Raw genomic sequence first — 144,179 nt, forward strand, 5'->3', positions numbered from 1 at the left:
TGGAGGGTCCCTTCTGTTTTCTTGAGATCTCGGCCCTTGAGGGGCCTTTTTTGGCCTCCTTGGCCTTGTTGTGCAACATTCCCTGCTGATGGCGAGTGCCTGCCTGCACCTTACTGTAGGGGGCTTCTTCCCAGGCCTCTGAGGTTCTTCTTGACCCTGGGGTATTGGCCAGTTGTTCTGTAGGAAGGGGGTGCTTTTCTCTCCCTCCTGTGCGCAGCGGGGGTCTAGCTCCCCTTTAGAGCCTATGTTGGTTGCCCCCCTGGGGGCCGTGGGGCTAATACGCTCAAAGGTGAAAGTGGTTATGGTCGCAGTGTCACACTGGCCTGGAGTCCAGGAGCTTCTTGAATTTCTTCCCGGGGGGCCCCCGTGCTCCCACCACTCCTGAGCCTCTAAGTATGCTCTTGAACCCATGGAGGTTCCTTCTCGGTTAATCTTGCATGGCAGGGTTAGTTTTCATAAAGGTGGGTGGTGGAGCGAAGCAGCGCTCTCCTGCAGAGTCAAATGCTGAGGGTTGGGGGCACGTGCCGTCCCCACCCCTCGCCCCCGGGTTCCTTCCCTGGCCGTTAGCGGGGGGGATGCTGCAGGAGACTTAGTGCTGTCACCCTTCTATTACTGCAGTTTGCCTCTGATGTTGCTGAATGGTATGGGCATGGGCCTTTGCCGGGGTCCGGGTATGCTGCGGGTCTCCTGCCATAGGGGGGGTCCCCTTCCAAGTGTAGGTTATGGTGCGCTGGGGCAGATGCTTTCATAAACCTCCATGTCCGTTGTTTGGGAGGGGAGCGTCTTGCGTGCGCCTGCTTCATGGCTGCCAACTCCCTTAATTATGCCTACTTAGCCTGCGCCAGCTGGGGCGCATCACAGCTCATGGGGGGCCCTGCGCCGCGTGGTTCGTGGAGCCGGGCTTGCTGTATGGGGCAGAGGCAGGCGCAGGATTTCAGGGGAATACTACCCGCTCCCTCTCATTTGTAGCTGGGTGTCCGGGCTGCGCCGGCTCTGCTGTACTGCCAGTGGATCCGCGGTGGTCCGCACACACTCCCCAGTCTCACCTATGTTGCCTTGGCTGAATGGGCACCCTGCGTCTTCTGCACCACCCGCTTGGGTTCGCTGATCTCCTCTGGCTCGACTGCCAGTCCCCACACAGGCATCGCTGCTGGCGGTCTCAGGTCCACTAACTTTGCCCCCAAACGCTGCAGTTGGAGTTTTCTTGGGGACCGCTCGCTTCACGGGTCGTCCCCTTTGCTTTTGCTGCCCTGGGGTCTTGTAACGCCGCTTATTGCTCCTTTTTCGGATGGCCGGGGAGGAGCGCGCTCCTCACGGTGGGGTAGTCACGGGGGCCCTTTTGGAATCTTCTTATGAAGCTTTTTGAACCTTCATCTGCCCTTTCTTGAGTAATTTTTCTTCCACACTTCCCAATCCATTTTTCGTCCAGGATGTGGCACAGAGGGGGTGCTGGTCTCCAACGTTGATGATGCGGCTTGGCTGCACAACTCTGGCAGCGTCGGTGCTTATTACTTGACTTATCTGCTGCCTTTGATACCGTTGACCATGCCGCCTTGCTCGTCTGGCCCGGCCTTTCTGGTGCCGTACTTTCCTGGTTTTCTTTGCTTCTCTCTCACCGAACAGTCAATTTCCATCCCCCCCTTTTCACTCTGTACCGTCTGCCTTGAGATGTGGATTCCCTCAGGTTTCCTCCATCTTCCAGGTTTTGTTTAACATGTACATGTAACCTCTTACCAAGCTTATCTGCTATCACGGCTTCCACTGTTATTCTTAACATATCACACAGACCCTGGTCCGTTTAGATCTCTCTTGTCAAGGCAGCGACCAGATTTAGGTCCTGTCTCGAAGCTGTGGGTGCATGGATGTGTAAGAGCTGGTTCAAGGGAAACAAATGTGGTGTTGGTGGTGGGCCCTCTTTCCTCTACTGCCTTTTGGACCCCCTCTTTTTGGCCATCTTTACGGGTAAATATTTCATCTGAGATTCCGCAGACAGAAAAGCTAAGTCCAGTATGTCAAAGGGACCATCTTCAACTGAAAACCCCATAGTAAGGTTCTTTGTTTACTCCTTTCTCAGTTACATGCCCCTTTGGTGTCCTTACTTGTTATGTCCTCCATGGAACACTGCAACGCCCCATTCTGGCACAAACTGGCTACTTCTTATGGCACCTTCAGGTCCTGCAGAAATCTGCAGCCAGAGTAGCCACTTACACACCTAGTTGTGCTCACATTACTCCATGGGTGCACCATCTTCATTGGCTACCCATGGCCAAGCCCATTCAGGTCAAGGGCTAATGTCTAGTACATCATGCCTTTTATGGAACTGGGGCAGAATATCTACAGGCCAAATTCTGTTTGTACATTTGTGCTCGGCCACTCCGCTTGGAATGCCTGATATTAAATACTGACAAAACTGCCTTGTACATATAAATCCATTATACATCCATATAAAGGTGCTGTGTGCAAATGCGTCATAAAGTCAAAGCTGAACCATATTACTTCAAGGCAAATCGTAACTATTGGAAATGCCTGATTAAAGTGCAAAGAGTGTAACAGATTCAAAAAGTGCCAGGTGCGCTTGAGAAAAGTGTCAAGTGTTTCTTAGTTCCTTCCACTCTAATCACATTTTTAATTTTAGGCAGTGTGAGTTGCTTTTCATGTTATTTTAGCTCACTGTCCTATAAATCCATATTTCGAGTGACATTTTTAACTTGGAAATGTTCTGAGACATTTAGTTGTCTATAGTTTACCTGTACTTGTTCACATTACAGCACCATTATGAAAAGCAAATAATTTATAGATTGATAATTGCGTTACAAACCTCTGGCACTGTGTATCATCATGCCCCTGCTGAAGGTGTTAAGTCGTGATATCTGTTGAGCCCTTGCAGGAAATATTGTGACAAAAGATTGTGAACATTTGCAATAATAAAGTTTACTTTTTCTTTTCTCCAATTCTTGCAACGACTCTTGTGCAGTTATGAGAACTGTTTTTCCATAAATGTTTCTCTATTCGGTTTCTTTTTCCTTCCAATCCCCCAGGTAAAACAGGTTCACTTCATATGGCTCCACCAATTTGATCTTTGGTTTACACATGTATATGTATTATTTGTTGCTTTACAGTGTAAGCACTTGTCATAATAAAAACACTTAATTATCCAATTGTCTATTTCTTTAAGCTAATGTGTTATTTGTTTTTAACCCCTTAACTGCCAATGCCTCCCACCCCCCCCCGCGCGCCAAGCCCTTTTTTGGTGGTTTCGGTATGTCGCCATTCAATCCCTTGTAATGCTTTATTTACATGTGATATCTCGCTCAAATTTGGCCCCCTTTCTTCCCACATGTAGGTGATCATAACACCACCTAGGAATCCTAGTTTGCTGTATGGGGGTGAGAGAAAATAACCGAAAACGGAGCACATTTTGTGTTTTTTCAGACAATGCCAATAAAATTATGTACAAAGAAACCTGTGGGTGTTTCCTTGTAAGAGCTAGGAACAAATGATTTGCTGTGCTGAATTTGCCATTTTCCAGGCTTTCAAGAACAGGTTGAGTGAAAACCAAAAAAATAAGGTTACCATCAATTTTGTGAGAGCTATGCGAGTTTACCCCTTTCCCCCACCCCCAATAGTCCATGCGTGGACGGAATGGAAGAGGAGGGTAGGAAAGCTGAAAGGGAAGACCAAGGCATACATTTCTGAAAAGTAGACAAAATTCCAAGTTTAGGAAAAGTTATTTGCGCAGGTGAGGCAACATCTATGTAGGGAAAATGCCCATAGTTTGGGGAAAGATTTGAAAAATGACAGTTAAAAAAGGTATGTGCTGGACATGGTTGGACCTGTAAGGTAATGGCTTCTATGAATATTGAGAAAAGCAGTGCCCCGCTACATTCCCCTGACTTTTCCAGTTAGGAAATCGCATGTACCATAAGCCAAAAACGGAGCCATAGTACACAGGAATTTTATGCTGACGGCCTAAACAGACATACTTAGCATGTGTAAATAAGGAAAATAAATGTGAGGAATGGCAAGCATACCATTTTTGAAAGAGCACAGGCAGCCCTTTTGAAGGGTAGGTGACATGAGCAGGTTACAAAAGCATACAGTACTTAAATCGGCAACTACATGTAGTTCACATTTGGGAAATTAAAGGGTTGTGTAACGAAGTGCAATAGCAAATGTATGAAAATGTTAAACCAAGAGAAAACAACAAATGTCCTACCATCCTACATACACACACATGTCCTGACGAAAACTGTACCTCATGTCTCGGTGCATCTACCTGGGTGCACATGGAAAAGGCTAAACCACTGGTAACCCAAGTGTTTCAGGAGAGCAGACTCCCGGAGGAACCCACAGAGGTCTGACTTGTGCCAATTGCCCTAGAACTTATTACCCAAAAGCCCGGCAAAGTCTGAACTTTAGGGAAAATAAACACATTTTCAGACATTTCCAACCTGGAAACTACTGAAACATACCGCCAACACATGGCCTACCTTCCCAAAGGTGCCTGGATGAAAACAGTACCTCGTGTGGGTGTACCTACCTGGGTGAAAAAGTGTTGACCATCCCCCAAGTCCAACGGCAGTCCCAAGGAGCACCAGCAGGGTCTCCATCAGGTCCCTGAGGGGAAATTCTGTAATGCTGCCTAGCCAGAGCTCCAGGATGGTCTGGGGTGATGTCCCCGACCTTGGATGACTACCATGTGGGTCCACCATCCCCAAGTGTAGCAGGACTCCCAGGGAGCCCCGGCAGGTTCCCCGACCTTTCCCAGAGGGAGAAGCTGTAAGTCAGGCCAGCCAGAACTCCAGGATAGTTTGTTCCTGGCCTTGGGCAGCTGTCTCCTATATGGAGTGACCATGTGCAAGTGCAGCGGCTGTCCCAGGGAGCCCTGACAGGGTCACCCACCCTGAGGGAGTGGCACCCTTCTGGGGCTTCCTGGAACCGCTGCTGGGCTGCGGGATGGTCAACCCACATGGGAGACAGCCGCCCAAGGCCGGGCACTTTACCTGCAACCATCTTGGAGCTCTGGCTGGCCTATGTTACAGCTTTCCCCCACCAGGGAGCCCCGGCAGTGTGCCTAAACCTCCACGAAGGGAAAAGCTGTAATGTAGCCCAGCCAAAACTCAAGGACGGCTGGAGGTGATGTCCCCGGCCTTCCGCATCTGTCTCCCATGTGAGTCCACCATCCCCAAGTGCAGTGGCAGCGACCTACCCCAAAATCTGACATTTAAAAAAATTGGTACAAAACATTTGGAAAAAATGCAACTACTTCAGGTTCAATTTCAACACATAGATCCATAATTATGCCAACGGCTAAGATATTTCACACTTTGGTCCAATTAAATGGTTATAATAAATCTTGAATATGATAAATATGTAAGAACCATGAACTGATAACTCAAGTAATAAAATAAATGAAAATAAGGCCTACTTTAACAATATAAATACTTTCATGGAATATAAATGACTTAAAATATGAAACTGTCAATGAAAAGAATTACATATTGAGTACAACAAGGAACTGAGTGACAGCATAAAAAAGGAGAGAACTGTGACCATGTTTCTAGGTGGACATATGGGAATGGAGCTATGAGACCCTGGAGGGGCCTGTACTTTCAGAAAGATAATAGCCAGTATATAAGGTATTCCCACGGCGTCTACCCTATCCACTTTATCCTTTGCCAGGTACCAGTCTGTAATTCAAGACCTGGTAGAGTTTTGAAGAATGAACAACTCTGCATTAGAAGGTCAAAAGATTTGTGAGTAGTGTCTTTGATCCCACTAAAAGTACATTTGAATACACAGTCTGCAGGATGGACTGTGGAAAAGACCTACTTGAGCTTGGGTATGCAATGAAGTTGGCATATGAGGAGGTTCAAGGTTGGCAGAGTTATTGTGCAGCTGCCTGCAGGAGGCACCATGGCTGGGTCAGGCAGCTACCATGACAGCGCTGCTTGACTTCAAGTTGGCAGCTGACAATTTATAACTGATACGAATCCTTAGATCTGAAGATGGCGAGTTACTCAGAAGAGCCAATCACTTTGTCACGTACACACAAGGAGTTGGGCACATTAATTAACACCTTTCCTTTTCCAGTATAAAAAGGGGCAGGACTATACAGGGAGGCTTTGGTAGAAGGCCTGGTAAGGGAGTTTGGAAACAAGCGTTGCAGTAAAGAGCGGAGTAAAAGAGGAAGAAGGAAGGCGAAGGGAGTTGAAGGAGAGTAAGACTTGAGGTGGATGGGAGAGGAAGGTGAAGATGCGTCAAAGGAAGGGAAAGGGGAGAACAGCGTGAAAAGGGGAAAACTAGCAAGGGGGAAAAGCAGAGATGGAAGGTGAGACACAAGAGAAAGGAAGAAATTCCTTGGAGAACAGTTTAAAAGGTACAGACAAAATCGGTGTAGGAAGAGGGCCACCGATGGAGGAACATTTTTGGAAAGGTACTGAGGAAGAAAAGGAAGGTGGAGGAAGGAAGAAGTGCAGAAGGTGGACCCTGAAAATAAGGTAAATGGTGTGGACGAAAGCCTGTGTCCATTAAGTATTATGCTAGCTGGTGCCTTGTTGTACATCTTAACCTAATACCTAGCCCATCAAAAGTAGAGAGGGGTATTGGAAAGATGAGGAGGGGTGCAGTACCGTAGGGTAAACACACTTGACCGTGGTTTAACTCTCAACACCAAGCTGAGTGGGCCTCTCTTCGGTTTCTGGCCCTGCCGATGCATCACATCATCAGTTTCTGGCCCCTGGAAGGGCCTATCTTTGTCTTCAAGCCCAGGAGTGCCAGCGCATCTTCAAGCCCGGGACAGACAAATGGTCTTTCTGGCCAGGAGATCAAACAAATCTTCATGCCCAATAGGGCCAATGCGTCATCAATCCGAGGAGGATCAACCTATGCTCATATAGAGCACTAGAGGGGGACTAACTGAACCATTCCCACTTGGCAATACAACTCTAGTTGAGTAATATTAGAATACGGAAAGTGGCCATGGGATTAAAGTCCTCTAGAAGAAAGGGGGACTCCTTACAGTGTTAGGAAATGTCAGCAGAGGGAATGTTATGGGTGTGGAATGTGAACAGAGAACACTAGAAGAGAATGCAAGGCAAGTTGTATGGTGGTTGGTGTAAGGGTGAGAACAGAGAGAGTTGTTACAGCATAAAGATGAACTTAAAAGAAATGAAGTCACACATACTGGCTGTGTTCTGGTTCACTTCCTTAACTGGTGATGAGTTGCGGCAATGACAAAGAGCCTGCACTTGCCATTGAGTGTGGTTGCCCTGGCTGAACAGATACAGGGTTAGTTGCACAGTCAAAAAGGTGGCTCAGTGGGACTCTCCAGGCATGTATTGGGGATTATCTGGGCTGTGCGTGAGCCTATGAGGACACAGGAAGCACCCTAGCAGCATAGCCGTGCATGCAGACGACAGAACATGTGATCCAAGGACGCATCGTCCGATGTTGCAAGTTGTTACCTGGCAATTTTAGACATGATAAGGAGTTGACATGTCTGTTGCTTAGCTATGTAACAAGCTGAAGGCCTTCACTGCGGGCACTGCGCTCCGTGCTGTGCCTGTCCCACGACCGAAAGAAACACTTGCACACATAAAGAAGGGAGCATGCCGTAGCACAATTGGCTGTTACTCTGAGAGGTGTTTTTTTATTGCACCTTAAAAGGGAGATTACAGACATTTGTCCCTGTGAACAATGTGACAAATACCAAGAGCACAAAAAAAGGGAAGCATCAGAAACGAATTCAAAGATTATGGGAAATATACCAGGCACTGGGTTATTCCTAGGTTATTAAATCGAAAGAAAGATTCCAGAAGTATATGTTAGCAGTATATGGTCCTAATTATTTGAGTAAAAAGAAAGAGGCACTTTCTTTGTCGAGGTCGGACTGGACAACAATTTCTTAAAACAAGCTGAATGCATCAAGATGGGCAACCAGCTTGATGTATGCATAGCCAAGATGGACAAGCATTACGAGGGAAGGGGAATAACATTTTGGCTTGTTATCAATTTTCCATCAGACAACAGAAATGTTGTGAGAACATTGAGGAGTTTGTTACAGCACTGTGAGGGTTGGCTATAAAGTGTTGTTTTGAACATTATCAGAAAGAGGACATTCGGGACAAGTTGATGATCAACAGGAGATCAATTGGTCCCCTTGTCTAATGGGAACTAGCCCACTCACACTGAAGCAGCTATTTCCCATTAGAGAAACGGCCCTCTGGCCTGGAGAGGCAGAAAAGTTGGAGGCCCGTTTCTCTAATGGGAAATAGCTGCTTCAGTGTGAGTGGGCTAGTTCTGCCTTTCCAGGTCAGAGGGCCGTTTCTGTAATGGGAAATAGCTGCTTCAGTGTGAGTGGGCTAGTTCCCATTAGCCGAGAGGACCTTTCTGCCTTTCCAGGTCGGAGGGCCGTTTCTCTAATGGTAAATAGCTGCTTCAGTGTGAGGGGGCTAGTTCCCATTAGCCGAGAGGACCTTTCTGCCTTTCCAGGTCGGAGGGTCCTTTCTCTAATGGGAAATAGCTGCTTCAGTGTGAGTGGGCTAGTTCCCATTAGCCGAGAGGACCTTTCTGACTTTCCAGGTCAGAGGGCCGTTTCTCTAATGGGTAATAGCTGCTTCAGTGTGAGTGGGCTAGTTCCCATTAGCCGAGAGGACCTTTCTGCCTTTCCATTTCTCTAATGGGAACTAGCTCACTCACACTGAAGCAACTATTTCCCATCTGAGAAATGGCCCTAACAACCGATGGTCCGTTTCTCGAATGGGAACTAGTATCAACCCACACTGAAGCAGCTATTTCCCATTAGAGAAACGGCCCTCCGACCTGGAAAGGCAGAAAGGTCCTCTCGGCTAATGGGAACTAGCCCACTCACACTGAAGCAGCTATTTCCCATTAGAGAAAGGGCCCTCCGACCTGGAAAGGCGGAAAGGCAGAAAGGTCCTCTCGGCTAATGGGAACTAGCCCACTCACACTGAAGCAGCTATTTACCATTAGAGAAACGGCCCTCCGACCTGGAAAGGCAGAAAGGTCCGTTTCTCGAATGGGAACTAGTATCAACCCAGTGTGAGTGGGCTAGTTCCCATTAGCCGAGAGGACCTTTCTGCCTTTCCAGGTCGGAGGGCTGTTTATCTAATGGGAAATAGCTGCTTCAGTGTGAGTGGGCTAGTTCCCATTAGCCGAGAGGACCTTTCTGCCTTTCCAGGTCGGAGGGCCCTTTCTCTAATGGGAAATAGCTGCTTCAGTGTGAGTGGGCTAGTTCCCATTAGCCGAGAGGGCCTTTCTGCCTTTCCAGGTCGGAGGGCCGTTTCTCTAATGGGAAATAGCTGCTTCAGTGTGATTGGGCTAGTTCCCATTAGACGAGAAGACCTTTCTGCCTTTCCAGATCGGAGGGCCCTTTCTCTAATGGGAAATAGCTGCTTCAGTGTGAGTGGGCTAGTTCCCATTAGCCGAGAGGACCTTTCTGCCTTTCCGCCTTTCCAGGTCGGAGGGCCCTTTCTCTAATGGGAAATAGCTGCTTCAGTGTGAGTGGGCTAGTTCCCATTAGCCGAGAGGACCTTTCTGCCTTTCCAGGTCGGAGGGCCGTTTCTCTAATGGTAAATAGCTGCTTCAGTGTGAGGGGGCTAGTTCCCATTAGCCGAGAGGACCTTTCTGCCTTTCCTTTCTGCCTTTCCAGGTCGGAGGGTCCTTTCTCTAATGGGAAATAGCTGCTTCAGTGTGAGTGGGCTAGTTCCCATTAGCCGAGAGGACCTTTCTGACTTTCCAGGTCAGAGGGCCGTTTCTCTAATGGGAAATAGCTGCTTCAGTGTGAGTGGGCTAGTTCCCATTAGCCGAGAGGACCTTTCTGCCTTTCCATTTCTCTAATGGGAACTAGCTCACTCACACTGAAGCAACTATTTCGCATCTGAGAAATGGCCCTAACAACCGATGGTCCGTTTCTGGAATGGGAACTAGTATCAACCCACACTGAAGCAGCTATTTCCCATTAGAGAAACGGCCCTCCGACCTGGAAAGGCAGAAAGGTCCTCTCGGCTAATGGGAACTAGCCCACTCACACTGAAGCAGCTATTTCCCATTAGAGAAAGGGCCCTCCGACCTGGAAAGGCGGAAAGGCAGAAAGGTCCTCTCGGCTAATGGGAACTAGCCCACTCACACTGAAGCAGCTATTTACCATTAGAGAAACGGCCCTCCGACCTGGAAAGGCAGAAAGGTCCGTTTCTCGAATGGGAACTAGTATCAACCCAGTGTGAGTGGGCTAGTTCCCATTAGCTGAGAGGACCTTTCTGCCTTTCCAGGTCGGAGGGCCCTTTCTCTAATGGGAAATAGCTGCTTCAGTGTGAGTGGGCTAGTTCCCATTAGCCGAGAGGACCTTTCTGCCTTTCCAGGTCAGAGGGCCGTTTCTCTAATGGGAAATAGCTGCTTCAGTGTGAGTGGGCTAGTTCCCATTAGACGAGAGGACCTTTCTGCCTTTCCAGGTCGGAGGGCCCTTTCTCTAATGGGAAATAGCTGCTTCAGTGTGAGTGGGCTCGTTCCCATTAGCCGAGAGGACCTTTCTGCCTTTCCGCCTTTCCAGGTCGGAGGGCCCTTTCTCTAATGGGAAATAGCTGCTTCAGTGTGAGTGGGCTAGTTCCCATTAGCCGAGAGGACCTTTCTGCCTTTCCAGGTCGGAGGGCCGTTTCTCTAATGGGAAATAGCTGCTTCAGTGTGAGTGAGCTAGTTCCCATTAGATAAATGGCCCTTTTGCCCCTAGTGGCCAAGTCCTGCATAATAATGGGAACTAGCCTACTCAAACTGAGAAGGCTAGTTCCCATTAGAGAAATGGCCCTTTTTGCTCCCCTAGTGGCCAAGTCCTGCATAATAATGCGAACTAGCCTACTCACACTGAGAAGGCTAGTTCCCATTAGAGAAATGGCCCTTTTTGCCCCTAGTGGCCAAGTCCTGCATAATAATGGGAACTAGCCCACTCACACAGAGAAAGCTAGTTCCCATTAGACAAATGGCCCTTTTTGCTCCCATAGTGGCCAAGTCCTGCATAATAATGGGAACTAGTCCACTCACACAGAGAAGGCTAGTTCCCATTAGAGAAATGGCCCTTTTTGCCCCTAGTGGCACTTTCTCTAATGGGAAATAGCTGCTTCAGTGTGAGTGGGCTAGTTCCCACTATTATGCAGGATTTGGCCACTAGGGGCAAAAAGGGCCATTTTTCTAATGGGAACTAGCCTTCTCAGTGTGAGTAGGCTAGTTCCCATTATTATGCAGGACTTGGCCACTAGGGGAGCAAAAAGGGCCATTTCTCTAATGGGAAGTAGCCTTCTTTGTGTGAGTGGGCTAGTTCCCATTATTATGCAGGACTTGGCCACTAGGGCCAAAAAGGGCCACTTCTCTAATGAGAAATAGCAGGAGTTGGCCACTAGGGGCAAAAAGGGCCATTTCTCTAATGGGAACTAGCCTTCTCTGTGTCAGTGGGCTAGTTCCCATTATTATGCAGGACTTGGCCACTATGGGAGCAAAAAGGGCCATTTGTCTAATGGGAACTAGCTTTCTCTGTGTGAGTGGGCTAGTTCCCATTATTATGCAGGACTTGGCCACTAGGGGCAAAAAGGGCCATTTCTCTAATGGGAACTAGCCTTCTCAGTGTGAGTAGGCTAGTTCGCATTATTATGCAGGACTTGGCAACTAGGGGAGCAAAAAGGGCCTTTCTCTAATGGGAACTAGCCTTCTCAGTTTGAGTAGGCTAGTTCCCATTATTATGCAGGACTTGGCCACTAGGGGCAAAAGGGCCATTTATCTAATGGGAACTAGCCTTCTCTGTGTGAGTGGGCTAGTTCTCATTATTATGCAGGACTTGGCCACCAGGGGAGCAAAAAGGGCCATTTCTCTAATGGGAACTAGCCTTCTCTGTGTGAGTGGGCTATTTCCCATTATTATGCAGGACTTAGCCACTAGGAGGCAAAAAAGGGCCATTTCTCTAATGGGAACTAGCTCACTCACACTGAAGCAACTATTTCGCATCTGAGAAATGGCCCTAACAACCGATGGTCCGTTTCTCGAATGGGAACTAGTATCAACCCACACTGAAGCAGCTATTTCCCATTAGAGAAACGGCCCTCCGACCTGGAAAGGCAGAAAGGTCCTCTCGGCTAATGGGAACTAGCCCACTCACACTGAAGCAGCTATTTCCCATTAGAGAAAGGGCCCTCCGACCTGGAAAGGCGGAAAGGCAGAAAGGTCCTCTCGGCTAATGGGAACTAGCCCACTCACACTGAAGCAGCTATTTACCATTAGAGAAACGGCCCTCCGACCTGGAAAGGCAGAAAGGTCCGTTTCTCGAATGGGAACTAGTATCAACCCAGTGTGAGTGGGCTAGTTCCCATTAGCCGAGAGGACCTTTCTGCCTTTCCAGGTCGGAGGGCCCTTTCTCTAATGGGAAATAGCTGCTTCAGTGTGAGTGGGCTAGTTCCCATTAGCCGAGAGGACCTTTCTGCCTTTCCAGGTCGGAGGGCCGTTTCTCTAATGGGAAATAGCTGCTTCAGTGTGAGTGGGCTAGTTCCCATTAGACGAGAGGACCTTTCTGCCTTTCCAGGTCGGAGGGCCCTTTCTCTAATGGGAAATAGCTGCTTCAGTGTGAGTGGGCTAGTTCCCATTAGCCGAGAGGACCTTTCTGCCTTTCCGCCTTTCCAGGTCGGAGGGCCCTTTCTCTAATGGGAAATAGCTGCTTCAGTGTGAGTGGGCTAGTTCCCATTAGCCGAGAGGACCTTTCTGCCTTTCCAGGTCGGAGGGCCGTTTCTCTAATGGGAAATAGCTGCTTCAGTGTGAGTGAGCTAGTTCCCATTAGATAAATGGCCCTTTTGCCCCTAGTGGCCAAGTCCTGCATAATAATGGGAACTAGCCTACTCAAACTGAGAAGGCTAGTTCCCATTAGAGAAATGGCCCTTTTTGCTCCCCTAGTGGCCAAGTCCTGCATAATAATGCGAACTAGCCTACTCACACTGAGAAGGCTAGTTCCCATTAGAGAAATGGCCCTTTTTGCCCCTAGTGGCCAAGTCCTGCATAATAATGGGAACTAGCCCACTCACACAGAGAAAGCTAGTTCCCATTAGACAAATGGCCCTTTTTGCTCCCATAGTGGCCAAGTCCTGCATAATAATGGGAACTAGTCCACTCACACAGAGAAGGCTAGTTCCCATTAGAGAAATGGCCCTTTTTGCCCCTAGTGGCACTTTCTCTAATGGGAAATAGCTGCTTCAGTGTGAGTGGGCTAGTTCCCACTATTATGCAGGATTTGGCCACTAGGGGCAAAAAGGGCCATTTTTCTAATGGGAACTAGCCTTCTCAGTGTGAGTAGGCTAGTTCCCATTATTATGCAGGACTTGGCCACTAGGGGAGCAAAAAGGGCCATTTCTCTAATGGGAAGTAGCCTTCTTTGTGTGAGTGGGCTAGTTCCCATTATTATGCAGGACTTGGCCACTAGGGCCAAAAAGGGCCACTTCTCTAATGAGAAATAGCAGGAGTTGGCCACTAGGGGCAAAAAGGGACATTTCTCTAATGGGAACTAGCCTTCTCTGTGTCAGTGGGCTAGTTCCCATTATTATGCAGGACTTGGCCACTATGGGAGCAAAAAGGGCCATTTGTCTAATGGGAACTAGCTTTCTCTGTGTGAGTGGGCTAGTTCCCATTATTATGCAGGACTTGGCCACTAGGGGCAAAAAGGGCCATTTCTCTAATGGGAACTAGCCTTCTCAGTGTGAGTAGGCTAGTTCGCATTATTATGCAGGACTTGGCAACTAGGGGAGCAAAAAGGGCCTTTCTCTAATGGGAACTAGCCTTCTCAGTTTGAGTAGGCTAGTTCCCATTATTATGCAAGACTTGGCCACTAGGGGCAAAAGGGCCATTTATCTAATGGGAACTAGCCTTCTCTGTGTGAGTGGGCTAGTTCTCATTATTATGCAGGACTTGGCCACCAGGGGAGCAAAAAGGGCCATTTCTCTAATGGGAACTAGCCTTCTCTGTGTGAGTGGGCTATTTCCCATTATTATGCAGGACTTAGCCACTAGGAGGCAAAAAAGGGCCATTTCTCTAATGGGAACTAGCTCACTCACACTGAAGCAACTATTTCCCATCTGAGAAATGGCCCTAACAACCGATGGTCCGTTTCTCGAATGGGAACTAGTATCAACCTAAATTTCACGCCACAATTCACACACCTGCCGCTAACGCCTGTACACTAGTCACATGATAGACGAGCGAGCGTCGTTGCTAAGGGTGTTCTTGTCATCAGTACTTGTCGCTAAACTGCCATTGGCCGCGCCTCGCTAGGCAGTGGCGTCATGCCGTACCACGCTCAAAGCCGGCTCCATTTTATCAGGGACCGGGCCGAGTAGCCATTTTGTTTTCAGCGAGTATGAGAAGGGGGTTACGGGTGTCAGGCTGGGCGTTGAGTCGCAGACTTTAACGGAGAGCGTCTTGTTATAACCTTGTATCCAGAGTTCGGCGCCACTCTCAAAGGCGGACTGCTGTATTTGTAAGAGAGAGTTAGGGCCCGCAAGTACAGTGGGCCGGAGCGCTGCTTCAGCGGCGTGTTATTGGTAAGTGTGTCGATGTTGGGTGTTCTGCATGTAGTTAATTAGTTTAATCTATAGACTTATTTTTGCCCGTTATAGAGGCCTGCCGAAAGCCCGTTTCCAATTGTCGTGGTTGGTGGTTAATGCGTCATCTTAAATCGCCCTTTAAAACTCCCACCTCACGCTTTTCGTGGTGCAATCGTTCCTCTTATAACATTTTCATTTCTCACTAGTGGTACGAGTGTTAGTTTAACACAGATACATGCTGGTTTGATGTATGTCGCCCACGCCATCTAAAATCTGTCATGGTCCTCTTCCAATTGTCACCACGCTTCCGTTAAAAAAAAAACCTACAAAAATATCGTATTGCGGTTATTTCAGTGAGGGGGCGCGGGTCCTCCAAAAATGACAGTGCGGGCGTTTGAGTCACCACGCCGTGAAGTATGCAGGGGGGCTTTTATATTCCCAAGCCCCTCCTGCTCCCACACATTTCATGGCATGTGTATTTATCCTGGAATAAGGCTAATCATGCCTTCACACACCCCTAGTCATAGAAGTTAATGACCCACAGCCTAACGCATGTGGGTCTATTTACATTTACTCAGCTTTTCCACTAGTAACGTTATCCCAATAGGGGATTGGGTATTGTATGCTTATAGAGATGGACACATCTTTCTAGTATTGTGTAAGAATATACAAAGATTGGTGTAAAATATATTTACCTTGTTTGTTCATATTAATTTGCATGGCCTTATCATCAGCTTGTTCCATCCAAATCATTTTCTATAGTAGAGCAAAATAAATGCTCAGGTTGGATGGGTGAATCCCAATATTTAAGGTTCAGCTCGTTTGAGGCACTTCCATAGTCCTGCTCTCTAACCCTGCACCCAGAAAACAATCTGTTCTCTGCTGTCTGGCACATTGGGTTCAGCGTTTGTCATCGGGCTTCCTCGATACAAGCCCCTTCATGTGTCACTCAATTTTTTTAATAAAAAAAACATGTATGGCCATAAACGTATACAAGCCAAAAACCTGGCGGCTCTGCCCCACCTTTGCAATGTTGGCAGTTACACACCACTGCTGCTCGGCCTCCTACGGCTCACCATGAGCAGCCTGGTCGCATGGCCAAAGGAGGGCTTTTCTATTTAATTCAGGTGCCCGTCCCCCTGGGAATCAATTTCTGGCGGTGCTAGGCCCAATAATTGGTCGCAGGAGGATTAATCAGTCATGCTTCCCTTACTGGGTCGTCTTAATCTGCATGTTGCCCTAATTTGCTTAGGTCCTATAAATGGCTTCTTTCTGTGACTATAGAACCGTTTTCTCAGTTTGTGAGCTGATCTAGGGGAACATGGTGCTTTTTGCTCAACATCAGTACCGCCAATTGCCAGACATGTATGCTATTTGTGACACTGCCACGTTATAGTAAGTAAGCCAACGAAAATGCCACACATAGGGGAGGGGTACAATGATGCCTTGATCTCATGCTCAAGACATGTACTGTTCATTTGCTTTTCCTTCTCCATGATGGCCTTGTGGTTGTAGTCCCTCTCAACCACGTTCATTCTCTTTAGAGGGGCTGTCTTTTACATTTTGTAAAACCTGGGGTTTCACCTCAAGTCACTAAAGGTAATCCAGACGTGGCTCCCGTGCTCACTGTATATTAGAGAGGCTCGGCTTCAATTCACTGAGGCCCAAGAAGGCCGAAACGTGTGTGGGGTTCATGATGGTACTCCATTGAGAGGATAATTGCCTAGCTTTTTGTGTCCAACTGCCTCCCAGGGTGCAACTAGACAGATATGCAAAAGGTTATTTCTCCTCTGAAAGAGTTGAACTAAAATGTGGCTGTGTACCCCCTGAGTGGAATATATTTCTTAGAACCGGTTATGTGAACCATGTTCATTCTCAGAGCGCCCCCTACATTCTTGTACATTTTCGTAATCCTTATCTGCAACTATCCCTACTCAGCTGTCATCTCGAACATTCTGTTTGACTTATGGCATCAGGAATGCGCACGCCCCTATAAGTGTCCTCCAAATGTCACACATATTGAATTGCCACACATGCACAAAGTACCTCGGTAGCTCAGCAGACTTTTGAGTTTTTAACTCGCCCGTTGGTTTAATTGTTAACCACTCCTGGCGTCTCCCTCGCGGTATAAATCGCTTGAGTCCCCATATTGGATTTTAAGCAATAAATATATATACCGTATCGATGTCGCTGTTCGTCATATGGACGAAAGTGGCACCATTTTGGGATTCTCTGTCCTGCAGATGTTTGTTTTTTTGGACTGACTTAACGTAGAATTGCTTGGCATAAGAATCATTAATGTAAAAAAATTACAATTTTATTACATTTTAATCTTATGTCTTGATTAAAATAAGTTATCCGGAAACTATATTTTACACGTACCGCAATTTAGGTATATGTTGGGTATGTTAAGTTACTTAGCATTTATATAGCACCTTATGTATCATTGGTATGATCTCAAGGCGCTGGTAGGTTGAATGCCCTCGGGAACCGTAGTTTCATAAGGTGCGTGGGTGCACCGGATATGTGTACAGCTGGTGTGGCACTGCATGATAGCCGCTTCTTAGCGGTAGGTGTGGTGGTTGGGAGGTCAGGAATATGTGTTAATTTTGGTGGGTTGGTATCCAGACTGATTTTTGGCTGTGTTAGGCCTGAGGAGACTCATAGGCTATATGAGTATGTGGCGGGTGTTAGTATGAGAACAGCTATAACGAATGTGTCATATTATCGCTGTGTTCTAGTTGAGTGGTGGTGTATGGCATAAAATAAGCGGTGTCACGGAGCAATTTGCTATGCGATTCTGTGGGTTTGCTAATTAAATTGGCACTTGTGTAGCAAAATTAGCTATTGAGTTACCCTGTTCAATGAAAGCACATCCTTGCCTTCAGAACTCTCTCTACCCTCTTTTCTCTGTTCGCTGCAAGTTCAAAGGAGCCAATGGGGAGAGTGCCGCAGTAATCATCCCCTTCACTCATGTGCCAAAAAGGCCTGTACACTTATTTTTTATTTTTCAAATAATTGCAAACCAGAAATAATCTGGATAATACTGTTACTAAGCTAACTGCATCCTGTCTGCCAAAGACCAGTATGTGTTATTTATTTTAAAAAAGACTTTCAATTCTGATTCTAAAAATGTAATAGGTTACATAATGCATAATTACAGTATTGCTACTGTAAAACACTGCATTGTCTCCATGCTTTACAATGAAGTGTATCTAAATCTCAGTGTCAACTAGATTTCATTTTTTTGGGGAAGATGCATCATATGAGTGAACACTGTGGAAAATGTACATGACCACGCGGCTAAATGCTTTGATGGCAAACAGTCCTGTGGCCTGCTTGTTACATACAGCTTGCAACTGGTGCTCAACCCATGAGCTGATCCCGTACTCCTTGACATTCTATCTTACCATGTTGGTTTATATTCGCTACCCTGAAAGTGAGATGGCCACAAACTACAATATTCTGCCCAGTTCTCTGCCTGCTATGCCATTCACTCTGCTTAGTCTTTACATAATCAATACACAAAGCTAACTTCTTATTTAATTAAAGTAGCAATCAATAGTTTCATACAGTCTGTACATCTACAGACCTACTGCAAAACTGTACAGTGTAGTTGGCCACTAGAGCTCACTTTGCTCTATGATTATATTATATATTTGCACCTGCAGGAGAGAGCTGGCCAAACAGTTTTGTGAGCCTTTTTATTATATCTATTTATTTTTGTCCATTCATGCAGCTAACCTTTTTACAGACGCTCGTCCAGGGCTTGCAAAGTATTTTCACCCACTCGCATAGTAGAGTAGATTTTAAGAAGGGCCAGTACCATTTGCAGGCGATGTTGGAAACTTTTATTTAAACTTGTCAAATTAGTTTGACACACTGCTGCCAGCCATGCACAGTGAAACTTAAGTGTGTTTGGCGACATGCACCATTTTACAGAAAGAATTTGCAAGGCCTAACTTATCTCAGTAATGTCTTCAGCGGTATACAAAACTGCTGTATTGCTACTTTTATATCTTGGGTACAAGGATCTTCTGGTAGAATTAAAAACATTAGTACAAAATTGTTAATGAAATGGGTTTGTTTGCTAATCAAGATAAATGTAATTAGCAAACTCTGCTAATCGATTTTTGAGCACTAATTTATGCCTTGATAGGAGAGAGTAAGCGTGGTGATGTGGTTTTCGGTCAGGTTCTTGAGACTGAGCGCACATCTGAACCATTTATTTTAGTCTGTTCAATCAGCTTTGTCTGTTCATGCATTTCGTCTGGTTCATCATTTAGTTTACTGGTCTTTCCATTCATTCCATCGTTCATCTACATAAACTGTTCACTCCAATCTGTTCAGTTTCATCTTTCGCCTTTCGCATCTGTTTAGTGTGTTCAGTCTGTTCTATCCTTTTTTTATTCATTTGATCCGTTCCATGTGTTTTACACACAGCATCATTTGCTATGTCTATTCTATTGACTCCATCCGTTCCGCTATCTCCATCCGTTCCTTCTATTTGTCCATTCCATCTACGGATGTCATTTTAAATTGTCAAAAGTCAAGATATACATTCTCGTTAACATGGATATTGGTGGCCAAGACCTTACTATTAAGGAACCGTTATCGTGTTGGAGCATAAGGGCAGTACTGTTTGCCTCTGATTCTGGATCCATGTTCAGCTTTTCTAGTTTGCGCTGCTCTCGTGCTCTGGCCTACATGCAAAATGCCACAGGGATAGTTTATACAATGAATTACTTTTGTTTTGCAATTGGTCATGGTTTTAATTGCCCTGTACCTCAATTGGAGTGTCCTATCAAGGTGCCTGCGTCCCAAAGTATGTATTCTTAGTTACAAGTATCTAAAATGGATCAATTCAATTTGTATTTAAGGTTTGCTTCAACTTCATTGAGTTTAATGTTTGTCGTGTATTGTGATTGTATCTATAAGTACTTTTTCTGTGTAAGCCTGATAAAATAGGTAGGCATCTTTAACTTATATTTTATACTGGTGTTGTATATTAAATGCTGGTGTACATTTTTGCAATGGAAATGGCTTGGTGATGTCAGTCTGCTATACTTGGTTTGCTAAAAAGTGTTCGTTGATATCCATGAACTCAATAAAACATTCTTTATTGAAAGTTTGGCAGGAACTTCATTGTGTATCTAAATTATACTTTGCCGTGGTCACATATAGTCATCTCTAAAAAGCACCTAGCTTTGTTACATGTTCAAAATGGGTACGCTACTACTGCCATATAGGAAATGGTGTGCTGTGGCTATGTTAAGAATTGAGGTGGCAAATGACTTTGTGTCTGGGTAGGAGCTTGCAACTTGAATTTTTGCCCCACCTCCCAGGTTATATATTGTACCCAGCTGGGTACACACCAGGGCGCCCCAACACCATAACATTGTAAATGGTATTCTGTTTCATACCACGTTGTCCCTCTGCACGTCTGTTACAGCACATTGTGCTCCAGGTTTCCCACCTAGGTATCCTTAATAAAAAGCCTTTAATTGTTTTACTTGCATCAAACTATCCCAAAAAAAAACCTTTACAAAAATGCTGGATTGTTAAATTGTAGCGTGTTGTGTCCACACACATGCATCGCTAAAAGCACATACCAGTCACCAGTCAATGTATTGGTTCCTGCGTATAGTGCGCATATACTATCGGGAACCATGCTGGAAGTCTGCATCTAGGCGTAGATTAACTAAAGTAGTGAAGACATTTTACCAAACGCCCTCTGGATCATGTTGGCACATTTCCAAATGAAGCTGATTCCAGAGATTGGGTCCCCACAATTAACTTTAATTTTTATTGAACATTTTTCATTAGACAGATCGATTGGCAATACACACAACCTCAATTCGAAAACCTTCCACCCCCTGCTTATAACTAACCAAGTCCATTTGGGCCCTTTGTCACTGTTACGAGACCATACGCTGTAAGACGGCTGACGTGGGGGTTCATCCAAATTAACATATGGATGCTGGTAAGCGATTTTTCGGGCAAAGAGCAGGGAAGGGCAATACCAGGCAGATTTACTCAGTCTCATTGTACCACTGTCCAATGCAGCAGAAAAGCGCTCACCATGTTATGGGTCAGCGCTGTTAATTTTTCATAGGTATAGATTGCACAAAGTTTTGCCAGCCTCTCTGATCTGGAAGGGACTAAGTTACATTAAAATTTTTCACCTAAGGTCGGTCTCCCAGCTCTCAACATAGCCTGGACAACTTTGGGGATGCTAGCAGAGTTTGACTCTGGGAAGGGAACCCCAAACAGGATTACAATGGGGTGTAAGGGCAGGGCAATGCCCATGTCTTGGATCAAACTTGGGAGCTCCGACCAGTAGATCTGAACGGACAGGTGTTCCCACCATAGGTGATAACAGGGGAGAGGTGCCATCCGTGGAGGAGTTTAACGTTAAATGTTCCATGGCTGAGATTTACAGGGACCCCAAAAAAAGTACTTCATAGAGTTTTGCCCATGTCGGTTCCTCCAACTCCACACCCAGTCTCTTTCCCCAAGATTGCTTAAATCCTTGCCTGCCTTCTAGCTGTCCGATCAATACATTTTCTGTTAAAAGTAGTGTTCACTGAGTGACGTGTCCCCCCTCCCTTAGCCACCAATATGTATTAATTTATGAAAACAATTGTTTTTTTTTAACTTTTGCGTTATTAAAGTGTTTTTTGCCACAAACCATTTCACGTTTCTGTTCTAGCTGATTCTGGTCATTGGGGAATACACTATACGTACATGTTAATTTTGTGTGACAAATACTCCAATCTCAATTCCCAGATCTCTGTAGAAAGGGGTAATCAATTCTCTGTGCATCTGCCTCTCCCTTCCCCCTTGCACATTTGTTCTCACACTTGCACAATCCGACTGACACAAAGCCTAGTAGGATAGTTTGTCCTGTCTTCCCTCTTCCCCCTTGTCTTGTGGAGCCTAGAAACACTTGTGTACAGGCGCGTTTATAAATATCTTGCACCCCTTTTGAAAACTTTGTCGCATGGAGCCATGCCTGGCGGTAGGTGTCAATTCCCACCATAAGGCCTCGAGCTGAGGTATCTACATGGTGTGCCGCAGCTTCCAGCAGATCTTGTGCCAATACCTTGGTGTCCGACAAACCAGCTTTGAATTCGTCTAGCCTATCGGTATGAATACACTCACTGGAAATCGGCCAACTCCTTCCACGGCCTCATATTGGCTGCAGCCAGGATGAGCTCGGTATTTGCATGACTAAGTTGAGTGCTGAGTTGGCAAATACTTTTTTGCCCAAGGAGTCCAGAATCTTGTCTTCCTTGGACAGAATCTGAGCCGCAGCCGTTGAGGTCGCAGAGGCCGGTTTGGATTGAAGCGTGGCTGCAGCTACCACCATCGAAGAAGGGAGCGATATCGCATCAGGAGTGTGGAGCCTATAACGGGCGTCAATTCTCTTGATATGTAGCCGGTGTGGGGCTTAACCCAGAATTTATGGGCCTCGGTCAAAACATCCTTCTGGGGGAACATGCCGGTGTGCTCTTGTGGTGACAAGGTAAAGGTGGTTACTCCTGCGGAGTGGGAGCCTCGTGTACTGGAATGTCAAGGAGGGCCTTCATAACCAGGGTCCAGTCATGGAATGCTCTGACAGAGAAGGGCTGCTCATCGCTAGCCTGATCTGATTGAGGGTCATCCAGCGAATTGGGAACAGATGGCTGGGCTGTCACAGGTTTTAAAGTGCTACCCCGTTCTGCTGGTGTCTTCTCTGTGGGAGACAGCGGGGGTAGAGGAGGAAGAGCTGGAAGCGGACCAAGAGGAAGAGGCGGTACCACCGCAGGAGCGGCTAGAAACCGCTGCAGTGGAAGGTGGAGCCAGAGGTTCGGGGTAGATTTCCTTGAAAAGACCCTTAAAATGCACCTTCTGGTGGTCAGTGCATGAGTCTCTGAAGTTTCCCGAAAAATGCATCCTCTGAAGGTTTAGGCGCTGGGGCGGGCAGAGGCCCCTCATATGGGGCATACCCCCACAAACGCAATGAGGATGGTTGCCAGGAAGGACACTTATTGCTCAGTACTTTAGCTTGCTGCAGAAAATGCCAAATGTTTGTGCTTAGTCATTATAGTAGCTCTTAAGAAATGTGTGCCATGACATGCATATAGCAGCTCTGCTGATAAATTAGTCTACTTTGCCTGAATATATAGCAGTCCTGTTCAGAGGTACCTGTACAATTTGCGCCAGTGAAAATATAGACAGCACTGCTTCTACCTGCATCCATTATACCTGTGCTTGCAGTGGGCAGGTGGTCAGAAAGGGAGATAAAAGTTCAAACTACATGCCCAGCTATTTCTCTCCAAGACAACAATTATGTACAGTGCCATTTCATGCATGCACATGGACAGATACAATCTTAAGACTTAAACGCATCCATCTAGATCACCAAAAGCTTTTCCTTCTCACAAATGCCAAACTGCTTGCTGGGAGGCTCAAACTTGAGACAAATGCAATTCATGTGCTTCCATTACAGGAAAACTAAGTATGAAATGCCCATGATGCTGCAAATGTGACTCCATAAGCTGGTCAAAACAGGAAAATGAAGTAGAAATGCAGCGCTAGCTTAAGACCATTTTCATTTTACACAATACTACGGTATTTTCATGTAGATCCTTCCACAACCCTCCTGAGCCAGTGTGATGCACACTGGCGGACAGTGTGAGAAGATGGCAATGCTGTCATATACTTCAATCCCTCCTACTCCGCCTTGCACTTTTCAAAACCTCTGCTTCTCCCATGTCATATTACTGAGTCTCACTAACAAAAATCTAGCACATTTCAAAGACTCATGAATCTACTGGCACATTTCAAAGACTCATGAATCTACTGGCTCATGTAGGATAGTCCAAACAGGCTGAGACCTTTGAGTAGCCATGGAACTGCCAGTGCCCTCACCCTATGTGCCTTTCCAAGTTAACAGCCTGTTGAGAAAGATAGCTCAGTTGGTCAACCCTGCTACAGAGATCATTGTGTAACCTGTTCAAACCTTTTTGATAGGTGAGCTAATGCGTCTGCATCAGAGGTATGTTAAAGATGCAGGTCACATTCAATGTAACAGAGCTGACTTAGCTTTTGACTTGAAAGGACTACTAAATGTTCAGAACACACAGCATCGGGATTATACAATTACTGTGCCTTTTTTTACGGCGACCACCAAAAATGATTTATTTCGACTATATAATCTCTTTGGGGGATGGGTACAGTACGTAATGAATGTAGGTGGTAGCAGAGGTTGTAGGGGTCTCCACATGCATATGGGGTGAAAGGGTGTTGAACTGCATTTTTGGTCGCAGTAAAAACGGCAGTGATCACATATATCCCTGCTCATCGGGCCGGCTATACCTGTAGCGGCTCAGAACACACACACCTCATCAGGGCTGCTATACTTGTAATTTGTTCAGAACAGACCTATTCAATCAGGGCTGCTACACCTGTAATGGGTCAGAACACGCCTCATCTGGGCTCTTATACTTGAAATGGCATACCGTGCTGGTAAAGCATCTGCATTCAAGCACTGCATCTGCTGTGACACTTAATTCCCAGCTTAATGGCTAGAAGATTTGCACACATCTAAAAAAAAAAAACTAAAAAAAACCCCAATGGTAAAGCTGCACTGGGTTCATAAATGTAAAAGGAATATTCAGCTTTATTAGTTTTATGCCAACAGACAAAATGAGGGAGAGCAACTCTGAACCTAAGCAATACAGGAGAACGTGAGGGGTCGGTGGGGGATGTGGTGGGAGCCATGGTGACAATCCAAAACAGGAATTGGAGCAAAAAGAGACCAATGAGCTACATAAGAGGGCAACAAAGAAAGTGAGAAGGGAATGGAGGTAAATGGGACACACACAATAGGAGTGAGGGATAGAAGCAGAGCAAAGGAGACCTTTTAGAGACAGTAAAATAAGAAAACAAAGCAACAGCAGACGGGGAGATATGGAAATGGTAAATCACAATTAGAGAAAGACAAGCCAATAAAATAACCTAATAGGCAGTGCAAGAAAGATGATCAAAAGGAGTAGCAACCACAACAGAATATGAAAAAACACCAGAGAAGAAAACTCTACACTAGAGAATTGCCTTAGTGAGAAATTCAACTGGATGAACCTCAACCACCTCAAAATCAACTCGGGCAAAACGGAGAATGATTGTTTCAAAAAAGGAAGAAGAAATCAGCTACATCCCCTGGCCAAGAAAACTTGGTACCACACCAGAACCATCAACTGTTAAAAAAAAAAAAAAAAAAACCTAGTGGTCCTGATGGATAGCCTCACTCTAGAGCCACAAGTAAACTGTCTACTCAAGAAATGTTTCTTCCTCCTGTGAGCAGCAAAAAGGATCCTACCGTTCCTGTCGTTTGCCAACAAAACACTTAACATCATCGCTCTGATCATGTTCAGAGTAGACTACGCCAATAGCCTATACCTGGGCATGCCCGAACGACTTCTAAAAAAAAAACTGCAACGCATACAAAATGCAGCAGCAAGACTCCTCCTCAAGGTACCAAGAAGAGAACACATCCCACCTGCGCTAAAAATACTAAGCTGCCTACCATTAAAACAGCGAATAAAGTTCATGTGCATCACGCACAGAGCAATACACAAACAAGGCGCATAATTCCTAAGCGACTACGCCTACATCAACCGACAAGAACACCGAGATCAAGCACCGACATCTGCCTGGAACCAAAACCCTATAACAGAAGAAAACTCAGAAGATCCTCTTTCTCTCACCAGCCACCGAAGACCTGGAATGACCTACCCAAGACTATACGGAACACAAACCACCTAGCATTCAGGAAACTTCTCATATCATGGCTCTTCACAGCGTAACCACAACATCGACGCACTAGAATGCCCACCCCATTAAAACAACGAAAATAACACCAACCTCGGCCACTCTCAAATGGACAAACACTGAACCCAAAGAACCGACCACACGACAGACCATAAGATATCATGGAAAATAGCCACAAAAGGAGGCCTCCAGAGACTGGTCACGTACCCAGACAAAAGCCATAAATGACCCACCCACTCCCCCCGGACATACCTTATCCAAACCAAATCGGCAGACTCATTTAGATAAAAAGTTTGAGAGGAGTCAGCCAGCCCAGCACCCAAGGAGAATAGACACCCAACCCACATTAATCAATCAATCGGCACTAGAACACCTACAGAGCTGGCTAGAATAGAACGGCGAGGAGCGATCATAACACTTACAAAGCACGTTAGAACAGCACAGAGCATCCCACACAAACCAAAACCCTGCCAGGCGTAGCCCTTTTGCCCACCCCGATGACATTGGGAGTTTTGCTGAGTGCCACACGGACAGATTTCTGAACTTCTGTTAACCTTCATACGACTAACAAAACTTAGCATTTCTGCAGACTTATCTCACTCAATCTCACACAGCCATCTCTCGCACAACAACCCACATGCACTTCACAACACCGCAACACATAAGCAACACCAACAGCACACGAGGACTGACACCGATCCAACCTCGAGCGAGGAAGAGTTGTTCTACCGATACAGAGCAATGGAGAAGGGGAAACGGCAATAATAAAATGCTGAGATGGGAGTGTAAGAGAGGCGGAATATCATAGTGGGAGACCAGGGAGTAGCAAAGGGAAGGAGAGATGGAGCAAAATCATGTAGCGACTGTCGAGCAGGTGTAGCCAGGCAGCAACAATATGCCAGAGAGGCAGTGATGCTGGTAAAGTGAGGGACTTCATTTGTGTGGTATATGGTATTTATGGTATTTAAGGCAATGTACTACTTCTCATGCTGTGTATCAATTGGCATACGCAGTGACGCTGAGGATGGGGTGCTGTGGAACCAGGATCCATGAAACTGAGGGAGGGGATGGTGGGCGGGCATGCGAGTCAAGGGAATGAATGAATGAATGATATGCCCTGGGGTAAAAAAAAAATGCACAAGCTACTTACCAGGCATAACGTTCCTCCCACACCCTCCTCTTGGTCTCCACATACAGCACCACACTATAGTTTTACTCTCCCAGTCGAAATTAGCACCAACCAATTGCTTGTGGGGAGTGTAGTAGCAGGGCTCAAAATGTGCAATGTCCTGCCCAAGGCAAGGAGGGCATGGCGTCCATGCTTGCGCAGTGTTGTGCTTCAAGCTGGCTGAAAAGAAAAGCACACCGGTTTGCAAATGTGTTTTGCCCACAGACTACAGGTGACCCACGGGTGCAGGTTGGGCATGACCCAGAGGGGTCCTGATCAGTTCAAGAGTACAATGTACGTTTTGAGTAAGCATTGAGTAGGGTCTCTGTGGAATAGCCGTGCACTCACTGTAGTTTTTCTTTGACTTTGGCTGATGTCTTTAATGGAAGCCATAACCACCACAGACGTGGTTTGCTTTTGTTCCAGTGGTGAAACGCAGATGGTCTTGGGTGGCTTTCATCCATACTTGTATTGTATTTCCGAAAGTAGACCGAGTTCTAGTGTACAGAAAACCTTTCATTTGAAGTATTGTCTAGGACCTTTGAAGTGATTAAAATGTTGCACCTTATTACGTCACTGGTTTTCCCATGACTTAGCCATCTTTTTTTTTCTTCTTTAAGGCTTTCCAGTTCTGAAGATGGCAGCCCCTTCTGCATCCAAAGTAGTGCTAAAAAGCACCACCAAGATGTCACTCAACGAGCGGTGAGGAAGCCAACAGCAACTTCAGCTCATAAATACCAAATTCACATTTGCTTATTTGGTGTCTAAACAACTATGCCCTGCATTAATCTAACTAAATGCAAGCAGATGGCATATGTATGTCCGTCACAACAGGCGTGGGACACAGAAGCATTAACTGGGAATTTATATGGATGGATTTTATCGGTAATGGTTAATGAAGTGTTTGGAAAAATTATTTGGTGGGATGTGTCCTAAAAGAAAAGCCTCACACCCTCCCCTTTTCTGCCACATGTTTCTACATTGATAGGTTTCCGGCTGCAGCGTGGGTAGCATGTTACCCTGTGCTGTGGTGGGTTTACTGCTGTGCCCAAGGCTGACACACTGCATGTGTGGTCTCGTCTGTAAGAGGCATGATGCAGAGCCCAAACCAGCCCGAAGGCCTCTTAACTCTGTTCTGGGGCCTTGTAAGAGGCAAATGCTTCGCTTTCTCAAGTCGTCTTCGTCACTTCATTGCTTTTGCTTGTCATTTTCATCCTTTTGTAGTCCACGCCTCTTTTCCTTGTCTATTAGATTATCTAAGACGTGCATGTTCAGAGGATAGTATTGAATGTCTGTTCATGTTGTAGTTGGAAAGGAATTAACACAACAGGGAGGAAGCTGGCTTTGGGAGCACTTGACACTTTTCTGGTTCTGTTTGGTTGCAGGAATTGAATGCTCTGGCAATGTCTGTCACATGGAGTGGCAGACTCACCCTGTGTAGAGGTTTTCACTTGTTTTCTAGATTGGCAAATGGAAAGCATTCTAAACACTTCCATTGTGGCTGATGGCATCCAAACGACTGGTTTGGCTTTAATTTAACATCTGCGACCTATTGTCCCAAACTGCCTTTGCGTGGCTACCCCTATCCACCATTTTCAGTGTAGCTGAGGGCAAATGGTGCAACTTAACTGCTGAGGGCAGAATGTTCGTAGTGGTAAAGCCAGATGTGGCACCTGATGAATTGATGGACTTCAGAATGCTCCAGGGTATTGCTTAAAACTGCACCTTTAAAAATATCTTGCAGCGAGCACTCTCTTGCACAAACCTATTTTCCCTGTGCCATACAGAATGTGACTGCTAGGCAGCCCCAGATAGCGTTTTTAATCACCAAATATACAGTGTGAGTTTTACCACTTGAATTTGCAAATGTTGCCTAGCGAGGAGTAAATGCTTGTTGAAGCTTTTTGTTGGTTTGCAGAAAGCATCCCTTTACCCCCTTTTCTCTGTTGCCATATTCGCTTGTTCGTCTTAATCTTCTATAAAATAGTCTGGCAGGAGTAACCTATTTTTGTCAACTTTTAATTGCTCTACTGCATTTAACCTCATCCCAAAGGTTTCTTTTTCTGGTCATTGGTGGGAGCCGAAGATTGCGTACCCACATCTGGCATGATCCAAGTGTACCAAGGTGTTTTATAAATTACATGGCATGTGGCACTTCAATCTCGAGCCATACAATGCCATTGAATGTGTTTAATGCAGCTTGATTTAAACCCACATTTTGTTCGACCTTGAAGCTTTACTAATATGCTGAAGAACAAACAGCCGATGCCAGTGAATATTCGTGCAACGATGCAGCAGCAGCAGATAGCAAGTGCCAGAAACAGAAGACTGGCCCAGCAGATGGAGAACAGACCGTCTGTGCAGGCCGCTCTGAAACTTAAACAGGTTAGTGCAAATGTTGCAGTTTCAGCGGAGATGGCAGTGGTTGGCTCTTGAGGTTCCACAATGGGACATCATTTGGGCAGGAGAGATTAAGGGGAAAATTCTCTCAACCGCAGAGCCATGTTCCATGTTGTGATGGGTATATGTTCTCCACGGTCGAATAAGGCTTCTGCTGCCCTTGAGTCACCCAATTGACGCTGCCTTCTCCCCGCCACCGTTCCTGCCTTCACAGATGTTCATATGAGACCTCGGCTCCACCGATTTTCATATTGGACCTAGAAGCTTGAATATTAAATGGGTAGGGGCTCTAACCCCTTTGCTTTTTGATCTTTTAACATTTGTTGGAATGTTTTTTTTATTTTTAAGTTCTGACTGTTGGCGTTAAGCCAAAACTATTGCATTAGAGTACAGATCGGGAGGAATGGCTTGAGGGACACAAAGCTTGTAGGTGGTGTTTGGTTACTCACACATTGACTGGCCATGCTAATCCCTATGGCTGTTCCCAAGAAAGTCCTCCTGGGAAAGCACATGAGCCCATCCCACTCAATTCTACGCATGTCCTACCCACTGAGAGGAACTGGAGCACAACTAAGACCCCAAGCCACCACCCATAGTGACCAGAATTGCCCCTATTAACCCAACTCAGAATGCACCCCTAAACTGTGCCTTTATCAATGCCCGATCCATCTACGCAAACAACCTGGACATTCATGATCTCATCACAACACACAATCTAGACCTTATGATAACAGAAACCTGTCTACATGAAGCCTGCGGCCCAGCCCTCTCGCTTGCTTTTCCACCAGGATACACCATCATTAGACCGGACCGCCCCGCCAAGGGAGGGGGAGTTGCCCTCATTGCAAGATATGTTATGTTAGCGGTACTTGTATAGCGCACCGTCACCAATGGAATTGGCCCCCAGGCGCTCTGGTGGATCTGCAAACGGGGAGGGTGAGTAGGGTTAGTGGGGGGAGAAGGAGAGTGGGAGAGGTGATGTGCTTTCTTACCCCCTCTGTATTTTGTCCTTGTGGCTGATGGGGAGGGTAATAGTTAAGGTCATGGTCCTCTTGATTAGTTTTAGTCGTTCTGTCTTAGTTTGCTATGTTAACTTGCTTTGGTCTTATTGCGGCCGTCTCCCGTTTGGACCTTTAGAACTGACAAAAAAATGGACAACAGTGACTACCTTCTTATTAAACTCAACCTCTCTCAACGGCACCATTACTGTTTACCTCATATACAGCCCTCCAGGCCCACTAGGCGACTTCCAGTCAGCCCTTACCACCTCCTTTCCGACAACCTCAAATCTACCAAAGCCATCCTTGGAGGAGACCTAAACCTTGACCTTAATGACCCTGCTGCCTAAACACTGCCTTTGAAACACTAGGGTTCAGTAACACGATCTGACCCCACCCACATTCATGCTTGCCACTTAAACTGGGTAGCCCAGCACAACTACTCCATCTCAATCACTGGAGACTCACAAGCCAGCACCCTCACCCCTTCAGACTGCCTTTGTCAACGCCTCTTTCTCCACTGTTAAGGTACCCTCCTGCCACAAAGAAGCCTGGGTCTGCCCTCCTTAAAAAAAAAAAAAAAAAAAAAAAAAAAAAACACACACACACACCATGTATCCCATGTCACCTAACAATTACAGGCCTATAACTGTCCGCTTCCTGCTGAAAATACTGGCCAAAGCTGCGTACTTAAAAGTACAACAATTCATTGAGGAGAAACAACTCCTCAGGCTGCCCCAATCTGGGTTCCGCCCAGGCCATTGCACTGAAACGGCCTTACTTGATCTGAAAAATCAAATGGATGGTACCAGGGACTCTGGCAACCCAGCTCTGCTCCTGCTCATAGGCGCCTCTGCAGCATTTGACTTGTTGATCACAACGTCCTCTGCCACCACCTGACCTCGACAGCTAACTTCTCACCAGACGCCACCGCTTGGCGCTCTTAATTCTTACAGGGTAGGTCCATGCAAGTCTTCTCCGACCTAACCTCCGCATCACATGCGGCATCCCCCAAGGGTCCTGTATCTCACCTACTACTAAAATTTACTAGACGCACTAGGTATCTCCTACATTAACTAGGCGGACGATACTCTAGTCCTCCTCCCACTAATGCGTGACTATGAATCCGACCCGAGAGCCATCCACTCCATCTATAACACCATGCAAGCCTGAATGGCGCTGAACCGACTGTCTTAACAGCGACAAAACTGAGCTTCTCCTGATTAGCTCCCCTCAAACTCTAAAAAATCTTAATACTAAATGCAGTCATTTCACCAGTGACATCAAACTACCAGTCTCCGACTCTGTAAAAACGCTTGGAGTTTATTTGGACTCGAACCTCTCCATGATCAGGCAAGTCAATGCCATCACCTCTGCCGCGGCATACCACGCCAGACTCCTAAACGCAGCCAGACCCTTTCCATCCAAAGACCACTGCTTAACCATTGCCAGAGCCATTACTGGGTCTAAACTACTGTAATGCCCTCTTCTTAGGCACACCAGCAAAAAACATGGAGAAACTGCATGTTATCCGAAACCGCACACTGCGGGCAACGGTAGGCATCCCCAAAAGGGAACACATAACCACTGCCAGGAAACACACTGGTTACCCATTAAGGAGCACATCCTCTTTAAGACCCTCGCTCTGACCCACAAATGTGTCCACCAAACTGCCCCTCCCACACCCTCTTACCTTCACCAAAGAATACACATCTGCATCCACAAGACCTATCAGAACTCCATACTCTGGCTCACAGTTCCCAAGATCAATTGAGTCTGAGCAGGTGGAGCCAGCTTCCCCTAGCTGGCAGCAATTAATGGAACGCCCTTACACCATCTCTCGGATCCGAAAACTCTCACATGGCCTTCCGCAAAGCGGTCCAGACACTACTCTTCATCTAAACCTTTACCATATGCCTCACCTACATCACACTCAATACTACTTGCCTACTGCCTGCCTACTATGTATTAATGTATGCAAATCTGTATTGATTCCTAAGGCTGCTACCTTCGGGTCTGGTGCGCATTAGAAATAAACAAACAAGGCGTCTCTGATGCCCCCTGTAAATAAGTTCATCACGTGTAACAGCGCCTCGATGCCCAGGGGCTGTTTGCGCGCTATATATATATCTAAATAAATAAAAAGCTATCTCCTTCAGTTGACTATCAAGACTTGCAATCAAACTTTCCAAGGCAGTCTGGAGAGTTGACTTGATTAGAACGGTTCCCTCTATGGTGGTTCTGCCAGATGGAAGTAAAGTCACTTTTCATGGAATCACGAATTTGTGCGCATTCTCGTTTCCGTCAACAACACTTAACATTTCGAACACCTATTGGTTTAATTACATTAACCCGTATGCGCAATACTGCCAATCCTTGACTTAACCCCTCTTACTGGATGTTCACCCCATCGCCTTGCTCTGTCCCCTTCATGAGCCCTCTCTGGGCTTTAGTAATTAAGGGTAGATCTGATTAATGGTGGTCAGTGTGTCAGCCCTGTTTGAAGCCCTGTAAGCCACCTGACAAGACCTCACTTTGCCCGGGTGTCGACTTGTGGCAGGCCTGAGGGAGACTGGCTGTATGCAATTGTTTGTTGAAGATGCATGGCACAAGTCCCAAGAGACGAAGTGGCGAATGGGTGTCAAATTAATTTTCAAAAGCAATACAAGTGATGTCTGAGCACTGACATGTCTATGTAGTGCAACCCCTTTTTAGTAAAGGGGGAGGGGTGGTACGTACCTGGTGCCTCAGATTAGTTCACTTGATTGGTGGGGCATTTCATAGTTTGTCTGTCAACTCCCGCATGCAAAGCACTACTGGGGTGAAAATGCAGAAGCCCAACAAATCTTAAAATCTTTACCTATTTTCAACTTTTTCTAATGCAATCTCATTTCCACGTGCATTGAAAAGTCACAGAAGATGTTCTGCAGGCCTTAGTTTGACATTTGAATTCCTTTAGTATACGTTTTAATTTCTCATTTAAGACTAAAGTAACATCCGGTTTCAATGCAAAACGCACAATGGCATCTCGACTTTCAGCACTGTTTTCAAAGACTTAATAGCAAGTTCATGATGCATGTATGAAGCTTTTCATGCATTATAATAAGACGCCCTTTACAGTTGAAATACATCTGTATCAAAGAAATGAAAATAAATAAAATACCTGTTTGCAGACAGCCCCGCTTGGTAAAGATTGGTCATTGAATGCCCAGGCAGCTGCTGAGATGTTTCAGATAATTGGCCTTAGATGGCTGCAAAGTCTGAGGCAGGTGTGGGGTTTCGAGGTAGTTCACCTACAGCAGAATTAATCCAGTATCAACCTGGGTTAATCTTTAGTTGCAACACGAAATCGCCTGCACTTCGGAACTTTGTGAGCAGTGATTTGTGCAGGGCAGCAATTCAACGTAAACTCGCTCTTCTTTCTCCCCCTTGACGGTATTTTCCAAACAGTATATGAACAGCTGGCATGGATGCAGCCCCAGGATGACCCAATGTACATTCAAGAGGCAATCCTGTGCAAACATTTGCTGATGTATGCTTCTTGGGAGGAGTCGAGTAGAAACTGTAGTTCGGGCTGGAGTGAACTAATGAGGCACCTTCTAATTCTAGTCATCTGAATTTTGAGTCCGACCTGTGAATATTCACAGATGCATTCTTTGGAGGTGCCCATGCCTATTCTGAAATTAAAAACCTTTGCCAAATCTGACCCTCGGCAAAACATTTTATTAATTGAGGAAAATAAATTCATTTTTAGCAGCCAGGTCCATCTAATTTACCCACTAATAAAGATTTTGCTGCGTAAATCTTTCCACCCCATAAAAATCTGCAGTGTGAACCCTAGTAGGCCTACATATGTTGAGTTCCTTGTAGCACACTGCAGATAAGTCATGTTTAATAAACGGTGGTTGACAACTGTTAACGTAGTTGCAATACTAATCAAGTTTATGCTTGTCAAGTTTGTTTGATAACATGCCATTTTCAAATAGATTTGATGAATTGACCCCAGAATTATATATTTGTATATTACCCCATTTTTAATTTTAGTGTCATAGTTAAAGCTAACTTTTCACACAACCAAGAAGAGGAATATTTCCTGTGCAAAATCTAAAATACAAGCCATATATTTATCCAATGGAGTCTTAATGTGTGTATTAAATAAACATAAGGGTAAAATCTGGCTATTTGACCAATGATGACAAACATTTCAGTTACTTATTTCCAGAAAAGTGGAGCTCTTTCTCCACAGAAGTGTATAGTAAATGATGCACGCTTCCCTCTTTCCGCTCACATAGTAAGTTGCAATACCAGTCAAGTTTATAAGGCTTGTCAGGTTTGTGCTGATACCATGCCATTTTCAAATGGAATTGAGATGACCCCAGAATTTTAGATTTGTTTGACCCTATTAATGGATCTAGAACCGTGGTGGTGAATGCCATTTTTGTAAAGCTGGCTGAGAATGGTGGAAATTTTGGTGATGAGACTGAATTGGAAGTGCAATGCTCTAATTTCTCAATGTATTTATTTTCCTCTGTTAGAGTTTAAAGCAGAGACTCGGAAAGAGCAACATACAAGCACGATTAGGGCGGCCAGTAGGATCCATCCCCCGTGGAGCACTTGGAGGACGAGGTGTGACACTAGGACCCCGTGGCTTGCCCAGGGGAGGCATACGCGGAGTGCGTGGAGTACGTGGTCTGCCCAGAGGAGGAATGGCACTCAGAGGTCAGTAAAGCATGCTATGTCGTAACCGAATTCCATTCTTGTGTAACAGTGAGCGTCCAAGGCTATTCCACAAATGTTCGGCGTTTGGAAGAGCAACTTTGTGCTTATGTAGACTGCTGTCCAGAGTTGGGATGCCTACCGTGATATAGGGAGATTTATTTTGTTTTTTTGTAACATTTAGTCTCGATTTAAGGTAGCAGATTAACAGTAGGAAACCAGCAGTCAATAGGTGTTCACATAAGTGGATTTTGATGGCTAAAAATCTTATTCACCATTTGGGAAAAAATTGATAATTACTAAATGAAGTCCAAGTCTTAACAGAATAATTCCACCACTTTGGGAAGTACATAATTATGCTTTTTTTTTTCTTTTCTTTTTTGGGACATTGAGGCAAAAAGAGTTTCGGGTGGTATCTTAGCATTGCTTTCCATTTTCAACTCTAAGAGGGTGGTTCTAGCTGGATGATTTTGAAAGTTGCATAAAAGCTTTTTCTCCTTGAATCCAATGGCAGCAAGTTGTTTGTTTTTTGGCTCAACTAACACATGGTTAAAAAATCCACTTCGAGCCAAAACGGTGGATTTTGCAGAGACACTGTTTTAGAGCTGCAATCCGTATGCAGATCTCTTTTTGCAGGACTGGTGGGTTGATACTTAGCAGATGCATATGGTATATTCCTTTTTATCGTGCCAATCTGGTCTCTTATTGGAGGGATGGATGTTTTGAAGAAATACCAGCAGTTTAGTTGTGCTTATCCTGTTTGGTTCTTTGTGTTTGCAATTGTGTGCAAGACCTCGATCAGATTTTAAATTCTAGCAAATGCCGATGATGTAATTAACCATGGAAGTCCTATTTTGGTTACGCTGTTTAGTGAATTGCTTATTCAGATAGAGCTGCATACCATTTATTTGTGACTGGAGTTCTAGGAACCGTTGGTTCCATGGATACATTGAATAATGTAGGAGATTGGGTGTTGGCTCCTTGAATACTCTGCACACCAGTGGTATCAGGCACCATAACCTTTTATGTACCGATCACTTCCAGTGTCTTGCAAAATTGTCCCACATCTACTCTGCCTCTTCATCTAAGGAATGGCCATCTCTGAGCTTTGGGCTAAATGCTATTGTGCTGAAATGGTTCTTGCAATTGGAGTGTGACAATTCTTACATTTTTCTATTCGGGGATCATAATTGCTGGGAGCCTTAGCATCTGTATTTAAACTAAGAGGCTGGTTGCCAGCAGCTACATTTGACTAAATGCTTAAATGTTTTATTTAGTAATGCTCCAACTTGCAAATACAATTTTCGGGCATGGTGCCAGGAAAGGGAGGCTGCGGATATGAAAGGGTATGGGGGGTGGGGTGGTTCAAAAGATCTGAACATCCAAGAGCCCTGTAGCGCCTGGAAGGGTGTGTTTTTGCTGGTTAAGTGTAGCTCATGTATAGCATTTTATTTGAAGAACATACTTCTGTATGAGCATCTTAACGTCTATCAATTGGTAGCTTGTTACATAGTTGTGCAGGCTTCCCGTAAAGGGAGAGATTTGTGCTTTGCTTATAGGGGAGTAGTGCTTGATTGAAGGAGGTACATGGTCTTATTTCCAGTAGATTTTGTGGATCGGGTAAATCCGTCTTTTGGTTGATTCTTTGACGGGCAGCCAGTGCACAGTATTCGTTTCTGGTGTACTGTGGTCTATGGGTAAAGCTTTCAAATTGCAAATTACGAGCCAGCTGTCAAGTCAACTCGCCGCCTCAATTCTGCACAGACGTACAGCATACCACGTCTTCTTGCCAAAAGTCACTTAGTGCAGTTTTTGTGCCCTGCTGTGGTTTCTTGTTTAAATCTGCAAGCAAGTCTTTAGGCTTTTTTTGCCACATTTTGAAAATGGGATGACTTTAATTAATTTCATATTCAGTAACTATGCTCGTGAAAATTCCTTGTCGGGCTGGGTAAAGATCAAGCTGTTTTGCTTTAACCTGAAAAAACTGCTGTTCTCCTCTATATAACCAATCACTGTCCTTTGGGTCATACTGCCCCCAGCCATTGCCATTCGTCTCCTTAAGCTCCACCCCTGGTGGCCATCGTCAGATGTTTACTGCACGTTTCAGTGAGTCCTCTCGCATTGCTCATCGTGGATTGTAATTTTAAAAAAAAATTGATACACGTGTACTGTTGCAATGGACTACCTGCAGCAGGGACGCGTCGACGAAGATGGAGTTCTATTGTCTGATCTTCATTCCAAGTTTCAACATGCCCAGGCTGAGCTTATCTCACCTCAACGTCAGACGTGGGCTAGAGAAGTCTGTTCAGGGCCTGCTTGAAAACTGGATTTCTCCTCACTGTCCTTTTTAGGGTCCTACTGCCCACGTCCAATGACAGTCCTCTCCCCAAGCTCCACCCCTGGAGGCCATCTTCAAATTTTTACCACACACAACACTGTTGGGAGTCCTCTTAGTGCTCTCCGAGCTATTTGAGCTATTTTTTTTTTCATATTTTCTCTGCACGAAATGTGGATTAAGGAACTTTTATGTCTGTGATCAACACCATAACTGTCTGTATTGCCTACATCCGGACCATGATTAGGAGGGATGCATGGTCTGCTGTGGATTTTCGAAAAAGACCAAAGGATCGCTACAGCAGACTGGCAGCGTAGCTCAAATCAGGCAAGGTGTCTGACTCTGCTTCTGGGAATGGTCATGCTTCCCAACCCTTGGCGACGGCATTGTCAGCTCAACCTGCCAAAATATTTTCATCAACGGTCACTAGTAAGTCTACGAAGGCTCCTGCTACCACCCTGTCGGCGACCACTACTTCTTTGTCAAAAGGGGGGCTGGCCATGAAGGTGGTGTCCAGTCATGACGGCCGCCCTGCAGGTGTCTTTACCACACCAGCATCATGTCTTTGGATATTCCTACCACGCTGCCCACGCTTGTATCGGAAATTAAAGACTGCCGCCCAGGTCCTGCTCATTCTAGGAGCCCCCAAGACTGCTTCCTGGAAGCCCTTCCTGGCGAAGCGCAGGTCAAAGGACCTTGCTGGTCAAAGGATGCCACTTCCTCCATCTCGGGACTTGACCCCAACTGGGGATCCTGCCACAGATGACTAAGCCAACTAGGCCGCTCCGCCAGATGAGATCTGCTCCTTCCATGCGATTTCCAGGGCCGCCTCTTTTCCGGGCTTCCTTTTCCAACTGGTGCGTGAGAATGGTCTGTCCCCCTGCTGGACGATATCTGGGATGAGGGCCCGAGCACCACACCACCCAAGCAGCACAGGCTCGAGGGGAAATACCTGACTCTGCTCCAAAGTGCCTGAGGTCCCAACCTTCACCTGCCCGAGGTCCCAGCCGAGTTGTCCATGTCCATGGTTCCTCCAGACCAGGAGGGGTGAAGTTGGACGCTATGGGGAAAAGTATCATCTATACTGCTGCCAGCACCAAGGACCCTAATGCCCTTGCCCCAGTATGATCGGGAGCTATGGAAAATACTGGGCCCTATTTTGGAGTTATCTGAAGGAAGAAGCCGTGGCACTGTTGCAGGAAGGTGGTGGGGGGGGGGGGGTAGTGACCTCAGACCATGCCATCACAGTGCACACCAAGTTTTGTCAAATGGGCAACAGTCTTTGTTGCAGGAATTGCTGAATGCCATTAACCTCAGACTAGACGTTCAGTCCAAAGTGTTGGACATACCACTTGATGGAGAGAACCTATTTGGTAAGACCGCCAACCAGTCTGCAAATGCTCAAAACCGACATGCCCTCCAAGGTATATACCAACCCTTATTGACAGGGGGGGCACTAGTGCACCCCAGTGGGAGGTCATTTTACGAGGTTTGTCGTCACATGGAAGAGTATCATCGACAGGCGGATGCTGGCTGATCATCAGATGCACACCTTGGAGTTCCAACGCAGGTGTCCTCGTATCCCACCAGTGGCTCAACAAGAACGGCATATGGCAAAGCTGCTGCAGGAGGTCCTCGAAGGGGGCGATGGAGCCTGTCCCCCAACGCCTTCAGAGCTCAGTACTCCAGATACTTTCTGGTCCAAAAAGTCAGTAGGATGGAGGCCGATCCAAACCACTCAACACGTACTTGGAAAACCCAGAAATTCAGGCTGGGAACATTGCAGCAAGTGCTCTACCAACTGGAGGAAGGCGACTTCTGGCGTCGCTGGATCTGGAGGATGCCTACTTCCACATACCCATCCACGGGAAGCACCACAAGTTCGGTCCAGGGGCAACGGCAACACTATCAGTTCAGGGCGCTCCCCTTTGGCCCGAAATCTGCCCAAAGGGTCTTCGGTGGCGGCACATCTTTGTCGCCAGGACATCCACGTCTACCCTTACCTGGACGATTGGCATGTCTGATCTCGCTCCCCCACTCTGGCGACCCAGCATGTTGCAAGTACTGCATCTGCTGACCTGGGATTATCCTGCTTGGAGCCATCGCAGTATGCAGTAACTTGTCTGGCGTCTTCCTCGGTAGAGGGTGATGGCCATCCTAGGGAGGGTGCCGCGCCTGTCTGCTACTGTGCGAACCTAAGTCGCTGCTCGGCCTTATGTCCTGGGGCATCAACCTTGTCGTCCATACCAGGAGACCTTAACCACAGATGTTTCTCTGGAAGCTTGCTGAGTTCAGTGTCAGTTGCACGCCAAAGGACCCAGGCTGCCAGAAGAAAAGACCCTTCACATCAATGTCCTGGAGCTTTGGACCGTCTTCTGGGCCTGCAAGTCCTTCCTGCAATCACTGAGGTGCAAAGTGGTGAGGATCTTCAGACAACACCATGTTCTACATCCAGAAGCAGGGAGGCATGCGCTCTGCCTCTCACCAGGGAGGCCCAGGATCTGTGGCACTGGGCAATTGGTTAGGGCATTTTCTTGTTCTTTTTCACCTGGTGGGCACCATGAACACCATTGCAGACTCACTCGGAAGGGAGCTACCTTGATGCCACGGACGGGAGCCTCGCCAGGACCAAGTGGGTCTTCTATTCCACAAATGGGGTCAACCACAGATCGACCTTTTCACAGAGCCTTATTCCAGAAGTTTGCCAGCAGGTTCCTGCAGCTGAGGAGCATGGGGAGGGGTGAGGGGGTGGTTCATTCTCGTTCCTGTGGGAGATACTTTTCCTATACGCTGTTCCCGCTACAAGTGATCAACACACTTGTGTCCCTGGAGGATGATACTTGGCGCTCCGGCGTTGCCACAGAAAATCTGGTATCCAAACCCGCTAAACCTGTCGGCGACTCAGTCCATCAGGCTGCCACTACTTCCCGTTCGTCTGTCCAGATAGTGAGGGCCGATTTGGCACCACCACTTAGCTTTGAACCTCGGGGGCCTGGCTCCTGCAGCCCTAGCATTTGGATGTTTACCTCTTGAGTGGAAGGTCATCCCAGCCAGGGCCACGGCCTTTTGACTGGTTAGTGGAAGCCTTTCTCGGTGTAGTGCTGGGCTCAGAAGAATCCCCTCTGCGTGTTGCAGCCCTGCAGCTCGAACCGTACTGGCTTTCCTTGGCCAAGGCAGGACTGGCTCACACCTCCATCACGGTGCAACTGGCCACCCTATCCTGTTACACCAGGACCACTGGGTAGGCCTTCCCTGTGGTCGCACAGACTAGTCAAGGAGTTCCTCAAAGGCCTCTTCAGGACTTTTCTGCCAGGGCGAGCTCGGAACTCAATGTGTTCTTGATTAAATTCATGGAGGCGCCCTTTGAGCCGATGCATCGAGCCCATTCAAATTTCTTTCATTGAAGACCGCTTTCCTCGTGGAGATCACCCTGGCCAGGCGGGTCGGGGAGATCAGGCCATGTTTTGCAAGCAGCTGTACTTGTCCTTCCGTGGTTCATGCTGAAGGTGCAGTTTGAGTTCCACCTCAACGAGCCTTTGTGTCTTCCTTCCTGAATCGGTCATCTCCAGCGGTGAGGGTCTTGCTTTTGTTGCGCTTTACGTTTGTGGCACGAAAGGGGTTTCGGAAGACATCTCAATTGTCAATTTTGGGCCTATGGGTCATGTGAAGGCCTTGTTGAAGGTTTCCATCTCCATATTGCTCTCTGGCAGCATCACACGCTGTCTTCGGCTCGCTAACAGACCCCTTGCAAGCTGGCTGAGCCCATTCCATATTTCTGCTCTGGTGTGCCCCTGCTCGACATCTGTATGACTGCTGCGTGGAACTCAATGTACACCTTCACAATGTTGTGTCGACAGGGATTCCAGGGAGGAGGCTTTGGTTGGCCAAGCGGTGCTACGCAACCTGTTCACTACCTTGCCACCTCCCGTGGTTGTGTATGTGTACTGCTGTGTAATCTTTATTCATGAGCATATCAATCCATGCCCGCGAAGGAATTACTCCTGTTCTCCAGCATGGGTCTGGCATGGAGTCGCATGCGAACCCTCCCGCCTACTCTGTGGCTCTTCTTGTTTCATACTGCCACTTTATGTGCTACCAAATCTGAAGATGGCCTCCAGGGAGGACTGTCATTGTAAAGAGGCTGTATGACAAGCTCAAACTGTTTCTTTTGCAGAGTATTCCAAGCCTGACTGGGAATGTTCATTAGTTTGTGAATCCATGCCAGACCCATGCTGGAGAACAGGAGTTCCCTTTTTCTGATAGGTGAGGGAAGTGTTTGGTATGCACTGTTCCAGTATAGATCCCAGGTTTTTGTGACTGATTGTATTTCTTTTCAGGTGGAGTAGTGGCCTAAGCTGCCAACTAAGATAGCATGCCTCAAATCTATGGGGATGTGGATTTCCTTTTTGTTGGGGTCATTTTGGTATTCCTTAAGGGGAGAATGCTGGGTTTATCGTGCGGGCGAAGGCTGGGTTTATTATGTAATTGTTTTCCCTTTCTGAATATTCTTGTAGTTGTATATTCCTAGTCTTTGATATCCTAGCCAGAACATGGTGGTCGTTTTTATGGTGGTTTATCCCCTTGATTGAATTCTGCACACTCCCCCTTGTCAATGATGCATTGTATTTAATGGTGAAGCTGGCTCCCAGATTAATCTGGTCTTTCAAGTAGCTGCCCATGGAATTCTTTGATTTGGGGATGTTTGTTCCTGAGCTGTTTTAATGGCATTGATTTTGTAAGAGTTGTACATTTGGACTGACTGGTAGTGGGTACTACCCGTCAGTGTTGGTTCCTGTTTTCTAATGCTCTATCTGTAATTTCTCTGTAAAGGAAGATGCTAGTTTGGTCTAATTCGTGCATAGGGTTTGATGTGTAACAAACTATTCAATCGTGCTCAGAGGACGATCTCTGGCCAGGGCATTGGCATGGATGTTGGCTTTTTCCCTGATTTCTTAATGGGCGTTTGGGGTGGTGGGGGTCATTCTTTGAAACCACCTTTTCCTCTGTTTTTTAAACCTGGGAGCACTAGTGTCTAATGTCCTTATAGTCATGTCCTACCTTTAGGTAGGTTGTGGAGCCTTGCGCCATTGAGTAGATTTAATTTCTTAAGACAAACTGATGCACACTAAAATGAATTCCAAATGACTAATTTGCACTAAGGATACCTGTAATGTCATTTTTAGTTTCAGCTTGTTCGTCTGGCTGCTCACAGAAACCTCTTCACAGGTATCTTAAGAGCAAACCGTACCCATGATAGACTGATTTGAGAAAATGGCACTTAAGCTATGCATCAAGCATGATGCAAAGACTCCTCATTGGATTTAGATGTTTGTGTGGTTGGAAGAGTGGTTGTCTATTTGAGCAGCTCAAATAGTTGACCACGAAGATGAGGGCTTTTACAGATTCTGTTGAAGCAGTTTCCGAAATAACTTGGAATGGTGTGATCAGCAAAGGGTTCAGCAACTTTGACCGAAGATATTTTGGGCTACAAATCAAATACCCAAAGCCAGAATGTCAATTTCGTGGATAGCCAGAGGTTGCAGATCCTGGGGGCGCTAGGCAGTTTACCCCCTTCCAGCAATGACTAAACAAGATTTCCTTGTTGTTATTGCATGCGAGTCCACCGTGCGCTTTTTCTCTCCAGCCCCAGTTATCTGTAGACCCAAGCATTCTCGATGTCACATCAATGTCACTTTCCATAAACTAGTTGTCATTGTGAAAATCCACCTAAGACAATAGAATGAAGTAACTGGTGTGAATCATGGACCTCGGTGTTGGCTTTTAGTGGTGTGACTTATTTGCAGACAACCTTGTTTATGGACATGCCTGAATTCAAAAAGATGTGCATGAGGATGTAAGCACTGTCTCCCATTGGTATGATGTGGCATTTATAACCCACATGTAAACCAGTGTTTCTAGGTGTGACAAGACTGGGTGGGGGGTGCGCGCAGAGGGAGGAAAAAACAGATCTTACTAGGCCTCATCAATCAGAAATCAGATCGCGCAAGTGCAGGGAAGGGGAGAAGTGCAGGGGCGGGGTGGGTCAAAGTGTGGGCAGCGGGTGACCGTGCAGGTAAACCAAAAGTGCAGCCAATGGGTGGCTCGAGAGAAGGGACTGTAGGGTTGCAGATGCAGCCCGTAAATGCTGGGGGAGCCAAGAGGCAGTGTGAGGTACAACTGGACAAGCATTCTCTTTGAGTAGTTCCTTTGTCTGGAAATGCTATACAATTCATTTGAGAAGTCACCAGAAAAGGCCCTGATGCCCCCCAAACCAGCAGTTTATCATACAGCTGTAGTGCTCTACTTCGAACTCTGGTGTAGCGCTAGGCCCTTTTTTACCCTTTCACTACGATTCTTCTCTTTTGAATTTAAGACTTGTATTTGCAAGGGTTGAGGAAGGGTCTGCCTTACTGACCATTTTTTGCAAAGTTACTGCTTTTGACCTATAAAAACCTTTGATGGTTCAGGGCGTACAAGTGGAAGAGGCACAGATCTCTTAAAACCCTGGGCAGATCGCTGCATCCACACATGGCAACGCCTCTGCAAGAGAAGAACCTATTTTGAGTAACACTGTTAGTCTATCGCTGGCAAAGTTTGTTCTTATCAAGCATTTATGGTAGACAGCAGGTTTTTTCCCTTTAATGAAGGACCTCTAATTCAGTGCACAGTACTGAGTGTGTTGGTGGTTTGAGTCCTGCACCACACCCAGCATTGTGAAAATGATTTGCGGATAGACTTATAGAAATTCGGTATGGCAGCCCTACTCTGTAGGCAGTATTGAGGTTGTCTTGCCAAGGGTTACAATTTTAGGTTGCAAGCTCATAGCCAGCTATAAATTCACTCCCCACCCCAATTCTACACACACGGCACACCATTGCTTACACATGAGTCAATTTTCACTAGCCAATGGCTAGTTCACATTTCGCAAATTGGTTTTACTGAGGCATCTGTAGTTAAGTATATGCTCTACTTGCGTTTGAAAGGGCGGTGTGATGTATTGAATAGGCCAATTTTTATTGTGAATATTTCCCAATTGGTTCTGCTGTTGGAAAGGTAGTTGCAGTCAAAGTACATTCCCGATCCCTCCGGATAAGGGAGTTAGAAGAAGGCCTGAGGTGGGGCTGGGGAGTTTCCGCTGCAGGCATTTATCCTATTTTGGCAAGCTTGAAATCTACTTTTTTTTTTTTTTTGTTTTTCCTTATTTTCATTTAGTTAATGACAAACTTTTAGAAAAATAAACGTTTAAACTAAACATTAAAACATACTGTTTGCAATTCCCTTTTCATCCATGTCGCCTTTTTATATTACGTGTCCTTTTTCTGTTGCGACATGGGTACTAATATATTCATTCAGTCAATTCATCAATCCGTTTCCATCCTCTTGGCTTTCGAGCTGTTTCCAGCGCAAGTGTCAACTTTTTATGGGTGCTGCTGTGCATACGTGACCACCATTCCTCAGCACTATATGTTAAGTCAAAGCTCAGCTCTGGACCTTTGATCTTTTAGTTCAGAGCAGAACAATACCAAATGTTTGTTTCATCTTTTTGGCAAAAACGACATTTGATGTCAACTACTGGCAGATTGTCTTTGGATTTCTCTTGTTTCAATGAAGTTTAGCCTGAATTTCAAGTAGTTTCTCCTTTAAAAATGTGCACGGAAACACTTCCATATATTGTGGTATGCTATTAAATCTCTCTGCTTCGGCTGGCGTTTCTTCCATGCATTTGAGACCTTCTCTTCTCCACTGTTTTGATCCAATCATATTTGCGTAATTTCTTTTTTACTTCATTCGGGTTGGATGTTAGCAACTTGCCATCCCGCCCTATGTGATGTAGGATTTCTCTGCAGGTTTGTCTAAATTTTTTAAGTATAGGCTGATTACTCTGTTTCTTGCTCCTCCCAATAACTCAAATTGAGGGGCCGAGATGTCAATCGTTTTGCCATATAAAGTTAGCATGTTCCACATGATTCTGGCATTCAGGGTCAGCATACCTACTTCATATAAGACGCAAGCAATTGGACAGCCTAGGGGATTTGCAATATTTTCTTCCAAAACATGCCCTCACAGAGACCAGATCTGATGTGCGCAGCCAAACATACTTTCTGCACCTAAGATTAGTGATGGTACAACCTTGCTCTTATAAAAATGTATTACGGTCTTATATGAGAATTTCCCGAGTCGTCTTTGTATTAAGGTCGCTTGTGCTGTCAGTTGTTTGCATTTGCTTAGCATTTTGTTTATCATGGGTTCATCGCTTATACTGAGTTAATGTAAACTCTCAAGTACCTACAGCAATCAACTTGCCTTAAACGCTCCTCTCCTAAAGTCCAACGAAGGTTTCCCTTTTTGGCAGAACTTCCTTTTTTTTTTTCCAATACCAGGATCTCGGATTATGCAGTGTTGATTTCTAACCCATTCCTCTCGATATAGGACTTCAGTGCATTTAGTTTTCGTTGCAGCCCTATCAGGGGTCAGGTGTAATAACACTATCATCCGCATATAGGATCCAACTAATTTGCATGCCGTTCAACATTGGCGGTGAGGATCTTACGCCATCAAGGGCTTCAACTTCTGAGATATAGAAGTTGAATAGCGTCACTCCCAATGGACAGCCTTGTTTTATACCTCGGCTGTTGGTATTGCCTTGGAGAGATGACCTTCGTTGTCTGGGCAGATAGTTTGCAAGTACAGTTCTTTTATGGCCAGTATCTACTTTTATGATTGGTGTTTTTTATGAACACAAACTACAAATGGATCCAGGTATGTTGATGATCGTGCAAGCACCCAGAAGGGGGAAGAGCTATATGGGAAGTGTGTCCCCTCCCAGAAGTTGTAATCGTGCCCCATGATACAAGCAGATGTGTTTTGAGAGAATATACCGCTGCACAGGTTTAGATCTGGGGTGGGTGTTCTGGACTGGTCAAGGCGCAGGGGTCAGATGTGTATCGGGCACGAGAGGGATTGGGGTGCCGGTGGTCCCTGGCCTGGCGGGGTGGAAAGGACATGGACAGTGGAGAAGAATGGGCACTTGTGCTGGGTTCTGTCTGTCTCGCGCTCTTCTGAGAGCACATTCTTCAGGAAAGATACTAAGCATTTGCAACATTAAACGGCTCGACTTGGCTTGTGCGGAGCTGGCCTGGAGTGGTGATGGCTTGGTCCCTCTGTGTGAGGTGCTGGGGATGGGAGAGCTGTGATTTTACAGATGGATGGTTTTCGGTCCTAACAAAAGATAGCGTCTGATGGTGTCTCATTGCAGGGACATAAGCATTCTGTTATATCATGTGGTTATGTACCCTGGCGGTGTCTCCCCCTTAGCTTTCCTGTAGTTTATTTACCTCTGCTCCAGTGAGGGGGGTGGGATAGAACCACCTCCTTCCTAACACTTTCCCCAGTCACCATGGGGTAAGTGTTTTCTTAGGTCGACTATGTTAACTAAGGTGCTCCCTGTAGGTCTAGTAGGATGGTAGAATTTGCAAGGTGGGACCTACACATACAGCAAATGAGTTGAAGGCTGGGTTGATATATTTGGGAATATGCTCAAAATAGAATTCTGTGAATGCCGGTAGATGTAAGACAATTTGTACTTCCGTATGGCAAACAATTTCTTTATTTAAATGTCAACTACTGCAATTTCAGTAATAAGGAAATGCTAGTTGGCATTCTGATGAGGGTTGGTTGGGGTAACTAAAACAAATTCTAAGAGCGTTATTGTTGCTCTTTACTGACTACTGCTTAGTTTGTGCCAATTTCCATATACTCTTGGTATAGAAGTGACAGTGGGAATAGATCACTTTCAGCATTGCAAAACCTTTCGAAAGGTAAGCTTATATATTTATAAAGAACCTTTGCTAGTCTTGAACAAAGCAGTCTTATGGAATGGGACATTTTAGTCCACAACAGACTCCTTTGAACAATCTAGAATTATGCTGGGAAGTGGTAGCTAACATCGGGTGATTGAAGAATGTTTTACAAAACGGATTAGTCAAATTCTGATCATTCAGACATGTATCTGAAGGGAAGAGATTTTGCAGCTTGACTTTTGCATGCTTGCATAGCCTGCCATCTAGTGCTTGGTCCAAAGTCTGGCGCTCAGGTTTTCAATACTTGCATCCCATTTCGTACTTGCATCCCTTTTTGTATGTTTGTTCTACCCACAATCTCTTGTTGGTCGATGCCCTTTAAGATGTTGTTTTTGTTCTTGAAGACGTCTGGCGTAGTTCATGATGCTGCTCTACATGCAATGCTTGGTGGAATATTCTTTAAAAGGCTTCAGTCTGCCTTACCGCTCGTGACCTTGAAGAGAGGGACCAAAACCTTTTTTTTTTTTTCCCTTTTCGAATATTCTGTGTGAATATCAATATACCTATGGACTGCCTGGATACCATGGCCACTGCGTTTATAGATAACTATCAAAAAGTACCCATACGCCGCACCTTCTGTAGACCAACATGACGACTGTTGGGACAGATTTTCTGTACTCTGGCCTGATGGACAGATGTATGGAAGGTCAACCTAGTATTGTGACGGGGACAACTCTGGGAGCTGTAGCCAAACCAGTTGAAGGTAGTTAGACCAGTGGTCTAGGGTCCACAATGAGCACACACAGTGCGACAGTCAGACAATCGAGTATCAAAAAGCTTCTTTACCTGTAGTCCTTTTTCACTGTTCTGACCATAACAGGTAATTTCACACCACTAACAATGGATGCATTTCTGATGCTTGTGAATCTGCTTAGAATCACATGCTGTGCATATAGTCCGACATCTAGTGGTACAGCAGAGTATTGCATCTTGTCTTTCGAGGATTGAAAGGGGACGTCAACATGGGCGTGCCCGTAACACTATCCAACATGTGCCTGTAACACTATCCGACATGTAGTGTACCCACAATCCCTCACGCGTCGAGGTCCCTCGGATTGTTTTTTTCCACCCAGCTAGCTGGTCGTTTTATGCAAAGCTTTTCTCCACGACTGCTTATCTGCCAACAGCAGAAGAAGATCCCAGACTTCGACAGCTGGTGCTCTGGTCGACGCTGTCGACCGCTCCTTCTGGCCGGCCTATACAGTAGGGAAAGTGGGATCCGGGGGGGGGGGGGGGGGGGGTTCCATTTCTTTCAAGAAAGCATTTCCTTCTCCCCTCTTTGCCCCTCTGGTTTTGCTGTCGCTATAAACCTGAGCTATGTACAGGACACCCTTTAAGTTTGAAGGCAAGTACCCTTGGAAGGACATGCACCAGAGGTTCAAGAAGTGTCCCCCTCGATCACCACGAGGCATCCTGTTGGTCTTGTCAGCTCTTGCGCCCTAAGACCATCCAAGAGCATCGGGTTAAACAGTGGGCGGCCTACGCCATGATGCAAGCCATAGGCGCAGAGAGTGACTAGGAGTTAAGCGACGGTCGTGGCTCAGATACGGCTGCCACTGACCTTTTATCGCAGTGCCCATGCTCCGACCCCAGCCAGCAGGCCGATGGTTCTGCTATGGGAAGTGTACATCCCGGCGACGGGGACGTACCCGCTACAAGTGCACAACCCTGCATACCGCCTCAATGGATTCGTCGGGATGTCCAAGACGCAATGGGTATGCCAAGCTCCTCGACTGAATCCACCGATCCACTCTGTCGGAAGCCCTCCCTGGCATGAGTCCGGGCACTCCACTAACTAGGCCGTCTGCACCAAAATTCAGAAGGCTGCCGAGACGCCTCCCAACAGTGCGTCGGCGCATAAGGTTCTGGCTACGTCCATCTACAGAGAAGCCGCTTGAACAGCCGATGCGACTCCAAGAGATGCCAAACATCCACAAGTCTTGCAAAGATTTCCGCGGCCAATAAGCCCAAAGACTGGTCACGTCCACATGCTTGGAAAGGCCTTTATCGAAGAATCTCTCAAAGAACCCTTTCCTCCTCTGGCTACTCTTCATGGACCAGGGATAGGTTTGAGGGCTGTATGAATAGGCTTAAAAATGTGTGGACTTCTCAGAAAGGTTTACCACGCCCAAGAGGCCTAGTGAGGAGGACCTTTACCTCCGTGTATACATTTCAGAGGAACTCCTGCCCTCTTCATGAGGAGGTATTTGACCTGACTGATCAGGAAGAGGTTCATTAAGACCCCTTTTTAGAAGATGATGATCCCTTTGAGGATCCCAGATTGGAGAGATGATCCACTGGTGGATTACCCACCATGGTTGTCACCAATACACCAGATCCTGACACAATATGCATGGATCCTCCCGCCTCTGCGACACGCATCTCCCATAGATGACCAGATTGCATTTAATGCCATTCTGAAAAAAGCAGGCGTGCACTTGATGCAACGCAAGAAGCAGTGCAAGACTCTGACTTTGTGGTGGACATTCTGAAAGAGAAGCCACCTGCAAGTCAGGCTATCCCTTTAACTCCATTAAGCGGCGCATCGCTCCTTTAGTGACGCCTTCAGACACGGGCTGTAAACCCACGGGTTGAGACTTTTTCGCCCCTCCCGACCCCTTCTACATTGGAGGACCTGCCACCCTAGATTCCCTCATGGTCACAAACTAGAGCAGGGATATTTATCCACGGGTGAAGCACCTCTGGACAAGGACTGCAAGAAAATGTATGCCCTGGGAAAGCGTGTCACTACTGCGGCAACCTATTCCACCAGGATTGCCAACAATACCACGCTGTTGGCCAGCTATTGCAATGTTCAGTGGAACCTGCTGCAGGAGGTCCCCGAATCTGTGCATTCATGTTTGCTCACGGTTGTATCAGAGGGTAGACGGGTAAATCATAATATCCTTAAGAACTCCCTAGATGCTGCAGAGACAGCAGGGAGAACTCTGGCCCAAGGTATCCTTTTGAAGAGGCATGCCTGGTTAAACTTGGGGTTCAAGCCAAAAACGCAAGCGTCTCATCAACAAACCATTGGAGGAATCTAACCTGTTTGGTAAAGCGGTAGATGAGGTGCTAGAAACAGCAAAAAAAGAACACAAGACTTTGAAATCTTTCAACTAGATCACTCAAATGCCCTTTCAGCTGCAAGTTCTCGGTGCTCCTTTCGCAGCCCTACCCACGTTCCCCACATGATCCTTGTTACAAGGGTCCACTGCCTCAAATCAGTAATCGCCTAGAGGACTGTGCTGTGGCAAAGGAAGGAATCGCAGTGCCACCCGTAGAGGCTCTCTGGCCTCAAATCAGAAATGACTTCTAGAGCCGGGTCCTCTCACATGCCTCTCCGGTTCGGGGAACATATTACATAATTCTTACATGTATGGCAGGGATTACCACAGACCAGTGGGTGCTCAAGATCGGCACCCACGGTTATTGCATAGTTCAGCCGGCCGCCTCTATTCAGACCACCGAAGTTCAGGCGTCTAACACCGGAACACCCAAAGATCCTGCCGCAAGATGTCAATCCTGCAGGAAAAGGGCGCAATCAAAGTCGTCCCCGTTCTACAGGTAAACGAGGGTATTTATTCAGTGTACTTCCTTGTACCCAAAAAGGATCGCGCCATGTGCTAGACTTGCAAACAAATTTGTCAAACCACAAAAGTTTCAAATGATAATGCTGCAAGAAGTAATCTCTCGCCACGTAGGGGATTAAATGGCAACATTGGACATGAAAGATGCATACTTTCATATTTCAATGTTTCCGGCACACAGGAAATACCTAAGGTTCATGATGGAGAGAACGAAAGGTCCTTCCCTTTTGGCATTGCCTCAGCACCAAGTATTTACATAGGTGCTGGCAGTTGTAGCAGCTCACCTGTGCAGGCTATCCATCCCAGTTTCCTTCCCTCGACGACTGGCTCATGGGCATTCTTACGGAACGTGCCTGTCAAACACCCAAAGGACGATAGACCTTCAATCTGGGATTCTCCCTAAACGAGAAATCCAGCCTAGACCCCAGCCAACTCCAGCAGTTTCTGGGGGCCCTAATTGAGACAGAAGGCGGCCTTGTCTTTCCATCCAACGAGCCAATTCAAAACCTGCTGCTTCAGATCACTGTGTATCCAGTGGAGAGGTGATGGTACGCAAGGCCATGCCACTGTTAGGGATGATGGGATCCTGCATTTATTTGGTCCCTTGCGGACGTTTGCGCCCCATGCAAGAGTGGCTCAACAGCCCGTGGTGTCAGGCCAGTGGACAATGGTATCTAGTGGTTGTCTCACCACCCTCGTTCTCTCTGCAGTAGTGGTCGAGGTGGAAAACCTTCAAGCCCTCAGTAGAAGCCACTCTCACTATGGACGCATCTCTCACGGATTGGGGAGCTCACCTTCAGCAGACGGCGCACACCATTTGGTCCTTAGCAGTAGCATCCAACCACATAAACCTGTTGGAGCTGTTGGCAGGCTTTTCAGGTACCGTTGCAGGGAAAGACAGTACTGGTTCTCACACAGCACCACAGCCATGTTACTACCTGAACAAGCAAGCGGTGGGGGGAGGACTCTCTCCAGGGCTATCCAAACTGTCCTAGAACATTTGGAAGTGGGCTCTCAAACACAAGATGTTCTCCTGTCGCAACACGTTCCAGGGAAACTCAATATTTTGGCGGACGTGCTCGGCAGAGACTTCCTGCTACCCATAGAGTACTAATGGTGACTACAAGAATACATTGTCTCCTCAGTTTTCGCAGAATGGGGCTTCCCAGAGATCGACTTGGTCGCAACTCTGGAGAACTCGCAATGCCCAGATTACGCCTCCAGGTACCCTCGGAACTGATCCAAGGGGAACGGTCTCTGGATAACGTGATCAGGGAAATTTGTTTACGCTTTTCCCACGACCCCCTCGCCAACTCATCAAAATAGTGCACAAGATGCACCAGGAACAAGTCGCCATGATATTGGTGGGCCCGCCAACACTGGTTCTCCCATCTGATGGAGATGTCACCCTCCCCTCCGATAAAACTACCTTGCACATACAACATGCTATCACAGGACAAGGGGGAAACACTTAATCCATGCCCGCAGATACTCAACTTGGCGGCCTGGCTCCTGAGGTCATAGTTCGGGCTTCTCCAACAACCTCAGATGCGCATGGATATACTTGGAGAAGCAAGAAAGCCTAACACCAGACAGTGCTATGCCAATAAATGGAAATTCTTAGACATGTTGTGCAATTCCAAGAGCATCAATCCCATTGACTGCTCTCCTACTCGTATTGTACTACACCTGACTCATCTACTAGTCTCTAGTCTAGTTTTTAATTCCCTGAAGCTGCACTTTCAGCCTATACCACGTCCCAGCGAAATGTTCAGTGGTGGAGGATCCCAGTAATTAAAGCTTTCATGCAAGGGGTTAAAATAATTCATCCCCATTTCTAACCTGGCTCCCGGATGGGACTTAAATGTGGTATTAACTAGACTAGACTTATGGGATCTCCCTTTAAACCCATGCACAAGGCGAGCCTCAAAGAACTCACAAGATCACCACCTTAGTGGCAGTCCCTTTCAATTCTAGACCTGTTTGTCACAATTCAGAGATGGTGGTTCTGCACACTCACCCACAGCTTGCCCCCAAATTAATTTCAAAGTTCCATGTACACCAGTCAATGGAACTACCCACATTCTTCCAGAACCCCACTAATGTGGCAGAAGCCTACACACACTTGATGTGTGCAGGGCAGTCATGTACTATCTGGAAAAGAACTAAACCACTACAGAAAACAAACCAGTTTTATGTTTGTGGCGGCTGGTAGAGAAGGAGACTGTCTCTAAATCGGAATGTCGCAAATGTTCCCCAATTCCATTTGCAGGGCGGCAACCTGGAGTTCTGTACACACCTTTACAAAACACTATTGCCTAGACACTCATTCTAGGTCTGATTCTCGGGTGGGACAAGCAGGACGAAGACATCTTTTCACTGTTCCTCTCATATCCCACCACCAACTCCGGGTACTGCTCGCAAGTGTATGCACAGCATGTGACTCTAAGCAGATTCACAAGCATCAGAAATTCATTACCGTAACAGCATTTCTGATGCTTGTTAATCTGTTTACAATCACATGCTGTGCATATAGTCCGACATCCAGTGGTCACCATCGAGTATTGCATCTTGTCTTTCGAGAATCAAAAGGGGGCGTCGACATGTAAGTGTAACCAGTGTTTACCCGTCCATCACGATGGGTCGGTTTGTGCGGCTTGCAGCCACCTGCGCCCTGAAACTTTGAAGGATCGCTGTGTTAAGCTGTGGGCGGCCTACGGAATGTCGCAGGCCAAGTCTGGTTCTCCTGCTGCCACAACCCCCAATTGTGACGAGGGGTTGAGTGACGAACTAGCCTCCGATTTGGAGGCTATTGACCTCTCGGCGGAGCATTCTTGCTCTGCGTCTTTCCCCGGCCCCACAAGGCAAGACCTAGGTCCTGCTATGGGGAATGTACACCCTGGTGACATAGACGCACATGTTCTCCAAACTAAAGACACAACCCCAGGGACGTCTTCGACTAAACAGTCGAATCGGTCCATAGCAACAACAGGCACACCGAAAGCTTTGGCCCTGCCTGCCGACTGTCCGGGTCAGCAGCCCTCCCTGCAACCGCAGATGAACCTTGCGACTGGGCCTACTAAATCAAAGGGTGCCGACACCATACCCATCCTGTCGCAACTCATAAGAAGGCTTCAACGGCCGAAAAAGCCCCGGTTACGCCAAAGTAGTCACGCAACCAGAGGCCCGCACTACTTCCCGATTATGAAGTGATTACCAAGAGTATCGCCAGGATAATTTTGGCGGATTCTCACAAAGACCCAAGGATAGGCCGAAGAATTTACCGGAACCCAAGTAAAGGCATACAGACAAACAAAAGGACACGTGTTAACCGTCTGAACCCCGAAATGACTTTTCGGAAGCTCCTGAAGGGATTTCTTCGGCATTGAAGAACAAAATCTCTACGTTTACAGACAGAGGATCCACTAGATGAGCCCTTTCCACCCATGGACCGCTCTGGCTCATCTGTTTGGACCAGAGAGAAATTTGAAGGATGCATTAACAGGTTAGAGAGATTTGTGGAACTCAAGTCCACATCCAAGAGGTCTAGGGAGGACCCTCTCCCTGTGGCTAAGCTGCGGTGGGTCTTTGACCCTACTCAAGAGGAGGAATACTTTATGACCTCACTGAGGAGGCTGAAAATGAGGATCCCTTTATTGACTCTGAGGAGGTCCACTTAGAGGGTTGGAGGAGGTGGACCCGGATTCCATTGATCCTCGCCCTTAGCAGTCACCTACTCCAACTCCGGAATCTGATGCCTTGTGCCTGGACTCGCCTCCAACCACCCCTACTAGACGGGCCTCCCCGGTGGACGAACAAATGGCTTTCAATGCCATATTGAGGAAAGCAGCGGAACACTTCAACATTGCTACGCAGGAAGCCGTTACCGAGGCTGATTTTGTGGAGGAAATTTTAAAAGAAAAACCTCCTGCCAGCCAAGCTATTCCTCTACTAAATTCAATTAAAGAGGTTGGCACCCTCTTTATTAACAGCTGCACTTACTAGAGCAGTGAATACGAGGGGAGAGAAGCTTTTTCGACCCTCCCTGTCCAACCTCTCTACATCAGTCTACTCCAGATTAATTCCTGGTTACAACTACCGGGAGAAGAGCAGGGGTTGCCCTATCCACTCGGGAGGCACCCACCTGACAAGGAATGTAAGATTTTACGCTTTGGGGAAAAGGATCACTGCAGCGGCTTACTCCACTCACATCGCCAACAATAAAAAGTTGTTAGCCAGTTATGCTGATGCACAATGGGCCAAGCTAGTCCCAGTTCAAGAGGTCCCTGAGCCACTGCGAGCCCGACTGCTCTCAACAGTGACAGAGGGCAGGCAAGTTAACCAAATTATGTTTAAAAAATACTTTGGATGCAGCAGAAACGGCCAGAAGTTCTTTGGCTCCAGGTACCCTCCTGAAGAGGCACGCATGGCTAAAAACTCTGGGTTCAAGCCAGAGACACAAGCTTCACTTCTAAATAAACCAGTGGAGGACACTCATTTATTTGGAAAGGCAGTCGATGAAGCTCTCGAAACTGCAAAAAAGGAGCATGGCACCCTTAAGACTCTGTATCAGATCACCCAGAGACCTTCACAAAGAAAGCAAGTGGGAACAGACGTTGTGGGCAACGAGTCCCTCAAAATCAATACAGCTCAGGTAATAACTGGTCCTCTCCCCAAGGAACCAGCAGTTACAACACCCCAAACCCCACGAGGGGACAACGCTACCCCTTGAGGCTCCCCGACCTCAGCCAAAAAATGACCGGCGGTTCCGGGGTCCCCTCCCATGCATCCCCGGTGTGGGGCTGGCTAACATAGTTTCTTTGAGCATAGGAGGGAATAACTACAGACCAGTGGATGCTAAAGACTGTCGCCCACGGGTACTGTATAGAGTTCAGCTAGACCGCCAAGAGCAAGACGCCCGACGCCAGAACATCTGTGAATCCTGCTACAAGAAGTCGAGACCCTGCAGGAAAAGGGCGCCATAGAGGTTGTACCTTTTTTTTCTACAGGTAAGCAAGGGTGTTTATTCAGTGTACTTCCTTGTACCCAAAAAGGATCTCACCATGCGCCCTGTACTAGATCTGCGCCCTGGAACAAATTTGTGAAGCCCCAAAAGTTTTGTATGGTCACTCTGCAAGAGGTAATTCCCCTGCTCACACAAGGATTACATAGCAACATTGGGCATGAAAGATGCATACTTTCATATTTCAATTTTGCCAGCGCACAGAAAATACCTCATTCATGGTACGAGACAAGCACTATCAGTTCAAAGTACTACCCTTCGGCGTAGCTTCTGCACCAAGGGTATTTACAAAGGTACTGGCAGTGGCAGCACCACCACCTGCGCAGGCAATCCATTCTAGTTTATCCTTGCCTTGATGACTGGCTCATAACAGGGGATACCTACGAAACCTGCCTGTCAAATACCCAAATAACTATAGATCTTTTATTCAGTCTAGGATTCTCGATCAACGAGAAGAAATCCAATGGGACGATCTAGTGGTTGTCTCGCCAGTCTTCATTCTCTCGCTATGGTGGTGGTCGAGGGAGAACCTCTTGAAGGGGAAATCCTTCACCACCCCCAGTGTGGAGGGCACTCTAACTACAGACACATCTCACAGGGTTGGGAGCTTACCTGCGTCAACAGACAGCGCACAGGGTTTGGTCGTCAAACATAGCATCCAACCACATAAACCTGTTGGAACTATTAGCAGTATTCAAAGCACTGAAAGCTTTCCAGGCACAACTGCAGGGGAAGACAGTCCTGGTCCTCAGACAGCACCACGGCCAATGTTCCCTCTAAACTGTGCGCATGTGCGCTTGCCCAGCTTCCTTCTGGGTGCCGCTCAGATTTTTAGCAGCGCCACAGACAATTCTCACCTATTCAAAAATATTTAATAAGGCATAAACCACAGCAATTAAAATTAGCTTTCTCTTAAAATAAGCAACTAGTCTTGATATTCTGCAAATTTGCATTAAACTACTATGCAAGGGTGACCGTAAACACCTAAAACCCCCTAACGGCAAAATACACACCAGGTTAAAAACTAATATGAAAAACTGGCTCCATGAACAGAAGAATCTAACCAAGATCTGTCCGCACACATTAACCAAATAATGTTCCCTCCCCACCCATGACTCCTAAGCTTGATTCTACCACACTTTTACCTTATGACTAACTTCTGCCCCAGAACAGATTAAGATAGTACCGGACAGCGATGACTCTTCTTCTCTTGGCACTGCGAGGTTAGAAGATGTGTACCTACATCCACTTATGTCTGTAATATGAATAACGTTCAAGTACCAGAATTTGTTACTCATTGTGCCTTACTGAAAGCGTCACCCACACGATATAATCGAACTACCAGCTAAAATATTGGATACTGACTATAACTAAGCAGGCTACATGGATGTGTAACCTTGTCCCATACTTCCTCTTTGTGCATATGTCATGCAAGTGCTTTGAAGCAGCCCCCTTGCCAGTTAAAAAACTCAAATTAATTTGCCCCGTAAGGATTTTAAGACAAATGTGATGCCCAGTATCTCCTACTTTATCATTACTAACATTACCCTATAAGTGGAGACATTTCACTATCATTTACTTTGAATATAAGGGATAATGGGTATGGTCTATCTGGCATTACTCGTCCATAGTATAAGGGCGCAGGATATTAAGACGGGAGAATGCTTTTCACACAATATGCCTTGTTTCCAAGTGATCAGAGTTCCTTTGGGCATAACCCTTCACGCATGTTAACTCACTGCAATGCAAAAACGGTTTCACTGAGCACTGTGTAATCCTACACAATGATATAAGGGTGGGGTATGCTGCAAACCATCTAGTATGCACTGCAAAAGAATTGCGTACATGCAGAGTCATGACATTCTTAAAATGCACATATGTTGATGCATTAAATATGCCTTGCTTGCAAAGTATTGTGGATCTGTAAATATCCCAGTGAGTGTTTACTGCTACAATCCCTCACTTTTTTACAGTGATCCATCTACTTGTATTGGAGGCTAGCAGAGTGGCTGGGAAGGGTATGGGTGTAAGTGCACAGGTCATCACTCCTTGCGGGTGATGAACAAAGCGGCACATTTCAAAAACCAAGTCAGATATTTCGGCAGTACACTGAAAGAAATGTGTTGCTTGTTTGCTAAGGATCGGAAATTTTAGTACCCGTCTAGACAACAGCACCTCTTTTTCTTTCTATGTTCAGCTGCTGAGGGCTTTTCAATATAACCATGTTTTTCTGTGCGTATTGTCTTTAGCATCCCCCTGCATCTTATTGATAACAGAATTACAGAAGAGGAATTTGTAGTTACAGAGGAAAGCACTCAGTTGTATCTCTGATGAATTGATAGTAACTTAAAAGGCACAGATATATACATTTCTGATGTTTGTTAATCTGCTTAGAATCACATGCTGTGCATAGGTCCGACATCCAGTGGTCACTGCGGAGTATTGCATTTTGTTTTTCGTAGTCGAAAAGGGGACGTCGACAAGGCGTGTCTAACACTATCCCTATAGTGACGTGCGTTGTACCCACAATCCCTCACGCGTCGAGGTCCCTCATTGTTTTTTTCCACCCAGCTTATGGTCGCCTTACGCGGAGCTCCTAGAGAGACATTGCTAAACACTTACTACGGACCTCGGTCCTTTATATATACTTATTGTTGAAGATCCCTCCCCTCGACGTTAGCTGTGAAGCTGTTTCTCAGCCGAGCAAGTTTTCGACGGAGGGGATCCTTCGGCGCTGCCGAACACGTGGCCAGGCCTCGCCGGCCAACATACAGTAGGGAGAGTGGGGGTTCGAACTTTTATCTTCTCGTCGAGTGTCTTTCTTTCTCCCCCATCTTTCCCTTGGGGTTGTTATCACCAGTTTTTATTGCCTCAGCTATGGAGGAGACACCTTTTAAGTTTTGCCCACGCTGTAGGGGCAAATACACTTGGAAGGACAAACACAAGCTCTGTAATCGTTGCTTGCCCCTCGATCATAAAGAGGACAGCTGTGCGGCCTGTAAGCTCTTGAAACCAAGAACTCTTAAAGAACGGAAAGTTAAGAGGTGGGTGGACTACGCTATGTCGAAGTCAGATTCCTCACCCGCCGCCGCTGTTACAGAAAGTGACGAGGAGGGTGATAACTCGACGTCCGTTACGGAAGTCATTAACCCCCAGAAGGAGCGCTCGCGCTCCTCGATGTCCGGCCCCGGCCCCGACGGGCTCGGCTCACGCCCTGCTTATGGGGATGAACACCCCGGCGACAAGGACACACACAGACCCCATAGGCCTAAGCACACAACCCACGGCTCTTCTTCGTCGAGGACGAAGGATCCATCAGCGCCGAAGGGGACGCAGGGCACTCCGGCGTCTACCTCAGACCGTAAGGGTCTCAAGCCCCACCCGCAAACGCAGCCGCGACCAGCGATTGGGCTTTTCATCTAACATGGGCGCTACCTCAAAAACATCCGACGTAACGCTCCGTAGAGCGGCCGTCGAGAAACAACGCGTAACGCAGGCAACGTCGACTCCAGAACCCTCTACTGATTAACTCGTTGTCGAGAGCCTGGCGAGAATTGTTTCCGAGGACAAACTTAAGCGGACGACGAAACAGACGTCGAATACCGCACCAAAAGATATAGAAACGCCCAAAAAGCACACCAGTAGCCAGGAACTGCCCCCTTCATCTAAGGGCACTTCTGAACTACCGGAGGGCTTTTCTGAGGGCGACGGAAACCTTTCGTCGACGTTGTGGGAGCGTTCTAAGCGTTTTGAAGGTGAAAACACTGATTTTCCCCCCTCTAGACTATTCAGGGGTTCCCCATGAGACCCTTGAAAGACTCCATTCTTGTATGGAAAAAATGGAAAGGTTTTTGGGTAGCCAAAACCCACCCACACCCAAAAGACCGAGAATGGACCCAGGATGACCCTAGGGTCAAGATTCCTAGGCTTTCCCCCTTCTACAGACGCATATGACCTCACTGAAGAGGAGCAATACCTCCAGGAAGATGAGGAGTGTTTGGGTGGAGAGGAAGAACATGAGGAAGAGAGGTTTGAAGAAGACCCTTACACTAGTGCAGGAGCTTTTGAAGAGGATACATCTACTTCACAGCCCTGGCACTCCCCATCAGTGCAGCCTTGGCAATCCCCATCAGTGCACTCAGACCCTGATGCCTTTCAGCCTTCTCCTCCCAAGGACTCACCTATTGGAAACACCTCCCCCATAGATGACCAACCTTCACTTAATGCACTGTTGCGCAAGGCAGCAGCGCATTTTGAAATAGACACAGGGGAGACTCTTCCGGACATAGACTTTGTAGAAAGAGTTATTAAAGAAAAAGCCCCAGTCAGTCTATTCCGCTCCTGGCTTCTATAAGGAGAAGAATAACTCCTTCCCAATCCGGCCTTAGTCAGAGGGGTCAACCCTCGGATAGAAAAGCTCTTCAGCCCTTCGTCCTCTGACCCTTTGTACATCAGGGGACATTCTATTCCAGACTCCCTTGTAGTGACTAATACCAGAAAAAGAGCGGGGGTACCACTATCTACTAGTGAGGCACCACCTGACAGAGGGCAAGAAGCTCTATGCACTTGGGAAGAGAATCACGACCTCCGCCTCCTTCTCAACCAAGATTGCAATTAACAATTCCCTACTAGCTAGCTACGCAGATGCACAGTGGAGCAAGCTGCGCAGCGAAGCAGAGGACGCACCAGAACCCCTGCGTTCACGCCTGCTAGCTATAATATCAGAGGGAACTCTTGTAAACCAGGGCATCGTAAAGAACTCCTTGGATGCCGCAGAGACAGCTGGCCGTTCCCTGGTTCAGGGAATACTTCTCAAACGCCATGTCTGGTTGCGCAATTCGGGTTTTAAGCCGGAAACACAGGCTTCCCTGATAAATAAACCCATAGAACAAACACATCTGTTTGGAAAAGCAGTTGAGGCCCTAGAACATGCGAAGGAGTTTGATACCATCAAGACTCTTGACCAAATTTCTAGGCCACCTAACAGAAGCAGCTATGGCAATAGACGCTCCTTTCGTGGCCAACGCCAGCAACAAAGCCAACAGCAATTTTACTCTACCAACTGGCCCTCTAACCAAAGCACCCAGTTCAGTCAGAGGCCAACGTCGTGGCAAAGGAAGAGGGCGCGGCTCCAGTCCCAAAGGCCCCACGCCCAATACCAACAAATGACCCGAAGATTCGGGTCCCCTCCCATGCATCACCGGTCGGGGGCCGGCTAACATTGTTCCTTTCAGCATGGGAGGGAATAACGTCAGACCGCTGGGTATTATCCACCATAGCCCACGGATACTGCATTGAATTCAACGGTTCCCCGAAATACAGACCCCCACGGAACCGACGCATGACACCGGAACACCTCACTATTCTTCAAGAAGTAGAAGAGCTACTGAAAAAAGAAGCTATAGAGGCTGTCCCCCTATCTCAGGTAACAGAAGGTATTTATTCAGTGTACTTCCTTGTACCCAAAAAGGATTTAACCATGCGCCCTGTATTAGATCTGCGTCCAGCGAACAAGTTTGTCAAACCCCAAAGGTTTCGTATGGTGACCTTGCAGGAAGTAATCCCACTGTTATCACAGGGGGATTACATGACAACACTAGACATGAAAGATGCATACATTCATATTTTAATGTTGCCAGCGCACAGAAAATACCTCAGGTTCAAGATAGAGAACAAACACTACCAGTTCAGAGTACTACCCTTCGGGATAGCATCTGCACCAAGGGTATTTACGAAAGTACTGGCAGTGGCAGCGGCCCACCTGTGCAGGTTATCCATCCCGGTATACCCTTACCTCGACGACTGGCTAATAGGGGATTCTTACGAAACATGCTTCTCCAATACCCAAAAGACCGTAGACCTTTTGTCCCAACTGGGCTTCTCCATCAACGAAAAGAAGTCCAGCTTAGACCCCAGCCAAATCAAACAATTCCTAGGGGCTCTAATTCGAACAAGGGACGGCCTCGTCTTCCCCTCCAACGAGAGGGTCCAAAACATGCTGTTTCAGATCCCCTGTTATGTGGCGGGTCGAGAGGTGACGGTACGCAAAGCAATGTGCTTGCTAGGGATGATGGCGTCATGTATTTATTTGGTACCTCACGCGCGCTTGCGCATGAGCCCAATGCAAGAGTGGCTTTACAGCCAGTGGTGTCAGGCCAGCGGACAATGGGGCGATCTAGTGGTGGTCTCGCAGGCCTTGGTTCTCTCGCTACGGTGGTGGACAAAGGAAAACCTGTTATTAGGGAAGACTTTTGCCACACCCGCAGTGGAAGCCACTGTATCCCTTACAGGATGGGGGGGCTCACCTATCCCATCAGACTGTTCACGGAGTGTGGACTCCGAGTTTAGCATCCAAGCATATAAACCTGCTGGAACTACTAGCACTGAAAGCCTTTCAGGAACACTTACAAGGAAAGACAGTGATGGTCCTCACAGACAGCACCACAGCCATGTACTACCTCAACAAGCAAGGGGGCACTCACTCTCCAGGACTCTCCAGGCTGTCCCAGAATATATGGAAGTGGGCTCTCAAACACAACATGTTCCTACTATCACAACATGTACCAGGGGAACTCAATCTGCTAGCAGACAAACTCAGCAGAGACTTCCCCCTGCCCAAAGAGTACGAATGGCAATTGCACGAAGACATAGTCTTAGACGTCTTCACGCAATGGGGTTTCCCGGAAATAGACCTGTTCGCAACCCTGGAGAACTCACAATGCCAAAGTTACGCCTCCAGGTACCCCCAAAACCAGTCCAAGGTGAACGGTCTGTCGATGCAATGGTCAGGGAAATTTGTTTACGCCTTTCCCCCGACTCCCCTCCTCAACAAAGTGGTGCACAAGATGCACCAAGAGCAGGTTACCATGATACTAGTGGCCCCAATGTGGGCCCGGCAGCCATGGTTCGCTCACTTAATGGAGATGTCCCTATCTCCCCCAATGAAACTTCCCTGCCCGTACAACATGCTGTCACAAGACAAGGGCAGGACACTGCATCCATGCCCTCAGACCATGAACTTAGCAGCCTGGCTCCTGAGATCATAGAATTTGGACATTTACATCTCCCTCAAAGATGTATGGACATCCTCAGGGAAGCCAGAAAACCTAATACTCGCCACTGCTATTCTAGCAAGTGGAAAAGATTTGTCATCTGGTGTAGAAGTAAGAACATCAACCCGGTTGACTGCTCTGCCACTAACATTATTCTGTACTTGACCCATTTACTGGATTCAGGTCTAGTGTTTAATTCCATTAAAGTCCACCTAGCGGCACTTTCTGCATACACCACTTCCCAACTTAAAGTGTCGTGGTGGAAGATATCAGTTATCAAGGCCTTCATGGAAGGGGTAAAGAGAATACACCCCCCGATAGCTAACCCAGCTCCCGGATGGGACTTAAACGTGGTACTTTCTAGACTCATGGGCACTCCTTTCGAACCCATGCACAAGGCAACTCTTAAAAACCTCACTCTTAAGACCGCTTTCCTAATAGCTATCACCTCTATTAGGAGAGTAAGTGAACTACAGGCTCTTTCTGTACTAGACCCCTTCGTAACAGTCCACAAGGATAAGGTGGTTCTTCGCACACACCCAAGGTTTGCACCAAAATTCATCTAGAAATTTCATGTAAACCAATCTATAGAACTACCAACGTTCTTTCAAAACCCTTCCAGCTTGGGAGAAAAAAGTCTGCATACACTAGATGTACGCAGAGCTGTCATGTTCTACATGGAAAGAACCAGAACACTGAGAAAGACTAGATCAGTTCTTTGTCTCGGTGGCAGCAGGAAGAGAAGGAGATGCAGTCTCTAAGACCACTATATCTAGATGGATTGTACAATGCATCACTCTCTGCTATACTCTTGCTAAGAGAGAACTACCCTTCAAGCCAAGAGCACATTCCACTCGAGGCACTGGGGCTTCCATAGCATTCATTGCAAATGTTCCCCTTGAGTCCATCTGCAAAGCGGCTACCTGGAGTTCTGTGCACACCTTTACAAAACACTACTGTCTAGATGCACACTCTAGATCTGACTCCCAGGTGGGACAGGCAGTATTAAGACATCTTTTCTCTACTGTTCCTTCTCATAACCCACCGCCAACTCCGGGTACTGCTCGCTAGTCTATGCACAGCATGTGATTCTAAGCAGATTAACAAACATCAGAAGACAATGCATTACTTACGGTTGTATCTGCTTAGATTCACATGCGCCCACCCTTCCTCCCCGCTTGGATGGAAGGAACATAGACATCCTTTCCTATATTTCTCTCTTTTCTGTACTCGCGCACGTATAGAAGGCTCCCTCAGGGCAGAAAAATACAAACAGAGGGACCTCGACGCGTGAGGGATTGTGGGTACAACGCACGTCACTATAGGGATAGTGTTACAGACACGCCTTGTCGACGTCCCCTTTTCGACTACGAAAAACAAAATGCAATACTCCGCAGTGACCACTGGATGTCGGACCTATGCACAGCATGTGAATCTAAGCAGATACAACCATCAGAAATGCTTTTACGGTAAGTAATGCATTGTCATATATCCTCAGTAAGGTTCTTTTATCTAGGCTGTGGTTCGGACTCCATCTACCCAACGAGTTATTGCACAAGAGGCACCAGATACCAGTCACAATATTGGTGGCCCCTATGTGGGCCTGCCAATCCTGGTTCGCTCATCCGATGGAGATTTCCCTATCTCCTCCAATGTCACTGCCTTGCTCGTACAACAGTTTTCGCAAGACAAGGGGTAGACACTTCACGCATGGCCGCAAACCTTGAACTTGGCGGCCTAACCGAACACACACTATTGCTATTCCAGGAAGTGGAAACATTTTGTTATCTGGTGTAACTCTTAAGAGCATCAACCCCATTGACTACTCCCCTACACATCGTTTTGTACCCGACTCATTTACTTGACTCAGGCCTTGATCTTTAACTTGCTGAAGGTTCACTTGGCTGCTCTTTCAGCCTACACTACGCCACAACAAAAGGTGTTGGGATGGAAGATACTGGTTATTAAGGCTTTCATGGAGGGAGTAAGAGAATTCACCCTCCCATTTCTAACCCAGCTCCCGGATGGGACCTAAACGTGGTGTTTATGGGGTCTCCTTTTGAGCCTATGCATAAAGCAAGTCTCAAAGATCTTGCCTACAAGACTGCCTTTTTAATAGCCATTACTTCCATTAGGAGAGTCGGTGAACTAAAAGTGCTCTGTTCTAGACCCCTTTGTAACCATTCACAAAGATACGGTGGTTCTGCGCACTCACCCTAGGTTTGCGTCTGAATTCATTTCAAAGTTCCATGTGAACCAATCCATAGAACTAACAACATTCTTTCAGAACCCCTAAAACCTAGGCTAAAGAAGCCTGCACACACTGGATGTAAGCAGAGCAGTCCTGTTTTACATTGAAAGAACTGTACCACGAAGAAAAACAAATCAGTTTTTCGTTTCAGTGGCAGCAGGTATAGGGGAGACCCTGTCTCCAAATCTACTATCTCTAAATGGATTGTCAAATGCATCACTCTGTTTCTCTCTTGCTAAGACAGAACTGCCCTTCAAGCCAAAAGCATATTCTACTCTAGGCACTGGGGCTTCCATAGTATTCATTGAAAATGATCCCCTAGAGTCCATTTGCAAAGCGGCAACCTGGAGTTCTGTACACACCTTTACAAAACACTATTGCCTAGACACAGGTCTGATTCTCAGATGAGACAAGCATTACTAAGACATCTTTTCTCTACCGTTCCTTCTCACATCCCACCTCCAACTCCTGGTACTGCTCACTAGTCTATGCACAGCATATGATTCTAAGCAGATTAACAAGAATTAGACATGCATTACTTACCGTAAAAGCATTTCTGATTGTATCTGCTTAGATTCACATGCGCCCACCTGTCCTCCACGGTCAGATGGAAGGGATATAGGCATCTTACTATTCTTTCTTTTCTGTACTCTTATCGCGGTAGTCATAGGCTCCATCACGGCAGAAAAACTACAATCGGAGGGACCTCAACGTGAGGGTTTTTGGGTACACTACATGTCAGTTAGGGATAGTGTTACAGGCACGCCCATGTCGACGTCCCCTTTCGATCCTCGAAAGACAAGATGGCAATACTCTGACATCTAGTGGTAACTGTAGACTATATGCACAGCATGTGAATCTATAAAATCAAATGCTATTATGTTAAGTAATGCATGTCATACTCCAGCACTGGAGTAGGGCAAAATACATATCGAACCCCTGCAAAGGAAGGTTCGGATAGTAGAAGCACTACAGGTCCACAGATGCAAGTCCAGCTTCATAAATAATCCATCCTAAGATGTATTAGGCCTTGTACCCAAAGATTCCTCAGTTCCATATAGTTTTGTGCAGCTGGAAAAAAATGAAGGTAGGTTCCCTGGGGTCCAATTCTAACCAGCACTGGTGTCCCCAACCTTTGGAGTCCTTGTGTGAACAAGCAATGGCAAAGCTGAAAGTTTATGAAAGTTAAGCGGGAGTTTGGGAGGCCCCCCTCTCAGAACAGGGCACAGGTAAGCAGTTTCGGACTACGGCCACCGATGCATGGTTATGTAAAGGGATTCACTTGCCACGGCCCGACTTCACCTCATTTGCATGTAATTTAAATTGTTAAAATGACAATGCCGTTAAAATGACAATGCTGTAATAACAATGTTTAACGAAATCACCATCAGTTTCTAACCCCTTATCCCACCACTTGTACGTGTTCTACAATTCAATATTGTTTTGTTAACATTTTCGTTATTGCAGCATTCTCTGTAAATGAAATTGGTAAAATGACTGCATACCCTTTGCCTCCTATCTCTGGTCCCCTTTATGCTATGACTGCAAAATTTGCAGGAATAAGTCAAGATCCCCATCCCCCCACTCAACTCCCTCACCCCCAGTTCCAGGCCTTAACTATGAACGGCAGCGTGTGCAGCACCGTAGCCCAAACTTCACCGCCTTCGTAGGTCTTTGAGCCGACATAGAGAATGGATGTTTGTCGCAGCTCCTTTGTAGGACTGCAGGAGATCTTCAACAAAACTGGTCTCCATCAGGACAGCAGCAGAAGTTGGTCACCAGGCCTCCTCCTAACTGGTCTCCAGTCTCCTTGCAGGTCTTGCAGCTAGACTGGATTCTTGACTCCTTCAGTTTCTTTCAGGATTTCGAGTCGGTGCAGGAGTCCAGAAAGCCAGTTAAGAGCTTGAACGCCCACTAGCCAATGACAGATTTGGCATACACACCCACACATCCCAGCAGTATTCAGTTCAGTATCACTGGTGGCAAAATTCATGCATAACACTTGAGACGCACCGAAACCAGTTTGTGGATTGGGACCAACAGTCTCAACCCAGTTCCTGGCAGCACCATAACCTTCCAGTAGCCCATCAAAATCCACTGCTTTCCCGGCCACTGGAAGGAAGTATTTTCCTGGCCCCAGGCTAGGAAGGATAAGACAGATGACCAAAGGACAAGCAAAAAAAACATTGTGGCAAGGCAATGTTTGACCACTAGCCACAGTTGGTTGGCAAGGCAATGTTTGACCACTAGCCACAGTTGGTAGCCAAACGCTATAAGGCTAAAACTAAATAATCCAAAAAAGTAACTGCTGCTACAAGCTTGTCTGAGTGTTGGGCTAGGGCAAAGGAAAGTGTATCCCATTGTACTGCATTCTAAAATGCATGTACAATAAATGACTAGTGATAAGTTGATAAAATGAGTAACAATTTAATAACACCAAGGGAGTGTCCCAGTACTGAAGCCGAAGGACATTGTTAAAGGGTTTTTTATACCATGCACCATCACCACCTGTGTGGGTCCCTTGGCACTCTGATCTGTAAAGCAAGAGCGTAAGGTGGGGGGGGGGGTGTAACGTCTCAGCGGGGAAAGAGCAAGAGCTGTGATGTGCTGTTGCCAGCTTCAGTTCGTTTTACATTGTTCGCTGAGCGTAGGTGTGGATTTTCGGTCAGTAGCTGTCGTGCTGTAGTGAGAGGCTGGGTGCTTTATTTTGTTGCGGTGTAGTGTAGTTTGTTCTGGTTGTGATAAGGTGTATGCAGAGGGATGAGATGGTTAGTGCCAGTACCTTATCAGAACCCCTGTTGTGGCCGTCTGTGACCTATCCCTTACAATGTTGTACATTGTGATGTCCTACAATTACCACTCCTATTTTCTGTACATAGGTGTGTGTGGTTAACAGGGCTATTTAGTGGTGGTACCCCCCTCTCCATTTCCGCCTTACCCCCGATGTCAACCTCACTTTACCCCCTGGCACATCCCAGTATGCAGCAACCATTCCCTACATGAGCTCCCTGGTCATCTGTTCGAGTGTCGGTCACCAATCTCCCCTTCTCCTACCAAATCTAAAAATTTCCATCTGTAGTTCAATTAGTCTTTTTTTTTTTTTAAATATATATAGATTTCTGACTTAGCTGTGGTCTGGCCTTGTCCCAAGTCTTTCCATTTGTGTTCATTCCATGAGGCGTGGGTGTTCCTCCATTAGTTTGTGTCCTGCTTGGAATTGAAGAAACAGCTTTTCTGAATTTTAGATGGTCCTTCATGGTTCATACTTATCTGGGGAGGGAGTTCCAAACGGCTAAGCTGATCAAGTTTTGCTGGATCGTAGTGTTGTAGACTGCTGTCAAATGGTGATTTTTCTTTTGCATGAATTCTGCACTCTGTATACATTAGTTTCCTCTGTAAATAATCCAGCATCTCATGGTAAAGGCTGTTGGCGTAATATATCCTGCGCACGAGGGAGATGATGGCCAGTTTTGTGCGTAAAGGAGAAGAATGGTAGTGTCTAGGTGGAAGAAGCATTTATTGATTGTGTTTATTTGCGGTTCTCTTGTTAGCTCGTTGTCCATTCTGACAATTTTGGATGGTGTGGGTGCTGTTCGTGGTTCTGTGGGCCATGGGTGTACTGGTTGATTCTTGGTTTTTGGATATTTCTGTCTTGGCCGGTTTGATGCTGAGGCTGCTAGTGTTCTTTATAGAATTCTTTCATTCAGTCTATTTTGTTCTCTTGTACATCTTCAGTTTTGTTGGTGATTTGGGTGTCCTCCAAGTAGTTTTAGCAAGTGAAGTAGTGTCTTTTGATTAAGTTGGTTAGTGGAGTCCTGTAGATGTGGGCAATAGGGAGGATCCTTGTGGTACTCGACAGGTGGTGTCCCGCAGTGTGGATTTACGATATTACGTTCTTTCTGGGTGTTGGTGGCTTTTGTGATTTGGTATTTCTTTTTGGCTTTGGGAGTTTCCTTTTTGTGTGCTCTAATTTTGTTTCGGATTTATTTTTTTGCCTTGGTCGTTTTTCCAGCATTCTAGTTGAGGTTTTATTCCCCACCCCCCCTATTACATTTTGCTGGGGTTTAAGCAATCTTGCCACTGCTTTTTCGTGATGGAATGAAGGGTTTTTCCAGGGTGACGCAGTGTAGTGTTTCGGGAATCCATTTCTGGATTAGATCTGCTTTTCAGTTCCCTCTGGGGTTGCGCTCGATGGTTTGGAGGATTCCAGTTCTTTACTGCTTTTGGCATTACAGTTCCAGATCGGGGGAACTTTTGGGACTGTGAGTGCTTTGTATGCTAATTGGATCACAAACGGTATGATGGGGTGGTAGTTGTATTGGTGGTGCAGTTGAGCTCAGTTTGTTGGCAAAGATTGCGTCCAGTATCTTGCAATCGCTCCTTTCACCGTCTGGCGTTGTCATTGTCTGGAGCTTCTTAATTAGTGATTTTTGTGAGTTTGCGTTCTTTTCTTCAAACCATATGTTGAAGTCCCTGAGGATGATCAGGTGATATGTTTGATGGCCTGGTTCGTGATGGCTTCTGTGACTACAAAGGTAGCATTGTAGGTCGGTGGTCTCTTGATTATGAATGCGTCTGCTGATGGCTAAGGGATTCGCAGTTTCTGATGTCCATTTTTATTTTCGGTTTTGGCTCAGCAAGTCCTCGGGTAGGCTGCTGTGTAGTGACTTTGTAGTGTACATCTAGCCATGTTTCTGTGACCTAGTAGAATATCCTATCCAGTCGTAGAGTAGATCGTGAATCTCTGTAGCGTGTTTGGCATTTATCTTATGTTGATTAGATTGCAGTGTTTTTTTAGTGTTTTGTTCTTGGTTTCGTCTTCAAGTGGTCTTGTTGCAGTTTCCTCGTTACACTCAGGATGTGGTATGTTACAACCACGCTAGACACTACTGTAAATTACCAAGACCGCACAGGAAAAGAGCAGAAACATCTGTAAGGAGAAAGAGGTAAAACGCCTGTACTCCATAGATACATCAACTCGAGGGGACCTACGGCAACAAGATGCCATAAGTCGAGAACCCAATACGAAACCTAGTCTAATTCAATCACTCGGAGCACCTCTGTAATGCTAGAGGGAGGCTAGAGCTCAACCTGGCAGAGGAGCACCCAGAGGTGGAACACATTGTTGGATGGAGTGAAAGATGCCTGAATTGTAGAAACGGCATAATGCAAAACACCTAGATTCCCGGATTGAGGGAAAACGCCCAAATGGCAAACAAAAACGGCAAATGCAAAACACCTACCACTTAAATCTGTGTCCAGCAGTGATGGGAAAGTACCAAGTAGCTTGCTAAATTGAATGTGCTATGTTCAATCTAGTGATTGCTGTATTCCCCACCCAGATCCCACTTGGCTTTAGTTGCTGCTAGTTGACAGCTGGCTCCACTGGCAAACAGACTGGAGCTGCTTCAGGAGCTGCCATTTGCCTTGGGGCCATTAGCCGATGCTGCCCCGGGAGAGTCTACTAAATGAGTCTTGGCTGGCCACCCGGGGCACGAATGGGAGCTTCGTCGCTGATGCAGGAAGCGGGCTGGCAGGGGTGGCACAAATAGCTTTGGATGATTGAAATCTCCGGTGGCTTTCGAAACTGCTCAAATGGGTGTTACAGCACTATTCTGGCCAAATCTCTCCTTACAGGGAGGGCTGTCACTTTCCCCGTGACAAATCAGCAAAATCCTGTGTAGTGAAGCTTAAGGCTTCTCTGCAAAAAGGGCAGGTCTGACTCAAAAATAAAAGCAAACCGTTTGGGGGTCTAGAAATGGAAGGAAACATGCTGTAAAGAGCTTTCCTAACAATGTAATTCATCGATGATCCTCTAGGTCGCTGGTCTGAGTTTCTTAGCACTCTAAACTGCACTCAGTGAGTGTGGCTGGCTGACATACACCAGAGCATACATGTAAAGGAGGAGAGAGTTGGCTTACTGCAGCATACTGAGACCTGTGCGCTCTCCACCTGTGGCCTCATTGCAGTAAGGTGCAAATATATTAGACTGTCGTTAGGGCTTGAAACGTGGTGTTTAAGGTCCTAAAGGGACCTTGAATTTTGTCCTCGCGTCGAGACGCTTAATGAGTTTGTCCGGTCTTTCTACAACCACATTGATGATTTGCTGATTTCAGGCAACCTCATGTGTGAAGGGGCTGGAATCTTGCGAGTGGTTGGAGTGTCCAAATGTCATACAGCTAGTAATGTCTAAAGAGTCCTAACCGATAACTGCAAAATGCTGTGCAGGTTGGTGGCACAGCAGGTATTGTGTAAGGATCACACCGATTTGTCTGCTATATAGATGGACTGATTTTCTGAAATATTTTGTTCTAACTTTAACATCCATTTTGTACAGTTCTGAGGCAGTGGGGGTATGGCAAAGTTAAACTGGCAGGGGTGTAGTCTGATCGGGCCAGGGGGATTAGTGGGATGAGGGTTGATTTCCTTTTCCTTTTGTAAAAGCATGTAATACCCTTTCCCATTTACAGCCACTCAACATGAAGCTGGCCTGGGAACGGCAATCAAAGGGCACACACATTCACAAAAGGCTTAGCCTCGCACCTGATTGCTGCATATCTAAAAGCCATTGATCCTATTAAGAAGGGGCACAGTTGGTGCAGACTTGGAGGGCTCTGTACTGTTGAGGGGGGTTTCCGCCATCTTGTTTGTCTCTCCTTCCTGCCCCTTCCACTACCTAAAGCACGGTTTTCTCTCAGAATGGCAAAGTCCACTTTCAAGAACTGTGATTGGACACCTGAAGCAGGCTGGCTATAGTCTAATAACCTATGTACTTAAGAAGGGGTAGTGCACTTCTTTGAATAATCTTATGGGCCTCTGTCACCCATTCAATATTTCGTTGGACCTCTATTCGGAGAGTTAATCTATCCAAAGTCCTCTGCCCGTGAGGTGAAGACTAGTGTTCAAGGCAGTGATGAGCTCTAGCCCCTGCCCATCCCCAAGGATCATTGGGGATGACCTGCAGCTGGGACCTGACCTGATTGTCTGCCAGCCACAATGGTACCCAGAACCTCACTTTCCTCCATTAGCCACACATCTCCTGCATGGAGATGTCTGCTGTGGGCTCTGCTGCCCTCCAGGGACACGTCTGTGGTGACCGTCTCTTGGTAGGATGGACACTGGAAATCCGTGCTACAGCGATGTTGGAGTGCACACCCCACCACCTTATGGCTCGACGGAACTCCTCTTTGAGCACGATCTGCAAAGTTTCCAGACACCTGGACCCACCAGGCTTCCATTCATTCCTGAAGGGGCCGCATCCGCAGATGAGCAGCAACTTGGTGGTTCGTATCGTGGCGATCTTCAATGTTAACAGGGGCTGCCATGCAGGAGACAGCGTTGAGTCTGGCCCCCAGAAATAGCGCGTCCTGTGATGTAATCGGGCAGGACTTTTTTCACACCCCAGATAACATCAGTGTATGTATGCCAGCAATCCTGACATGGCCCGGATGAGCCAATCGTCAATGTATGGGTACACGTGTATCCCTTGCAGACGTAGATGGGCAGTCACTGGTGCCAGTCACTTAGTAAACATCCTGGTTGCTAACTTCAGTCCAAAAGCCTCTAATTGGTAGTGCTGACCTTGTACAACGAAGCCCAGGAACATCTGATGCTTCCCATGAATGGGAACATGGAAGTAAGCGTCTTCTAGATCCAGGGATGTCAGGAAATCCCCTTCCTCCAGTTGGCAGAGCACGTGTTGCTGCAGGTTGAGAATGGGCCTCCAGCCCCTAGTCTTTTTTACTAAGTATCTGGAGTAGACTAGTCTCCTTGGAGCCTGCTGTATCGCCTCTTCTCTTAGCATGACCCATACTTCCTGCAGGAGCTGAGGGATGTGCTGCTCCTGCCTGGCCACCAGTGGTATCCGCGGACACTTCAGCTGGAATTCTAGAGTGTCCGTGGGCCAGAGCATCCAGCACCCATCGGTCAGATCTTTTCCCACTCTTTGACTAAGCCTGCTAGCCGGACTCCCACTGAGGTGCATGGGTGGGGGCCTGATGAGCTGGCCGATTCAGTCCTGCTTTGGGGCATGCTTGCTGCCTGGAAATGACGGCGGCCACCTCAACTCCAGGAATGTCCCCTGTAGGCCTCCAGGGATGTGGAACAGGAGGGTTGGCGGTATGAGGATGATCCCATTCACAGGAAGCATCGGATGCGCCAAAGCCCTTGGATGATCTTCCAGATTTGCCTCCTGTGGCACGAAAGGACAGCTTATGCTGCTGCAGCGTACCTAGGGCCCGGGCCATCTCCGTATTGGGCTTGATAGCTTGCAATGACTCGTCAACTGCCTTCCCAAAGAGTGTCCATCGAAAGGGCATGTCCAGGACCCTCATCTGAACTTCCTGCCGAAAATTGGTGGCTTTCTACAAGACATGACTGAGGCAGGCACTGTTGCCCATCTGTCGGAACCCTACGTCTGTGATGTCCAGGGCCATGGTGATTCTCTCCTGAAGAATTTCCAGTGCCTCTACCCGTCGCCTGGGAGAAATTCCAGCAGTGCCGTCTTGTTCCACAGCTCCCTGTCGTACCGGGCCAGGATTGCGAGAACATTCGCTGCTTTGACCGCCGCAGAGTAGATCACCTTTCTACCCGTGGTGTCCACTTCTTCCCCTCGCTGTCCGGGGGAACGGAGGCCAAAGATTGATTTGAGGGCTTCTTCTCGCAGCCGCCGAAGACCAGTAAGTACGGAGAGAGTGACAATCAAAGGCAGTTGGGTGCAGACTCCGGCGCCCAGTATTTCTTCTCCAGCCTCTTTTCACTGGAGCTGAGGCGCGATTCCTCATGAGCGGCAGGCCCTCATCAGATGTCGTCCATGAGAGGTGCTGCCAGAATGGTATTAATCAGCGCCCCTCAGCGCTGGTAAAGGAAACCCTCCTTGGAGTTCAGGCGACCGTGGCGTGGAACGCTCCCACTTCGTCCGGTGGAGAAGCTTTTGGCTGAGGGGTGCCATCTGTGTCCGTCCCCATGTCCCTAGGGGGAGGGCATGGGAGGCTGTTGAGGAGGCATGGATGCAGTTTCCTTCTCGTTTGCCGGGAGGCCCGGTGCCACCAGCATCCTCCTGGATCTCTGAAGTGAGCGTGGGGAGAGATGATAGTATGTCCAGCAACAGGTCTCTGGGAGGTGCAAGGGGGATTATTAGCCTTGCTGGGATTTTTTTTAAATTAAGATTCATTCATGGAACATGGGGGGGGTCAGGGGGGAATGGCTGTCACAAAGACTAAATGTATCCATAAGCTACGTCATTGCGGTTCTAATATATGTGCAGGTGAGAATCTGGCTCAATTAAAGTTAATATCAATACCCTTGGTGCCAGTGATGTGTGGTGTGACTGGAACCAGAAATGACTGGCTTCACATCATAAGCAATCTCTGCACATGCCAATACCTGAATTGCTTGACATTTTGCTTCTCATGAATCTATGGAATGGTAGGTTGCAGTAAAACATGTGGCTTTAAAAAAAGTTGTATAGCCAGCTCATCCAGACAATTCCAACTGTCATTTAGCCATAGATGAGTAATGAAAGCTCCATGGTTGCCTGCTGCCATTGCAGCAGTTGTGCAGGGTTCGAAATTGCTGGGACCTCGTTGTAGCCTAGGAGAGCCTTTATACCAATGGGTACCATGAGCTACATTTGGCTCCACAGGCCAACTGGTGCCATACTAACGTGTATGGCATTAACGATGTGCTTATAGGAATGTCTAAATGTGCATTAGAACACCTTCAGAAGACTTTTAAATCATATCGGGTTGTATATAATTGACAAAAGTTAAATGCGTGACCCACTAGATAATGGCTCCTAGTTTCCAGAGTTGTATTGGTGATTTATATGCAGCTTTCAATTTGTATGGTCTCCATGCGCTTTGTGGTTGGAACGCCTTTGGTGAATGTAGTCCGCAGCTTTTGACTTGGTGGACCATGATACCCTTTGCCACCACCTCTCTACCGCTGGCAATTTTTCTTAAAGTGCTATGAAGGTCTTCTCGGATCAGGCCTGCGCCAGCCCCAAAGTCATAAAATGTGGAGTCACTAAAGGATCCTGCATTTCATCCACCCTCTACAACCTGCTCATGAGGCCTCTTATTTAACTTCCTTGACACACTAGGCATCACATACACCAATTATGCTGATACGCAGATCCTCATCCGCCTAACGGTTGACTGCGAGGCCGTCGAGGAATCACGCCACAATACTGACCTGGATGGCTGAAAGGCTTTGCCTAAATAGTGAAAAAACTGTTCTCATCGGTTCACCGGCAACCATCAAACTTGATGTAAAATACAGCTAATTCCTGATCGAGAACACCTCCGTCTGTATCCCAGGCTGTAAAAACCCTTGGGGGCTACTTGGACACCAACTTTTCCATGGTTAGACATGTTAACGCTATTCCGTCCGCCTCAGCCTACAACATCAAACTGATCACTGCAGCAAGACCCTTCCTTACTCAACAGAATTGCCTTGCATTAGCTAGAGCAATAATTGGCTTTCGGCTGGATTATTGCAATGCCCTTCTGACGGCTATACAAAATCAGGAAACTTCAGACTGTACAAAACTGCACTTACTGCGGCCACTGGTATTGCCAAGAGGGGCCACATCTCAGCAACTAGGAAATCTGTCCACTGGCTCCCCATTAGGGAACGGATTCTCCAAGATCCTCGCCATCAACCACAAATGTTTCCACAACACCGCCCCCCTCTACCTACCTCACCGATTTACCATTCCCGCCACACAGATCCACAAGAACTGCCTACACAAACCGTATCAGCATTCCTAAAACCCTCGGGGCTTGCGCAGAAGGATCCAGTTTCCTGGTAATTGCAGCCACCAACTGGAGCGCTTTACTGCCCCTCTTGAGAAACATGGAATCGCACACTGCATTTAGGAAAGCAGTCAAAACCCTACTGTTTAAATGGTCCCAATCGATACAGATTCCTGCACGCTTGCATGCAATTTTTCTTCATGATCCAGGCTAATGTTGATATATGTATTCACATCACCTATGTTCATGTTGTAGCTGCAACCTTTTAGGCCCTAGCTCTCTGTAGCCAACATCAAGGGCTTCTACCTATAACTAAGACCTTTACATGAAACAGCGCCTCGATGCCTGTGGGCTGTAATGCACTTTACAAATCAAAAATGAAGTAAAATGGAGGTTCCAAGAGTTGCTTGTGTGCATTTTGCCAGGATTGGACTTGTGTGGCCTGGTAGGTGCCAGTTAGTAGCCTGGTGATGAGACACGTGGTTGGGTGCTGTTGGTATGTAGGTTGTCACTATACACTAATGGCAGCGGTAAATCGGGGGTTTCATTGAGGCTGGCTGTGAGCTGCTAGCCCGGAATAGTGTAGCATACCCATAGCTGCATTGAAGGGTGCATGGATGGGTGTCCATGCCTGTGGCCACAGACGTGCTGTAAGGTAAATGTACCATATCCTTGCATGGGTTTACTGAGGTGAAGTTTGCCGGTGTGGGGGGCCTTGGGGATTGTGGCCAGGGAATGGGTTGGGGAGCACTGTTTTCCTGCAGACTAAGATTTCAGTTTTCCCAGGATTGCGGGTGAGGGGGTTGGTCGTCATCCAGTAGTCTATTTCAGAGGGGCATGATGACCATCTGGATGGTTGGAACCTGGCGATGGAAGGATTTTAAGGATGGTTGGGGTCTGCGTAGTCGTAGCAGGTGAGCTTATGGGCATGGTTGAGTGCTTTGGGGGGGGTAGATGGAGCAGGAGAGGTGGGCATGCTCCGGGGGGCACTTTTGTTACTGGTCGTGAGGTGGTGTTGAATGGAGGAGCATGATTTGTGGGCAAGTGGAGTTCAAATAGTGTAGTGTCACGGATTTCGAATGAGTGAAGCTTGTCTAGGAGGATGGTGTGATCATTGATCAATGGTATCAAAGGCGGCAGAGATGTCAAGGTGGAAGAGTACAGTGCAGACTTCTGCATCCGCTGTTCTTTTTAGGTTGTCCCAGATACTAGGGACTTTTCTGTCTGAAGCCAGATTGCGCAGGGTCCAGGAGATGGTTGGCTTCAGTGAAAAGGCCAAGTTGCTTGCATGCTGTGGTCCATGAAGCTGATGTTGGAGATGGGCTGGTAATTCGTGGGTCGAGTAGGTTTTTTTGAGCGCTCTGATGTATGAGATTTTTAGGGCTTCCAGGACGGTTACCAATGTTGGGGAGTGGTTGAGGATTGAGCGTACAATACTGCTTGCACAGGTTGAGGCTAGGATGTTTTTGAGGAGTGAGGTAGGGCGGGCGGGCGGGCGGGCAAAGGTCCTTTGGTGGAGCCTGGTGGGTGGCTTTGTGCTAGGAGCGAGAGGAACTCCTGGTGAAATTGGAGTGGTGAAGGTTTGTATTGAGCGGGGGTTAGGATGGGGCTGGCTGTGGGTGGGCAGAGGGCAGGGGCGTGTGATCCAATTTTGAGATGATGGCGGAGTGTCTGTCAATAGTGACATTGTGGAAGTGTTCCAATAGGGTGTCAGATTGGGATTGGGAGATGGGTGGGGGAGGGTTGCAGCAGGTGGGGAGTTGAATTTGGAAATGTTACATGCTCTGGTTGCAAGAGTTTTTGTTACCATAGAATGCTTTCTGGTTTTTCTGATTTCCAGTCTATATTCTCCAGTTAGTCTCGCTAGGGTGGGTTTGTTCTGGGCCGTAGAGGTGGTTCTCTAGGTATGTTCCAGATGTGTGTTTCTAGTGATTTGATGTTGGCAGTGTACCACCTCGGTGTGGGTCCTTTTCTCTGGGAGGTCAGTTTTGTTAGGGTATAAGCGTGCTCGGGGGACAGCGGGCGAGGGGGCGGGCTTCCTAGTTTGCTAGATCAGGGGTGACTTTTTTCCAATATTTTGTAGGTGGTTGAGCGAGGCCTTGGGTACGGTTGTCAGTGGATCGAAGGATTGCGGAGTGATCTGTTAATAATGGCCAATGGAGGCAGTGTGGCTATGTATGTTTTTATATTTGAAATTTTATTTTCAATTTAACTATAACAATACATAAAATGTCAATTACAAAAACTATATTCATAATTACAAAATATAATAAAAATATACCCCCCTAGACACCCGGTTCACATGTATTATGCAAAATCAGATTCAATACAATGCCAGAAATGTACCCCAAATCTTCACAACCAATTTTTGCCTTGATTGCTATATACAAATCTTTCCACATCTGCCAGGTCAAGCATTTCTCTCAACCAGTCCTTTAAAGTTATGTAAGATTTCCAATTTCTAGGATTTTTTTTTTTTTCCCCATCATGGCACCTCTAAACCACTTTTGGCATTGAGTGAGCAACTCCAAGGTAGCATCATTTCCCAATATCAATGTTTCAAAATCAAATCCAATCAATTCATTCAAGACCTTCTAAATTTCACCAATTTCTGTCCAGAATCCACGCACCTTCCTGCAATCCCACATGTGTTCCAGTGTACTGGTCTCATGAGCACAAGCCCAACATTCCGGATCATCCTTCAAACCTCTCTTCCATAACCTATCAGGTGTCCAATAAACTGTTTAAGATCTTAATTTGCCTTGTTCTTTCAGTCAAACTTAAGGAACAGAATTTGACATTTGCACACATCCTTGTCCATGTCTCTACGATAATGTCCGAACCAATCCTTCATCCCCACTCTTCCCTGAGCAACAGATCATGAATAAATCTAAAGACAATGATTTGCTCAGTGTGGCTGTTTGGTGCTGAGGATCGGATCAAGGGTGTGACCTCCGGTGGGGGTGGGTAAGGAGATGTGTTGTCCGGTTGAAGGCTTCTTGGATGTTATGTTAATGTTAAAGGATATTTGTACCGCGCACTATCACCACCGGAGTGGTCCCCTGGTGCTCTGGCGGCTCTGAAAAAGGGAAGGGGGGGGATAAGTTAGTGGCAGTAAGCTGAAAAAGTGCAAGAGAGCAGTGATGTGCTGTTGGCAGCCTCGGCCCGGTGGGTCCGTTGGCTGGGCTTGGGGTGTTTTACGGTCTCTAGTAGTCGTGTGCTGTTGGGCGGGTCTGTGCTTTGGTTTGTTGTAGTGAAGTTTGCGCGGATTGATGTGTTGTAGGCTTGTGGTTGTGTGTGTTTGGTGAGTTTGAGAGGTGAAATTGTTAGTGGAATGGTTAATTAGCATTGCTGTCCTTGCAATTATGTCTAGGTGTGATGCTTGCTATAATGTCACTATTCAATCTAAGTGTGGCACATGCTAACATTCACATTTCTTTCTAGATGCGACGCAGGCTAAAGTTAAGAATGCCATCTGTGTGCTAACGTGCTAACATTCACAATCCTATCTAGTTGTGGCGCGGGCTAAATTAAGAATTCATCTGTGGCACATGCTAACATTCACAATCTTATCCAGATGTGAAACAGACCAATCTTCACAGTTCTCAAAGGTGTGGTACTAGTTAACATTGGCAAGTAAGTTATTGTGTAATGCAAGGCAACATTTACAGTCCAGTTCTGAATAGATTAAGGCTGGTGTTCATAAATCTATGGTTGTCTACATTATGGAAAGTAAGGTGGAGTGGCAGGGGCTTTCTGGAGTAGTGTAATTGCTCTACACCCCACCCATGCCACACTTAGTTTTTTTGTTGGTGTCTGTTGACTGCTGGCTTCATTGGCTTTCCCCACTGACACCCGCCGACACTGTTTCGAGCCGCCACTTTAGTAGCCGCCCTTTGCCTCTGGGTCCTCAGTCGCACAGGCTGTCCAGTCGGTGAGATCGACTAATCGCCTGGCCAATCGGGAATACGGGGCGGGAGGAGAGAGGGAAGTGGGGAGCCGGGAAGCTACGGCCTGCAAGGCTTGGGCCCGAGCTGTAAGGGTGCACTATGATGGTGGTAAGCGGGCCCCAGGAGGGTTGCCATGCGCAGCCTCTCACCTTGGGCTCACAATGGTAAGGGGCAGCAAGGTGGAACTGCAATGTGTACACCGGGCAAGGTTGCTTTCAGGCAGCCAATCAGGATCACTGGGTGAGCTGGGAGGAGGGAGGGAGGGAGAGGGAAGGGGGAGCCAGAGGGAAGGGGGAGCCAGGAAGCTATGGCCTGCTGGGCCTGGGCTGTAATGGTGGTAAGTAGGCCCCAGGAGGGCAGCCTCACTCACCTTGGGCTCATGATGGTAAGGCAGAGTTGTCAGAGTTCGGGTCATAGTGTTTGAGGGCGAGCAAAGCAAAATGTTGAAATCCCATAGGATGGTGTGTTGGATGGAGGTTGTCAAAATATTGCAGTGTATACGCTAAGTTTTTGTTGTAGCTGGGGGGCTGTAGATAGTAGGAACCTGCGTAAAACAGAGGGTGGGATTTGCTTTTTACCAGGATTGATTTGTGGTGTTGACTGAGGTAGCCTTAATTATTAATGGCAATGGTTTATCGCAAGTAAGGTTGTACCCGGGTGGGAATGCCTCGTGCGCAATGTGCTCAAATCGGGTCTCAGAAGAAAATCCAGATGTCCTTTTCATCGGTGATTAGGTCAAAGATTTTGAATTTTGTTTTTGGAAACTGGCCTGGCGTTGATGAGGGTGCAAGTGTTGTTGGGGTATGCTTGCAAGTGCTGATGGGTCCAGTTGGGGGTTGGTAGGGGCAAAGGGGTGAATGGACGGGGGGCATGGAGGGGAAAATGGGTCAAGACCAGATTAGGTGCCAGCGGCGAGGTTTGGGCCCTATAAGTAAGGTGGCAGGGTTTGGGATCTGGGTTGGCGAATGAGGATGCTAGAGGGTAGCTCCTGCTTACTGGGTGATGCTGGATAACCCAGGTGCTGCTTTTAGCTCCTGTCAATCAAATCATCATTTCCATCCCTAAATGTGTGCAACAAGTGTCTTGATGGCTGCTGCTTTGTTTCCCTGAGCTAACCTGGACCCTTGATTTAGTTCTGTACAGACAGTCTTTATGGATGCTTGTGCTTCTACTTTGCACAGATCTCCTCTCGTGCCATGTTTGGTTATGCATCCCTCCTACATAGTTTCCCGCCGTAACTCGACAGATGTAAATTTGGTACTCAAGCGTTACATTCTGCGGTTATACATGGGCTGACTTGGATACATCCACTGTTGTGATGTTGTGAGTGTTGTCCTGGGGTCCTTACTTTTTCTTTCTTTCTACGAGTAGTAGCAGTAGTTTTTCTCACACCCTCACACCCTTACTCCCCATTCCCCTCCCCGAAATGCGTTCAAACCAGCTCTTAGCCTGCTGGATCTTGGGGTCTCCTGTAATGTCTCCACTGGCTGATTGTAGAGTCTAATCCACCTGTGAAGTAAAAGGAGAACATGGGTGTGCTTCCCTATAATGGCAGTAGCGTAGTAAATACTTGCAGTTCACTCTGTCCTAGAAAATAGTTTTACTCTAACCACTAGTGGGGTATGTTGGTTCTACATGTTTATGGTTAACTGCGACCTCTTCAAAGCAAAATACTTTTGATTCTGTTCGGATTGTGTTTGTTTCCTGGGAAGTTGAAGCCCTGCCTTCCCACTTTTTTCATACTTATTGAGCATAGTACTTGACAGTTCCTGGATTTGAAGTTTCTTTGCCTTTACCTATCACTGCATTCCCCCACCTGTTTTGGTCTTCACAGGAGCTTGGAGGGGGGCGGGGGGTGCTTGCTTGTCCTGTTAATCCTTGACCCATCTGTTGGCCTCTCTTTGACATTTGTTGTGATACCTCATTCAAGGGTGCTTGGAGTATTTAAAAGGGGCATTTGGGTGTAAACCTCGCATCCTTACTAGCTATAGTCTTGAATCTACTCTGTACCATACTGCAGTGTTTGAATGAGCCCATACATGGAAATGGACAATCGAGCAATAGATCTGGGAAACGGTTCACTAGGAAGCCTCAATAGGTCTAGCGCTTAAATGGGAGAATTTAATCTGAACTTGGTATACAGACCGCTGCTGTTATCCCATTATTTTAAAAAAAAGTTTTCCTATTGTCGCTGAACCAATGCTGCTTTAAATCTACCTGGTGTCATTACACGTTGTATAGGAAGGATCGAGGAAAAATCCTTTCTAGTTTCTCAAGGGCTGTTCAGAAGAAATTGACCCACAGAACTGCCATGTCAGTTGCTGTTTAGTCAATGCATAAAATAGTTGCTGCTTCATCTCGCCTAATATAAATCGTGTTGGTTCCAACTGGTCTTGAAAGTATTCAGAGAATTTGAATCTATGAAGTATACCATACTTCTCCTCTGCCAAGAAAGTGGCTGAAGACCTTCATATTTGAAGCTTCAGTATTAGCGTCCCATCAAATTAAACTTGGATTCAAATTAAAAGCTTCCGTTTACCCTGATTTCTTACATTGCCCTGTATGAATTCGAACAAAACCATATGTCACCGTATAGTAACCTCCACGGTGCACTCCAAAAGGGTCCCTCCAAACCCACAGTAAGTATGACAATATATTGAACGGGAACTTTGAACCACATCAAAGTCCACACCTTGTGTAAATATGAGCAATATTCTCAGGTTTTATAAAATGATATTCAAAAGAACATAGTTCAAACTGTGATTTTATTTCAAACACAAATGTAGTATCATAGACTTAAAACAATAACACTTTCAGAGGAATTTCAGTTCATTCACAGATGAAAGGCACACTTCTCACTGAAACCATATTAACTCATAGGGCTCGTATAATATACAAGGTGATTTCAAGCGGTACTGTGCTTGAAATGATTCCTAGTTCAAAAAGCCAAAAGATGACTGACTTGTTGCTTAAATTCCACACAGTACAATGCCAATTTTTTTACAATTTTTAATTTTTTTTTTTTTGAGGCACAATTAACAGCAGTGGTCTCAGTGACGTCTTTCCAAGACTACATATAGCCTCAAACAACTTTCTTTCAAAAATACATCCAGATAGGCTTCGCTTGGTATTCTTATACAGCCAACACGTTTAGGATTGGAAAACAATCCATCTTCAGGGCATAGAAAGCCTAAATGTTCCACATGTCAAATCCACTCGGGAGAGAGCACCTATGAGAGTACAGACATAAACCCATTAAGGCACCAGTCAGAACGAAACCTTCACAGAACCTTAATCCAACTCCACCCGATACCAACCTTGGCGCTTGGCACAGGGAGTAACCGTCTTCCAACAGAATCCTAATGAAACAAAAACATTAATAGAGTGTAACTCAAGTGGTGCCAACCACATTATCTCCTTTTACACAACATCGAGCACTGAATCCTATACCAAAACTGAATCGCCACACCGTGTAAGTAATGATCAAATTGCCCCTAAGGGTGAAAATGACTACACCATTAACAGATGACCACAAAGCCCATAAGACACCTAGTGTGCCATGGCAGCATGCCCTCACCACATGGAGGGACTGTAAGCCACCATCAGAGAAGGAAAAGTTCAAAGTACAGAAATGTAAAATCTCCACGTACCGAAGGGACCGGACCTCCACTTTCAAACTGTACCACAACCGTGGTCATCACCCGCCTATATCAGCAAAACACAAGTAGTTCACAAAGATAAGTCCCTATCCGCGAACCCACCATATTTTTAAAATTCAATCCGGGCCCCCAACAGGAGAACATGTGCACTTACCAACGTAACTCCTAAACTTTCTTCACTCGGGTTCAAAAGTTCCAGGAGCCGATAGCCGCACTCCACAGCCCGACAGGCAGGTTCACGTCGCCAATGCGAGTGCACATGCGTAAATACCATTCACTGACGAAGTCCGACGTGAACGACGGACCAAAGAACGTACACGTACGTCTTTCGCCATCTTGGGTAGGTAAGGAAATGTGCACCCAATCCTCAGGCCTCTAAAGCGAAACCACAACCAGTTCCATAGCACCACCAACTCATGCCGCGGTGCAGCACAGGAGCCCGCCCCAAAGCAGACCCAAGGGAGGTCCAAAAGGATAAAGAGCCACACAAAGCCGCGTGTATTCAAAGGATGACCGAGCAGAGGGGGGGGGGGGGGGGGGGGGGGGCAGACCAGCGAGATCTGCCCCAGTCCCCATGATAGGTCACCTGCTAAATAAACTGAAGGACGAAAAGGTAAACAAACGGAAATTAGCTGTGCCCCAATGGCCGGGGATGTCTGCACTCCACAGGCACTCCCCCGTAGTGAATGGAACCACTAAAGTCATGCATGCAATTAAATGAAAACAATGTCTTTCCAAGAAAGAGATTATGTACTTGGCATCATATCCCTCTATAATTTCTTCAAAAAAAATTCATATACATAAATGTACATTACAAAGTGTAATACATGTTCGACACCATAAGCTGCATATTCTCATAATTCCATTGTTTTGAAATCAACAAACTTTTCAAATAAAACACATCAAATCAAATTTGACATTCATGCCTCTAGTGCTCAGGGAGTCCAATAGATCAATCCACATGATCTCCATAGAAAGCTCCTTCAAATGGAAATCGGCCCTCCCATCCCCCCCGCCCCGTGGGCTCATTTTGACTTGCTCAAGGATTACACATTTAAACTGAGCTACGTGTCTAACTATGTGGAAGTGACTTGCAACAGGAGATTCCTGGATATTGCGAATGTTTGATTTATGCTCAGACCAACGTGTTTTAACTTTCCTAGTCGTTATCTCCACATAGTACAGGCCGCAAGGGCATTTCAAACCGTACATCACGTTCGGAGCATCACAGGTATAGGAATGTTTCAACCAGATAGGTTTTCCAGAATGTGGATGTGTGAAATGCTGTTCCCTTTAATTATGTTGGCACAGTGCGGACAGTTCTGGCACGGAATCGTACCATTGTGCGTGATCTTAGTTGTGGGTGTCTGAATTTCAGCCTTTATCACGCTAGATCTTAGTGCTTTATTGTTCCTGTAGGTGAATCTAGGTGCTGGGGGGGGGGGGGGGATAGTTGTAAATGGGGGTCCATTTGTAGCATCTGCCAATATTTTGGATTATCCTCCTAATTCTTGCACTCTGTCGAGTATGTAGTCACATACACCAGGTGGTCATCAGTTTGTGTAGGTTTTGGAGTTGGAAGGGTTGCCCTTTCTATAGATCGTGTCCTTCTGGAAATCTCTTGGATAGATGTCACATCGTACGCTCTTGATACAAACTTCTGTTCCAATACAGTTGATTGTCGTTGGTATTCAGTAATTTCCGAAATGTTCCGCCTGTCTCTCAGGAAATGGCTCATTGGTACACTCGATCGTTCTCCGTGGGTGGAAACTGGTGGCTGACGGTTTGTCTGTTGTCTTAGTAAATACTCTAGTCGCCAGTCTCTGTGATAGTGTAGATCTCGATGTCCAAAAAATGGATCATTGATTGACTAGTATCAGTTGTAAAGCGAATCCTCGATGCATCTGATTCATCATCTCAAAGAACGCATTCAGTTAATCTGCTGGTCCCGTCCATATCCGGAATATATCATCGATATCTCACATAAAGGGATAAATATCTCGGTATGGATAACACATGTTCATACTTCAAATAATACATAACTATGTTGGCATAGCATGGGGCCATGGCCGCCCCCATGCTAGTGCCAGAGGCTTGCCGGAAAAATCACTCGCCAAATTTAAAGAAAATCATTATTCAGGGCCAATTTGAGGGGTGTTAGAATAAAAAGATGGTCTCCCTGTAAGTTGTCAGATCTTAATAGGATCCATTCAACGGCTTCTAGGCCTGCATCATGTACAATATTTGTATAGAGGGAGGTGACGTCCATCGTGAAAAGGAGATCACGTCCGACCTCAAACTTTACCTCTTGTAGTTTCTGTAAAAATTGCATGGTGTCCCTTAGGTATGTGGCTGTATTCTGTATCGGGGGCTGTAAGAGTTTGTCCAAATACTGAGCTAAAGACTCCAGTAAGCTATTCGATGCAGCAATAATAGGTCTCCCAGGGGGGATTGTATTTTTGGCAAAATATAGATAACCAGTGCATTAGGGTGTTTATTTTCCAAATAAATCTGTCTTCTCAGATATGACTCCTCTCTCCACTGCGTCCTCAAGAGTTTCCTGGATTAAATGTAGGACCTATGCTGTAGGATTGAAGGGAATCTCCCTGTAAGTTTCTGGATCTGCAAGCTGTCTTTCAATTTCATTGATATAATCCTTTGTCCATCAGAACCAACGCTCCTCCCTTATCGGCTGGTTTGAAAATAATGTTGGTATTATCCAATAGGTTCTTCAATGTCTGTTTTTCTCGCACAGTGAAATTTACATATCCTTTACTTTGAAAGTGCAGTTTCCTAAATTCACGAACTGATTTTCCAAACACCGACAAGATGTGATTTTGGACAAGTGGGTTAAACGCACTTTTTGGTTTGATTTCAAGAAATGTCGGAGGACTCTGTTCTTGGTTCTCCATGCCCCTCAAAGAAAAGTCGCAATTTCATTTTACGCAGCAATCTAAAGAAATCGATTGCTTTGGGGAACAAATGACAGTCCCTTGCTCAACACCTGTAGTTCCAAACGTGGCAGTGGATAAGATATGTTCACTACTAGCTCTTATTTTGTAATTTCTTTCTCTGCTGATTTTTTCTTACCCCCTAGTCTGATAGGTGCTTTATGAATTCGAAGCAGGCAAATGTTAGATCGCATGCTTCTTTAGGCCAATATTTGCCATAGTTAAATAAAAGGCGAGGCCCTAGACAGCTGATGCTTTAGATTTCAGTTGGGCAGAATTTCAGCACTGGTTTCCAAACCATCTTCATAGCTAGAGGTCTGCTGCTCTTCAAGGAAGGCATGGTCTGTGTTTCAGTTAATTCACAGCACACCTTGGTCTACTTTAATCATGCTATACTGCTAAGCTTTCTTTTAACCCAAGCTGGTCATGCCTCCCTCTTCATGGCTCGTACTTTGAGCAAACCAAAATGTCTTGTCCATAGCAAAGGCTTTTTCATTGCCCCATTACAAATTTAACTTCAGGAAGGCGTATGCCGCTTATACAGTGTAATTCTGATTGGCAGTCTTTTCTAGACTGCAAGTTTTCTTTACACACGTGGGGCTCTGATCTCAAAGCAGTACCTTGCCGTTGCCATAAAATGGATCTTGGATGTGAGGCTTTTTCATTCCACCTCACACAGACCGTAGTGTAAATTACTCTGCAGGTTAATTAAAAATGTTTTAAGTCCTACGGTGACTGGATTCAAGAGAATTAATGCGCTTATGCCGAAACCTCTAACCCTACCCCTTCAACTGTACAGTATTGCATGATTTTTTTTTTTGTTGCATCCCATGCCTTCAAGTAAAGAAACCTGTCTAGATACTACTCACATTGTTTATCCTTTTTGCATAGTTTGCTACAAATGCTGTCCCTGTTACCCAGGTGCATAATTCAGTTCACCAGTCTTTGGGTGGGTTCCGATAAACGTGCCAAACCAATTTATAGTTACTGAGCATAGATCATTGGATGGATACTTTCAGATTATGGTAGAGTAGGACGTTAACAGCAAGGTGAGATTGGTGTAGTCATTTAGCTTATCAAGTAATGATGCAAGCATAGTGCAGAGGGGTGTTAGTGTCTTTGGAGCTGGCGCTTTTAAATTATTTGGCGACCAGAGCAATCTTGGAAGTGGTGGATGGTGTATTACAAGGTACGATTACTAAGGTAGCATGAGTTGGCTATTGTAGGTTGTATCAGCACATTAGGTGTAGAAATCATGTGGTTGCACTTTGTCTTGCCACATCACATTGAATTGCTTTTGAACATTGCTTGGTACTAGTATTACGATTTGGCGTTTACTTAGCCTTTTTGTAAACACAAGATGGGTTTAGAATTTTGGACATGAAGTCTTGTATCATAATCAATTAATCCATTTGTTATACTGGTGTCTGTCATTTTCCCAACTGAGCGTGTTAATGTTTGACTTATGTGCATAGGTATGCCTTCATTCCCCTTCCCAGGACAGAATATGAGCAGGGGTCGTGGGGGCGCCCCCAGGATGGGCCTGAGAAGAGGTGGCGTTCGTGGTCGTGGAGGCCCTGGCAGAGGAGTCCTCGGTAGGGGAGGTCCTGCTGGGCGTGGAGGAATTGGAGGAAGAGGTTCGTATTAAGTCTTACTCTCCGCTTAAGAAGCCAATTGCATCTTTGCTGTGTGCACACGTAGGAGCTGGGTTTTATGGAAGTGGTGATTCTCCTGCTTGTTTTAGTTGCTTATTTCTAAGCTGCTTGTCACTTTTTGGTATCTGTGCACTGATTTGCTGTGAGGTTTTTGCTTTTTTTTTTGCTTGAATTGATCACTATACCTGGGTGATGCATGTCTGATGGCGAATTGGCCACTAGGATTTGTACTATAAAAATGCTGTATGGAGTTCATTTTGGGTAGCTATCCAATAAGAAATATCCTTTGAAAGGGCTATACATGCATGCCATTTTTGATTCACTGGGTATGTTCATCACTTTTTAATTAATTTTTTTTTGTGGTCTAAACTGTCCTTAAGACGGTCATTTTTTCTTTTGTTTGCCTGACGCAGAGCTAAGTTTCTGCCTAATCTGAAGGTTCAAGGTGGAAGTTGTGATTTGGTGTGCAGCCTTTGGGGTCTCTACCTCGTAATAGATATCCGGATTAGAAAGAGTAAACTACTAGGATGTTTGGAGAGGTGGCATTCGTGTTTTATATCTGGCTTCTATATAATTTCACTCATATTGACCAGTAAGGGGGGAGCAAAGGGTTCAATAAAACACACACTATAACATTTAACAAAGCAATATAATTGAAGTAGTTGGCAGCTCAAGCCTACAAGACTATAAAGTTTGCCTCACCAGGCTAAAAAAAACTACAGAATTACAACCTGGATCTTCCTTGGCCTAAGTTTGTTGAATCATTTTAAAGTTATTTTCTGGGCTTTTGGTGTTAATACTGAAGCATAGGTAATGTAAAGCAAGGTTGGTCCTGTGCAGTTTGAGATGTAGCCGCTGAGTGGTGCCACTACGTCTAATTGATAGTGGTAAATTAATGGTCATTGATGGATAGTCTATTCATTTCATGCAGGTTAATGTCTTAATGGTTCATTGTTCAATTTTTGTGCTCTCAATGTTTTTAATGTCAGCGCATTCCACATCTTTGACATGTAATCTCCACAGCTGTGCACTTTCGGCAGAGGGCGTCCTGGTCCATGTCCCTCGAGGGCCTCCATCGAGGATGACGTTATAGGATGTTAAAAAATAGGATGCCCGAGGCCTCGTTCCGTTTTTTTTCTGCGAACGTGTTAACTTTGAGAGACTCGGCGCGCCTCGTGTATTTTCTTCATTGAAGATGGCTTTCTCTTCGACTCCATGGTCCGGCTTAATGACCTGCCAGGACTGCATGTCTAAAATGTCGCTCACCGAGCACTGCCCCCCACCCCCCTGATAGCCTCTGCCCCCCATTCCCCCAACACCGCATTTGTTTGTGTGGGCCTCGGCGAGGCGCACGACACCAACGACTGCTCGAAATGCCAGTCGCTGACTGCCAAGGCCTTGCCGGAGCAGAAGGGGAAGCTCCAGGTAGGTAGAGGCTCGAAGCCCGTTACGCCCCGGACATCCAAGTCCAAGCGGGTTTACACTGAGGGGCGACTCTCAGAGTTGGAATGAATCCCAGGGATCTCGGTCCCGGAGTGGTTCCCGCCACTAGTCTGCCTCATCCAGCCACTCGAAGCGCCGTCACCGGTCGCCTTCCCCGTCCTCTTCGGAGGATGGTGCCTCGAGGAAGCTTACGTGCCCTACGAAGTCCTCGACTCCGTAGGAATGGGCGGCGTTTAAGAAATCCATGATGGCTATTTTTCAATCGCAGGACAACGGTCCGGTTGCGCCTTCTGACGAAACTGGCCAGGGTCGGTCTCGTTCCGTGGCTCGCACGACTTCGGGCTCGTGACAAAACCCACATCGGGAGCCACCGAGGTCCCGTACGGACAAGGAATCGAAAGGTTGCAAGAAACGTGTCTCTAGGTCTCGGTCCTTGTCCCCAGCGAGACCACAGCTGCCTATGGAGGGCTTGAGGTCGACTCAATCATCTCCGTGTCTGTCCGACTCGGACGTCGACGCTTTGCCCTCACACCAGCCCATGGTGCTGTCAGCACCTGTGTCAGCACCTGTGTCGACGCCTTTGGCGCTCCCCACGTCTACGTTATCTACGCTCTCGACATCTAAGCCTTCAGGGATTTTTTCTGTGTGCCTTTGGAGTTCCCGGACATCGTGGATCCTCTGGGGAAGGCTACGTCAAAGTCTGTGAGGCCAGTTGTGGACTCCAGCCCCTCTTCTGTCACCAGACCTGGGTTTCACCTCCCTCTGCCTGACATTTACAAAGAGGAGAGGTCAGAGTTTGTCACCAGAAAATTGTGGAGCCTCATCCAGTAAACCAGGGTCCTCAGTCAGTTGGAGGAGTTGACAGTCCCTCGATGGCAGTGGGTTGGACCCTTCCCCGGAAGTGGACTTTGGTAGACCCGAGCCTGGGGCTCATGCAGTCTCTTCATACAGAAGGCTTATGTCACAGGTCTCAGAGTATCTGGGCTGGTCCAGTCCCCCTGAAAACTTTATGCAGGCCAATCTGATGGATATTTTAGATTAGGGTCCGTCTTCTGACCCAGTTTTGCCTTTTCATCGTTTCTTGCAGAAAAGGGTGGCAGCTGCTTGGCAGTCCCTGGATTCTCTTCCGGCTGTTAAGTCCTTGACCAAAAAATACCACCCTTTCATTAGTGACCCCAGCTGTTTATCTACTTGCACCATTCCTGAGAGTTTGGTGGTTCAGGCGGCTGTTGCCACTACGATGCAGGTGGCGTAACCTTCCTTCCATCCCTCCAGATAGGGACGGCGAGCGCTTCGACGGTTGGGAACGGAAAGTGTTGTCTGCTGGAGCATGGCCTTGAAATTGGCTAACTCCACGTGTGCCTTGACAAAGTTTACACACTCTGTGGAATTGTGTATCTTTTGCGGCTGAGTATATTCCCGAGGGGGGCGAAAGGGATGGTTTCCTTGCCATCATACAGGATGGCATGTGTGAGGCCCTTGAATCGTGTTTGGATATGGCCGAAGATGTGGGCCGGTCCATGGCTGCGAGCACTGTTATACACAGATTTACATGGTTGCGGAAGCCAGTGTTTGCTTCGGATGTGCAAAGCTGTCTTCTGAACCTGCCCTTTGATGACGCACATTTATTTGGCAGCAAGGCTAACTAGAGCCTTGAGGTTGCAGACCTCAAAAGCTGCGGCGAAATCTTTAAGCGCTGCAGTGCGTCAACCTCTGCTTTTTCGTTCTAGGGGACAGCGGTGGAGGGGAGGTTCCTTTCGTTACTGTTTTGGTGGAACAAGAGGGGCGGCCAGTCAAAGGGGCCAGCAAAAAAGTACCCGTGGGGGGAATCGTGGTGCCAAAGCTGCTCAGGCAGCTGCCTATTTGCCTTCGGGCACTGCCGCAGCCGCTTCCAAGCAGTCGTGAGGCCATGTCCCATGTGGTTCGCCTGTTGGGGGCAGACTTTTATTTATTTGCATTTGTTAAGCACACTTGTAGTCCGTGGGCATCAAGGCGCTGGTACAGGAATATGTAGGAACTTTAGATTAAGTTTACAGATGTCTTAGTTACTGAAGGCATTGACAGTGTGCGAAACAGGGAAAAACAAGGAGCAGGTCGAAGAATACTCAGATGGGTCCCAGCCCCTATCTAAGATACTGGCAGTCCGATCTCGACCGCCTAGAGACCCAAGAGCATTTTCCCTCCAGACCCCTTGGTTTCATCTCTATGGACCAGAGATGGGTTTGAAGGATACATTAACACGCTTTCTGAGTTTGTATATTTTTTTGAAGATTAATTGCCCCAAAGAGACCGAGGGGAAGACTCTTACCTTATTTTGTCAAAAGTTCAGGGGACTTCCAGGCAGTTCGCTCATGAAGGTGTTTGACCGAACTAAACCGGAGGAAATCCATAAGGACCCCTACAGTCAGGGAGAGAATCACTTTGACTGGAATAAAGACCAGTCTTCAGACTCGGGTAACAACCAGTAGGCGAGGCACCATGGCTGTCACCGGCCACTACCCCAGATCTCAGGTGGGACAATCGGTATTAAGACATCTCTTTACCACTGTCACATCCCACCACCAACTCTGGGTACTGCTTACTAGTCTATGCACAGCATGTGATTCTAAGCAGATTCCCAAGCATCAGAAGATATGCATTACCTCCCTTAAAATAGCTTTTCTGATTGTATCTGCTTAGATTCACGTGCAGCAACCCTTCCTCCCTGCTCAGAGTAGAAGGAAAATAGGCAGCTTACTACTCTATCTATCTGTACTCACGATAGTCATAAGGCTCCCTCGTGGCAGAAAAAACGCAACCAGAGGGACCTAGACACGTGAAGATATTTAGTACGCTAAACGTCACTTGGGGATAGTGTTACAAGCACGCCCATGTCGACTTTAGATTCTCGAAAGACAAGCTACAATACTCCGTGATTACCACTAGATGTCGGACTATATGCACAGCATGTGAATCGAAGCAGATGCAATCAGATTTGCTATTACGGTAAGTAATGCAGGTTTTCCTTCCACTGTGTTCATGGGCGGGTGGGGTGCGGTGGTGGGAGGCAGGGAGTTCTGGAAATTGACACACAGATCTAGGCGGTTTTGAGATGGCCCAGTTAGGGTAAAGGTGTGATTGAACAGTATGGTTCTGTGTAAATGGTCTGTCCAGTCCAAAGGGGTGTATGTGCAGGGCGGGGTCTGTGGGGGATACCAAATCCTTTTTGCTTTTGTGGGTCGGTTCTGTGACTGTCTTTATTTAACTGCTCAACATCCTGCTTGGTCTCTGGCTTTCTTGGTGGTGTGATTCCTGGTCCGGTTTGACGGATGGTAGTTGGGGTGCTGATTTATGCTGTTGTAATGAAGTTACCCTGCCACTCCCCCTCCCTGAGATTGTGATGGCACTAATTTAGATGCAAGAAAACTGAGTCATAGATTGACCCTATGGTCATAATATGCTCCTCCCGAAAGGCAATGTGCACAGGTGTCTAAAGCTAAAAGCAGCTGTTGGATATTGGTTCACCCAGTAGGCAGGAGCTAGTACACCGCAAACCTGCGCATGTTAACACTATGTATCTGTCCATGTCTGTTCCATTCTGCTTTAAATATCCCATTCATCTTTATTCATATTACCAGGTATAGTTAGATATGTAGGCTTGTATTGGGCTAGTTGTCCTGGGGAGTCAAAGGTAGCTCCTGGCTAACCAGGCTCCCCTAAACTTAGAAACAGGAGCTGAATGGGTGGTGATCAGATCCCACATCGTTGCTCTCCCTAGAGCTAGAGACTTTAAAACAAAATACAATGCAATTCTTCTGTACATTGAACAAGTTTGCAAAATGTACTCCACATGCTTGCCAGAATAGTAGAGCTGGTGCTATGTCCTTTAGTCACATAGCCTAACCGTATACCCAGATCGCTGCATTTGGGTATGAAGTGTGGGCCAAGTTAATCGATTTCTAATCTCTGTACCCATGTTCCACAGTTGTGCCGATTGGTCGTGAATTACTCTAAACAAATGGGATATGGCATATTTGATAGCAAACTGGCAGTGTCAAAGTGATCCAGGTCCCCATTCCCATGCTGAAAGTGGCTCCCCAAGCAAATATGCAACTCGATGGTTGGCGAAGAGTCAGACTCTAGAACATTGCTTATTGTGGACTTGGATAACTGACACTTAGCTGAGCAACCAATTATGAAGAGGGACACTCTTCCCTGTTATAGCTCAAAGGGTTTGGGAAACGTGCTTAAAGGAAGGTTAAGCCCCCTATGTAGCCCACTGTATGCCAGAATTTGAGGGGGTTGGGGGGGCGGGAGGCAGTTGGCCTCATCTGCTAAATACAAGAAAATCTGGGAGCAACCGCAATGTGTGGAAGTGGGAGACCACAACTTGCCCTTGTCACATTGTAAACTTGATGGAGAACTATTATTCCAGTTTAACTGCTGTGCAATGCAACTGGATCGTTCTTGGATGACTCTGGTTTGCCCCTTATTCGAAATGTTGCCTCTTCTGGTAGATCAATCCAAATGCCATATGGGACTTTGCAGCCCTTCAAGTGCAACCTATATGTGAGCGTGAGACGTTTTTGCAGGAGGATGGAGAGGGGGGGGTGTAGGGCACAGGCCAGCTGATGCGAGGTAGTCTGATGGCTACAATTATTTTGCAATGCTAGTTTCAAAATGATAGGACTTATTCCAAAGAAGGTACAGGACTATTAGACCCCAGAAATAGATGCAGACAACTGACATATGCTCTTCGATTTCCCCCACTACATCTTTCACTGGATCAAAAAACAAGAGGACTGAAAAATAAACAATTATATGTCCTGTTAGTCCAATGGCGAGCTCAAATTCTTAAGGGGGGGGGGGGTGTTTATGTAGTAGGATGTGTACTTCCTGAATTGGAAATGCCTATTTGGAGGTTCAAGTGGGGATAGTCAATGGATTCCGATGTAAGGATTATCAAAGTTGGGGTTTGCTGTCAATGCTAAAAATCCTTGAGCTTTTATTGTAGCTGCGCTAACTATCTGCATAGCATCGGTTTTATGCTTTCTGATTAGGAGCACCTGAATGGATAACCTGTGACATCAGAACGGCAATGTAGTTGGTTTTGTACAGTGCTGTTTTTAATTTTGTTTTATTTAGGCATACAGTTAATGTGTTACCATCACAATCATCCTCCAACCTCCCAATCCTATACTACTGAGCTAAAAAAAGTCAAAGTATATTACCAGTGCGTTCAACCACCTGACATTTCCACCCATGTATGCCTCCCACCATGCCTCGGCATCCAATGAAAAAGTTGGGAATAGGCGATTGTACAGATATACTACTTAAACCTTGTAGTTCCTGACAAAAAAAGTCAGGTGCTGCAAGGACTCCAGTTCCCCATCGCATAGTCTACACTTTGGATTGTCAGTACCTATTCCGTATCTACATAGCGTGGTGCTGTTATGTAGAATATTTAGTTGTCGCAAAAATAAATCTGTTTGGGATTTGGGAATTTTATCATGCAGAGTGGTGTCACATTGAAGGAGATCGTCAGTTTTTGAAAGAATGGACCTTGAAGTTTGATCTAATCGTTTCTGTAATTCAGTCTGCCCTTCACATGAGTGTAATTCCGGCAGAGTTTCAACTGTGACACCCACTTCTGATAACGAGATATAACAAGACTGGCCCACAAGTCCAATGTCCAGTCTGTATAGGTATTTATTCTTGGCAGCAGGAGAGTAAATTGGATCGGACAGTTAAGCGATTGTGTTTTGCTGAAGTGTATTAGTGATTTCCATTTTACTATTACATAGAGAGATAAGAGACCAATCTCTGTCGAATGATGGTCATAGGGACAGCATAGTGCTGTCTTCACTAACACGTTCTTTTTAAATTGTATTGTGCATTTGGTTAACAAAACTATAAACCCTTTAGCACAAAGATACATGTGTTACGAGAAGTCACAAATATCCAACATGTTGACCTTTCCAAATGTTGCTATACAGCTTTAAAAGAAAAGTAAAATAGAACAAGAAACCAATTCCTGCGTTTCCTTTTACCTTAAAAGTAGTATCAAAATTATGTTAGTACAACAAGATTACTATAACTGGTCAAGACTCTGTGGCTAAAATGTCCTTCCATATGTGAAATGCGGCTGCGGTACAAGACTCTGCACTATACAGCTCCAGAACTGTTCTGTACAAGGATTCGGTACTAGAAACCCTGGTTGAGTAGCCCTTAATATATAGATTCAATAGCTTGTGACAGCTGGTGAATGGGTGCTGTGTTTTGAACTTCACTAGCACAAACTATCCTATCCTCATGCAGAATCCCAGTCCCGCGACCCAAAGCCTCTGTTAAAATGCATATACTTAAGTTGGCAGAGGCAAGGCTTAACTAGGTATGTACAAGGTGTATTGCATTTAAATCCCTGCCTAGGAAATTCAGAGGCTTGAGTTTGTATGCAACTGGCATAGATTGAGGTCGGCAACCCAGACTTCAGTATGTCTATGCTGGCAGGAGAGTCCATCAAATCTGTATATTAATTTCACTCAAGAAATGGATAGTGGAAACGCCCAGGTCCCGGAGGTAAGGATTTTGATTAGGATTTTGATTAGGATTTTGCAATAAGACCATCAGTGAATTTGTATTCAGATTGGTGGATAAGAGAGCAAGAATTTACTATGCAATAGATACCATTGCGCTCTTTGAAGTGAGGCCGAGTTCCAGTTGCAGGGCTTCAATAGGGACGGAGTTGGGGACCCCCAAAATAGAGTAGAGAATTTTCGCTTCTATAGTATCCGGCTCGGTAATGGCTTCGGACGACGAGGAATCCGTTGGCAGCCATAGCCCTGAATTGTAAGCCATCGACCCCTCAACAGAGCCCTCAGACTCCCAAACGCCCAGCTCGTCAGACAGGCCACCGGCAATGTTATGGGGAAAATCACACCCACCCACCACATGTACACAAAGGGCTCTTCGACTGAGCCGTCGAAGCGCACAATGCCTGCAGGGCCGCCAAAGATTTTGTCGTCATGCGACTGGACATACCTCGAACGGGCGTTCACCCTAAAGTCGCAGACCCTGTCCAAGGGCGCACAAGCACCTAAGGCCTCTGAGTGACAGATTGCGCCTTCAGCTGCGTGAACCTTCAATACAATCACTGACAATATAGGGAGAGGTTGGAGCAATCCATGGACAAAATGGCCCAGGTCATTGACTTTTCAGACTGGTACTTTACACCCAAAAGACCCAGAGAAGAGGACTCCTGCCCCATTCCTTACAAATTGCAGAAATTACTGATCTCTGCACAGGGACACCAGGAATATATCTTGAAGGGCTCAGATGACCAAACGCAGGAGGATTCTTATGAAGACCTTAATCCGTTTGCACACAGACTGGTAACAGAATCAGGCGTAGAATCAGGGCCCTTGGTTATCACCAACGCATATCCCTGACCTGGATGCCATCTGCCTAGATCCCCCTTCTCCTCCACAGAGATTTGTCACCGGTTGACGGGCAGATATTTTGTGCCATTTTAAAAAGAGCAGCTAATCATTTTCAAATTGCATCGCATGTAGCTGCTCCAGACTCTGACTTCGTGGAGGCTATCCTGAAGGAGAAGGTGCCGACTAGTCAGGCCATCCCCTTACTGAACTCGTAGAGGCTCCTAGCCCCTTCCTTGCTGTCCCCATCTCTAATGGGCACACAACCCCTGGGTTGAGAAATGATTCCGCCAATCAGCTTCTGACCGCCATCTACATCAGGGGTCATGCTACACGACTCCTTCGTGGTTACTACCACTTGGAAGAGAGCAGGTGTTCCACTGTCCTCGGCGGAAACTTCTCTGGGGAAAGACTGTAAGAAGCTTTATGCCCTGGGCAAGCGGGTTACCACCTCTGCGGCCTACTCCACAAGGATCGCAAATACTCTCCTGGCAAGTTGGTGTCCAATGGGGCCTAGTTCGGGATGGTCTTCAAGATGTTCCCAAGCCCTCCTTATCATGTTTGTGGGGTTTGGGGAGGGCGTGGCTGAAGGCAGGCAACATAAATAACATGTTGGACTCAGCTGAGACCGATGGATGCACTTTAACCCAAGGGGACCTTACTTAAAAGCACGCCTGGTTTGAAAAACACTGGCTTTATACCTGAAACTCCAGCCTCTAATTGACGAGCCGATGGAGGACTTCAACCCTTTTTTGGGAAGGTGGTTGATGGCACCCTAGAGGTGGCAAAGAAAAAACATGAAACGCTAAAGTTGCTTAGCCAGATCACGGCTAAACCCTTCCACCAGTATGGTGGTTCTAACTCACGCTGATCCTTACGTGGCCAATCTTTTTGCCCGCTCTACCCAAGGACAATACGGCTCAGGAAAACCCCCTGGTCCTCTGGCCAAGGCTAAGCTGGGAGCCACCAATACCCCCTTTAAGGGCAAGGATAGAGGCAGGAACTCTACTCCTAGAGGCTCCCGTCCTCCACATCAGTGACTTGCCGGTTCGAGCCCCCCCTACAACGCTTCCCCGATCACCTCACACACGTGTGGTCCCCAGCAGTAGCATCCCATCACATCAACCTGTTGATCGGCAGAGACTTCCCCCTACCCGTAGAGCATGAGTGGTGGCTACAGGAGGACATTGTACTCCACGTCGTCGCAGAATGGGGCTGCCCAGAGATCGACTTATTCGCCACTCTGGAGCACGCCCAATGCCCAGATCCTCCAGGTACCATCAGAACTGCTCCAAAGGGGAACAGTCTTTGGAGAACAGTCTGGGAAATTTGTCAACGCTCTTCTACCCCACCCCTTCACCCCCCTCTATTCTTCCCCCTCCCCCTCTACTGCCCCCTGTTTGCTCCAAAAAACCAGTCTGGATGATTCTTGTGGGCCCGCCAGCCTTCGTTCTCCCATCTCATGGCAATGTCGGTCTCCCCTCCCAGGAAGCTCCTATGCAACCTGCTGTCTCGACCAGGGGGGGAAACACTACATCATGCCCTCAAACGCAATTTAGCAACTTGGCTCCTGAGGTCATAGAGGTCGGGCACCCAGCTCCCTCAAAGTTGCATGGACATACTCCAAGGCATGGAAGCTTAAGCATTGCTACTTCAGCAAATGGAAGCGCTTTGTCATCTGGTGTAATGGCAAGGGCATCAATGCTACTGAATGCTCACCAAAAAGATATCGTCCTTCCTCACCTGTTAGATTCAGGGCTGGTTTTCCATTCTTAGTCCACTTAGCCACGCTCTTTGCCACGCTTTTAGCCCACAACACATCCCAGAGCAAGGTTTCATGGTCGAAAATTCCTGTAATTAAAGCCTTTATGAAAGGCGTAAAGAAACTTCCTCTCCCTATCTCCAACCCAGCACCCGGATGGGACCTGAATGTTACCAAACTAATGGGCCCTCCCTTTCAACCAATGCACAAAGATAGCCTTAAAGCAGATTATCTGAAAAAAACAAAGCCACTAAGAACAAACCAGTTCTTCGTCTGTGACAGCTGGTAGAGAAGGGGGCCTTGTCTCTAAATCAGCTATTTGTAAGTGGATCGTTAACCATCAGTTTCTCTTGCCAAGAGAGCTGCCCTTGACTAGATGCCACTACTCTGGGCACAGGGGCTACCATAGCATTCATTAAAAATGTTCCTCTTGATTCTATTTGCAAAAGCAACAACCTGGAGTTCTCCAGCATGGGGTCTGGCATGGATTCACATGCTCATGAATATTCCCCGTCGCCAGGCTGGGAATCCTCGGTAAAGAAAAAACCAGTATCAGTTTCGTTTCTGATCTGTCTTTCGTAGTAATAACCAATCACTGGTCTCTGCGTCATACTGACCACAGCCAATGACTGCCCTCTACCTAAGCACCGCCTCTGGCAGCCATCTTCAGATTTTTACCGCACGTTCATGTGTTGGGATCCTCGTGCTATTGCTCTCGAGCGTTAGTGCTATTTTTTTCACGTTTTTTCTCAAAAACTTCGTTTTTTCGGTCAAAAGAGCCTCAAGCTCCACCGACTCTCCATCCGATCAACAGGGACCCGTGTCGGATTCGTCTGCGCCCCTCAAGGGTGAAGATTTCGTCGAGCTACGCTTTTGGAGGGCTCCAGAAGTTTCTCAGGCCCGGACATGGCCCAGGAGAAGGGAAGCTCGACGCCCGGAAAGCTGTTCAGGATCTGCCCTGGATGCCAGCTCCAGAACGTCTTTAAGGAGGACGAACACTCCTTTTGCCTCTACTGCTTACATGAGGACAAGACGCACGTGGAGAAGGCCTGTCGGAGCGGACCATGAGGGACCGCCATCAACGTCTCGCCAACTGGCTGGAAGGGAAGAGCCCGTCAGGCGAGAAGAAGAGGAAGAAATCCGAGCGGGCTTCTAAGACCTTTGAGGACGCCCCGGCGACGGGGGTCCAACACAAGGCCAAGCACCGAGTCCGCTAACACCGGGAGCGCCGAATGGTCGGGCTCTACGGGCGCCAGGCAGGGCGCACCCTCCCCGGCACCTTCAGCCACGAGCCAACGCTCTGGGTCGGGTAAGAGGAAGGGCGAGCACCCGGCGAAGCTCCTGGAGAGGCCCCGGTCGAGCTCAAAGGCCCCATCGGAGGGGGAGCGAGGCAGTGTTCCCCCCCCCTCCCTCAAGGATAAGGCGGTGAGCGCACCTAAGGTGGTGAAGGCCTTAATCCATCCGGCCAAGCCCTCTATCGATACTGTCGCGGCGGCCCTGGCTCAGCCTGTGGGAGGCTACACCAGTGGTGGCGACCTAGGGGCTCAGAGTCTCCCTGCCACCTCGGAGGGAGTCCTCTTTTGTGCCCATCGATAGGACCCCCGTGAAATCCCCGGCGGGGAAGAAAAAGGGGGGGCAGGGCGTCGTCGTAGATTCGGCCTCAACCTCGGAGGAAGAGCTGATTGAGGTCTTAAGCCACGGCCTTGGCGTGGAAGACCGGCCCGTCGGGATGGATCCCGACGCAGGTGACGACGACATCGTCGAGGGTGCCGACGGGGCCCCTGATCGCCCGTCGGATTCCCCTCTGCCAGCGCCGCAAGACAACTCGGCGGCCATTTTGTTGGCTATACAGTCCTTATGCTCAGAGATAAGGACGAGACTACCGTTGCCGACGGAGGAACCTCTCCCGTCGGGGGATCCTGAACCGGGACCTTCTGGTGTTCCCCCGCCCAAGAAAAGGATTCACCCTCCACCCCCTTTTCAACCGTCGCGCCCCGTCCAGCCCTCCTCCCCGTCCACCCGAGGGGATGATACGGGGACTGACACGGCAGCGACGGGTACGGACGACTAGGTATACGACGAGGATCTACCGTCGTCACCTCCCACCAGGGCTTCTCCGCCCGACGAGATTGGATCGTTCCACTCCATGATCGCCAGGGCATCCGAGCTTTTCCAACTCTGCCCTGAGGAGAAGAAAAAGGAAGGATTCCTTTATCAACGGCGCGAGGCCAAGAGGAAGACGGTCCTCGCGGTGCCTCTACTGGATGACATTTGGGATGAGGGCCTCGCCCTCCTCAAGAACCCTTCCACGACGCCAGCTAGAAGAGACCGGTACGAGAAGAAGTACCGGGTCCCGGACGCGGCCCCCCTGTGCCTCCGGGCGCAGCCTACCCCGGACTCCGTCGTCTCTGCGGCGGCCAGGAAGAAAGCGGGGGGGGGGGTGCGGCCTCCACATCGACTTCCCCACCGGACGGCGAGGGAAAGAAATTGGACGCTATGGGACGCAGGGTCATCTCGTCTGCAGCGACGACGAATAAAGCGGCCAACGCCTTGGCTATCGTGGCCCGCTACGACAGGGAGCTATGGTACAAACTGGCTCCCCTGCTGGACTTCCTACCGGACGACAAGAGGGCAGATGCCCTGGAGATCCTACAGGAAGGTGAGGTGGCGTCGGACCACGCCATCACTATTGCGACAGACATCGACAACACTGGGTTCCGCCAGTTGGGCAACGGCATGTGCCTTAGGCGGCGTGGATGGCTCAAGGCTACAGACTTCCGTCAAGACGTACAGACCAGAGTCCTGGACATGCCGTTCGATGGGAACAACCTGTTTGGGAAAACAGTGGACGATTCCCTTCAGGCCATTAAAGCGGACACTGAGACGGCCCGGGCCCTTGGGGTTCTGCAGCAACGACGGACGCCCTTTCGGAGCAGCGGAGGCAAGGGCGCCTCCAAAGGTTCCGGCGGCGGTTTCTCCGCCTACCGTCAAGCGGCCCGCTCGTCTCAGGAGGCCTACAGAGGACGAGGCAAGTCTGGCGGACCCCGCCGTCGTCGCCAAGGAGGTCAAGGCGGCAAAGCCTCGTCGAAACAGGATTGAACCGGCCGTGGGGTCGGGCCCCCACCGAAGCACCCCGGTGGGAGGCCGGCTGTCGAGCTTCCTCAGCGTGTGGGAGTCCATCTCCACCGACCGTTGGGTGCTGGACGCCTTAGCCCGGGGCCACGCGCTCGAGTTTCAAAGACGGTGCCCGCGCGTCCCCCCCGTGGCCAGGAAAGAGCTTCACGTCCCTCAGCTTCTCCTGGAGGTAAAGGCGATGCTCAGGAAGGGCGCCATCGAACTCGTCCCAGAGAGGCTTCGGGGCTCCGGAGTTTACTCGAGATACTTCCTCGTGAAGAAGACGGGAGGATGGCGCCCCATCCTAGACCTGCGACGTCTGAACAAGTTCATCAAGGTGCAGAAGTTCCGGATGGTCACCCTCCAGCACGTCCTGGGGCAGCTGGAGGAAGGAGACTTCCTGTCGTCGTTGGATTTGGAGGGTGCGTACTTCCATATTCCCATCCTAAAGGGGCACCGAAAATTCCTCAGGTTTGTGGTCCAAGGGCGTCACTACCAGTTCAAAGCCCTCCCCTTCGGACTACGGTCGGCACCCAGGGTATTCACCAAGTGCCTTGCACCGGTGGCGGCAAAGCTGCGCCGCGAGGGGATCCACGTCTACCCCTACCTGGACGACTGGCTCATCCGAGCCAAGACGAGGGAGCTCGCCGTGGAGCACACGGCAAGGACTGTCCAACTTCTCACGGACCTGGGATTCTCCGTGAACTACGCCAAGTCCCACCTGGTACCCGCGCAAAACGCACTGTTTCTGGGAGCGAAGCTCGACAGTGTCCCTTCTGGCCTCCCCGTCGGAGGAAAGGACCAGGTCCATCCTGGGCAAGGTACAGCGGATGTTGGTTTCCGACGCGGCCAAGGTGAGGTCCATCAAGTCCCTCCTCGGAATGATGTCTTCTTGCATCTACCTCATTCCCATGTGCAGGCTCCGGATGCGCCCGTTGCAGGAGTTCCTGGACGCGCGCTGGATCCAAACGACGGGCGGCTTCGAGGAGAGGATCACACTCGACGAGAGTTTCCGCCGAGCGGTCCGGTGGTGGGGCAACCGCGCGCATCTGACGGCGGGCATGGACTTCCAGACCACCAGGAGACAGTGACCACGGATGCCTCCCTGGAAGGGTGGGGAGCGCACACCGAAAACCTGCACGCGAGAGGCCTTTGGCTCCCGACGGAGAAGTCCCTCCATATCAACGTCCTGGAGCTCCGTGCAGTGTTCTGGGCCCTCAGGTCCTTCCTTCCGTCCCTCAAGGGCAAGGTGGTGAGGATCTTCACCGACAACACCACCACCATGTTTTACATCAGGAAACCGGGCGGAACCAGGTCCCCAGCGCTGTCCAAGGAGGCGCAGGACCTGTGGCATTGGGCCGTCGCCCAAAGGATGTTTCTGGTGCCGTTTCATCTGGCAGGGATAAAAAACACCATTGCCGACTCACTCAGCAGGGAGCTGCGCTCGTGCCACGAGTGGGAACTACGGCAGGATCTAGTAGATCGCCTCTTCCGACGGTGGGGCACACCCCAGATCGACCTGTTCGCGACGGCGCCGAACTCCAAGTGCCGGAGGTTCGCCAGCAGGTTTCCCCAGGCGAGGAGCATGGGCGATGCTTTCTCGTTCCCCTGGGAGGGCCTGTTCCTCTACGCGTTCCCTCCTTTGCCACTGCTAATCCGGCTCGTCAACCAGCTCAAGAGGTCACGGTGCAGGATGATCCTCGTCGCACCTGCGTGGCCGAGGCAGATATGGTTCCCGGACCTTCTGGATTTGTCAGCGTCCCCGCCAATCAAGCTGCCGGTGGACGCGGATCGAGGCGCCATCCTCCACCACGACCCGAAATCGCTGAACTTGCAGGCCTGGCTCCTGCAGCGCTAGAGTTTGGAGGATACGACATACCGGCCGACTGCAGAGAGGTTCTTGCAAAGGCCAGGGCGTCCTCGACTCGTAAATGCTACGGACACAAATGGAAGAGGTTCTCTGTCTGGTGCCACGTACAGAAGATTAACCCTCTACGGATTACGGCTCCCCAGGTACTGCCGTACCTTTTGACGCTGGCCAAAGCTGGACTGGCACACGCGTCCATCAAGATTCATCTTGCTGCGATCTCCCGATACACCAGAACCACGGGCCGGACGTCCTTGTGGTCTCATCGTCTGGTGAAAGAGTTCATGAAGGGACTGTTCAGATCGTTCCCGCCGGTGAAGGCTCCGGCCCCGGCGTGGGAGCTCAACGTGGTGCTGACCAAGCTCATGGGACCTCCGTTCGAGCCTCTGCACTCGGCCCCGTTGAAGTTTCTGTCGTGGAAAACAGCGTTTCTTGTGGCCATCACCTCCGCACGACGGGTGGGAGAGATCCAGGCCCTTTCCTGCAAGGCCCCGTACTTGACTTTTCACGACACGAGGGTAGTGCTCAGGACGCACCCCTCCTTCATGCCCAAGGTACCGTCGGACTTCCATCTCAACGAACCCTTGGTGTTGCCTGTGTTCTTTTCGTCGCCGGCTGAGAGAACTTTGCACTCGCTGGATGTGGCTAGAGCGCTGAAGTTCTACGTGGACCGCACGAAGTGTTTTCGGAAGACGTCACAACTCTTTGTGAACTCTGGACCTGTCAATCAGGGGAAGGCTCTCTCGAAGGCTTCCATTTCCAGATGGCTCTCCGGCTGTATCATGTACTGTCATCGGTTGGCAAACCGACCGCTGCCTGGCCGTCCGAGAGCCCATTCCACCAGAGCGATCGCAGCTACCACGGCGTTCCTTTCTGGTGTGCCCCTGCTGGACATATGCAGGGCTGCTACGTGGAGGTCGACGCACACCTTCACGAAATTCTACTGCGTCGATCGGGATTCCAGGGAGGAGTCCAGGGTCGGCCAAGCAGTGCTGCGCAACCTGTTCGCCTGAGGTGAGCCTGGTGAGGAGGTAAGATGCTTAATGTTGAGTTTGATGTACTGCTTAATGTTGAGCCTTTGCCACCTCCCGTGGTTGTGCATGTGTGTACTGCTATGTATTCTTTATTCATGAGCATGTGAATCCATGCCAAACCCCATGCTGGAGAAGGAACAAGTTACTTACCTGTAACTGTTGTTCTCCAGCATGGGTCTGGCATGGATTCACATGCGAACCCTCCCGCCTACCCCTCTGCGGCTCTTCACTTGGTCATACTGCCACTTCACGTGCTTCCAAATCTGAAGATGGCTGCCAGAGGCGGTGCTTAGGTAGAGGGCAGTCATTGGCTGTGGTCAGTATGACGCAGAGACCAGTGATTGGTTATTACTACGAAAGACAGATCAGAAACAAAACTGATACTGGTTTTTTCTTTACCGAGGATTCCCAGCCTGACGACGGGGAATATTCATGAGCATGTGAATCCATGCCAGACCCATGCTGGAGAACAGTTACAGGTAAGTAACTTGTTCCTTCTTTACACAAAACTACTGCCTAGATGCACACTAGGTCTGATTCTTAGGCGGGACAAGCAGTGCCAAGACATCTTTGCTACTGTTCATTCACACATCCCACCATAATCTCTGGGTACTGCTCTTGCTAATCTGTGCACAGCATGTGATTTGAAGCAGATTCACAAGCATCAGATGACTTGCATTACTCCTGACACCTCTTCTGTACTTTCGCAGACAAGAAGGCTCCCTCACGGCAGAAAAAAACACAACCAGAGGGACCTCAATGCGTGAGGGATTTTGGGTACACTAGTCTTCACATTAGGGATAGTGTAAGTCACGCCCATGTCGACGTCCCCTTTCGAGCTTCGAAAGAAAGATGCAATACGCTGCGATTTCCACTAGATGTCGGACTATATGCACAGCATTTGAATCTAAGATACAATCATCAGAAAAGCTAATACATTGAGTAATGCATTTCATTCTCGCCGTGCCAGAAATGGAGGGGCCCTGCATGGAACTCTTTCTGGAGCGGTGTCTGATGGAACTGTTTGCCCCTAAAAAGTATTCATTTCTGTGGAAAGTATGCACAGGATCCTGATGAGTCTCCCTACCCCAGGGGCGCCACCTCAAGCAATAGTACGCCTCCTGAATTTTCGAGACTGAGATGCCTTGTTTTATAAATGGCACGTGCCACTGGGCCCCATCATACAATGGCTACTGCATTGGGCTTTTTCCAGATAATAGCAGCAGGATCCAAAAAGTCTGCCATCGTTTGTGTTATAAATAGGCTGCATGCATTAAACCTCAAATATGCACTCTTTCCAGCGCTACCAAGTTTACCATGAAGGTATGGTGCTTCACTTCAAGAACAGGGAAGCATGGACATGGCTGGAAACCCACATCCTGTCATCGCCTACCTGTGGGCGACCGTGAAACTAGCCAGATCGGGTATTATCCCTGGTTCTGTTTGAATCGCAGACAGTGGAAATCCCTACGCTTACAGAGACTGCACTAAAGGATGCAGGCAACGGCTGACTAGACCTGGGCAGTGCCGGCTCACAACTGGGAGACTGAAGTGGGGTAACCAATCATAAGTAGCCTCTGCTCAGAGATGCGGTTTCACTTGAACTGTTACCCTGCAGATGTTTGACTTTTTCCACACCCGTTTGGTTTGGTGTGGTGTTAGGCCAACAGGTGCTTCAAGTTGGGTGGGGCAGGGAGGGTACGGCGTGTGATGGGGAAGTTTGTCACACATCAATGGCTCTGTTTTGGTTGCAATAGGTTTGGGAAGGTACATAGTAATGTGAGGGTGATACCGGAAGTGGCAACTGGAGGAAGGGAGATGCACGGGCTGGTGGGGGAGGCCCACGGTTGGACTAGACTTCTCTGGGGCAATGGCTCATAGTGGGAAGGTCTTGATGACCTGGAATGTCAATGGGTTCTGCTGGAGTGTTAAGCGCAGGCTGGTGCTACAATTTTTTTAATAGGCAGTACCCTGATATTGCATTTCTTACTGAGACTCATCTGGCAGGAACTGAGTGTTAATTCTTCCTTGGATCCAACTACAGGGTGGTGTTCCACATGGGATTCTCCAGGGGCTCCCGGGGGACGCTAACCTTCATTCACAAGAGGGTCCTGTTTCAGTTGGAGGAGGCGACTCGACCCCAGGGGGCGCATCGTTTGGTTAGGGTGAAGCTATGGGGAGCCATTTGGGGGCATGTTGGCAGTCTATGCACCCCCACCGCTGGCATCTGACTTGTCCATGATGCAAGCGCTCTTCAGGGCCAAGCTGAGGTATGGGTTTTAGGGTTTGGGGGGGGCTTCAATGACATGATGGACCGGGGTCTAGACAGAACAAATATAGATGCCAGGAGCCCAACTCTGTGCTAAGCTCTGCTCTTTTGCCACAGTCCTAGGCTGGGTGGAGGCATGGAGTAGATTTCACGCGTTGGGGGTTACTCCTTTTTTCAGTGTTCCACACCTCCATGTCCAGGATTGACTTTGTTCCGTCCAGTATGTCCCATAGGTTGCTGTCCGCTAAGTTTCTGGCCAGAGGGATATCTGACCACACCCCATTGGTTATTGAGCTCAGAAATGGACAAACCAAGTCCACGGGCGACTAAACACTATTTGGGGGGGCCTGGGATTTGGGGAAGCCTTATCCACAAAAACTGAAGAATATTTCAACATAAATGCAGGGACTGTAGACAGCCCTGCTATCCTTTGGAAGGGCTACAAGGCAAAGCTGTGGGGGGTCGGGGTGGGAGGGGGCGCTGTCAATGGTGGTATCCTGGTGCAAGGATCATGTGATGGCTGATGGCGTCACGCAGTAGAGGAGTTCCTCTCCTCGAGGTCACCAGAAGCTAGGTTAGCCTTGTCAACGGCACACAAAGCACTGTAACGTAGTCATGGACTCCTCAAGGGAGTAGTTGGCGTGACTTGAGAAGAGATGGGAGTGTGCATGTGCGGCCCGAACAGAATGCCCATGGGGAAGAATTGACTGAGGACGTGGCTATAGCCGGTAGTACTAGTGAATGAGGAGCTTACCATACTGGACTGGGTGCTGCTCCCAAAGCTCCCACCCCAACAGGTCCTGGGACTGGAAGCAGATCTATCCGAAGTGATCTCAGCTGCGCTTGCATAGCTTCTGAACCAAACTGTTTCCTGGTGGAGGTGTGTAAGCAACTGGGGGAGCAGTTGGCAGCTCCTATGCATAGGATTTCCCCCAACCTCCCCTTCCAAGGGTTTCTTGCCTCTCGGGTGGGTGCGGGCACAGGGCCAAGGGAGGCCAGCCAGAGTGAAGGTGGAAAGCTGGAGCAGGGGTCCCAATGCGAACGTTCTCAGTCTTGCTGGGATTGAAGCAGAGGTTGTTCACAGCACACCATGACTGACTAGCAGACAGTCTGATATGAGTGAGGGGTAGGTGGCGGAGGGGTAGCCTGAAAGTTAGTTGCGTGCCCTCTGCGTAACACAAAGTTAGAAAGGAAAGTGGCAATCATATGTGCCAGGGCAGCCCTATAGATGTTGGAGAACCAGGGTAATAGGTACAGGTTGAGAGCTATAATCGAGGGAAGGGCTCCAAGTTCCACCTGGGATTGGCCGTTTTTGATTCAAAGGAGGTTAACCACGCCAGAGCCTGACCTGTAATTCCCAGGGTGTCAGAGAAATGCAATCAGGATGTTGTGGCTAACTATGTGAAAGGCAGAGGAGAGGTCAAGGAGACTGAGGACAGAGGGAGTGTTGGTGTCAAGATTTGAGAACAGGTGTTCAGCAGCAGTTATTGTCCCTCTGGATCCTCTAAAGCCAGACTGGAGGTCTTGGAAGCGACCAATAGATTCAGTGTGGAGGGTCAGCTGAGAGCCAACATCTCCAGGAGTTTGCCCAGGAAAGGAGTGATGGAGATAGGGCAGTAGTTTGCTGGTAAAGAGGGGTCGGCAGATGGTTTTTTGAGCATGGGTGCTTAAGGGCAGTTGAGAACTCCAGTGGAAAAGATGAGATTGCAGAGGTCACCCAAGGCTGGGGCAAAGGAGTCAATATGGTTTTAGAGGGGCAGGGATCCACGTGTCTGGATGATGCCTTCATGTATTGGATTTGTTTGGAGACCTCATCAGGTGTGACTGGTGAGAGAGAGAAGGGGCAAGTAGAGGGTGGGGGCAAGGGAGGCTCCGGTATTAGCGTATGCTGTGGTGTGGAAAGGATGTCTTGGATTTTTGTGGTGAAGTGTGCCGCCAGGGCCGTGCAAAGGTCCTGGGTGGGTGTGACAGAAGAGGCTGCTGCAGGCTTGGCCAGATCCTTGCAGACTTAAGTTTGGCCTTGTTTGATGCCGCAGAGATATGGGCTTGAATAAAAACTCTTGGTGCAGATGCAGTCTCGATAATGCCTTCGAAGGAGGCGGCAGGCCAGTTTGTCAGATGGTTTGCCCGACCTGTTCCATTTCTGTTCAGCTGCCCTACACTTTCGTTTAAGGGCAGCCAGGTCGGGTTGTACCAAGAGTTGCACTTGTTGGAAGGCTTCAGTCAGATCCTCATGACAGGGGCATGAGTGTTGGAGATAGGGAGATTGAGTTTAGCGAGGGCTGCGTCAGGGTGGGAGTCGGCCAAAGGAATGGGTGCAGGATAGTAGGTGGAGGCAAAACTAGCCACTGTCACTTACATCCTGTCCCCTTTCCTCCATACTGTGTGGGCATCCCTTCCAAGCGACGGGAGATGAACCTTTTTCACTGGAAAAAACCTTCATCCCCTTTTAAATTGAGGTGCGCAGGGGTGCGGCCCAGGAAGCATGCGCTGCCCTGACTCTGCCATCTGGCGCCACACTTCCGTCCCCTTTTCCGCGTTGACTGGAACGGGCTGAATTCACCAGCGTTCCTATGTTTAGCTTTGGCTGTGTAATTCCACGCACGGATACTTCTCTTGTCTTTTTGTCCTTCAGTTACTCGGTCCTTGGGCGTCGCACTCCTCCCTGGTGCTTGTCTACTTCCACAGGGTTGCGAAGGCGTCCAGCCTGCAACAGGCTGTTCCCAACTTCAGACCCCCACGCCCTCTGCCTACGTTGCCTTGGCCCAGACCACAGTTGGCAAGCTTGTTCAGCGTGTGGCTCTGTCCTCGAAAGCGCTGAAGAACAGACTAGGCAGGTGGATCAAGCTCTTCCAGAAGTCTCCTCCAGAGGACCTCGAGAACTTAGTGAAATATCGAGCCAGGCCCAAGGTAGGGCCGATAATCTCAATCGCACCCCACAAGGGAGACTGCATCCAAGGGACGCTCCTGCGTGGGAGGGACCAGACAGTTCCTTCTATCGGTACTTGTACCGAGGCTGCTGCAGCTACCGTCCACCAGGCCAAGGGATCCTCTGATCCTCCTGGTGAGTGTTGAGGTACTGGAAGGTTCTTTTACTGGGTCTTCACCCGAGGGGCTACACCCTAATACAGGAAATATGTCCGAGGGGGTGCCTAAACACAGCTCTATCGACCAACGGTTCGAGGGTGTCGCACCTACTAGGCCTAGGCCTGAGGAGCAGGGTAGGCCTCGTGATCCAGTCCTGGAGGAGGACGGGCCCAGCAGGCCGAGCAACATGTGGCAGGCAGCCTGACAAAATGGCCACCGCGGCAGAAAGGGGCACCAGTCTGACACCATTCCAGGAATTCGGCGAAGGAGTGTCAAGGTGTGGGACTGGCTTCAACCAGGTGCATGGCCTACAGCCTATTTTTCTTACGTGCAGGGCAGCTTTTCTTTGCGTCCATATGGACAGGTATGCAGCAGCCTCCTGTTACCCTGTCAGCACCCCTTGCCACTGCTTCAGTCAGCGAGTAGGTTTTCTTCTAAAGGTTCCTCAGCCTCATGAAGTCACCTCGGATGGGCGTTATCCTCAAGGACGCCATCAGGCAAGTCATTCCCGCCATGCTAGCCGCACCACAGAATCCTCCATCTGGCCCAAGGCCCCGGTGCAGCCTCGTCCTCCGGATCCACAACCTCCGCCGCCTCAGCCTCGGGCTGCGGTCCCTGTACCCCAGCCTCCAGCACAAACTACTCCTCCACAGGATGATCCGCAGGATATGGATGATGATGAGGAGGTTCGGGACTCTCCATCCTCAGCCAGTGCCTTCCATGAAGTCTTGCTGGTCCAGCGGAGTACCTGGGCCTCGCCCAACCAGAGGTCGAGCAGCCGGTATAGGGGCTTCTGGCTGAAGTCCTCACACAACGCCCCTCTTCCAAATCAGGGATTCCACTGCAAACCAATGTAGTCTCCAGTCTTCATGGAAAAGAAGGGTTGGCTCAAACGCTGTTCATCCCAGCTGGTCAATCGACACCTGGATGCCAAGTACAGGCAGATGGAGGGGGATACACTCTTGCTTTCGGCCCATCCTCAGCCACACTCTTCGGTGATCGCTGCGGCATCACTATACTCCAAGCCCTAGTCGTCCTCAGCCTCTTCCTCTGCAGCGCTGCTAGGCAAGGAGAAGTTCTTGGAGGTACATGGCAAGAGACTCTATTCCAGCGCCTCTTTACATCTACGTCAAGACAAAGCTGATGCCATGCTGGCAGCCGCCAACTAAAGATTATGCTGGAAATTGCAGACTTCCTCCTGGAACTACCCACCCAGAGCCAATTACACTTTAAGGCGGGGCTAGCCTAGCCTAGGCCAAGCGGGTGGCGCATGACCTCATGGAATCCAGTGGCCCATATTGATACCTCAGGCCGTGCCATCTGTATTGTCACGGACATGAGAACAGCCTGACTCCGGGCATCAAAATTCAACCCGGATGTCCAGGGACATATTCTAGATCTACCGTTCTGGGGGGGGGGGATGGCGGGGGCAGGGGAGGGGCGTGGGGGGGGCGACCTCTTCCACTCCTCTACGGACAAAGAGCTGGACAAGAAGAAAAATGGCTCACAAACATCTAAGTCTTCATCCATCCTTACAAAGAGCACACCCAATCTCAACCGCGCTCAGAAAGGGGTCCTACATATGGAGGGTTCTGTCATTTCCAGGAACGCAGATCCAAGCAGCCGGACCGCTCGCCGTCTCCGAACCAGCGGGGGGGTAGGGGCTTTTTCCAGTCTCCCCTCCGCCTCAGCCTCTGAGGGAAAGAAAGCATGACATGTCCCTTGAGGTTCATGTCTCGTCTCCGGTGGGAGGCAGGCTTGCTCTCCATGCACATTTCTGGTACCAGAATTTCATGGACCCCTGGATCCTATCCGTAGTATCCACGGGATACTGCCTTCCTATCCCAGCCTCACCTCTACTCCGCTCCACAGGTTGGGACCGCAACTCTTTTGGCTGAGATCCAGTCGCTTGTAGAGAGCCAGGCAGTGGAGGAAGTCCCATCGAGGCTTTGGCTTTTACTCAAGGATTTTCTCCATTCAGATGAACCAGGCAGGCCTGGGAGTTGTGCTGGACCTTTCCACTCTCCACCTCTCCTTACCCCTGCAAAAATTCAACATGGTAACGCCAGCTTTTATAGCTGAGACATTGGACCAGGGAGACTGGATGTGCTCACTGGATCTGAAGGACGCGTACCTACACGTCCCGATTTAGCAGCCCCATTGTTCTGTCCTACAGTTCAGGATCATGGGCTACAATTTTCAATATAAGGTCCCTCCTTTTGGGCTCAACTTGGCCCCCAGGGTCTTTACCAGATTCATGAATGCAGTGGCAGCCCTCTTCAGAGCGCAGGGCCTCCACATCTATCCAACCTCGCTGTCTGGCTCGTCAGGGCTACATCTCTGGAAGCCGTTCACCATTCTTCCCATGCCCTTATGAACACACTGCACAATCTGGGCAATTCGCTCAATTTCAAGAAGTCTCAGCTGCAGCCTACGAAGACCCTGACATTCTTGGGCCTCATCTGGGACATGTGCTCCGAGAAGGTATTTCCATCGAAGGACAAAATCTTGGGCCATCAAGAGGGCCACTTCCTCAGCAGAGAAGTGACCTCGGCATGGTGGTACCAACATCTCCTGGGTCTTCTGGACTTATTAGCTGTTCCGCACACGACTAAGGATGAGGATTCAGCTGCACTTTGCAAGCCCTTCCGACCGTCCACTCCGCAGGCCACCTTCACCACGGATTCCTTGCTCGTGGGCTGGGGAGCCACCCTGGACGATCTCTCGGTCCACGGCACCTGGACTCGACAGGAGCAGGAATACCATATCAATTGGCTAGAGCTGAACGCCATCTGGCTGGTGCTCGGGGCATTCCTACCACTTCTCGGGGGGGGGGGGGGGGGGCAAGGTTGTCATCCAGATGGACATCTCAACAAGCAGGGAGGCACCCTGGAAAATATCACGGCAGTCCACCTCCTGGGGGAATCGAACCTGGAAGCGGACAGGCTCAGCCGGCTGGGAGCGGACAATTACGAATGGCAGCTAAACAACCTTGTTCAGATCTTCAACAGGTGGGGTCACCCCCAGGTGGATCTCTTTGCCACCTGGCACAACAAGAAGTGTCCCCAGTTTGCATCCTTGCAAGGTCAGGGCCTGGCTCTCTGGCTGACATTTTTCACCTCCAGTGGACCGGTATGAAAGCCTACGCCTTTCCACCCACTCCCTTGATCCACAGGGTCATTTGCAAAATCAAGGAGTCTCGCAAATTCATCATTCTGATTGCTCCATGGTGGCTGGCCAGGCCATGGTTTTCAGAGCCTCTGTCTCTCGGAAGTGCCCCTGATTCACCTCCCGGTGGGCCCAGCACATCTTCTGGCACAGCGGGGGGGGGGGGTTAGAGTAGAGTCATCCACCCTGTGCCAGGGAAACTAGCCCTCACAGCGTGGTACCTGAGAAGGTAACACTTCGGCACCTTAGCCTCTCACAGTCCAATCTGGAGATCATACAAGGGGCCAGGAGCAAAACTACCAGGGCCCAGTACAAAAGCAAATGGACCAGATCCTGCCACTGAGCAGACTCCAAGGGAATTGACCCCCTGGCGTGCACCTTGGACGACGTGCTCTACTTTTCAGTGCACCTCGCTCATTCAGGCGTGCAGGTGAGTTGTAGGTCAAATGGTCGAATCTAAATGGTCGACAGGACAAATGGTCGACACCAAAAGGTCGACGGGTGAAATGATCGAAAAAGAAATTTGGGGGGGAGGGGTCCCCAGCCCCCTTTTTTTGTTGCTAAAAACCCCTTTTTCCCTAACTAAAACCTAAAAAATATATATATAACTAAAAAAAGTCAATCATTTGTCCTGTCGACCATTTGACTAGACACTGTGCAGGTGGACACCTGTCGCACATACCTCGCAGCCATTGGGGCTTACAGGAACTCGGGGCTTTTTCTCCTCCAACCATATAGTCAAACATCTGACTGGGCTCGCAAGGCTCGACCCGCCTGTTAAGAGCGCACCCGGTGTGGGGACCATAACGTAGTCTTGGGCGCACACAGTTTGAGCCAATGGCGTCCGTGGACATCAGGCTGGTCACCATCAAGACGGCCTTACTAGTCAGCCTTACCTCGGCTTGTAGAGTCAGCGAAATCCAGGCACTGGTCGCCATATACCACCATTCACAAGGACAAGGTAGTCCTGCTGACACACCCGGTATTTCTGCCCATGGTGCCGTCTGCCGTCTGCTTTCCACTTGAACGAGGAAGTAGTCCTTCCTAAGTTTCTCCCCGACCCCAAGGATGAAGCACAGAGTGCTGCACTGCCTGGATGTCAGGCGTGCCCTAAAATTCTACTTGTCCAGGACCAAGGGCTTCTGCAAATCGGACACCCTGTTTGTCACTTTCGGGGGCTCAAGACCAGGCTATCGGACATCTAAAGCTGGATGGTCTCTGCCATCAAAGAAGCGTATGAGGGCCAGCACAAGCAGCTCCCAGCCAACATGCATGCCCACGCAGTGGGGTCCAGGGCAACGGCCATTGCATTCCAGCTCCATGTCCCTTGACAAGTCATAAGCAGGGTGGCCTCTTGGGCCTCTCCCTCTGCTTTCTGCAACCATTACTGTTTGGATGCCGGCTCTGATGCAACTTTCGGACAGGCTTTTCTCAGGAACCTATTCGCTTAACGAGGGTCTACTCTCCACCCTGGGGCTACAATCTGTTGTAATCGCACATACAGTATGGAGGAAAAGGGGACTATGGACTAAGATTACGTTAGTCACTACGTTGAATAACTTATAATTTTTTCATGGGTCTGGTGACTTGGAAGCTGAGTGGCTGTACCAGGTGTGCTGCTGGGAGAGGAGAGCTTCAGCTGTGTTGAGAGAAAGGGTGGTCAGTCCAAGAGAGGGATGTCAGTAGAGATGAGAGCATCCAGCGGTCTGTGTGGAGGCAGAGGGTAGGATGGTGAGGGAACGGGGAGAAGTGTCAAAGCTCGTGACAGAGCTATCCTTGAACCATGTCTGTTATGACGAGCACATCAAAATCCATGAGTTTTGAGGAGGTTGCAGATGTCAGACAAGTGTTTGATGGCAGAGCGGAGAGTGCAATGTGGAGCAGCTTGCCATCTTTAAAGGTCTTCCTTAGAGGGCACAGGGGATAGTGGAGGATGGCGAAAGCCAGGGCCGACAATGGAGGCGGGACACTACGGCAAGACAGGGGGGTGCCTGTACAGAGGAGGGAGGCATAGAAGGCAATGGAGCCTGCGCAGAGGACACAGAAGGCAAGGGAACCTGGCTGGAGGGTGAGGTTAGAGAGGCGAGGGAGGAGCCTGTCGAAGAGGTTGGGTTGAGGACCCTGAACCATGATGGTTTCATGAAACATTAATGACTCTGGAAATGGATGAAGAGGTCAAGGAGAATATCCCTGCGAGTGCCACCATTAGTGGGAGAAGAGGCGATGGGAGAGAGAAAGACTATGTTGCAAGTCCATCGGTCAGGTGCATTAACGAAGAGGATGTCAGTGATGGTCTCTCTGGTGGAAGCTGTGACATGAGTCTGCAAAAGGAAGACCTGGGTTGGAGCCCAGTATGTCCTTAAGTCTCTTCCAGCCAGAGTTAATGATGAGAGAAAACTAGGAGATAGTGAAGCAGTTGGAGAGGATAGAGGTAGATGGCGATATGGTTGGCTGCAGTTGCGGGGGGGGGGGGCACTTACTAGTCTGAAGCACTGATGGACTTGGAGGAAGGGGGTCGGAGGGTGGGGCTGGTGGGAACAAGAGTGGGGAGACAAGAGGGTAGTGCACCAGCTAGTGAAGCAGCCACAAGGCAAAGCTAGATTCAATTACAGCAGGACGAGGTGGAAACCCAATGCAGCAATTGGGCACAGCAAGAATTAGTGGAAGTCCAGATGAGCTGGAGTGAGGCCTTGGGGACCAAAGAATTAAATCACGAGGTGAGAGTGAGGCATATGACAGCTGGAATAGGAGGAGTGGGTGGAAGCTCATGTTTCTGAAAGAAGTGGGGATTGCGGCCAGATTACGGCTAATAGTTAAAGATCCTCCACTGGGTATACTCTGCACTGGCCAAATTGGGCATGGTGGGTATTGACTCTTGTCTTGGGTGTGGGAGGCACGGTGGCACCTTTTACCATTTTCTGTGGGAATGTGCACAAATTCAGGTCTTTTGGGGGAAATTCATATGAAAACTGTCTGATTCAGTGGGTGCGCAGGTGACTCTAGAACTGAAATTGGTACTGCTGGGAATATGGGAGGACACGGTTTGCGAGATAAGACAAATCGTTCCTGGCTGTAACCTTAGGTCTTGCAAAGAGATTGATCGCAGCATCCTGCAGTGCTGCAGAGTCCAACTCACTCAGCCAGTGGACTGCTGAAATAGACCGATGCACATCCCTGTAAAGAAGAGTACAGGGCTAGAGGCTGCCCCCAAAGATTTTTTAAGATCTGGCGGAGATGGGTGGAGGACGACTGAGGGGAAGTAACTATCTGCTTTTGTTTAAACCCAGACTTTTAATTAGTGGCTGAATACCCTTCAATAAAGAGTGATAAAACGGACTTATGCCAGTTTCAATAAATTTAGCTTTAGGTAGTCTAGCCCTAAAACGATGCAGGGTTTCTTGAAACCCTGGTTGAGCCTGTACTCTCCTAGGGACCTTATCTGGTAATGTCGCATACAAAACACAGAGCTATGTTTCAGTTAATTGCAGGCTAATAACTGCAAAGCAGTTTACAGGTGCAGTGGCTACTTTAGACTAAATGCAAAATGTTTTAGTTTGTCCTAATGTAGCTTTCTTAACATACCTCTCTGGCTCACACACATTTGGCAGGTTACAAACATTGCCTCGGTTCCCTCTTACGGCACCTCCTAGCCCTCCATTGGGCTTTCATCTGCCAAAAACTGATTTTGCCCGCCTTGGACTTGCCATGTTGAGTGTCTTGCTCCTCTAGAGTTCAACCCAGACTCCCTGCCATGTTGACCTGTCAGATGGACTCAAATCCTGCTGACTAGGTTTTAGGTGGGTTTTCCTTAGCACTGTACAGGGTTTTGGAAAACTTGCCAACCCCCTATAAGGATCTCTCGAGGCATCTCCTTTTGGGCGTTGACTGTAGAAGACATTTTCAGATGTATAGCGCTGATCATTTTAAAAAAAATACTTATATTACTGCCTTTAAATTGTCCAGGGGTTTTACCCTCTGCATATAGTGCAGGTTAACACCTGGTTGGGCTAGGGGCACAATGTATGAGGTGAGCTGCTTGCAAATGAGATCATTTGGCATACTTTTGAAAAAGTGAGCCTATTTTCAGAAGGTGGCAAGAAGCTTAAGAGCCAGGTGGATGCTCAATTAAAGTGGGCACACATGCCCTGCTTGATGGGCTAGGAACTGCTACATCATGCCAGTACCTGGAGCAGAATGAAGCCATCTGTGGTGCGTCTGAGCATTCTCAGGGTATTCTATTGGGAGGGACAAAGGACCATACAGATTTTCGCAAAGGCTGATCCAAGGTTGACGCTGGTTCAAGTGAAGTATTCCACCCCATTGTCTTCCCTGAAATGTTTATCCTCTTCTCAAAGGATACCCTTTAGTTCCTCTCCTTTTGCACGCTCCACTGCATAAAGTCCTAGTCAAGGCAGAGTCTGCCAATTGTGATCTAGATCCAAGTTTCTTAAAGGATTTTACCTACAACAGATCTAGGCTGATTCAGTGGTTATCCAAGATTAAACTCTTGACCGCCAAAAAAAAGGGAGACTGGAGGTGGGCCCGTCTATTGTGCTAAAGATGTTGGACTATGGAAGCTGGCTAGGTTTACAAGCTGTGGAATTAATGCACTGTTCTGAAGTAGTTTATCGCTTTGTACTGGGAATGGTCCAGTTGGATGGTGAATTTGGGACTGAGACTCAAAAAGTTCACTACAAAGGAAGGTGATTGAATCCTTGGTTGCATTTACCAGCATGTATTCAACACGTGTAGTTAAGATGGATCATTGGCATGTGTTCATCTGGAAAGGTTCTAATCATTCCACAGCTGAGTGCTGCAATAAGAGGCCAAAGTGATTCAGCTCGAAAATTGCTCAGAGCTCCCAGCCCCCACCCGCTGTAGTCCCTCAGCCCCCCGGCGACTCTTGTGAGCTAGATGTTTCATTTTTAAAGTCTGTATTCTAAATAATAATCTTTTTTGTGAACTGTCTAATCCCTTTTTCTGTTCTCAGGTCGAGGAAGCATGGTGGGTCGTGGACGAGGCGGTTTTGGCCGTGGAAGAGGAAGAGGACGCGGAAGAGGTGCAATCCGCCCTGCTTTGACAAGAGAACAGCTAGACAATCAATTGGATGCCTACATGTCTAAAACAAAGGGTCATCTAGATGCAGAGTTGGACGCGTACATGGCTCAAACAGACCCAGATGCCAATGACTGAGCTTTCTTTTCATTGAAGTTCATTTGTACGTTACAACTAAATCTGACGTTACCCATCCGCCCCTCTTCTGAAGTGCTCTGGAAGGACTGGCACACATAGATGTGGTTCTACGCTGCCACGCACTGGTTTTAGTGTCCTATTTTGATACTGTATATTGTATGAGACTTTGGGTTTTGTTTTTATATATATTTTTCCTAACTCCTTTTGAAAGTGGTAACAATATGGCAAGATGTACAATCGGAAACAACTGAGAACTTTGTTCCATCCCTGTCCAAGAGCTTTTGGACCTGGTAAATTCCAGTCTCTGCTATGGCTGGCATGTTCTGGGAGGTCAGACCGAAGTATTGCAACCATGCTGCTTCTGGGCAAGTGCACGCCAGCACTGGAAATGGATTAGCTTTTTTTGTTCATGCCAGTGTTTTCTGTTTAAAATGTTAACTCCTATGAAGGTTGACTGAATTTTATACTTTTGTTTTACTGTTTCAGAGAACAAAACGGACCCCTTCGTTTAGGTGTGCCAACGACAATAGTTATACTTGAAGATTTTCGAAGGCAGTTTCTGGCCACAAACATTTTTGTATTGTTTGCTCTAGATCTGGGGTAACCAGTACCATGGGGCAACTTTAAGGTGGGATGAAGCTTTCGTTTTCAGAAATTTGAAAATTGAAGGACAGATTAATCATGAACAAGCTCTTCCACAAATGTTTACGTTATGATCCTGCCATTTCAGTCATTGTAGATGATCCTAAGTGATATGAAGGTGCGTTTTTGTTGGAAAAAGTTGAGCAATTCTGCAACTTGTTACATTTTCTTTGAATCCTTGTATTTCTGGCTTAAAACAAACATTATTCTTAACGCAATTTGTGTCATTGTACCTGTGACTGAAAGTATTTTTCAAGTTGCATGGCTGGGTTAGACTAATGCTGCAATACATAGCCCCTCCATGAGCTAACATCAATGTACAACTGCATGATTGCCATTTTCGATTTGGTGAAAATAGACCTTCAATTTGAAACTTGAGGTCCCATTATGCCTAAAATCGGATGCCTTCATTTAGAAAAATAAATTGAATAAGAGTTACAATGTTACTGTGGCCTGGTTCATGCCTGCAAAAGGTGCAGCAAAGCAATGTTTACCTTGGATTTGTGGAGGTAAGATGGGGTAGTTAAAAGTTATTACTGAAGTACTTGCTGTATTGCATACTTTCTCATGTATTTCTTGCATGGGTCAAGTCAGGAACTTGGAGTCTTTCTTTTTGTTCAGATGTTTTAACCTGCTTGGAGAATAAAGTAGAGCAGGTTGTCTTCTGGGGGAAAATGGTATGCTTGGTACACGTTGTTAATGCAACTACTTTTGAACTGGTGGCCCCGTGTTCCTTCAAATTAATCGGGAGGACTGACTGCAGGCCAGCTTATAAAGGGATTTTCGAAGCAAATCCATTGTATGGTTTTTCTCCATCTGCTGTCCAAATCTACTATTCTAACCGTCTTAAAACTTTATTGCTGTAATAACAGAAGTAATTTTACACTTACACTGGAATAAAAGTGCAACAAACCATTCAGTTGCATAAACCAATCGATTATAAAAGTAATATCTGGTTTTCAAGACAGCAATTCTTCAGTGCTACATGACATTCACCCAGTTACTGTTGTCCGTCCAACTTGTACATATCAGTGCGCAGCGGCCTTAGACTGCAGAAGTGCAGTTTAACACTCTAAATCGTAGTCTTTTGAAAAGTGGGATAAGCTGCTAGGCCTGAATGGGCACGTGTTTTAAGCATAACATTAAAAAAAATGTAGATTTCTTCCCGCCCAGAGTTGAGATGTCACATGTATTCTTTTTTTCACATGGAGCCAGGCTACTGCCAGTCTCAATCTAGCAGAGGCTTATGAAATACATGCTAAATCTTCTATCTATGGGCCATGTGTAAGGAAATGACTTATGCTCCACACCCCCTTGTTAAATTTTCCGATGGATTTAATTATTTGGTGCTTAAGCCCACAGCACTTTTACCTAGGAGTGCCCACAATGCTTTCCGACAGATGGAAAAGTGCATAACTCTGGTTGATCCGACATGGCTAACCCAGTGTCTTTTGATGGAGCATGCCCATCAGAAAAGTTCCCATAAAATTACTACTTGGAAGTAGTGCATTTGGCTTAGCTCATGAATCTGAAATGACTTTTGAAAATGTATTGGATGTCCTTTAAGGGCTCGTGACCAGTGGTAGTCCAAAAAAGGGCATACACCAGGCAAGAAGTAACGCCGTTTGTTACAGCTGGGCAAACACAAATAAAACAGCACAGTGGAACAGAACTGATTGAGGGCTGACAAACTGGCGGACAGTTCTTTTCTACAGCTTATACAATATGTATAGAGTTAGAAACAGTTAAAATTCAACTTTTCACATCTTTGTTGTTCGCATGAAGCCGATTGGTTAGAATACCTCATGCCCCTATAGTTAGACATAGGTTAGTTGAACATGATTGGAGCAAAAACTGACCTGCCTTCTCCTGGTTAATTCCCTCCCAGAGTTGCGGTGCCACATTGCCTCCTGCTCCACCCTGCAAACAACTTACAATTAGTAATAACCTAGTTGTGCTGACCGCCAGATCTTTTAGTCTGCATTGGTCAGCACCTCAAAAGAAGGAACACAGGACACCCTGAACTAGTGGGAAGGCAAACGGTCATGTGGCACCTGCCCGATGATAACCCTTGCCAACACTGTTATGGACGCACTGTTGCCTTTCAGGGACACACAAATGTACCGTCTGATTGGCTCTTCTCCCTGCACCCTTGTTCCTATGCCATCAGCTATGGGGCCATTGGAAACTGCCTTTGGTGTTGTGCAAGTGCCTCCCTGGATCCCAGCTGCCGCTTGCATCCTTGATTGTATCACCTTGTGCTGTTCCAGCGACCAGTACTTGCAACAGTTGCATTGCTTGATGATCCACTGTCCGACACAGGCGGCAACGGGTGTCAAGACCAGAACGCTGGCTGTTATTTTGAACATTGCTGCTAGCCACTCGGGTAACAAGGCAAATGGTGAGTCCAACGAACTGTCGAGGCGGTTTCATGTTTCTTTTACGATCTTTTCATGTAGGGGCCTTATCTCTTCTACAGCTGTGAGTGTCCCATTGGTAGCATCATTGGTGGGTGTTGCTGTACAGCAACTGCTCCCTATTTTATGGCAGACCCTGCCTTCCGTTGTAGTCATTAGATCAAGAACGTACCTATCCTGCACTGCATTCAGACTTTTTTAGATCACATTCGCCAAATGAAGCACCTCTTAGTGGGTGATCTGCAGGCACTTTGCATTTGCGGCTGCTTGTACCCCATGAAGTAATAAGGATGTAAAGAAAACCAATGCTTCGTTGTAAAGTCTTAGGCGATGTGGGCTTGCATCCAAACTCTGATTTGGCCAAAATATAGTTGCCGCCTTTTCTTCTGGTTATTGGTCTTTTCTCCTTTCACCTCTTTTCGCTCTTTCCCTTTTTAAGCCGTCAGTGTTGGGAGCTAGTTGAAAGGAAAGTCTGTATGAGTACGACCATTGCATGGTTGTGGAGGCTCACAAGTGCGGACCCTCCCCAATCTGGAGGAAGCTGGGCGTAGGCTCTAGATCCACAGGCCCAACACTGCTGCCGTCCCTTTCTGCAATGCCGGGATGCTCAGTCTTTGCGCAGCCAGTGTTCATCCCCATTAAGATTGTCCCTTCCCTTTGCCCTGAAACGCAAGGAAAGCTGGGCGAGTGACTTTATGTGCACTGGTCGATGTCTCATCTATCCATGTCAAGGCATGTACATTGGCATCCGATAACCAGCAGTCATTGTTTTCTTCACCACCTCCACTTCATATCCCACCAGCCCCTCTGTGTGGCACTGCATCACCCTCCACCCCTGTTCCCACATCCTTCCGACCCCCTGATCCGCATCGGGGTATGGTGTAACACCATGCCATATTATGCCCTGTTGAGTTCTTGCAATATATTCTCCTGCGGGTAATGACCAATTGTCTGCCCCCCCCCCCGGTATCCCTTCTGTACTATATTCAGATAAATGCTTTGTTTCCTCTTCCCTGGTTATGCTTTCAAGCTGTATATAATCAGCATATACCTCTTCCCCTTCATCTATCCATTGTACTTCTATTGTATACCCCTGAAACAGGCCCCGAGTTCTACTTAATGTCAGGTATCTGACATTCCCCCCCCTCCTTTCTGCTGCTACCTCTTGTGGCAAAAATGGTTGTCCCTGTGACATGTGGCTTTAGCGAGCACACAGCAACTGCAAATGAGTGCTCTCTCGCTCCACCCTTTTCATCTCGTCGTACCATAGGTTTCCATATGGTGTCTTACTCCTCAATGGAGTCGTAGAACTCGGCGCTAAATGTACGTTGGTCTGTCTCCCACCCATTGTCTGCTGACCCCCCCCCTCCTATGCAATAGAAACCAGAAAAAGAGAAGACAAACAAAACAATCTGTCCCCTATCAATTTCATATTATGCTTATATTTTCTCACATTCCCCCAATTACTTGCTGGACAATTTTCTTCTATACTTGTGGGCTCCCCCCCTTGCTCTGCCACCTGCAGAAGTACCACACCCCTGTACTCCACCTCAAACGATCAAAGGCAACAATTGTCTCCAGCTGGTGACTCTGAACATACGCTCAACCAACACTGCTGACATCTACCTTCTTTTGAAGACCTTGACATTCTCGTGCTCACTGAAACTTGTTTCAATGGCAGCCCAGTCACTTCCTTTGCTGCTCTTACTGGCTGCTTTCAGATCACCTCAAGCCTTGACTTCACTGGACTGGCGGGTTGCCTTAATCTTCCCTGAGTGGATTCCTTCCATCCTACCCACTCATCGCTCTTCGTCCTTTGAGAGCCTAGTATGCAAGTTGGTCATCTCTGCCTCATGGACGTCATTTAGGGGTCGCCAGAGGTCGCTCTTGCGACCTCTAACCCCTGGGCCAATCCTGCAACCAAACGCCCCCCCAATCCACCTATCCACCAGTTGGAAGCCTGGAAACTGGTTGAGAGGACGTGACTAATTCATATGTGCGCAGAGGCACACACGTTGCTCGCCTGATTGTGTTGGAATGCAGCCCTTGTGTGTTTTTTTTTAAATGCTAGAAATGCGTTCTTGCCATATCTTGCAGATGCATGACAGTGGACATTGGTGCGAGTGGGGAAATGTTCTCGTGTTTCGACAAGGGTGCAGAAGGCACGCCGGGCATCTCAATCCGGAGTCGGACCGTAACTGTGTTGGTGGTTGTGAATGTGATTGCGCCGCTAATGGCTTCCTATTCTTGAAAGGCTAGGAAGCATTCTCTAGCGAAACGAACCAAAACTATTAATCCTGTGCACCGATGGGGTTTTGCGATATAACAAAAGCACGACTGTCGGTATAATAAAACTGGATTTAAAAAGTATGCAAGCATTTGAAACGGGCATGCTTATCCTTGACGGAGCGCCTGGAAGTCTGCCAATCGCTTCCTTGGAATTTAGATGCTTACTGAGCACCGGCCTGCCTGGCCAGGCTCGTGACTTTCTGTGCTTAATGCCACGTTGATTGCTTCCTTGGTTGCAGCTCTCTAGATCCCAGTACGCTCTTTTCCTGTATAAATACGTGCCTGCCTTCCGAAGACTTTAGGCACCTTTACGCAGCCTCAGAAGACGCTCCCAGGCATCTAGTAAGAAATATATTCATGCAAATAAGTCTCGCCCTGCACCCTTTCTGAGATGCTTATAATAAACTCCATATCATGTGTATTCCCCCATCCCCATTGCACTAATACCAATAAGCTGTGGCTGCACGAAAACCAAGGAAACGAACGTATAGAAAGAAAGTGACAATCCTGGAACATGTTTAAAGCACAGCAGGAGTGCACAAAACTCGATCGTCTTTGATGCTTATGACCACCTTAGCCTGGAAGTGGATGCCACAGGGCTAAAGCAACAGTTTAACCCTGTGCTACCATCTTTCCTCATACAACGTCCTGTTGTGTTCGCTTGCCAGCTATACTATTTCATGCAAGCAATTATTTTATCCTGGCCTTTTGTGCCGCTCTGTCTTTGCTGCAGAGGGAGGCCTGCTGGTTAGTCACCAAGTGATTCTGAATTATAATTTTTTTTTAATAACCTGTTTAATACCGAAGAAGTTTCTAAGCCTGGCGGCATGATTCGAACCTGTTGCTCTGCGTTGTCTTGCTTCATGATTCCAACCTGTGTTGCTCTGTGTCGTCTAACTTCATGATTCAACCAGTGTTGCTCTGCGTCTTGAACGTGATTACACAATCGCCATTTTATATGCTTCACGCTTGGCTCAAAGGATGGCTCCGAGTCTGAACCAGCTTTTCTGGCGGTCATCGTGTGTGGTTTCTTCCTACCACCAACTTGTTTTGTGAATTTGTCACGTTATTGTTTTGGCAGCTGTCCCTCCTGCCTGCATTCCGGGACCTGTACATGTGATTAATGCGTAAGCAGCATTTGTTTAATTGCAAAGGTGCAGTCATCTTCCTGCTACCAGTGCCATTTATTCAAGGAAGCATCAGTCAACCACCCACAATGCTTTCTTTCTGCACCGTACCTTGGATACCAGCTTTGGAACTGGTACTTCAAACATAATTGGTGGCTCCGGCTCTTAATTTATTCAGGGCATTTTGGGGCTACAACATTGAAGTAATGTTTCTTGTGTGGTTGACAGCGGCACTAGCCTACATATTTCGCAGGCTCAAACCTTCGGAGTAGACCAATCTACCACATCTCCAAGTGTCAGTCCTGAAGCAGTAGATCGATTCCACATGTACCATTGATCTCATAGTTTTAATACCGTAGCCAGCAGAGGGCTCCCACAGGTTACACATCTCTCAATCTCAAATTCATTCTGCAGAGCTCTCCTTGCTGTGACACAGATCTCTGAGGATGTGGCATTTTTTAATTTAAGTGCAGGCCTAACTTGAGAGCAGCAAGTGCAGGTTGTTGTCCATCAGGACCCCTAGGTTTTTTATGATGGTGTTGAGTCAAGCCAAGTTCTTTTGGCCAGGTAATGTAGTTAATGTCTCCTGTTTTCTGTGACGATCATTATCTCAGTTTTACCTGGGTTGATTTTGAGGTGGTTCAAGTTCATCCAATTGAATATATCCCAAAGACAAAGCTGTAGTGTTGTGATTTCTTCTCGGTTGTCTTGTATTTTGAAGATTATTTGTGTGGGGGGAAGGTGGGGGGGGCGGGGGCGTGGCAGGGGGGGGGGGCGCAAGGGTCTTCCAGAGAGCCTGACTTGTTGCTTTGATTTACCAATTCGAAGAAAGTCTCCACTGATATTGCAGGGAAGCTTTGTAGTTTGTGTTCCTTGTGTGATCGTGTGGGTCTATGGTGTGATCGTGTGGGTCTATGGTGTGATCGTGTGGTCTGCTTTGTATAATGTGCTATTTATATAGCACCTTAATCCAAAGTGCTTTACAGAGCACATATTTACATACAATATCACCCAACCGAACAAGGCTGAGTTGGCCTTGCCGGTATTTGAACCTCTGACCTGTAGATCATGATCAGATTGCCACTGAGAGTGCTGAACCCGCTGAGCTATCGTACCGGCTTGGTTTGTTGGATGGTAGTGATTTTTAATGTTCTCCTAGGTCATTGCATATTTTCATTGATGGGGTTGGCGTGTTGTTGCATCCCGGTGGGTTTTTATTTCATTTATGATTTTAAGGAGTTCTTTTTGGGTGTTTGGCACTTTGAAGATTTGGTTGTTGTAGTGTTTCATCTTTGCTTTTTGAATTTCCTTTTTTACGAGCTGAGTTTTTGCTGAAATTTCACTTTGTTTGCAAGTTGTTGATCCTCAATTCTAGTTTTCGGATTTTTCTTTTTATGGCACCGAGTAGCTGGGTGAACCATTTAGCTGTAGTTTTTTTTATTGTGATGGGCTGAGGTTTTTCTTTGGCGGAATCGTCTAGAGTTGTTGAAATTCATGTGTGGCGTAAGACTACTTTTCTGTCCTGGTCTGCTTATTCCATAATTGATGCTTGTGGTTTGCTAGGTTCCAGGAGTTCAATTGGGTTTGAATTTTTGATGGTTCTCCAATTTCTTTTCCTGGTGGCTGGCAGTTTGTCTTGTTGCTTGTTAATTTAAATGGCCATTGTGATTATGAATGGGATGATGAGGTGGTCGCTCCAGAGTTTTTGGATTGAGGGTGCTGTGGTAATAAGTTTATTGTTGGCGAAGATTGCATCAAGTGTTTGTCCTGCTGAGTGTGTTGCTCCTTTGACTAGTTGTTGAATTATTGCTGCTAGTTGGGCGGTTAAGGATTTTTGTGTTGTGGTTTCTTCATCGAACCAGATGTTGAAATCTCCCGAGGATGATCAGATGATTGTGTTTGATGACTAGTGATTGCTTTCCGTGAAGGTGTCTACAAAGGTTGCATTGTAGGTTGGTGGTCTTTATATCGGTATGAATTTCTGGTTTGTTTTGGGGTTTACTGTTGCACGCATTAAGGATTTGCATTTATCGATTAACGGATCTTCCAGTTTGATAGCCAGTTGTTCCTTGTGTAAGATTGCCAGTCTGCCCCCACCACCCCAACCCCCCCTCCCCCCCCCCCACCACCACCACCACCACACCCTTTCTTTTGGTTTTCCTGTTTGCTTGGATACATTTGAAGTTTGCAGGTAGTTGCTGATCTTGTAGTTGTCTAGTCATGTTTTGGGTACAAATAGGATGTTGATGCCTCTGTCTGATAAGGGGTTGTATATTTCGGTTCAGTGTCTGGACATTGACCTTGCATTTATTAAATTACAGTGGATTCTCTTGGTGTGATTGTTTGGTGGTTGTTACTATTTCCAGTTTGTTGTTGTCCGATCGTGGTGTTTCTGTAGTGATGTTTGGATGAAGAACAGCAATGGCTGCTTCATCGGTCCACTAGGTTGGTAGTGTGACTGTTTAATTGTGGCGCTTCTCCAGTGATAGCGATTGGTTGAAGATCATTGGTGGCTTCTTCGTTGAATCTGTCTGTTCGGTTAATGGTAGGGTTGTTGGTTACCAAGGCTTTGTTGTCTTGTCTGGTATTTGGTGGGTATCGATGGTGCCCCTCTGTTCTTGTAATTTATGGGGTTGGTATCATTCCATACTCTTTTTGGGAAGTCCTGTCTTTTTTCCTGGATTTTTCGGTGGGTTATTGTGTGTCAATATTCCAATGTTGGGGTAATGAGCTCTGTAGTTGTCGCCATGTAGGGTGTAAGATATAGGGATTTCTCCTCTTACAGCTACCACCAGAACAAACTGTTTGGTGTGGTGTTTCCTGTATTTGAGGCTACTTCTGCTGGGTGCCATTGGTATTTTTGTGTTTGCAGCTATTGTTCCATGTGCTTATTTCTTGGCGTCCCTTTCTGTGTCAGGGCATTTTGGTTCATGGTGCAGAGGTAGTAGGGTAAGCTGTCGTCTGTGATGTATTGTGCAAGCACAGTATTGATGTTTCTCTTTAGTCTAGATGCACTTGGATGCTGTCTGGCTCACTCTGTCCTTTAGGTCAATGGGTTGGAATTGTTTGCTATGGGAGCACTGTTGGGGTTAAGTATTATGCCTAATAGGTTAGTACAATGCTAAGCACAGCTTTATTTTGTCTTGACGGTGTGGGAGCGAGCAAGGGAGGTAATAAGGAAATAATCACACTGGTTTATGTTGGTTTGCTGGGTGGCTAGGATTCTGGGGTAGAGTAGTTGCTCTACTCCTAACTCAGGCCACTCCTACCTTACTGGTCCTTGTAGTTGGTTGAAAGCTGGCTTCCCCTGCCGACACTGTCTGGAGCAGCCTCTGTTAGAGCTGCCCTTTGCCTTGGGCCCTTAGCTGCAGGGGTGCAAGGGCTGCCCTGGGATGGTCAGTTATGGCTTGGGCAACATGGACCAAGGCCCAATCTGAGCAGGGGGGTGCGGAAGGGAAAGCAGGGACAGCAAGGGGAGCTTTGGGAGCCTTTATACTAAACAAAAATTGGGGGGGTGGTGTTACATTCACTGCACTTCCTCGTTTGAATCAAGGGGAGAAGTTTATAAAGATATCACAGCAAATGGGATGGTACCCTAAATGAACCAATTGAAGAAACAATTTTGCAGAGCCATGCTCTCATATAAGACAGCTGGCTGTTGTGGGCTTTATCGAAATTAATCTGATAGATGACACGCACATAAATGAACACCATTTATTTTGTAGTCCATAGGTTCTAAAGAAAATGTGAAAGGTTTAAATTCCATAAAATCTGCTTTGAAGTAAACACACACCTTGGACCAACTCATGTTTGCAATAGATAATACAAAGCATATATAGCAATATGCTAAAACATATATTTAATACTCTGTAGCCTATAAACACAACCAATAAGCACTTCTAGAGATACAAGTGGCATTAGGTCAAGGAGTAGATACAGAAGTAAATGCTTGTCTAAAATTCTGTACAGACCAAAGTAATGACAAGAAAGTTAGCTGAATCCTATGGTAGCTGACCATGTCTAACTAAATCAAAACGAGGTTAGCTGGATGCCAAGACTTTGTAGAACATGAATATACAATGATAGTCTAGTTTGGAGAGACAGCCCAGGTCTATGTCCCAGAAAAAATGAAGACGCCCCAAGATGTTGAGGTACAGGTGGGATGTTTCTGTGGAGAGTGGAAATAACCGCTTTCTTCAGGACCCCAAGGGATGGTTGGAGCGCTGTGGATGTGAGAAACGTATGTTACTAAAATTAAAGGAATATTGTGCTAAAAAATGTCATTGTCCCCAGCATTTGGGTATGTGGTTTTAAGCAAACTGATCGTAAAAACATTTCCTATGTACCTTGCATTAGTTTTCCGCACTTTTTTTATAAATGTGATCTTATCCTTGGATTGGTCCCCATAAGTTAAAGTGCCCTTGCAGCACTAAATCATATTGCTTGCGCCTGAAACTGACATCACTATTCCTACCGATATTCTCCACCTGTTTTCTTGAAGTTAATGGGCAGTGTAGCCAAACGGGACCAGTTGTCACCTATGTCTTAACGTCAGTTGACGCAGAACACGGAATATCAACACTCACCACCTTTCACAGCACAGTGCGTTCCAAATTGGAATAGAAAACAACCATTTTATTTTTAAAGAAAACATCAATACGCTGCCATATATAATGTGCTTTTCTCCAGCATGGGGGTCTGGCAAGGATTCACATGCTAATGAATATTCCCCGTCGTCAGGCTGGGAATCCTCGGCAAAGAAAAATCAGTATCAGTATCAGTTTCGTTTCTGATCTGTCTTTCGTAGTAGTAACCAATCACTGATCTCTGCGTCATACTGACCACAGCCAATGACTGCCATCTCCCTAAGCCCCGCCTCTGGCAGCCATCTTGAGATTTTTACCGCACGTTCAAGTGTTGGGATCCTCGTGCTATTGCTCTCGAGCGTTAGTGCTTTTTTGCGCTTTTTCTTAGGAAAATGTTCTCTCTTTCGGTCAAAAGAGCCTCAAGCTCCAACGTTTCTTATCCGATCAACGGGGACCCGTGTCGGATTCTTCTATGCCCCTCAAGGGTGAAGATTTCGTCGAGCCACGCTTTTGGAGGACTCCAGAAGTTTCTCAGGCCCTTCGGGAGCATGGCCCAGGAGAAGGGACGCTCGGAAAGCTGTTCAGGGTCTGCCCTGGATGCCAGCTTCAGAATGTCTTTAAGGAGGACGAACACTCCCTTTGCCTTTACTGCTTGCATGAAGACAAGATGCACGTGGAGAAGGACTGTGCGTTTTGCGGCAATATGTCGGAGCGGACCATGAAGGACTGCCATCAGCGTCTCGCCAACTGGCTGGAAGGGAAGAGCCCGTCAGGCGAGAAGAAGTCCGAGCGGTCTTCTAAGACCTTTGAGGGCGCCCCGGTGACGGGGGTCCAACAGAAGGCCAAGCACTGCGAGTCCGCTGGCACCGGGAGCGCCGAACGGTCGGGCTCTATGGGCGCCAGGTAGGGCGCATCCTCCCCGGCGCCATCAACCACAAGCCAACGCTCTGGCTCGGGTAAGAGGAAGGCGGAGCACCCGGTGAAGCTCCTGGAGAGACCCCGGTTGTGCTCGAAGGCCCCATCGGAGGGGGAGCGAGGTGGTGACCCTAACTCCCCCCCCCCCCCCCCCCGGAGAAGGCGGTGAGCGCACCTAAGGTGGTGAAAGCCTTGATCCATCCGGCCAAGGCCTCTATCGAGACAGTCGCGGCGGCCCTGGCTCAGCCTGTGGAGGCTACACCAGTGGTGGCGACCTCGGGGCCCAGAATCTCCCTGCCACTGCGGAGGGAGTCCTCTTTCATGCCCATCGACAGGACCCCCGTGAAACCTCCGACGGAGAAGGAAAAAGTGGGGGCAGAAGGTCGTTGTGAATTCCGCCTCAACCTCTGAGGAGGAGCTGATCGAAGTCTTAGGCCACGGCGCTGGCGTGGAAGAAGACCATCCTGTCGGGAGGGACACAGACGTGGGAGACAACGAGAACGTTGAGGGTGCCGACAGGGCTCCTGATCGCCCGTCGGAACCCCCTCAACCAGTGCCGCAAGACAACTTGGTGGCCATTTTGTTGGCTATACAGTCCTTATGCTCGGAGATAAGGACGAGACTGCCGTTACCACCAATGGAGGTACCGCTCCCGACGGGGGACCCGGAGCCAGGCCCTTCTGGGAGCCCTCCTCTTAAGAGAAGGATTCATCCTCCACTTCCTTTTCAACCATCGCGCCCTGCTCAGCCCTCCTCCCCGTCCATGACACGTGGGCATGATATGGGGACTGACACGGCCGCGACGGGTACAGACTACGAGGTTTACGATGAGGATCCCACCCGGGCTTCCCGGCCCGACGAGATTGGATCGTTTCACGCCATGATCGCCAGGGCATCCGAGCTTTTCCAGCTCTGCCTGGAAGAGAAGGAAGGTTTCCTTTATCAACGGCGCGAGACCAAGAGGAAGATGGTCCTCGCTGTACCTCTACTGGACGATATCTGGGATGAGGGTCTCTCCCTCCTCAAGAACCCATCCACAACGCCGGCTAGAGGGGATCGGTACGAGAAGAAGTACCGGGTCCCGGACGCGGCCCCCTTGTGCCTTCGGGCACAGCCGACCCCAGACTCGGTCGTCTTCGCGGCGGCCAGGAAGAAAGTGGGGGGGAGGGGCGCGGCCTCTACGTCAACCGCCCCGCCGGACGTCGAGGGAAAGAAATTGGACACAATGGGACACAGAGTCATCTCATCGGCAGCGACGACGATTAAGGCTGCCAATGCCTTGGCTATCGTAGCCCGCTACGACAGGGAGTTGTGGTACAAACTCGCCCCCCTGCTGGACTTCCTACCAGACGACAAGAGGGCGGAAGCCCTAGAGATCTTGCAGGAAGGGTAAGTGGCGTCGGACCATGCCATTACTATAGCGATGGACATAGCTGACACTGGATTTCGCCTTAGGCGGCGTGGATGGCTCAAGGACGTGCAGACCAGAGTCTTGGACATGCCGTTTGACGAGAGCAACCTGTTTGGGAAAACAGTGGACGATTCCCTACCAGCCATCAAGGCGGACACGGAGACGGCCCGGGCTCTTTGTGTTCTCCAGCAACGACGGTAGTATGACCAAGTGAAGAGCCGCAGAGGGGTAGGTGGGAGGGTTCGCATGTGAATCCATGCCAGACCCATGCTGGAGAACAACAGTTACAGGTAAGTAACTTGTTCCTTATTTCACACAAAAAAGCTGAGAACATATGAGGCACACAGTGTTCCTTTCGGGAAAAGATGTGCATTTGACGCACCTTGAATTGCAAGGCTTGGGCATCAGCCTCTTGCTAGACTAAAGGATGACTGGTTGCTGGTACTGCCAAAGGCCATATTGGTGCTGGGCGATCGTCCCACATCAGTGTAATGTAAACCTATCAGTTTAGGCTTATCTGCCTCTGCTGGCTGAAGAAACATCTGTTGGTATCTGGAAACTGTTAGTGCACGGTACAAATATCCTTTAACATTATCACCAACGGAGTGGTCCCCTGGCGCTCTATGGCATTTGCAGAATGGCACAATGTAGCTGGTAGAAAACATAATAAAAATATATTTTAGTAACTGCTTAATTCAAATGTATCCATTTACCCCGTAATTCTGCACTGGGTGAAACCTAATCACGAACACAAACTGCGAATAATGGAAATGCACAGAAAACATCTGATAACGCACATAGGCGGCATTATAATAGAATTTCTGATGTTTGTTAATCTGCTTAGAATCACATGCTGTGCATAGGTCCGACATCCAGTGGTCACTGCGGAGTATTGCATTTTGCTTTTCGTAGTCGAAAAGGGACGTCGACAAGGCGTGTCTGAAATACTATCCCTATAGTGATGTGCGTTGTACCCACAATCCCTCACGCGTCGAGGTCCCTCAGATTGTTCTTTTCCGCCCAGCTACTGGTCGCCTTTACGCGGAGCTCCTTGAGAGACATTGCAGATTTCTTCTCCTCGACCTTTGGTCGTTTTCCTACTTAATATATAACACATCGATCCCTCCCTCAACGCAGTTGTGAAGCTGTCTCCGCCGAGCAAGATCTTCGACGGAGGGGACGAGCGGAGGAGATCCTTCGGCGTTGCTGAACACGTGGCCTGGCCTCGCAGGCCAAATACAGTAGGGAGTGGGGTCGTGGGACATCTCTGGTTCTTTTCTGAGAATGCCTTTCCTGTTCCCCTTCCTTTCCCTTGGGGTCGTTATCACGATTTATTGCCTCGGCCATGGAGAGGACACCCTTTAGGTTTTGCCCGCTTTGCAAGTCAAGTTTACTTGGAAGGACAAGCATTCACGGTGTAACCGCTGCTTGCCCCTCGATCACAAAAAGGAGGGTTGCACGGCTTGTCGGCTTCTTAAGCCAAAGACTCTAAAAGACTGTAGGGTCAAGAGGTGGGCGGCCTACGCTATGTCGAAGGCCGATTCTTCACCCGCCGCTGCTACCACCGACAGTGATGAGGAACGTGATAACGCGACCTCCGCTACGGAAGTCGTAGACCCCTCTAAAGAGCGCTCTTCGTTGTCTGTCCCCGGCCCACGCCCTGCTTATGGGGATGAACACCCCAGCGACACTGACGCACACGATACCACACATAAGCACACAACCCATGGCTCTTCTTCGACGAAGAAAGCATCAACGCCCAAGGAGACGCAGGTTCCACCGGCGGCCTCCTCGGACCGTTCGGGTTCGAAGCCCCTCTCGCAGCCGCGACCAGCGACTGGGCTTTCGGCAAATAAGGGCGCCGCCCCCAAACCATCGGCCGGAGCGCACCAGCAGAGAGAGCACGCCGCCGTAGAACGATCGACACCCGTAAAGTCGAAACCACAGCCCAAAGCTGACAAACGAGTCGCAGAGAGCTTGGCGAGGATCGTTGTAGCTGACGCCCAGAAGCGTACGCCGAAAGACACGTCGAGCGCTACGCAAAGGTCGAAAGACACGCCGAAAAAGCCTGAAGAAAGACAGGGATTACCCCCTTCAGTCGGGGGGGACCCCCAGCACACCGGAAGGCTTTTCAGAAGGCGACGGGACACTTTCCTCGACGTTATGGGAGAGGTCAAGCCGTTTTCAGCTAGATGACACTAATTTTCCCCCGCTAGACCGCTCAGGGGTACCCCATGAAACCATGGAAAGGCTCCATCTCTGCATGGAGAGGTTTATGAAGACCCAGAACCCTCCTACTCCCAAGAGAAGGGCCTCAGGAGGACTCCAGGGCCGAATTCCCGAGACTATTCAATCCCCAGCAGGACACTGCCTCAGATTTCCATAATGTGTATGACCTCACTGGTGAGGAACAATACTTGGAGGAGGAGGATGATGAATTTGTAATGCTCACCTGATTCCCGTAGAGGCGCCGGTCTTGACTGGGCGTATACCGTATCTTCAAAGGTGATGTGTAACACACGGCTGGCTCTTTGGGCTGGACCTCTGTGCACTGTATGTCTGATTCGAAGGGTAAGATGTCTGCAGATAGAAAATATGGGATTAAGGAACTGGGTTATTGAATGTCTCTCTTCTTCCCTTTTCCTGTAGAACCCCAAAGGTTAACGCTCTCACCTTAGGTAAGTGAACGCCGTGCTCTCCATCTGCCTCGGGGCAGGGTGCTGTAACCAGTTTCTTCACTGGATAAGGGGAGCAGGCCACTTGACTTGACTTCACTGCACGAACGGTAAGTTTCGAATAACTCTAATGTCTTTAAAGTCTTTAGTAATGATGTTTCTTGTTTTGCAGGGTTCCGGGGATGGCGGATGACGGGCTGAAGTGAGGTGAAGATGGAGCCCGTGTGATGAATAGAAGCGCCTGGAAGCACGTAAGTAAGCGCTTGTTGCCTGCTTCACGATGCGCTCTAACTGTCTTTTTATTTTGCAGGTACAAGTTCGGAGCGGCTGCAGGGTGCCGGAATACCCACTGGGTTAGATGTGGAAAGGAGTAATGGCACGTGAGTATTAAAGTTCCCCAATGTCTTTAAACGCACCTTGTTCTGTCTTTCAGATGCGGGATGCAGCGCTGAAGGCCTCCGGAGCGTGCAAAGAGTTAGTAAGCTTTTGTCTTTCAGATGCCGGAGTGCAGTGTGAAGACCTCCGGAGCGCACGAAGAGTAGGTAAGCCTTTGTCTTTCAGATGCCGGAATGCAGCGCGAGGCGTTGGTGACAGCCGATGGACCAGGTAAGTGAAGAGCTGTCACTGAAGACCGTAATGCTAACCACCTGTTCTTTCTTGTCTTTATAGGTGTTGCTGAAGACTGGATTCAGGATGGTAAGCCTTTTTCCTTAGGCCCAGGATCAGATGCAGAAGACACGATGAGCGTTCTGCTGCAGAGGATGCAGAATAACGCAAAGCAAGATTCATCCATCGGGTGTGGTTTAAATAGCCTCCTGTAGTGCTTAGGTGTCTCCTTCCACAGCCACGCCTAGGTAAGAAAAGAGTTCCTGCTTTCCAGAAGAGTTCCAGTGTTCTGAATCTAGGGAGTGGCTCCTGCCCCACCCAACAGGAAAAGTAGTGCCAAACAGAAGAGGATCAGAGGCTCAACTGGCAGGCAAGTAAGCAGCATGGTCTGCTGCAGGTAAGTCCACCCAAGCATTATGAGCCCGGCGCTTCCAGCGCTGGGACTGGGCATATTTATGAGCCTGGTGCCACTGGCGCCAGGACTGGGTCCAAAAGGTCCCAATTGGGACTGGTTGGCACTCGGAACCTGGGTTATGGATCTGCTTCCAAGGGAGTTGGGAAAACCCTGACCTCTTGGAAGCAGAGATCATGACAGAATTTGTGGGATATGAAGAGGGACAGAACCAGGAGGAAGTCTGGAAGACAGCCCAGACATGGTAGGAGAAGGCTTTGGAGAAAATCCAGAAGAAGGACCTTCTCATCCCTGGCAATCCCCATCAGCATATTCGGACACTGATGTCCTGAACCTTAATCCTCCTGATAATTCACCTGTTAGAAACACGTCTCCCATTGACGATCAGCCCACATTCAATGCCCTGTTGCGCAGAGCAGCAGCACATTTTGAACTGGACACCGGGGAGATCTCTCCTGCAATAGACTTTGTGGAAAGAGTTATTAAGGAGAAACCCCCGGTCAGCCAGACCATTCCCCTCCTCGCTTCAGTGAAGAGAAGAATCATCCCTTCGCTATCCACACCCGCACTAATCAGAGGAGTTAATCCAAGAATTGAAAAACTTTTCACTCCTTCACCCTCAGACCCGCTGTACATCAGGGGACATTCCATTCCGGATTCCCTTGTAGTAACTAATACAAGGCAGGGGTGCCGCTGTCCACCAGCGAGGCACCACCTGACAAGGAGGGCAAGAGGTTATATGCCCTTGCAAAGAGTCACATCCTTGGCTGCCTTTTCGGCAAGAATTGCGAACAATTCTTTGCTAGCTAGCTACGCAGATGCGCAGTGGGCCAAACTGCAAAGACGCCGAAGAAGCGCCGGAACCTCTACGTACACGCCTGCTATCAACTATTGGCGAAGGAACCCAGGTCAACCAGAGTATTCTAAAGAACTCTCTGGATGCTGCAGAGACAGCGGGACGTTCCCTGGTTCAGGGAATACTCCTAAAACGCCATGTATGGCTGCGCAACTCAGGGTTCAAACCGGAGACACAGGCGTCTTTAATAAATAAACCTGTTGAAGACTCAAACCTCTTCGGGAAAGCGGTGGATGAGGCTCTGGAGATGGCTAAAAAAGAGTTCGATACTATCAAAACTCTTGACCAGATCTCTAAGCCCACTACCAGATGCGGCTATGGCAACAAACGCTTTTTTCGTGGCCAACGCCAACAGCAGAATCAGCAGCAACAGTACCCTGCCACCAATTGCCAGACCAATAGTGGGCAGTACAGCCAAAGAGGCCAGCGCCGTGGCAAAGGGAGAGGTCAGGGGTCCACCCCCAGAGGCTCCCAAGCCCCCCATAACACCAAGTGACGCGAAGATTCGCGTCCCCTCCCATGCAACACCGGTCGGGGGCCGGATAACATCCTTTCTTCCGGCATGGGAGGGAATAACGTCAGACCGCTGGGTACTTTCCCACGGATACTGCATCGAATTCAACGGTTCCCCAACATACAGACCCCCGAGGGGACGACGCATGACACCGGAACACCTTGCCATCCTTCTCCAAGAAGTACAACAACTGCTGGAAAAAGGAGCCATAGAGGTTGTGCCTCTATCTCAGGTAACGGAAGGTATTTATTCAGTGTACTTCCTTGTACCCAAAAAGGATGTAACCATGTGCCCGGTATTAGATCTGCGCCCAGCGAACAAGTTTATCAAACCCCAGAAGTTTCGTATGGTGACCTTACAGGAAGTGATCCCACTGCTATCACAGGGAGATTACATGACAACATTGGACATGAAAGATGCATACTTTCATATTTTAATGTTGCCAGCGCACAGAAGATACCTCAGGTTCATGATAGAGGGCAAACACTACCAGTTTAGAGTGCTACCCTTCGGCATAGCATCGGCACCAAGGGTATTCACGAAGGTACTGGCAGTGGCAGCGGCCCACCTGCGCAGGTTGTCCATCCCAGTTTACCCTTACCTCGACGACTGGCTCATAACAGGGGATTCTTACGAAACATGCTTCTCCAATACCCAAAAGACTGTAGACCTTTTGTTCCAGTTGGGCTTCTCCATCAACGAAAAGAAGTCCAGCCTAGACCCCAGCCAAATCAAACAATTCCTAGGGGCTCTAATTCAAACAAAGGACGGCCTCGTCTTCCCCTCCGAGATGGTCCAAAACATGCTGTTTCAGATCCCTCAATATGTGACAGGTCGAGAGGTGACGGTACGCAAAGCAATGCGCTTGCTCGGCATGATGGCGTCGTGTATTTATTTGGTACCTCACGCGGCCCTATGCAAGAGTGGCTCAACAGCCAGTGCTGTCAGGCCAGCGGACTATGGGACGATCTAGTGGTGGTCTCGCAGGCCTTGGTTCTCTCGCTACGGTGGTGGACAAAGGAAAACCTGGAAAGAGGGAAACCCTTTGCCACACCCGCGGCAGAAGCCACTCTAACCACAGACGCATCCCTCACAGGATGGGGGGCAAGAGGGGGGGGGGGCTCACCTATCCCATCAGACTGCTCACGGAGTGTGGACTCCGAACGTAGCATCCAAACACATAAACCTACTGGAGCTACTAGCTGTGTTCAAGGCGCTTAAAGCCTTCCAGGAATACCTACAAGGCAAGACTGTTGGTCCTTACAGACAGCACCACAGCCATGTACTACATCAACAAGCAGGGGGGCACCCACTCTCCAGGACTGTCCAAACTGGCCCAAAATATATGGAAGTGGGCTCTCAAACAAAACATGTTCCTACTGTCACAACATGTACCAGGGGAACTCAATCTGCTGGCAGACAAACTCAGCAGAGATTTCCCCCTGCCCGAAGAGTATGAATGGCGACTGCACGAAGACATCGTCTTCGACGTCTTCACACAATGGGGATTCCCAGAAATAGACCTGTTCGCAACCCTGGAGAACTCACAATGCCAAAGTTACACCTCCAGGTACCCCCAGAACCAATCCAAGGGGAACGGTCTGTCGATGCAATGGTCAGGGAAATTTGTTTACGCTTCCCCCCCCCCCCCCGACTCCCCTTCTCAACAAGGTGGTGCACAAGATGCACCAGGAACAAGTGACCATGATACTGGTGGCCCCAATGTGGGTCCGACAGCCATGGTTCGCTCATTTGATGGAGATGTCTCTATCTCCCCCCAGTGAAACTCCCCTGCCCTTACAACATGCTGTCACAAGACAAGGGCAGGACTCTGCATCCATGCCCACAGAACATGAATTTAGCAGCTTGGCTCCTGAGATCATAGAATTCGGACATCTACAGCTCCCGCAGAGATGCATGGACATCCTCAGGGAAGCCAGAAAACCTAACACTCGCCACTGCTATTCTAGCAAGTGGAAGAGATTTGTCATCTGGTGCAGAGGAAAAAGCATCAACCCGATTGACTGCTCTCCCACACATATTGTTCTATACCTGACCCACTTATTGGATTCAGGTCTAGTGTTCAATTCCATTAAAGTACACCTAGCGGCACTTTCTGCATACACCACTTCCCAACTCAGTGTCATGGTGGAAGATCCCTGTTATAAAGGCCTTCATGGAGGGAGTAAAGAGAATACACCCCCTGATAGCTGACCCAACTCCCGGATGGGACCTTAACGTGGTACTTACCAGACTCATGGGCTCCCCATTCGAACCCATGCACAAAGCATCTCTTAAACACCTCACTCTTAAGACTGCTTTTCTAATAGCTATCACCTCCATCAGGAGAGTAAGTGAACTACAGGCTCTTTCTGTTCAAGACCCCTTCGTTACAGTTCAGAGATAAGGTGGTTCTACGCACACACCCAAGGTTTGTTCCGAAATTCATCTCGAAATTCCACGTAAACCAGTCTATAGAACTGCCAACGTTCTTTCAAAATCCTTCCAACTTGGGAGAAAAAACTCTGCACACACTAGATGTGCGCAGAGCGGTCATGTTCTACATGGAAAGAACCAGACCACTGAGGAAGACTAATCAGTTCTTCGTCTCGGTGGCAGCAGGAAGAGAAGGGGTTGCAGTTTCAAAGTCCACTATTTCTAGATGGATTGTTCAATGCATCACTCTCTGCTATACTCTTGCTAAGAGAACTGCCCTTTAAGCCAAGAGCACACTCTACTCGAGGCATGGGGGCGTCCATAGCATTCATTGCAAATGTTCCCCTTGAGTCCATCTGCAAAGCGGCTACCTGGAGTTCTGTGCACACCTTTACAAAACACTACTGTCTAGATGCACACTCGAGATCTGACTCCCAGGTGGGACAGGCAGTATTAAGACATCTTTTCTCTACTGTTCCTTCTCATAACCCACCGCCAACTCCGGGTACTGCTCGCTAGTCTATGCACAGCATGTGATTCTAAGCAGATTAACAAACATCAGAAGACAATGCATTACTTACCGTAAAAGCATTTCTGATGGTTGTATCTGCTTAGATTCACATGCGCCCACCCTTCCTCCCCGCTCGGATGGAAGGAACATAGACTTCCTTTTATATCTCTCTTTTCTGTACTCACTCACGTCTAGAAGGCTCCCTCAGGGCAGAAAAATACAAACAGAGGGACCTCGACGCGTGAGGGATTGTGGGTACAACGCACGTCACTATAGGGATAGTATTTCAGACACGCCTTGTCGACGTCCCTTTTCGACTATGAAAAACAAAATGCAATACTCCGCAGTGACCACTGGATGTCGGACCTATGCACAGCATGTGAATCTAAGCAGATACAACCATCAGAAATGCTTTTACGGTAAGTAATGCATTGTCATTTGCAAGGAACCTGGGGTTGGTGACCCTTAGTTCCCTGGAGGAAACACAGACGTGGACTCCATGCTCACTGTGCTCAGAGCCACAGCACCACCTCACTGAGGCCCAACAAGGCTGAAACACGTGTATGGGGTTGCTGTAGGTACTCTTGTTCAGAAGGGAATTGCCATAGCATTGCGGTGCTGGACTGCCCATGTGGACGCGACAAAGACTGATATGTAAGTGGATATTTCCCATCTGTAAAAGGTACATTGAGCAAAAGGCGATGGCTACGGAAACTCAGTGTGAAAAAAAAAAAGTTATCATGCCATGTTCTTTCTAGAGAGTGGCGCTTGCTACCTTGTTTAAAAATGTAACGGAGCTGGCAACATTAAATTTGGCTAAGTGAACAAAGTCCCTTTGGAAAATGTTCTGCACCCGGCACATCGTCCCTAATATGCCATGGGACAAAGTGGTTTAGATATCAGTAGCCTGCATACCGGTTGTGTAGCAGGTCGTCGATGAATAACCATCACATTATGGTCCAGCTAACAACCCCTAACAATGTAAGCAAGTGATACCGGCCAGAAAATGAAACCTCTACTCATTCGTCTTTAAACTCTACACACACAAATTATTAGTAGACTTATAAGTGATTGCTTTTTTAAATATGTTGTATAAATTTAATCTACGGAATACATTTGTCCGTCAAATGGCAGTCGCACGTCGAATTGTTCCATATGCATGCAGCCTAAATGTTGTTTTGAATAGCAAAAAGATGAATAGTTTGAACTTACATTATATTTGGTAATTCCATTCTCTTGACGTACTGCAGAGTGTCTGCTCAGAACAAGGGTTTGCAAAAAATGAAAGTAAATGTTACAATGTCCAGTTTTAAAATAGGGAATGTCATAATTTCTGCCGGTATTCGGCACCTTCTGTCCTTCAAGCCATGGTGATTCCTCCCTTTCGTCCAAGCTGTGTATGCCTGGTAGCGTAAGTAACAAAAACTTAAACATACCTTACAAGACACATCGGTGCGACCTTCACTCCATGGGGGTGGGGCACGGCCGACTGACCAATGTGGCATTTGAAATATGCACGAAAAATAAACGAATTGATTGCTGGTGATCATGAATACTTTTTTTACCATCAATAGTGCTAGTGATTAGTTTGGACAACAGCTACACGGAAGGTAATGATATCATATGATAAAATGATATTTATAATGCGCCTATGCACAAGCACTTCAAGGTGTGACGAGGCAATGCAGGGTGAATGGAGGGAAGACAGTGACAACGATCTTACTAGTGTTGGGAAGTAGATGACCCTTGCACTCCACTGCCTTCCTTTTCGTCACTCGTGAAGCATAACCAATGCAATAACCACAGGGGGAGGCGGAGCCAACCCCTGCGTCATTCCATTACACCGCACCCCATCGCAAATCACACATGCCCTATAGTTTTTAGCCCAGCATTAGGAAACCATTTTGAAATAGCCCGAATGACATTTCTACTGGGCCCGAAAATCCATCTCTGTACAAATGCAGCTCTCACCTACCCAGCGCCTCGCTCAGCCTGCCCACACCATCGCCACCTCTGCGTGAGCCCTCATTCTCAAGGCAGAATGTGCTCTGCGGAGAGCGTGAGACACTGACCAGTGATATGCCCAAGTGCCCATTCATCTACACTAAACTCCCTGTGCACTCACAGCTTCCACACTGCCATGTCAGAGCCCACCAGCTCAGTCCCCGTAGTGTCTTTCATTTTGATATCCATCTGACCTTCCCGTGCCCTGATCAGTTCAGGACCCACATCACAGCCCTAATCATATGGCGTAATATATTCTCCAAAAAAACAACGCACGTCTACCTATATCCTGAGGACCCAAGCAGGGCAGTTTGCAGATCAAACCTTCAGGGTGTGCACCTGGGTACAGAGTTTTTGGTATCAAATATATTCCAATGGTTAGCGGTTAGAATGCCAATATATTTGCTCATGTCACAGAAGTACCCCTATTCATGCAAGATTGTATGCCATTATTTATGCATGATCAGTTTCTGTTTAGTTAGATGCATTGCTCCCTCGCACTGACCTAAGTTAGGGGAAGAGGGCCTCCCGCCGTGTGCCACCAATAATGAGAGAAGAGAAAGGAGAGAGCACAGATATACCATGTGTAGATACCATAGTTCTGGTGAGGGAACAACAAAAAAAGGGTGTTGGTGGGTGTTTGCCTGGAGGAAGCACTAGTATAGGTATCAGCAATGGGGAGGCCAGGATTGGAGAAAAGGATGCCCTTTTTAAACTGCTTGCTACCTGATTTAGTGAGGAAAGCAGAATATTTGACAGTGAAGCATTTAGAAATGATAGGAGAGACGGAGAGTGCCATCCAGTAGGTAGGTTGAATAGTTTTTATAACATTGAAATTAGAGTTTAATAGCAATTGTTGATGTACAATGTACAAACATTGGGGAACATATCCCAAGTGTTAAATTGAGCATATTAAGAACACAGCTCCAAATCATTTATACTGGGAAGTCAACTGTTCAGCAAGTTCAGCTTTAGGTGGATGGGGTCATTTGCAATGTTTTGTGGCATTGTAAGTGTCCTAGGAACAAAATCGGGATTGATTCCATGAGTATGCATGGACAACACAGTCAGTGAGATCTTTCACAAAATCGAATTGCATTTCCTAGTATATTGGCTTGGGCACCCATTTTCTGCTTCATTTTGCAAAGGCCAAGGTGTAACGAAGCATCCCAAAGGTTCTGGCAGTTCTCGATGGTTCTCTTCCTAAGTTCTCGTTGTGCGCTAATACAGCTAGCAATGTATGTGCACATTCGTTAAAATATTGGTTTTCTGTCCATGAGTGAACGTTTGAACAGTGGTGCATCAACGAGTGCCATTTTTTAAATAGAATTTCTACAGACCCATCACAAGTTTTGGAGCGCCACCAAAGACTTGAGACCACTAAAATATTTCCGAACCCTTTTTTAAAATTGTTTATTTATTAACCAGCAGCTGTAATTTTTTTTTGACTGATTTGGCAACGTGCCATACATCAAATTGATGACAAATGTTTGGAAACTGCTCTCACATGGCCTTGGCTATTGAAACATGTCTGTCAGTGGCTATGAGGTCTATTTGCATTCCCCTTGATTGAAGATGTTGGAGGGATTTGATGAAACCATGTTTCTCCAAGACCACAGAAGATGTACATTTGGACACCTGCATGATCTCCGAACTCACCATTTCTTTTTTTTTTTTTACTTTCCATGTCTTGAAAGAGGTATGTGCAGTACTTTGCTGAAAATCTGGGGCTGTCGCACTGTCCTTTGCCAGCTAGCCAGAAACGTTTGGCAGAGAATGTGTTATCGATTTGACATCTGTTCAATTTTCCAGGCTTGACTAATAGCGGGGAATGAGAATTCCCTTTGATATTTGTAGTACTGGGTTTTAGCAAGTAACTGAACTCCCACAAATTGACAAACTGGACATCTTACTGAGAGTTGAGCCACTGAAAAGTAAAGCTGCTGAACATAGTAGATTTCCAGCTGGCACTTTGCTCAGCATCGGTTGAGCAGACCGTGACCATGAACATGTATCATGCAGGTGGACACAGCTGGCTTGGATTTTCAGGTTAGTGCCTTGTAATACAAGAGACCCATTCACCAATGGTTCCACGCATATTTCCCCTCCCCTCAGTGTATGGACACATTTCAACATCTGTATAATTGCTACCAGGCAGCTGTCAAAAACAATGTATTTTGGATTCTTTATTAGCCAATTGTCCTGCATGAATGTGGTTTGTGACTCAACTTTGGTGGACAATTCTCCCAAACTAGGCAAACTAGTTGATCCTTGGCAAGTTCCTGTGTCAATTGCATTGAAGCTTCAGTCTCTGTTAGTTCAGCTTGTGTTATTTGCACACGAATTGGAAAAACTGTCAACAACAAATGTTTATTAGGTGGTTTCTCTTTTGAGTGTGTAGATTGTGTCAAGCGCTCCTCGAGGAATTCCAATGCATCTTCATTATATTCAGTTTCATCTTGTTGATTTCACATTGTAGCAATGGTCCAAGAACACTTTGCTGGCTTCGCTGGTCACATTCCATTCAATTTCAGGCCATTGGGCATAAGCATCACAAGTCTGGTGATTGACTGGACCATGCTGTGCCTCAAATAGTAGTTGCTCCATGGTGAAATCTGTTTGGCCAGCAACATCTTTGGTTTCGTTTGTTGTCTTGTG

General features: G+C 47.7%; 1 protein-coding gene across 9 annotated transcripts; it reads left to right on the forward strand.

The window, feature by feature from the left end:
- Positions 1 to 14,286: 14,286 nt before the first annotated feature.
- CHTOP (chromatin target of PRMT1) lies at positions 14,287 to 119,208 on the forward strand. Of its 9 annotated transcripts, none has more exons than XM_069651104.1 (7): positions 14,381 to 14,582; positions 27,192 to 27,273; positions 28,625 to 28,696; positions 28,806 to 28,956; positions 34,505 to 34,688; positions 87,589 to 87,750; positions 117,918 to 119,208. In XM_069651104.1, the coding sequence occupies exons 2-7, from the start codon at positions 27,209 to 27,211 to the stop codon at positions 118,118 to 118,120; spliced, it is 837 nt and encodes a 278-aa protein (XP_069507205.1). In that variant the 5' UTR covers positions 14,381 to 14,582; positions 27,192 to 27,208; the 3' UTR covers positions 118,121 to 119,208. The 9 variants fall into 9 exon arrangements, with proteins under 9 accessions (XP_069507271.1, XP_069507237.1, XP_069507229.1 ...); XM_069651114.1 differs by having other exon boundaries at positions 87,613 to 87,750; XM_069651136.1 differs by lacking the exon at positions 28,625 to 28,696 and having other exon boundaries at positions 14,351 to 14,582; positions 87,613 to 87,750.
- The last annotated feature ends 24,971 nt before the right edge of the window (positions 119,209 to 144,179 follow it).

This window comes from Ambystoma mexicanum, chromosome 1p (genome assembly GCF_040938575.1).
Source record: "Ambystoma mexicanum isolate Mex_15411 chromosome 1p, UKY_AmexF1_1, whole genome shotgun sequence".
Lineage (NCBI taxonomy): Eukaryota > Metazoa > Chordata > Amphibia > Caudata > Ambystomatidae > Ambystoma > Ambystoma mexicanum.

Bases quoted from the DNA above. Each gene is read 5' to 3' on its own strand.
- CHTOP (XM_069651104.1), top strand. From the start codon at position 27,209: ATGGCAGCCCCTTCTGCATCCAAAGTAGTGCTAAAAAGCACCACCAAG. The intron at 27,274-28,624 runs GTGAGGAAGCCA...CTCATCCCAAAG, and splicing joins AAGATGTCACTCAACGAGCG to GTTTCTTTTTCTGGTCATTG. The intron at 28,697-28,805 runs GTGTTTTATAAA...TCGACCTTGAAG, and splicing joins CATGATCCAAGTGTACCAAG to CTTTACTAATATGCTGAAGA.